Source organism: Gobio gobio, assembly GCF_949357685.1.
Source record: "Gobio gobio genome assembly, chromosome: 7".
NCBI lineage: Eukaryota > Metazoa > Chordata > Actinopteri > Cypriniformes > Gobionidae > Gobio > Gobio gobio.
The window spans coordinates 11,798,321-11,942,499 of record NC_137103.1 but is presented as its reverse complement, the minus strand read 5'-3'; the positions used below and the strand labels follow the sequence as shown (position 1 = coordinate 11,942,499).

The window sequence follows — 144,179 nt, the reverse complement described above, 5'->3', positions numbered from 1 at the left end:
ATCATGAGGTTTGTTGCTAACAGGTCTGTTACTTTTAAATCTGTTACTATCAGCATTATGTCAGCTCTGTTAGTGTAATTTGATGCCTTAAAGACAAACACAGTGATTTTGGATTAGCCATTATGGTTCACTAAAGTCAAATTGTTTTGTTGGAGTTTAATGATAGAGCTGAGCTGAATGACTGATGCGATTAGAGCTGAGGTGATAATGCAGAAGCACTGTTTGTGGAGTCAGTTCAGTTTATACAGACACAAAGATTCAGAGATTCTGAGTCAGTTCTGAGGTTTATATGGTACTTGCTGATTTGCAAACAATAAGAGGGACCACAGGGAATTTGTGTTATTTTACAAATTATAAGTTATTTCCCAAATCGGAAGATTATGCACCAGCCACAGAGTGTGATGCTCTCACAGTATTGTACACACACCGCTGAAAGACAGACCTGTGTTTTTAGAAAGCGGTCTGCCTCCCAGGGGATTATGGGCCAGTGGTTAGTGTTACTCTTTTCTCTTAAGATGTCAACAGCACAGAGATAAACCAGAGAGAGAGTGCCTCCATACACTCCGCTAATCCACACACACTCACAGAGAGAGACAGAGCCTTTTTTAGAAACATGATGGAGATCAATACTGCCATCTACTGCTGCCTCTGGCGTTTCGTCCTTCTCTTTCTGTCTTAGTGTTGATCTCTCTCAATTCAGTTCTCTCTCTTTCTCTCTCTCTTTCATACTGTGCTCTGGTTAAACAGCTGTCTTTCTCGCCCTCTGTTTATAGGGGTCAGCAATTCCAACAGCTCAGTTTGGCAAATATTACAACCTTCTTTTAAAATATTCTTCCATGGTACTCACACAATTAAATTTGTGTCAAAAAACAAATACACCATGAAAATATTACACAACGCCCCTTTTAACAATTGGTTAATTGTAAGTTTGAATTCCCTGATATGTTATGTGAAAAAAGTTGCTGCCTTAAATTGCATTAAACTGACTTGTAAATAAATGTTAAACTTATTTTGATGAGTTAAAGCAATGAAAAAAAAATTTTGTCATGACTTATTGATGTTTATAGTGTGGATATTACACCAAATGACTTGTATTAACTTTCTCATTAGTCAGTTGTATGTTTAAATGTTGTCAGTGTTCAAAATAAAATGTCTAGCGAAATAAAAAAAAGAGTTCCACTTTCTGAATTTCTCCACTCTACAAGTGTTGCATGGTATTGCCTTAAAATACTTGTTTGATTTAGTGAAGTTGCACCAGAATAACCATACAAAAGCATTTGATTATGCTACATTGAAATTTACAGATTGAAATTTATGTCACGATTCAATGAAAATCAGACAAATATGGTTCTCAGGTCCAACTCACTGAATCAATGATCCGGTCGCAGCGATTGACAGGCCAGAGGGGAAGATTATAAAGTGGATACTTTGTGTTTTTACATGTTGTATGGCTTCCAAAGACTTGGAATATAGTGAGTATACATGGACCACCTTTTATAATTATTTTGCATCCTTAGAAGATTTATCCAATTTCACTTCACTTTTGCAACACACTGACTTCTATACATGTAGACCTCTGATTTTATCACTCTTAATTTAGGCTTAATTTAGAAAAGTCGAAATCACGTCACGCCCAGTTGGGTGTTATTGCAGCAGGAGAGTAATTGTGTTGGGTGTGAGGTGACTTGTGTTTATTCTTGCAGGTGAATGCTTTTTGAGAGATAAATTAACCATTGGAGACAATGCCATCCCAGAAAAGTCATACTCATATTTGTGTGTGTGTTTGTAATATTTTTGTTATTAGGGTGTGCATTGATGTATTAGTCTTTGTTTTTTTAACCTTTGTCTCAAACCATATAGCTTGTTGAGGAGAGATGTCCTTGCACTTTTGTGATTAGTGATTCAACATGTGAGTCTTACCTATAATGGTCAATAAAACAGACAGATATATTTACATTGAAGAAGAGGCATTCATTACAAATAAATGCTGTTCTTTTGAACTTTCTATTCATCAAAGAATCCTGAAAAGTATCAGTTTCCACCAAAATACTAAGCAGCACAACTGTTTTCAACATTGATAATAATCAGAAATGTTTCTTGCTTCTTGCGCAGCAAATCATCATATTATTAAATATGAATTAGAATGATTTCTGAAGGATCATGTGACACTGAAGACTGGAGTAATGATGCTGAAAATTCAGCTTTGATCGCTGGAATAGATTACATTTTAAAATATATTAGAAATTATTAAAAAGTTAATTTCCACACTTTTTTTTTGTAATGTCCCTTTTCTTATCATTATAATATTTATCAGCCATCCTGCTCTCTAAATGGGCTGAGTATTGACACAAATTTCACAATTCGATTAGATTTCGATTCGATTCAATCTTGATTATTTTGGATATATATCAGGTACAATACATGGCAAATTTTCTCAAGGAAAACAGATCTCTGAACTAATGCTGTAAACTATGGGAGTCAGTTTTAGCCTGCTATCTACTATTGAAGGTAAAAATTAACTTATATATACAAACACTTAAATTACATTTTTATTATAATAAAGTTATAATATTAACTTTACAATTACATAATCATATTTCTACTCTAATTCGTTTTTTTTAAATATAAACATTTAAATGGTGGCATAAAAACTTTAAAACCAAATGTATCATGCATTCAAATTTGAAGAACATTAAAAATTATAATGAATATGTAATATGGTGCATTTATTTAGCAAAATGTTAATGTTTCTAGACTATCGACTTTATGGACACTGGATAAGGTTTTTCTGAGGTAAATGTGACGTTACATTGTTTACGAGCTGTTTCACTGACTTTCCGCGGTTGAAACACTGATTGAGTGATTCCATGAGACATGATACTTGATACATGAGACATTTCGGTAAGTTATACTGTATCTTTTAACACACTTTCAGATGCTCATTCATGTTTATTTCGCGCTGTAACTGGTATAATGCAAGAGAAGATCATGCGCTGCCACTTCTCTTGAGCTGAGCCAGAGCGATCTCACACCACAGCGCCAAAACAGTATTTATGGATTTCGTGATAAAATGGACGTAATTTGAAATGCTTCATATCAATAGTAACAAAAGCACAAAGATTATTGTGATTTATTAGATTGGAGGCGAGCTACAATGTTCCTTTCCTTCATCTGAAAACAGAATGACTGACTAATCGATTCTTGGGATTGAAGAATCGATGAGAATCGATTCAAATGGAGAAATTGATATTTTTTACTCTCAGCTCTACTAAATATTGTTAGGGCCATCAGCTATTGAAAAACACCTAGCAGTCAAACACCACACCTTCTAATTCAGTTTTCAAGAATGTTGCATAACTAAAGACTGTCAAATGCTAATTGTGCACATGTAGGCTGGTAGGTGTGTCAGATAATGCAGAGAGAGAGAGAGAGAGAGAGAGAGAGAGAGAGAGAGAGAGAGAGGAGGGCTGAATTCAGAGGGTCAGGTCTGCGGGGCTGTGACCTCTGTCAGGGCATAATTAGGGCAAGATGCCCTGCAGGACTGTGGCTAACTGGCTGCTGTGTGATTGTATTGAGTTTGACAGCAGTGTGTATACCTGCGGCCTTCACTGTTATGGCATGTAGAAACCGCCAACACACTTACAAGCGCAGCATGCACAAGACTTCTGTTGAATATAATGGCCAGTCATTTTTTCATCACTATTGAAGTTGACCATGCTTAAGGGTTAGGGCAAAATCAAATTATTTAACACTCGTCACACACAGTTTGTTCTATAGACTCGAAAAATTATGTTACTTTTTACAATTTTCAACTGACGCAAGCGCACGTACACTTTTTCAGCGGCCTTGGTTCTAGAAATGCTTTTCCATTAATTTCTCCCCATGTAGGCATCTTTTAAAAGTCTTTGTGAAAGAGTAATAAGCCAGGAGCCAAACCAACCAGCAGTGAGGTCAATCACAAACATTACAAAAGTTGAGGCAAAAAGGTATTTGAAAATTGGACAAAAACATAAAAGTACAAGTATTTAATAAGAAAAAGACAGATAAATATAAAACTATTGATTTAAATATTTAGATTTGACACAATCACACATAACATTATTTTGTGTTAATATTGTGTTTGCCCCCTTTTTTCTGCCAAAACAGCCCTGACCCGTCGAGGCATGGACTCCACTAGACCCCTGAAGGTGTGCTGTGGTATCTGGCACCAATATGTTAGCAGCAGATCCTTTAAGTCCTGTAAGTTGCGAGGTGGGGCCTCCATGGATCGGACTTGTTTTTTCAGCACATCCCACAGATGCTCGATTGGATTGGAATTTGGAGGCCAATTCAACACCTCAAACTCGTTGTGCTCAAACCATTTGCTGAACCATTTTTGCTTTGTGTCAGGAGCATTATCTGCTGAAAGAGCCACAGCCACCAGGGAATACCGTTTCCATGAAAGGCTGTACATGGTCTGCAACAATGCTTAGGTAGGTGGTATGTGTCAAAGTAACATCCACATGGATGGCAGGACCCAAGGTTTCCCAGCAGAGCATTGCCCAAAGCATCACTGCCTCCGCCGGCTTGCCTTCTTCCCATAGTGCACCTGTGCCATGTGTTCCCCAGGTAAGCAACACACACGGCCATCCATGTGTTGTAAAAGAAAACGTGATTCATCAGACCAGGCCACCTTCTTTCGTTACTCCGTGGTCCAGTTCTGATGTTCACATGCCACTGTTGATGCTTTTGGCGGTGGACGGGTCAGCATGGGCTCCTGACTGGTCTGCGGCTATGCAGCCTCGTACACAACAAACTGAGATGGTGTATTCTGACACCTTTCTATCAGAACCAGCATTAACTTCTTGAGCAGTTTGAGCTCCAGTAGCTCGTCTGTTTGATCAGACCACACGGGCCAGCCTTCACTCCCCATGTGCATCAATGAGCCTTGGCCGCCCATGACACTCATTGTGTCACAGTTAGTCCTCATATACATACACCTCATAAACATACACTCCACATTTCAGTATTACATCTCCGCCAAAAACACTTTAAATTAATTTTTGTAGTTCTAAACCAGATCTTTGCAGGCAGTATTAGCCAGTAGAGTTTGGACCTGCACTTCGAAATTCCACAGGGAATAGTGGACCATCCAGGTAACTTTACATACTACGATTTGGGACGCACTAATTCTAATTTGGAATGCTAGTATATTTACAATGGCTAGCATGTGATTTATGGAATTCCAAACCTGCCATTATTAAAAAAATATATATATATATACAAATAAATGTAAAAATAAAAAATAAATATATAAATAAATATACATAGAAAAGCAACAAAAAAAACAGAAAATAAATAATTATTTATACATTTATTTCCTTATTTATGTATATATATATATATATATTTTTTTTTCATATTTATTTATTTATTCTTTTACTTATTTCCACATTTCTTCATTTCTACATTTATGTATTTCTACATTTATTTATTTCTACATTTCTTTTTTCCTACATTTATTTGTGCTAGGGTAATGAGGAGGGCGTGGTTTACCTCAGACATAGCAATCGAGCTCAGAGTAGGCGAGGGCGAAGGGTTGAGGCCACAGCGACACCCTGTGGTCAACATACAACAAGTATAGCTTACTGACATCCATACCGTCTGTGACTTCGATAGGTAGATATGGTCAAAATCTTAAATCTTACTGTATGACATGGATAGGCTGATCTTTATTCCGGACATGGCCGTAGAACATTGTCTGGTCTGGATTTGTAAAATGTCCTGGGCTAACAAACATGATCGGCAACATCTTCAACAGACAAGGACTCTAAAATGGAAGCGCTTATATTTTCCATAGCGGTCAGAACACACGTTCTGCTCATTGTAAAAGTAAAATACAATATGTTTGTACCTGTAATCCCAGATTCATAATTGTCTGCCTACAAGAGCGGTCGGGATCATTTGTGGTGTTTCATGGGAATGGGTGCTAAAGAGTGCGATTTGCTTGTTTCGATACTCTTTAGTTGTTGAGATTGTTTCGCAGGATCATATAGTTTTTACCAGGAATTCCACTGTTAAACATGATTATTTAAAAAATAAGTTGAAATAATGCAGGCTGACGGCTTCAACAAAGCATACCATCAATTACAACCTTGTGACTGTAATTTATTGTTAAAAGTAAATTCCCTATTATTTATTGAATGTATTTATTTATGTGTGTGAATATACAAATACACTATATACTGTATATATACAGCTCTGGGAAAAAATTAAGAGACCACTTAACATTGACCTAATGTAAATACATTTGTTTATACGAGTGATTCTATAATTGGAGATACATTTTGCATTTCAAAAAGTGAAGGAAAAAAACTGTTCACTAACAGAAATTCTTTCCAGTATTCTTTAACATATAACATTTTAATAATTCACTGCTTACCAGACACAGCTTCTTTTAAAAAAAACGAAAAAGTGATTTCTAACATTGTTTGTCAGCTCTGTTACAGACAAATTAGGCAATGTGTAGAAATAACATTGGTAACAGAGTTTGACAGTAACAGGATTGACAATTTTAACCTTTTAAGCCCAAGACTTTGGGACTTTGGACACTAAATGTACTTGCAATAGTTAAAACCACTAGGATTAGTTCCTCTTTTATGTTTTCTGGAGCAGTATTCTTACAGTTATGTATTTTTATGAAGGTGTGTCTCTTTTTCTGGTAGCCTCTATCATTTTTGCATATTGCCATATTCATTGTTCTTATTATTATATGTTTCCAGCTGCTGTCCAGCCTTTCACGTTAAATGACAACTTATGGACTCAACAGACATGTGACACTTGACTCCTTCACAAAATGAAGGGGATTTTTATTCTCAGAACTCGATTGTTGCATTCTATAGGCTTACACTGATGTTTTTTGACACTAAATCTCTTTATAGTTTCAAAATTTTAATTTTATTACAAAAACAAAATGTTTTGCCTTGGCAGATAGCAAAAATAAGACATAAAATACTTAAAAAAGCAAAAATGATTAAAAATGACATAAACACAACAAAATGACTAAAACTTAAAACTAAAATTGAAATGAAAACATAATAAGGTTTATTTTAAATTTACACATTCTACTAACTTTATCCTCCTAAAACCCAGGAATTTTTTTTTTTCATGTCATTACATCGTTTAGAGCATAGGCAACAAAAGGGGGAAGAAAGGTATTCATATGTTGTGCTATGTCCTCGTATGTGGACACTGGGATGGGTGGGACTAGTTGTTTAAAAAATAAAATGACATGAAATGACATGTATAAGCAAAAACAATGGGTTGCCTTTTACAGAGTGTCTCCCCTTACGAAAATGAACCATGGTTTTACTACAAATAAAACCATGGTTATTATAGTTAAACCATGGTAACCACAAATTAACCATGGTTTTGCAACTCTAACCATGGTTTAACCATGGTATTTGTGGTAAAACTGTGGTTAAATAAATGGTAATCAATTAGCCATGGTTACTACATTTTTACTACAGTAAAACTATTTTCATAAGGGTATTTACACCAAGTGCAAATAGTAACAAAGACGCATGTATTTCAATGTCTTTAGTGGCATAGTCAGTAAAACATAAGGCTTAAAGATCAAGGTTTTGACACGATCAACCTGGGCTCTTCTCCCTTTTCCCATCACATATCACATCGGAAAGGCATTTACTTTCAATAAAAAATTACGAAAATGTTCTAAAAGTGGAAATAAAGTGCCTAACGAAATGTTTAATAATAATAAAAGCATTTATTGGGTAGAAGTCGGTGTCGGGAGGACTTTTATTGTCCCATTAAGGCGGTATCCATTTAATAATTTTAATAAATGTAATTATTTACGCTCTATATTATTATTGCACCCTGTTTATGTACAACAATACTGAGGTGCAACTAGTATGTATCTGTCAAAATAAAGTATAAATAGCATCTAATTACTATTTACACATATTGCAAATAACTACTACTTTTATATGGTGTAAATAGTATATCACTATTTTCACTTATAGTAAATAGCATCTACAGCTATTTGCACTGTGTAAATATCATATATCGCTAAGAAAATAGGCTATGTTCACTAAGTGTTAATAGCATCTATCGCTATTTGCACTTTTTTTTATTCGCCTATACATTTTTAGGTTTCAAGATTTTTTTGAACCAAACTTTGTTTAAAGGTGATTCGCAACTATGTTATGATAGATATAATGGAATGAATTGACATACCAATTTACTTTTTGCAATATGTGAGTGAAATGGCCAGTTTTTCCATTCAATGCAATGTATCTCTACACTGTCTCTGATTTGCTTATTAATGTGTGCTTGGAGCAACATGTAATGAAAAAAGAAGTGTAATAATGGGAGTAATAGTTGGCAACATTTTCATAATAATATCTAATATTTTATAGGAACATTGATGTCATTTATTTCCCTATTCTCTTGTTGTGTCTCCCAGAATGCCTGATAAACAGGATTTAAGTCTCTCTCTATTGAGGGCATGTATGAAATCAATGCCCTGTTTTGTAACAGAAAGTCATATTTTGATTATAGAAACCCCATAACTTTTCCCTGAGATGTTGATTTATAACAAACAATTTGAGTAATGATAGTTACAAAATATTACCAAATTTGATCATTCAGTCATTTTTAAAGACGAAACAGAAGTTGTTGTCCTGGTGAAACCTCAAAACAAGAGGTATCTCTAAAAAAGCCCCGAATGTGCTCTTTACAGGACATCCAGACATAAAACTGTGACGTATGGTGTCAGAGAAATTCACTCAAAGTTAATGTCCTCGTATGAGGACAGTGGCACCCAGGAGGATAAGAAACTTTGCACCTACATGTCAGCTGACTCTCATTAGACTGTCTGATTAATATCTGCTAACTCTTTATTTTGATACTCCTCAACTGACTATAAGTAACTTTGCAACACGTCAACTCTAACTAACCTAACAGTCTACTAACAGTCTAATGAGAGTTAGTTGACATGTCGTTGCAAAAGTGGCTTATATTTATAATGTCTAAAGTTGAATAAAGTGACCAAAAATAAAATCTAATCCAAAATATTAACAAAAACTAGGCTATTATATGATGTAACTGACACTAAAATAACAGTTCAAATAGTGTTGCGCCGCCTTGCGCTGTAGCCATCCACCACAGTTGAGCTAACAGGCTAATTAGAGCTATTGATAGATCACTGGGGTAGTTAAGAGGAGTAATTAATGAATCAAATGACGGATAGGATCTTTTTTTAGAGCAGCGGATGTCTCGCTTTACCTCTCGGATCTTGACGGACAGTCTTACAGCCTTTTTAAGGAAACCGTTCGGATGTTTACAGAGTCGAACTCGACCCCCGTGTGTCACGTCCGCCCCTCTTTGGCCCTGATTAGGGTCCCGGAGCAGTGATAGATGCACCCGAGTCAGAGGCCGAGACGCCCCAGGCGGGACTCGGAGGGGATGCTCTCTCTGGGGAGAGGAGGGGGCGAGGTGAGCTCACGGGCCCAGTGAGGCGAAGCCCTGAAGGGGAAGACCCAAAGAGAAAAGGGGGTGTTGCTGGAGGTCAGGACCTGCCAGACTCCGTCTCACACCAGCCCTGATCCTGGATGACCTTTGTGTTTCTGCTCTGAATGGACGCTTGTTCCGCCCGCTCTGTCACTCTGACACAGGGACATCACGCCTTAAAGAGACCTTTGTTTTAGGGTTTATATAGCTGATTTAGAAACACTTACTGGGGTGCACAATCCTGATGTGACAAAAATTAGGGGCCAAATTGTCTACCTCAAATGCCCCCTCCTATCTGATTACCCCAAACAACCCCATACATCACTGCAAATTCAGTCTGTAAAGGACCCTAAATGTTTTTGTTGTTTTCATAAAGAAGGCAATCGGATGAGTTATGGTATCTATAAATAGCCAAAGAAAGTTCAGGTGCTTTTGATTAAATGTTGCGGGATGTTTATTTGTTACTGCCATGATTTTCAACAGGAAACAATTGACACATGTCCTTTTTATAATTCTGGCCTTGAGTATAGAGCCAATAATCATCCATTTCAAGATTGTATGTTCAGGGTGGTTGCTAGGGCATTTTTGTTTTTGTTTTTTTGGAATTAGTTTTGGGGATATGGGTCTTCTATATAGAGGATGTATGGTATACATACCCTAATCGTGAAGAAGAAGGACACTTCAGTATACTTTTAATAAGAGAGCTGATAAGGAAAAGTAATGTATTTTAAAAGAATATACTTGATTGTTATGTTTTCGTGCACTTAATTAAGCAATTAAAGGGATGACATATTTTTGATGGCCAAAACTCGTAAATGATTTGGCATTTTTGTATTTCTGGTTCCATCGTCCTGAAGCCAGTGTTTTTACCCCCTTATTATTAAGTCATATATATATATATATATATATATATATATATATATATATATATATATATATATATATATATATATATATATATATATATATATATATATATATATATATATATATATATATAATATTCTTGAATGTTATGTTTTTGTGCACTTCATTTCATGAAAATTGCAATGAAATGAAAATCTATTATTGTTAAAATTTATATTAAATGCAATTAGCTTAAGTATGTTTTTGACCCCCTTAAAGTAGGAATTATATGATCAATAAGTTATGACAACATATTTTTACATTGCTTTAGCTCATCAAACTAAGTTAAGCAATTTTCAACTTGTTTTAATAAGTTATACAAGATTTAGCTAATTTTTTACAGACTTAAACATCCAAGATGATTGTACTTAAACATTTAAGGCAGCAACTTGCTTTTTGTTGTTGTTGTTTTTTACAGTAACTTAAGTATCTCTTTATCCCTCTATGGTACGCTATATGATTTCAATGAGAAAAAAAATATTCCTGCTTAAAATAGGACACTATAACAATAGCGATACAAATTTTCATTATTTTTTTAAAAAAAAATTAAAGTTTGTTGCCTCAAGGCAACATTGTACCACAACGGACAAATTGAAACATTTGACATTTTTCATGTAGAAAAATGAAATATAATTTTTTTGGAAACATCAATTTCTTTAACCAGACACCTGAACAAACACATTTATCCAGTTTATAATGTATTACAAATTTCATATTTAATAAAAAGTAACATTTCAAATTCAGCTGTTGCTCTCAGGCAACATTGTACCATTGTGGAACACAAGTATTACCAAACCATCACATCAAGTTATCATATTCATCTTCATCCTCATCTCCATCTTCAATCTCACCCTCACTCTCTCCCTCACTATGACCCTCATCTTCCTCATCACATGACACCTCATCCTCACCCTCACTCTCTCCCTCACTATGACCCTCATCTTCCTCATCACATGACACCTCATCCTCACCCTCACTCTCTCCCTCACTATGACCCTCATCTTCCTCATCACATGACACCTCATCCTCACCCTCATCAACTGGCAGTTGTGTTTTATGCCTTTTTTAAGTGCTATAGAAAATGTGCAGATCATAATATGTGCAGTTATAGTATGTGAATTACTATTGTTGTATGTGCATTACAAAATCATACAAAAATGCACATATATTTAGAGAATTCTAACTCTTTTCCTTACAAATATACTATATTTATATACAACCTAGTGCATCTGTCATGGCCTTATGCAATTCCTTTATGGTACAATGTTGCCTTGAGGCAACACACAGTTTTTTGTTATTTACTATAAAACATTTGATGATATATAATGTAAAGTTCTTGAAAATACTTCTTTACTTACCAGTGAAGGTGACTCATATTTTTGTGGGTGATTAACTGGACCTAAATTAGTGGAAAAAATGTACTTAAAAAAAATGGAGATATGGAAAATGGAAAATATGGAGCCATGTGACCTATGCACATGTGCTGAAACAGGACACAAAATGGACCCCTGTAGGTCATGTGACCAATTTTTTGCACTTTCATTGATTAGTATTTGAGTTCTTCTTCCTTGAGATAGGTTTGAACAATAAATTGGTGTTTCATTTTATAAAAAATAAACTAAAATAGACTATGTTGCCTGGAGGCAACACCGTACCATAGAGGGTTAAATGTAATTTCACGTCTATTTTCACGTCTATTGTCTGAAATATGTACTGCTGACAAGCATTAATGTTTAACTACAATACATTTTAATGTAATTTCTATTGACTTGTATGTCATGAATATATTTTAACCATTTGTAATGATGACGTTGCAATCTAGCACATTTAAATATATAAACACTAAATGTAAAAATTACAGTAAAAATTGTGCTTTAGTATGTTAGTCAACACATCAAAATAAGTGTATTATTAAAACAATCACTCAAAGTGTAGTAAAACTTCCTAAAAGTCTAAGGCCTGGTTTCACAGATATATCTTTTATAAACATGCCTTAGAAAAAAAGAAAGAAAAAAAAACATTACTGGTGTGAATTTTGTGACAAAACAATGACACTTATTTTAAGATATCAGTTGCTTTCAGTTAAAACAGCTCAAACATGCATTTTAGTCTGGGACTAGCTTTAGCCTTGTCTGTGAAACCGGGGGTAAGTGTACTACACTTAAGTAGCATTTTTTCCATTAATATTATATTATCTGCAAGTAAATTATTCTTAAAATATACTTTCAAGATATGAAGTGCACATTCAGTTCAATTCAGCACACTTCTTTTTTACTATGTTGGAAAAAATGTATTTGTTAAATCCCCAGTAGAACAAGATATGCACCCCTGGACACACATCATGATGTCTGTGTTTGAGTCTATAGCTTAGCGTTGGGGAAGTAGAGTTATGTGTGTGTTTGTGGTACCAGTATTATTTTTCAGTGTGTGCATGTATGTGTTTGTGGCCAGAGGTCGTTCTCTCTCTGCTTGAATTATACTGCCGTGGTTTGGCTTCATTTTGAGTCTAACCACAGACTTATTCCACAGCCTTCCTACAATCTCGCCCATAAACCCTCTCAGTGCTGTTCCTGGATCAGTTGCGCTGCCTGAAACACAATGGTTTAAAAACAGTTGAGATGGAGCAGTCTGACTGTAGTTCAGCGCTGTGGCTCTGGTGTCTGTTTGGGGTGTTGTCTTTCTCTGAAAGTGGGCTGGTTTGCATTAGGATTCGCAGATGAGCAGACTTGAGGTTTCCGATATTAACGTGTTCATACAGGAGAATTCAGCAGAACTGAAACCATATGGGAACTTCTCGACAAAGATCATTAAAGGGACTTCCACAGCAAGTCTGGAGTTTCCCTGTGAGACTAAAGACAGTTCATTTCAACAGGTGTGTATTAGTAGTAAATTAGTCAGTACAAAAAATTTAAAGTTTAGTACTTACAATATCCCAAATGTTTCCAACTATTTGTAAATCGTGAGAAATTTGCTATTTTACCCGAGGAACCGGGACGTGTGAGCGAGTCGCCTGTCAATTCCGTCATATCTGCATTTTCCTCGGTTTCCAGTTTTATTTTGCAGAAACGCTTTACTCTCACTGCAGTGTGAACAAGTGTCACAGCAGCTGCCGAGCGAACGCACAGAGTAACGTCATAACATCATTTTCAACACACTCAGATGTGTCTAATATGATAAACAGAGCTGCGTTACCTAGAGCTGTAACGATTTGACCAAAAATAAAAACCTTGATTAATTGAACACTTTACCTTTTTTTGTTTTTGAGTAAGTTCCTGATAAGGTTTTTACTGTAAATATTTTCCACTATTAAAGGTGGAATTTTTTTTTCTAATGAAAAAGTGAATTTCTTAAAAATACTTGAAGGAAACGGCTCACTTTCAGCAGTTGTCTATGGGGCAGATTTCTGCGTGTTGTACATCAGATACATCACATAAACACTAATGAGAGAGCGATTGTGTGTGTGAATTACTCGTACCGTCTCTATTCATTATGAAGCTGTGGTTTGTACTTACTTCAAAGGTATTCAAATATATGCCTATAACGGTTGAGTTTCTAAGCTACTTTAGTCACAGGATAGCGTTGACACAGGCCTTAAAACACATACAAATGACAAGCTTTGTGAGGACGCAGGTGAAAGATCTGCCTTCAGGGCGCGACACGCGTTATCAGAGACGCGACACGGCTCTGTGTCACAGAAAAAAGCTGAGCACTCAACGGATAAGTTTTCCGTATTGTTGTTTTTGAATAGTGCACAATGGCTTTAAATGTTGAAACTGGCAAGCCTTTAAACGCATTTACTTGACAAACTTTATGAGGACGAAAGTGAAAGCGATCTGGCTTCGGGGCTTGCGTGCGCCGTCTGTGTGTGTGTGTGTGTGTGTGTGTCAGCGCGTGGGCTATAAGAACGGCAAAACTGACCTATATAAACTGTGTAAAACATGCAGTTACTATAGTGATTCTGGGCATCAATAAACACAGAAAACTGCTCCTGCATCTCTCTGTGTGCCTGCAAACTGCACTTGATGTGACTGACGGGGCGGAGTCACGTGACTAAAACCGAAATAACCGACATGGGAAAAATACGTTGGTTAGAGGTTCTGAATTTCAGTTTTGATTATTTTTCGATTAATCGTACAGCCCTAGCGTTACCTCATACTCATGACCGGAAAAGCGGAAGTGGCGCAGGTGACTGTGGCATAATAAAAGTCCCGCCGGAGACTGTGTCATAATAAAAGTCCCGTCGCTCGTTCATCTTAATAACAATCGCTCCTGCAGCCTTGCTCAGCTCCACAGCACTCGGTCCTGCTTCTGCTTCACACTACAGTAACGTTAATAATCGCATCCATGAACATGATTTCTGCCCGAGTCCTATCCCGATTCTTTTCCACCAGCTGTGAGGTGAAGACCACATGTCCCAATTTTCTGCGCTCAAACTTGGCGTCATCAAACTACGCTTGTTTTGAATAGGCGACCTCTAGCGGATGGAAAAGTTACATAGTGCAACTTTAAATTATAATAGACAGCTGCAGGGATGACATTTTTGTAGGCCAAGATTTAGCATTTTCCAATAATAACCAACAGTAGAACCGCAGAATCATACGCCACAGCTGTCTGAGGACAACAGCGCCATGCCAGGAGTCTCACACCGGTGTTGGGGTGGATATTGAAAAAATCCTGGCTCTTCCAAGGTTTATAATTAGAGTGAATGGTACCTGAAATTTTGAAGCCCAAAAAAGCGCATCCATCCATCATAAAGGTAATCCATATGGCTCCAGGGGCTTGATAAAGGCCTTTAAAAAAAAAATTACAGTAAATAAAAAAAAAATTAAAGTGCTTTTTACAATGCAGATTGTTTCAAAACAGCTTTACAGTGATAACAGGAAAATAATGCAACAGAATTTGATTCGGCTGTACAGCTGCTCTCCAGAAAACCGTGATGTCATCAGCTCATTTCAATTATCATATAGTATCAATGCGAGCGGATCAGTAATATAGTTGAAAATTTAGTCTCCCCAACTGAGCAAGCCAAAGGCAACGGTGGCAAGGAACCAACCCCATCAGGTGACAGAATGGAGAAAAAAACTTTGTGAGAAACCAGGCCCAGGCCCAGTTCTCCTCTGGCCAACGAACAAACAGTGTATGATTATGATTCAGGCAACATTACAGGCCAGAAGTCATATTAGATCAGAGAATTCAGAATATATTTATCCAGTTCCATCTGATTGAAAATCGTGAAGTCATCACGCCGGGGACGGGTTTGTTGAGGATATTGTGATGATGGGCCATCACAGAGGAGAGTCTTGAGAAGCAAAGCCATGCATTTGTGTGAGAAAAATATCCTTATAAACTATAATCACTGGCTTCTGGTAACGGCCATCTAGGCGAGTCTAGTTCAGGGAGAAGAGTGACCTCTGACCCGAAGCATGACGTAGGATGTAGGCGTAGCGTAAGCTCTGGTGAGAGACGACGCCTCTCACGGTTCAAACACGGGCTGGGCAACAAATTCAAGCTCCTCCAACATTTCTCTTTAAAAATTCTAGTTTTAGACTTCTAATTCGTGACCAGTGTTTTGTTCTGCTCTATCCTCTGTACTTCTACGTCAATCAATACGTCATGCGTCGGGTCAGAGGTCACTCTTCCGCCGGAACTAGACTTGCATACGGCCATTACCAGAAGTCAGTGATTATAGGTTATAAAGTTATAAATATGGATACTTTTCTTACACAACTCATGGCGTCGCTTCATCAGGCCTTTATTAACCCCCAGGAGCCGTATGGATTACTTTTATGGTGGATGAATGTGCTTTTTTGGGCTTCAAAATCCTTCAAAAGGTACCATTCACTCCCATTATAAAAGAGCAATGATATTTTTTAATATAACTCCTATTGTGTTCGGCTGAAAGAAGAAAGTCATATATACCTAGGATGGCTTGAGGGTGAGTAAATCATGGGGTAATTTTCATTTTTGGGTGAACTTTGGGTGAGCATGAAATTGTCCAAAATGTCTTGGTATGCTAAAGTATTAAGAGTTCCTTTCACTGGAACTAAGGGCCCAAGCCCAACCCCTGAAAAACAACCCCCACACCATAATCCCCCCTCCACCAAACTTTACACTCGGCACAATGCAGTCAGGCAAGTACCATTCTCTTGGCAACCGCCAAACCCAGACTCGTCCATCGGATTGCCAGAAGAGAAGCGTGATTGGTCACTCCAGAGAACACGTCTCCACTGCTCTAAAGTCCAGTGGTGGCGCGCTTTACCCCACTGCATCCCACACTTTGCATTGCACTTGATGTAAGGCTTGGATGAGCTGCTCGGCCATGGAAACCCATTCCATGAAGCTCTACACACTGTTCTTGAGCTAATCTGAAGGCCACACAAAGTTTGGAGGTCTGGAGCTGTTGAATCTGCAGAAAGTTGGCGACTTCTGTGCTCTGTGACCCTCAGCATGCGCTGACCCCGCTCTGTGATTTTACATGGCCTACCACTTCGTGGCTGTTGTTCCCAATTGCTTCCACTTTGTTATAATACCACTAACAGTTGGCCGTGGAATATTTAGTAGTGAGGAATGAATGGACTTATTGCACAGGTGGCAACCTATCACAATACCACGCTTGAGTTCACTGAGCTCCTGAGAGCGACACATTCTTTCACAAATGTGTGTTGAAGCGTCTGCAGGCCTAGTGCTTGATTTTAAACACCTGTGGCCATGGAAGTGATTGAACACCTGAATTCAGTAATTTTGAGGGGTGTCCAAATACTTTTGGCAATATAGTGTGTATAGTAGCTTACATTTAACTAAAATCAGAATGTACACTACAATTCAAATGTTTGGGGTTGGAAAGATCTTAATCTTAAGTCTTTTTTTATTAAATCAAAAATAAAGTAATATTGTGAAATATGGTTACAATTTAAAATAACATTTTGTTTTCAGCAGCCACCCATAATCAAGTCTATCAAATGTGATTCAGTTCAGTATTCTGTTATTAATATCAGCAGTCATCAAGTCATAAATGAGGCACCAGAGAATGACCCACGCCTATACATATGGGCTGCATTAAATGTCTCATAGATATTCCATTGCAGATGATGTCAATATCTGAGCATGAATGCATCAGGCATGAATGCCCTAGTACTTTTGGATTGCAGCTCACCTTTTTTAAATTGCTGTCAGGGTTATGTAGATGCTTTACACCCATTTGAATCTTGAATAGCAGGATGTGACGGATGTGAGATTCTTCTGCAGGTATTATGATAGAGCTTCTTTGCATTGTAATACATTTGTTGTATAGTTTGTTCCTGCTGCCTCGCCGTGACCCCTGCTGATGTCATCAAAACGTGCATGCGGGTGGCAGCTCGATCGGGCCGAACAACGTACAGCGGTGTGATTGACTGCTTCAGGAAAAACGGTGACAGAGGAGCCAGTAGCTACAAACACGCACCTGCTATGCCTCACTATGGTAAAATTAGAGGTTTCACAGTTGTAGAAAAAGCCTTCCAGGACTCCTCTAATTGCGGTCTGGGAGATGTGTGCGAGATTGCATTTGGACGCAACCCCAACTCTTGTTACTTCACTCTGTACGTGTTTTCAGACCATCTCCACAGTCTGCTGTAACTCCTGTGACCTTCTGCAGAGATTGTTTTACATTGACTTTGGAGGACAGTGTCTCTCTAAGATTTCATTCTGCGTCCAGCAGGATGGGAGTTAACCAACAGGTCGAGGTTTGACTGGTTTGCGTGGTCCAGTTAGTTCCTGCTGGTACATGTCGAGCTTCCGAAATTAGCCGTGTATTCTGGCTAAATTCGTTTTTTTTGCAGACGACATTCAAATTACAAGAAGGCCTGTGTCTTTATATTATAGGAGATGTTTTTGCCTTAAAGGGTTAATTCACCCAAAAATGAAAATTATGTCTTTAATTACTCACCCTCATGTCTTCGGAACACAAATGAAGATATTTTTGTTGAAAGCTGATGGCTAAGAAAGGCTTCAGATAGGCCTCCATTGGCATTCAGTACATTTACACTCACAAGACCCATAAAAGGCACTTAAAACATTGTTACAAAGTCCATCTCACCACAGTGGCTCTACAATAATTTTACGAAGCGACGTCAATAGTTTTTGTGCGCAAAAAAAAAATCAAAATAACGCCTTTATTCAACCTCTTCTTGTCTTCCGTATGTACCTCCACGACGCATGCGCGAGAATACATGGTGGGTACATGGTGGTCATAAAGGGATGGACATGGTTGGAAACAATGCTCAGGTAGGCCGTGGCACTTTAACGATGCCCAATTAGCACTAAGGGGCCTAAAGTGTGCCAAGAAAACATCCCCCACACCATTACACCACCACCACCAGCCTGCACAGTGGTAACAAGGCATGATGGATCCATGTTCTAATTCTGTTTACGCCAAATTCTGACTCTACCATGAGAATGTCTCAACAGAAATCGAGACTCATCAGACCAGGCAACATTTTTCCAGTCTTCAACTGTCCAATTTTGGTGAGCTCCTGCAAATTGTAGCCTCTTTTTCCTATTTGTAGTGGAGATGCGTGGTACCCGGTGGGGTCTTCTGCTGCGACATTCGCCTCAAGGTTGTGCGTGTTGTGGCTTCACAAATGCTTTGCTGCATATCTCGGTTGTAACGAGTGGTTATTTCAGTCAAAGTTGCTCTTCTATCAGCTTGAATCAGTCGGCCCATTCTCCTCTGACCTCTAGCATCAACAAGGCATTTTCTCCCACAGGACTGCCGCATACTGGATGTTTTTCCCTTTTCACACCATTCTTTGTAAACCCAAGAAATGGTTGTGCGTGAAAATCCCAGTAACTGAGCAGATTGTGAAATACTCAGACCGGCCCGTCTGGCACCAACAACCATGCCACGCTCAAAATTGCTTAAATCACCTTTCTTTCCCATTCTGACATTCAGTTTGGAGTTCAGGAGATTGTCTTGACCAGGACCACACCCCTAAATGCATTGAAGCAACTGCCATGTGATTGGTTGATTAGATAATTGCATTAATGAGAAATTGAACAGGTGTTCCTAATAATCCTTTAGGTGAGTGTATGTGCTACTTATTGTACTCTGCACATGTAACAGAGGCCAGCTAGTAGATGCTGTGCGAGTAAACCTCACTCCTCTTATCTCAAGAGACGCTCTAGTGACAGATGCTAGAGGTTGCAGCCTTTAGTCTCCTTGTTAGAGCATCTGACTCTCATGCCGGCGGACCCGGGTTCGAGTCCCGCTTAGAGCGGGTGGTTTGAACAGGTTAAGTCTACACAAGATCTTCATCTTACCAAAAATGTATGCACCTCTTGATGGAAATAACTAGCCAAAAATCTAGACGCATTCCTGGCGGCAGCAAATCTAATTTGGCCAGCTTGCGAGCTGGAAAAAACAAACTCTGGTCAGGCCAATCACATCGTGTATAGAGTCGGTGGGCGGGGCTTAACATAATGACAATAGAGTTGCGGCGGTTCCACGTGCTACTTGTAAACAAAGAAGCTGGCGAACAGCGGCCTTTTGAATCAGCTTTGGCCGCGACTCTGGAGTTAAGCTTTTCTTTGAGAAAAGAACAAAGAACGGCACTGAAGTCATTCTTAAGAAAGGAAGATGTGTTCGGAGTTTTGCAGACCGGATATGGCGAAAGTTTAATCTATCAACTAGCTCCGCTTCAACTTCTTCGTTGCTCTGGTTGGTTGTAGCGCTATCCTATTGCGTGCAGAGGAAAATTGAAAGACAACCATTTATCCCGCCCCTCGGATTGAGCCCTGCCAATGGTGAGTTCCCAGTTGTTTAAGAAATAAAAAACTACACAGTCCATCAACTAGGGTTAGAAGAACTGTTGCCAAACATAAAACATGCTAGAAACATCATAATCACTTTAATAATGATAAAATCATAGACTCTGAAGCATTTGCCTATTTAAACCCAAACAGTGACTTTTTTTGGCCGGGCAGTGTAGATAAAACTTGGAATAACTAACTGCATAAGTGTTCACACCCCTGAACTAATACTTTGTTGAAGCGCCCTTTAATTTTATTAAAACACTCCAGTCTGTTTGGATAGGAGTCTGTCAGCCTGGCACATCTTGTCTTTGGAATATTTTCCAACTTTTCTTTGTAAAAACTTTCCAGATCTGTTAAATTATGAGGTCATCTCTTGTGTTCAGCCCTCATCAGGCCCCACTTTTTTTCTTCTTTCTTTTGATTATTATCAATGTTGAAAATGGTTGTGCTTCTCAATATTTTTGTGGAAACAATGATACTTATTTTTTAAGGATTCTTTGATGAATATAAGGTTCAAAAGAACAGCATTTATGTGAAATGGAAATCTATTTTTCACATTATTAATGACTTTACTGACACTTTTGATTGATTTAATGCATAATTGCTGAATAAAATAAATTATTTAAAAAAACTTACTGACCCCAAACGTTTGTATGGTAGTGTATCAAGTGTAGGCTACTTCTGTTTTTTCTCTGCTGTGGAGGATTATTACACAGTGGCTTCCACAATCATTACCATCCACATTTTATGTTTTTTAGCAGGAAGTAAAATCCTGCCTCTGGTTAAACTAAATGTAAAAAAACATTTGGACATAATAATATCATATACTTCTTGGTTGATATAGTAAATAAACGTGGAGTTTTTTTCATGTGACTGGTCAATCAGAGCCAAAAGTTCAAACCATGGCCAATTAAAATACAATTATGCCTGACTGTGGAATCATGGTATACAGTTGTGTTCAGAATGATTGGCACCCCTGGTAAATATGATCAAATATGGCTGTAAAAATAAATCTGCGTTGTTTATCCTTTTTATCTTTTATTCAAACAAATCACAAAAATCTAACCTTTCATTGAAGTAAAACAATTGAAAGTGAGGGGTAAATCACAAATGAAATAAATGTTTTCTCCAAAACACGTTGGCCATAATTATTGGCACACTTTTATTCAATACATTTTGCAACCTCCTTTTGCCCAGATAACAGCTCTGAGTCCTCTCCTATAATGCCTGATGAGTTTGGAGAACACCTGACCAGAGATCAGAGATCATTCCTCCATAGAGAATCTCTCCAGATCCTTCAGATTCCCAGCTCCATGTTGGTGCTTCTTCTCTTCAGTTCAGCCACTCATCTTCTATAGGGTTCAGGTCAGGGAACTGGGACGGTCATGGCAGAAGCTTCATTTTGTGGTCAGTGACACACGTGTGTTGATTTTGATGTTTGTTGTGGATTATTATCCTGATGGAAGATCCAACCACGGCCCATTATAAGATTTCTAGCAGAGGCCGTCAGGTTTAGATTTTTTATCTGTTGCTAGAATCCATGATACCATGTGTCTGAACAAGATGCCCCGGACCTCCAGCAAAAAAAACATTAAAGATCTAGCTGTATTTTTACCGTGGACATGGGGTACTTTTTATCCCTGTGTGCACCAAACCCATCTGGTGACTTTGCTGCCAAAAAGCTCTTTTTATAGTTTAATCTGACCACCGAACCAGGTCCTTTTTTAATTTCCAGTCGTGTCTGACAACTGAATATGCTGGAGTTTGTTTCTGGATGAGCAAGAAGGATTTTTCTTGAATCCCTCCCAAACAACATGTGGTGATGTAGGGGCTGTCTGATCATTTTTTTTTTTGTTGTCTTTCTGAGCCCCAAGACTCGACTAATCTCTGCGATTCTCCATCTGTGATCTTGGAGAGTCTTTGTCCACTCAACTCTCCTCCTCGCCGTGCATTAGGACGATATAGACACACGTCCTCTTCCAGGCAGATTCAGAACATCTTTAGTTGACTGGAAATTATTAATAATTGTCCTGATGGTGGAGATTTTCAATGTTTTAGCAGTTTTCCTACAGCCACTTTCTCTTTTGTGAAGCTCAGCAATCTTTTGCTGCACATCAGAACTATATTCTGTGGTTTTACTCATTGTGATGAATGATAAAGGGAACAATTTCATATTCCTAGTCACCCTGGTGTGCTAAAAATTTTAATATTAATAGGAATAAAAATTCTATGGGTGCCAATAATTGTCAAATGTGTTTTGGAGAAAAATATTTATTTCATAATGTGATTTACCCCCCACTTTCAATTGTTTTACTTCAGTGAAAGGTTAGGTCGATGTTTTTGAATGAAAGATCAAAAGGATACACAATGCAGATTTATTTTTACAGCCATCTCAGATCATATTTACCAGGGGTGCCAATAATTCTCTAATTCATAAATAATTCAGACCACAACTGTATGGTACAGGATCTAACAGGGAATAAAAATGGACAATAAAGACAAACAGACTAGAGGAATTTGGTTAAATGCATTTTATAGTATTGTCATTTATTGAAATAAATCACAATTGTTGTTTTCAAATGCAGAAATTATTGGACATTCACTTAAACACGAGGAACACTGTTGGAAGCAACTTTTGGAAATCCTCATAAACCTACTTTCTGAATACTACAGGAAAGACGGATGACTTCAAACTGATTGAGGTAAATCAGAAAGGATTTACCAACATTTTGGCTTAGAAAAAAGTATTCAGATGTACAAAGAGGTTCAGCAAAAGTTACTGTTAGCGTTTCAAACAGGAGTGGAACACTGGAAGAGGAAGACCTTGATCTCTAAAAGCACGTCTGAAAATCAACCCAGTATATTGATATGTATAATACATACATGATTGTGCCTCTGCTGAGGTGGAGAGCAACAAGATCAATCATTAACAGGAGAGAAAAATAAAAAGAGCAGAGTAGAAAGTCAGAAATGACTCCAGCATTTGGTCCACAGCTAGACAGCAGAAATCTCCGTACGTGATGCTGAATGTGTCCCACTGAAACCATCTACAGGAGGTAGAGCTCTAGATTTCTCTAGGTCTGCGATCTAGTTCGCAATAATACAACGGGTTACTAGTATTGAGAACAGTAGGTGAATCAAAACCTCTCAGAGATACTCCATTGCATTTTTCATATTTCAACACCAAAATTAAAAGAAAACATCTTCATTTGAAAGATATTTTTATGACATATTCTACTAAATGACAAATCTACTATTTAAGCACACTCCCTCACCCCATTTTAACTGTATTGCAATAAAACATCTGTAAATTTAAGGCAGTAAATCGAATCATTTTGAGGATGAACTATGAGCCAGACATGGGTTTAATGAGCTTCATCTGTGTGAATGGATTATATTTGGCTGTGCGTAATGAGCTGAGAGTTTAGCACACTCAGAGATACCTGGATAGAAACAGAAACATTCATTATGGTTTGGTTTTGTTCATGCATGCAAATGTTAAGGCTTCTGGTTGTGGGGTGACTGGGAGGCCTTCTGCTCTCGCACTATGAATTTCATGAGTTTCATATTTTCATCCCAAACAAAAGGCAGAATCAAAGGTTTTCAGACAGAAATCATTACAGCTTTCGGAGATCTCTGGAATGGTGCTGGTTTCCATGACGATCAAGCGGAAAGGCGTTGGGCCGCCAGCTCCTCCGCATCGTCGCGGTTCTCGTTGATCTCCACCAGCGTCCGCACAAATCGGGTCCATTCGTCACTTCGCGGGACCGCGATTTGCTATAGAGAGAAGAGAAAATCATTGGGCCTCATTCATGAAATTTCCGTAAATAGATTCATTTTTTAAAGCGTGATCAATCGCACACTTATCATGAAATTAATCATATGTCATTTATCTCATTAAACACATTAATTTTGTCATAATTTGCTATATCCAAAGTAAACAGTCAGATTGAAGGGTGATTCTCACAAAATTTCTGCAAGCTTCAAGGATCACTGGAGACTCCAAAAGGACACCAAATAACCAAGTCCATATAATTCTATTATATAATAAATGTATACACACCTAAGCACCCATGAAAAAAAAAAAACATAAAAAAACATTACAGAATTCACAGTGTATAGTGTGTGTGCAGAGCAACAACAACGAGACTGACTTTCATTTTAGACGAGTCAAGCTGCGATACCGAACACGGAGACGGCAAAAAAACCTAATTCATTCGCTTTGAGTGCATGAACACATGACAAATCAAACATTATCCTTCCTGAGTGTGTGTGGACACAACACAAATGTACTGTGTGTCTGTACATGAATGCAGCGTGCGATCAGTGATTGAGAGCGCGCAGATATATGGTTTGTTGTTTGTTGCGCTTACTGTACGACTCCAAAAATTGCGCTCTTCAGAAACAATTGCAGAATACGACAGAGCTCGTGTTTTAAAGCAAAGCACACTGGAACGAACAATTCACTTAAGTCTCTATTCGCTCTGATATGTGTGATGTGTTCAGCCTGGCCTTCTTTACATTCGCGCTGTGTTGGACTGTTTGAATGAATTGACCCATCGGTAAGCCCCGCCCCCCTTAGTTACTGTTGCTAACTCGGACAAACAAACGTTTTGCTATATCTTACAATGACAGCTGTCAGTGTGAAAACCTTATCCCAAGATGTTTTTGGACACAGAATGTAGCGCATACCCCGTCCGAATGATGGCCAAACTTTACTGATGGATTATGAAGTTTATTACATTGTTTTTCACTCAAAAAATCATCGTAAGAGCTGAACAAACAAACAAAGCAGAAGTGCGCATTAACGTCTCATTCACAACTCTCTCTCTCCGTGGCATTACCATTAACATACACAGTAAATTACACAGAAACACTCACAGTAAACAAACATATATGTTATATTGCACACAATCAAAGCTTAAAAAAAACAGTAAAAACGGGACCTTTAACTTTTGCAGGGATTTTATTGAAAAGAGCTTAGGCTCATGTAACCAGTCTGTTTTTGCAATATTTCACGGTGCGTCTGTGAAACGCTGAGGTACCGTATAGTTTTGTGCGCGCGTGAACATCATGGCAACGTACAACACAAAGTACCTCACGCGGGAAACACTTAACGTAACGCGCAAATGCAAGTAACAAACGTAAATCCAGCATAGTCCACGAAGTGTTGGCGAAATAACACATTATCGGACCGGAGAGAATAATAGGGAATTTCTTCCAGAAAACTTCTTGCACAAAATAAATTCAAGCACTTTCAAGGACCTGTATGTATGTTTTTTTTTCAGTCATGTCGTTTGCACTTCGTATCAGCTGCTCGTTATTGCTTTAGCACTGCCAGCAGAGATCTGTGCGTGGCCAGCCACCAGGGTTGCCAGAATTTCACAACAAAACCCACACAATTGCTACTCAAAACTAGCCCCAAACAAGCCCAATCACGTTTCAGGGGGGCTTCTCCGGTAAAAATTGCATTTGGGGGGTAAAATGTGTTTTATTGGCATAGTTGCCTACTAAAAATCGCATTCCCGGGGCTAAATATCACATAATTTTTTTGTCATTCATCCCGCGGACATGAAAAACAGCCCGCGGCAACAGTGTTGAAGTAGCCCAACCGCGGACTTGGCAACACTGAGCCACGCTTCCCTTGGAGGGCGGGGGCAATAGCAAAAGAGAAACACGCCTCTGCTGCATGCTAGAATCTCCGAAAAACAAGCCGATTTCAACCTCAAAGTGTATGCTTTTAAATACACCAATACTGCCATCTCAAACACGGAGAGGCTTCTTCGTGATCTTAACTAACAGACTCAGCAAAAAAGCGGAAAAAAAAACGCTTCTTTCTCATTTTGCTCGAAAGTTGTGCTGCCGACTTGTGTCCCTACTTTCCGTGACTGGTCACAAATTGATTACTGGATCACTGAACACTTTCCCAGAGTTGAACGGCTTTAAATGGCTTGATCACAAACAGAAGCAGAATCGGGTTAAAGAGTTCATTTCCTCAGGGTTACAGGTGCTGTAGAGGCTCAGTGTGATTGTGATAAACTCCCGACTTCTAACATCATCTAACGGCGTGACGAAAATTACGCTAAGCCGGGTGCACACACTGTGCGATTTATAATAGTCCTTCACGATTGTTCCTTGTCAGACTGAAAGAACATGATCCCCGCTGTAAGCCACGTCACATTGTAAGATCTCAGTTGTCATTAAAAGTCAGACTGGAAGATAGTCAAGGCGCGCTAAAAATGGACGCACGCAACAAAACTCGTCTGGAGTTTTATATCATCAATCAACGATCAAAGCGTTCGGTGACAGTGAGCGGCATTACACACGGGATTGAAATGGTGGCTACAAAGAAATCTCTAGCGCTCATTTTGGTCATAGTTTGTCTTGAAAAACGTCGTAGGAGAAGTCACACTGCAGGACTGAGCGCCAAATCTTCTGACACTGCCAGAATTTCGTCTTAGGTCAAATTTGATCGCAGTGGTCATTAACCGGCTGCCGGTGAACATGTCAAACTAACGATCAAAGACTTCAGATTTTAGCCTAGGATCAGAGGAATCTTTTAGGATTTGCAAAATTTGTCTCAGACGGCCAAATCGTGGCTTCTGTAATTTATTTGCGTTAATTGCGTTCAATTCTTTTAACGCGTTAAGGACTTTAAATTAATCGCATGCGTTAATGTGTTAATGTTGACAGCACTAGTAAATATATGACCTGAGTAATTTGCGCGTAAAATGGACATTTATGAAAACTCACAAACGCTTCGTATACCACGGATTTGGTAGTTAAACGTGTGTATATTAATGAATACAAACATTCGTAAATAGGGTGCGTGTGCGCGCTCATTCATAATTAGCATAATCCCCGCCCATGAGTTACAACTGCAAATGACGCAGTGGAATCTTCTGGAATTCTTTCTGGTTTGGCTCCAGTATTTTGCATAAATGCTATCGAGATTAATTGGCCATATGCCTCGCAATAAATATTAAATTATCGTGTCCACCAAAGCATTTTTAGCCAGCTAAAAATGTCTGGAGCTCTTCTGGCCAGCTGGTGGCACTTGAAATCGCTTTGCAAGGGCAGCGTTTTTCCAGCTGAGAAACTTTGGTTGCTGATACAGAATATCAATAGCAGTAATGTGTTGATAGCATCTCACTTTGAAGAATATTACTAAATCTAAAAATGCAGTAACCAGCTAAATTAACTTTTCCATTGTTGTTCAGTCAGTGTACAAGTCGAATGATTGGTCGGTGTAGTATTTGTCCCGCCCCTCCTCCACTGTGATTGGACGGCTGGGTAAATAGTGACCATGAGGAGCGCTGCCTATTACCCCAAGGTGAACCGTTAAAAAAAAAGAAAGAAAAGAAAAGAGACGGGGCAAATCCACTTGCGAAATATTATTATGGTACAGTGCATCCAAATGCAATGTCATCAGTTTGCCTAAATTAGAACACAAAACGTTCAAATGTTTTACGCACCATTTACACGTGGTAGGGAGCAGGTGTACATTTCTTTCATACCAACTAACATTTTGAAAATACGAAAATTTTCGTGAATCCGAAAATGTATGTCAGAATGGCTTTACGAACGATTTCAAAACACACAAATTCGTTCTGCTCGTGTTTCATGAATAGGCCCATGGTGTGTAATATGCCAGCGTTTTGTAAAGAGGTGTAAAGCCTGCCGTGGCCACACAGTGGACGATCAGGCTATTCTGAGAGAGTGAACTGACCCCTGGCTAACAATCCCCCATCTCATTCTTCTACTCTATCTGCTTTCATCCCATCTCGTGAGTGACAGAGGCCCTCTGTGGCCCCTGAAGGGCCGTGCTGTTAGGGCCCCTCTCTGACAGACGCATAATTGTAGTGTGTGTCATCTTTAGAGGCTCCGCATGGGCTTTTTACACCAACGTCTCAGTGACAGAACGGGAGCGAGAGTGAGAAAGCCGCTCAACGCCCCGCCCAGGAGCTGAAAGTGTTGCTGTGAAGTCAGTCTGTGATGGGTCTTAAGTAAACTCTACTCTCTCACCTCGCCCACGTCGTAAATGTGGATCTGTCCTTCTGAGTCCCCGACAGCGATCTCTCTGCCCGACTGAGACCAGCGCAGTCTGTTCAGAGCAGGACTTCCTTCCACGGCCACGCTGACAGTGGGCACCTGCACACACACACAAACATTCGTTGAGCTTATTGTGTTCAACTTTTAATAATAGCAATAATACAGTTTGTTTAGTCAGTATCTGATCCATCCACATTATTAATCACAGAGGTCATGCAACAGAAGGGGATTTATTACTTTCATGCTGATATTTTGAAAAGTACTGTTGAACTAAACAGGACAAGGCTGATCACATCAAACTGTACAGTGTTCATGTACTGGTCCTGTTTGGTAAACCCGCACCCGCAGTACTTATCCGACAGCAACACTCATTTAATTCCGTACCCGAACCGAACTGCACCGGTAAAATACGGTTGATTCTCCTAAAACTCTGCAGTGTATACATGGCCGTTGGTCCTCTTAGCAGCATGAAAAATAAAACTTTTTTCAAATTGTGATAAACAGAAAGCAAGCAAAGCGAGATCCCTATATATCATATTGTTCTGAATATAAGACGACCCTGAACCCCCACCCCCCACCCCCCACCGCACCCCGCTTCACGATGTACCTTTTGGAAAAAGGCTTGTATTGAAATTTTGGTAAATACTGGTAAAATGTACCAATGATCACATTTAACACTTTTTGGCATATCATAAAAATAATGTGCCTAGCAAAAGTTTTGAAATCTGGGTACCGTCTTACGTTTTAAAATCAAAATCGGGGAAAGTTTGGTCCCGTCAGTGAGGCACACAAACATGACAGTCACGCTGCTCTTAGACGGTAAGCTTTTTTTTTTAGCCCTATTCGGACGGTAATTGTTTCTCGTGGGGTCATAAGGTATTTTCATCATTGACAGGGGCTAGTCTGTGATTTTATTGCCTTCCGAATCCAGAATGTCAATGTTTTTTTCCCACTAGGGATGAAACGGTATGGAAATTTAACATCACGATTATAGTGACCCAAATTATCACGGTTATCAAAATTATCACGGTTTTGTTCAAGTTTTATATTTGAAAATCAACAAACAAACTAAAGCAGCTCTATGCACCTTTTTAAGGGTGCACAATTTTTGGGTGAACGAAGCATTTAAGTAGCAAAAATGAAATTAGAGTTTGAATCATTTCATGAATTAGATCAAAATGTCCATTTAAGTGAATCAAATCAAAACTCTGATTCAACAAGTCATTTGTGTCATCATGCAAGAATGTTCATGCAATATTTCAATTTGGCATCTGCCATATATTATGTTTTAGCAAAACTATATGTTGGTAAATATTGCTCTTCAAAACTATGTATTATTATAATGGTTCATATTATGAAAAAACTAAAAACTTTATTTTACTGTGGTACATTAAACATTTCAAATCTAAATAGCAACTAGGTTTGGGTACCGAACTCTGTACTTTTAAGGGCACCGACCGAATTACGTCGGTACTACCGAGTACCAATTCACATTAAATCAATCAGTACCAAATTTTGGTACCTGAGAACGCATCTGGTGATATAGACTAATATCTGTGAATATTAAACCGCAAAAAGACCATTAAAATATGAATCCTGCATGTCCTGCGTGTCTCTGTGCGAATGAATCGCGCAGACGTGCGGTTTAATTTACCTACCTAATAATAATACTAACACTAATGTAATAATAATAAATTGTCAAAACTTTAAAAATTTTCTTCATGTTTTAATTTTAACAGTATAAAGCTCAGTTGTGCAGCACTTTGTTTGACAAAAAAAGTTGAATTTAATGAAAAGATAAATTGAATTAATGTCTTATGTCTTCATTTGATTACCAGAAAATACACAACACATAATTTGAGGGAAATCTAAAAAAAAATCATAGAAAAAAAATGCATATGGTTGTTTTTAAATTGAATTAAGTACCTAGTAGCCTACTATTTACTAGTAAATATTACAGTATACAAACATCACAGACAATGGCAGACAGAGATCAGGGCAGCTCTGGCATAATGTCAATAACACCTCTATAAATGACTATAAATGTATTTCTATAAATGTAAACATCCCTAAAGTACCGAAAAACGGTACCGGTACCCAACCCTATTAGCAACACTGTTTGATTGAAATCCTTTGACTGGGAAAAAAAACAAAACAAAAAACACTTAAATATCCAAATATACTAAACATTGTTAAAGGGTTAGTTCACCCAAAAATGAAAATTCTGTCATTAATTACTTACCCTCATGTTGTTGGACACCCGTCAGACCTCCGTTCATCTTCAGAACACAAATGAAGATATTTTAGTTGAAATCTGATGGCTCTGAAAGGCCTCCATTGGCTCAATGCACGGTTCACTCTCAAGACCCTTAAAAGGTACTAAAGACGTCATTACAAAGTCCATCTCACTACAGTGGTTCTACAATAATTTTATGAATCGGCGACAATAGTTTTTGTGCGCAAAAAAACCCTAAATAACGACTTAGTGATATAGTGATGACGATTTCAAAACACGGAATCACGAAGCTTCGAAGCGTTATGAATCAGTGAGTCGAATCAGCGGTTTGACACGCGATCCGAATCATGATTCGACTCACTGATTCATAACGCTTCGAAGCTTCATGATGCCGTGTTTTGAAATCGTCATCACTATACAAGTCATTATTTAGGGTTTTTTTGCGCACAAAAACTATTCTCGCCGATTCATAAAGTTATTGTAGAACCACTGTAGTGAGATGGACTTTGTAACGACGTCTTTAGTACCTTTTAAGGGTCTTGAGAGTGAACCGTGCATTGAGCCAATGGAGGCCTTTCAGAGCCATCAGATTTCAACTAAAATATCTTCATTTGTGTTCTGAAGATGAACGGAGGTCTGACGGGTGTCGAACGACATGAGGGTAAGTCATTAATGACAGAATTTTCATTTTTGGGTGAACTAACCCTTTAACAGGCTGAAAATGTATTGTATATAATTGTTTATATTTCTAACACTACTAAAAGAAATCAGATTTTATCTCTCATGTTGAAGACTTTGTGGTGGATGAATATTGTTGACTCTGCATATGTAAGTGTGTGTTTATGTATCGATGTTTCATGGCATGTAAGCTGTTTTAACCTCTGTGTCATTGTTGAGGTTCCACAGGTCGATGCGTCCGAGTCCGTCCACACACGCAAAGAGGGCGGGATGTACCGGAGACCACATGACATCATAAACATAATCCGAGTTATCCTCAAACGAGTACAGCGGCTTGTTATTCTACAGCAGAGAGAAAAACACACAGTCAGCTGAGAGATTCATGAATGACAGTGTAATGTAATGAGTGTGCACGAATGATCCGTTACCTTGTTGCTCCAGAGTTTAACGGTCCAATCAAAAGAGGCGGTCAGGAAGAGATGAGAGAAATCTACCGGCCCAGTCGCTGTGTGACAGTGAATGCCTGTGATTGGACCATGATGTCCCTCGAACATCTCACTGATACCTGCCCGACTGCTCACACACACACACACACACAGAATGACAGAGGGTTAATGATCAGCATCTCAGCATGTTTCCATCAGTCAGGTAACACTTCACATTACTAACACACACCGCTGAGTGTGTGAGCTCATTACTGTGAGAGGTAAACAGCCGTGTGAGATGCTGAGAGTGTGTGTAGAGGGTGAGATAATCACAGCATCACAAATGAAGAGGAAACATTCGCTCTCTCAGCTCATTACAGTACACATAAACACATCTACTATATCCCATTCATAAACAAGATGATTTTCATATTTTTGATATAAAACAAAAACTTGCGCAGGAACTTCCATTCAGGGCAATAAAGTTTTTGGAAGATAACAGATAACGATCGTAACATGATGTCTGCTTCAGTAAAGCATGTGTCAATGTATTAATAGAAATACATATTAATTACTTATAAAATTAAACTACTAAAAGGCTGCATTTATTTGAAAAAAAGTAAAATTGTGAAACAATTTGAAATAACAGTATTCGATTATAATATATAGTAAAATGTAATTTATTCCTGTGATCAAAGCTGAATTTATCATCATTACTCCAGTGTCACATGATCCTTCAGAAATCATTCTAATATGATGATTTACTGCTCAAGAAACATGTTGAAAACAGTTGTGCTGGTTACTATTTTTGTGAAACCGCAATGTTTTTTCCCCCAGGATTTTTTGAAAAATAGCAAGCTCAAAAGATCAGGATTTATTTGGGTTATAAATGTACATACATACATTTGATTTGTTGATCAGTCCACCCAAGAAACCACAACATGGCTTTCCACAAATTTCCACTTTCAAAATATGTTGGAAAATTTGAAAAAATATATTTTCAATATTATACATCAAACTATGTCTAGTCCTCATTTACACAAATAATGTTAATATAATTAACCAGAAAGTTCAATGATTCATACAGGGATTCATCGGGAATGAAGAATACTAAGCAATGGACTGTTATTGAATATTATATATCTATTGCTTAGTATTCTTAATTTCTGATGAATCCCTGTGTGTGTATATATACATATATACATACCGATCAGGCAATCAGGCATAACATTATGACAGGTGAAGTGAATAACACTGATTATCTCTTCATCATGGCACCTGTTAGTGGGTGGGATATATTAGGCAGCAAGTGAACATTTTGTCCTCAAAGTTGATGTGTTAGAAGCAGGAAAAATGGGCAAGCGTAAGGATTTGAGCGAGTTTGACAAGGGCCAAATTGTGATGGCTAGACGACTGGGTCAGAGCATCTCCAAAACTGCAGCTCTTGATGGGTGTTCCCGGTCTGCAGTGGTCAGTCTCTATCAAAGTGCTCCAAGGAAGGACCAGTGGTGAACCGGCCACAGGGTCATGGGCGGCTGAGGCTCATTGATGCACATGGGGAGTGAAGGCTGGCCCGTGTGGTCCAATCAAACAGACGAGCTACTGGAGCTCAGATTGCTCGAGAAGTTAATGCTGGTTCTGATAGAAAGGTGTCAAAATACACAATCTCAGTTTGTTGTGTATGGGGCGGCACAGCCACAGACCAGTCAGGCTGCCCATGCTGACCCCTGACCCCGCCCAAAGCACCAACAGTGGGCATGTGAATATCAGAACTGGACCACGGAGCAATGGAAGAAGGCGGCCTGGTCTGATGAATCACGTTTTCTTTTACATCACGTGGATGGCCGGGTGTGTGTGTGTTGCTTAGCTGGGGAACACATGGCACCAGGTGCACTATGGGAAGAAGGCAAGCAGGCGGAGGCAGTGTTGATGCTTTGGGCAATGTTCTGCTGGGAAACCTTGGGTCCTCCATTCATGTGGATGTTACTTTGACACGTACCACCTACCTAAGCATTGTTGCAGACCATGTACAGCCTTTCATGGAAACGGTATTCCCTGGTGGCTGTGGCTCTTTCAGCAGATAATGTGCCGACACAAAGCAAAAAATTGTTCAGGAATGGTTTGAGGTGCACAACGAGTTCGAGGTGTTGACTTGGCCTCCAAATTCCCCAGATCTCAGTTCAATCGAGCATCTGTGGGATGTGCTGAACAAACAAGTCCGATCCATGGAGGCCCCACCTCGCAACTTACAGTACTTAAAGGATCTGCTGCTAACATCTTGGTGTCAGATACCGCAGCACACCATCAGGGAGTCCATGCCTCGACGGGTCAGGGCTGTTTTGGCAGCAAAATGTTATGCCTGATCGGTGTGTGTATATATATATACATAATACAGGGACTAAGAAAAAGCCATTTTGTGAGAAAGAAAATGTTTGTTTGCATAAGCAGATTACATGCACAGATCCAGAGATCTCCTGCAGTGTGTGTAAGTGTGTGTATTACCTGCCATGGCGACAGGCTGTGTAGACTGATCCATCCTCACTTCCCACCACAAAGTTATTAACGTCACCCAGAGGGAAGGACATGGAGGTGACCGCAACGGATTTAGACTGCTTAAACACCAGCTCCATACTGTCCTGTTGGCACACACACACTCACACATCAATAACACCACAGCCAATAGCCTCCCTCACAGATTAGCAATGCGCAATTTAAATTCAGCCAGCGCTTTACCAATCATTAACATCTGACACTGTGGTTTGGCAAATGTTTTTGGAAACTCAAGGATGAGTTAATGGCATACTAAATCCAAAAGCAGCTCTGTGTGTGTGTGTGTGTGTGTGTGTGTGTGTGTGTGTGTGTGTGTAAGGCAGCAGGGAAGAGGTTGAGGCTCTCACTGGGCCTCTTATAGTGCTTCTGAAGCCAACAAATCACTTCCCTTGGCACTTGTCGGTAAGATTTGTACACAACATTCACTATTTTTACTGGTTGAGTAAGCAAGTTGCTTTCTTTGAGCATGATATTCCAACTATGAAACCATGAACTGAGAATTTTTGATGGAGGGTCATGTGAGGGCAGAGAGAATTGTGGGTACCTGTGGTTGAGACAGCATGTCCAGACTCCAGGAGCACATCTTTCCATCAGTAGAGATGCTAATGAGGTTATGAGCGTTCTGTGTGCCAACCACATTAACACAGTACACTGGGTGCTGGAAGAGAAGCAGAAAAGTAAGGCTAGGGTGAAAAAAATATATAAAACAACATAAGCAATATTTTGTTTTAGGACACCGTAGTATTAATATCTCAGGGTTCTTGGACTGCAGCTACTGCTTGGCCTAATTTTCTGTGTGGTGTGTGATGCCATGTACCGTGTGGGCCGCAGCAGAGAGAGGTGTCCTCTGGACAGGAGTGCGTCTGTTACTTCTGTTGTCCCACAGGACAATCTGTCCTGAATAAGTGCCACCGACAACCAGGTTTGGATGAAACTTTGCAAACGCTGCAGACATGACCGCAGACTACAGGAGAGAGAGAGAGAGAGAGAGAGAGAGAGAGAGTTCCAAAAAGTTCATAAGTAATGAATCAAGCAGATTAATTCAGGTCTTCTGAAGAGACACTTTTGCTTTATATAAAGAACAGATTTAATTTGCGGTTTTATTCATATAACCATTGATCAAATATAATCAAAGGCAGCTCAACTGTGTTTGTTTGCCACCCGAGAACAAACCTCATTGGTTCTTGTGGAAGCTCAAAGTTACTGAAGTGACATGTGAAAACAAAACTCGTTGGTTCTTTGCATCAAGCAGATTTGAGCCTTCGTTTACCATGGTTATTGTGCTGCATGTATGTTTATCACACTCTCCTCTGGGAGTTTACCAGACCCAGCATACTCAGCTAAGAAGATGTAAAATCTTCTGTGAGTGTTTGTGAATACTTGTGGAGTGTTTTTGCATCTCAGGAAGAGCGAGCTGTGTATCTGTTCCTGAGGGCAGCACATGTGGTTCTACTCCGGCTCTCCACAACGGATCACCTCAGGCCAAACACACACTGAACATACAGTAACACTCAACAAATACAAAAAGAAATGCCACAATCTGCTTCCGTATTGCTTGCAACGCAGCATAATGGCTAGAATGATTCAAATCTGTGAGTCCCGTGACTTTACTGACTGTTTGAGTATTTGCGTATATCCATAAATCAACTGAAGTCAATAGAGTTCACCCTGATCAAAGTCAATAGAGTTCACACTGGTAATTCTTACAAATTTCAGTTTTCTTTTGTTGTTTCACTAACATTAACACCAATGGACAGAAAGCTGTCTATCAGACAAAGCATAAGTACCAAATCGATTTCTCTTTTGGGTTTTCTTGCGCCTAAATGTTTTAAAATCATTTAAATATTTAAATTGGCTTAAACTGACTTTTACAGATATGCTTTTGTTGAATGGAAAAGAGCAGCATGAACTGACGATTCAAAACCTCTCCATTTGTGTTCTATGGAAGAAAAGGTCATGGGTTTGTGATGACATGAGAAAGACAGATTTTTCATTTGTGTGTGTGTGGTTTGTTTTTGTGATTTATGAAGACACAAATTTGTATAATGACACGGGTATTACGTTGGTTTTACGATGTAAACATGAAATATGGACATTTCATATGTCCTCATATTTAAAATAGCTTTAAAAACATTCTAAACAATGTTTTATTAAAAATGCAGAATGTTTCCTGTGATGGGTAGGTTTAAGGGTAGGGGTTGAGAGTGTGCGTGCGTGTGTGTATGTGTGTGTGTTGGTTTAGGGGTTTAATGTACAGTTTGTACTGTATAAAAATCATTACACCGATGGTATGTCCTCACTTAGATAGCAAAACAAACCTGTGTGTGTGTGTGTGTGTGAGATGGGCAGGTTTAGGAGTAGGGTTAGTGTAAGGGGAGAGAATGTACAGTTTGTACAGTATAAAAACCCTTACGTCTATGGAGTCTCCACAAAGATAGCGAACCAGACATGTGTGTGTTTGTTTTTGTGATTGAGGACACACATTTTTATAATGAAACCGTTATTACGACGTAAACATGAAATATGAGGACATTTCATATGTCCTCATATTTAAAATAGCTTTAAAAACATACAAAACAATGTTTTATTAAAAACGTAAAAATGCTGAATGTTTCCTGTGATGGGTAGGTTTAGGGGTAGAGAGTGTGTGTGTGAGATGGGTAGGTTTAGGGGTAGGGGTAGTGTAACGGGATTGAATGTACAGTTTGTACAGTATAAAAACTATTACGCCTATGGTATGTCTTCACTTAGATATCAAAACAAACCTGTGTGTGTGTGTGTGTGTGTGTGTGTGTGTGTGTGTGTGTGTGTGTGTGTGTGTGTGTGTGTGTGTGTATGTATTTGAATGTATCACAGAAGCTGCGCAGGGGTAATAAGAGGGAGAGAGAAGAAGAGGATGGAAGAAAATCCAACTGCAATCGGTGTGTAGGTATATGTGTTCACATGGGATGGTTTTCAGGAGGTGTGTGAGGGTGTGTGTACCTGACAGTGGAAGACATATTCTGGTGTGGCCTTCTTGTATTTCATGTTCCAGACCAAAGCCACTCCATCAGGCTCATGTGGGGCTTCCTCATTGTTGTTGTAAGAGGCGACCAGCAACTCTGGATACTGTGAACACACATGTACAGGTCAGGAGAACAAAACTTTTGGCTATTTAAGAAAAAAAAACTTCTGACTGCTAGCATTAAGTCTGGTCCACATTACAGCTTTTCAGGCGGCCAAGAACCACCCACGTACACATAAAAAATAAAAAAAAACTTTAAGCTGACTGTTACAAATATGCAACAAAAGGGAAAAATATACTTTTTAATAATAATTCAAAATAAAAACTAAATGCATCCAAAGTAGTTATTCACCTCAAAGCTTTCTAAACCATGTATGACTACTCATATCAAGGTTGTATAGCAGCTTACACAATATTGTTGCAAAGCAGAGTCACAATTATAAAGAGTAAAATGCTATTGTTGCGAAATTCATCAATTATGAAATGATCTTAATTTTGGTTGTAAAGCAGCTCTACAGAAGGTAATAGTATCATTCTTCAAGTCAGTTCAATGTTGATTCAATTCAGTTCAATAACAGTGTCGATGCTGCAAAATGACATGCTATATTCAGACTGAAATTTAAGTTGTTATTCATTGAAAGTCATATTTGAAATGACATGCAGATGCGTAAATGACTGAAATTTCATTTTTGGTGACCTATTCCACGATGTACATTTTTCAGTAATGTGATAATGGCTCTTCTTTTTTCTTTTTTTATAAATAGCTTTACCAGAAAGATGCTACTTTTTTCAACAAGTTAAGGTGTAACATGATGATTAAATCTTATAAGTTAAGATATTTTTAGTTTCATTTGGGACTATTTACTGTGAATGTATTCAGTCAGGATTAACGCTGTCACTTTTTTTTTCAAGAGTCATTTGACTATTTTAAATACTTTGAAGGTGAGTGTGTCATTTTTTTATATTTTATATACTTTCTCACATGCAGGGACAATTAATACTGCTAAAAAGGCATTTACTCCAAATTAAAAGCCCAAAGAAATTAACTTGGAAAAGCACCTCTAAACATTTCTTCACATCCATATTTGTTGGTTTAAATGGGTCCTGAACTGAAAAATCAAGTTTTTCTTGAGCTTTTAGATAAGATCGGTGAAAGACCGCCTCTGCAGAAAAAAAAATCAAACACTTCCATCAGTGCAACTTTGGCCCCGCCCTCTGGCTTGTTAGTGAGATGACGAGGAGAGAAGATGCAGAATCACTCCATTAAAATAACATTATCTTCCAAAGCTAATGCTAGGAATGTGGTTATTTATTTTCAACAATGTAAATGTCTCAGTTGAGCATTATTTATTTGTATTCGGTACATTTCACTGTGGATTCTTTGGTTAATCAGTCGCAATTTCGGCGCAGGCTTTGCAAACAGATTTTTACGATATGGACTCGACGGTAATGCCACAACATGTAAGTAACCGTGTTTATTCTAATGCCTGATCTGAGACCAGTGATTTCTGATATAATGATTCATGTACAGCCAGATGTTCTTTGTCTATGTGTCAGTAAATCAAACCAGTGAGTAAACGCTCGACTTCACATTGTTTATTTCAGTAGGATAAAAAATAATCTGTCATTCAAACTGTGATTAAATAAAATATAGAAAGCAATCAAAAAACACTCTCTTTACTATCGCTGGAGCTGTCAATCAAACAGCGCGACTTTATCAGTGACTGAGTTCTGGACTCTCAAAATCCCCGTTATAATCAACTAATCTCTTATTTACATTGTGTTTGCACTGTTAGTTATGCTGAAAGCTTTCGTTGGTGTGCAGAAATCGAGAAATCACTGCATTCATGCGCTCAACATGTCTGTGATCTTTCATGCCACCATCTGAATATAATGCCAAAGATCTAAATATAATGCTATAATCAACACTTTTCACGATTAGTTAACCTTGAGAGCTGCAATTGTGAAAACGTGCTAAAAGTTATCAAGAGAGTCCCACATGTAATACTTATTTCATATGCAAAAATGTTAGCCAATCACAGCAGTGGGCGTTTACACTGAAGTCTCACAGCAGCCAATCACAGTAGTGGGCGTTTACACAGCCAATCACAGCAGTGGGCATTTACACAGCAGCCAATCACAGCAGTGGGCGTTTACACTGAACTCTCAGACACGCCCCTTCAAACAGAGCGTTCAAACCAAAGGGCTAAAATCAGGGTAGGAAAAATGCCCTTTATTTCTATATTATGACAATTTCTAATGTAAAAATCATACTAACATTGTAAGTGCACCCCAGGAAACATAAAACTGTAAAACAATGCAGTTCACGACCCCTTTAAAATCTAAAACTGTTATATTCTGGAACATTGAAAACATGCTTACCAGATGAGCTAGAGCATTTGCCGGCGTTTTAGAGGATAATTTAAGTAATATTTTCAACATTTCTGTTTCATTCCTCTCTTATTTCACATTTTCTACTACTGCCATCAGGAATACAAGCAGATTTAAGAACGTCATGGTTCCTTTTGAAATGTAGGTAATTCAGAGAAAATCCACTGTGGATATATAATAAATAAATGTGTGTGATTCTGAAAATATAAGGAAGTGTTCTGTGATTTTACAGCTCCTAAAGTCCATCCGAACAGGGTAAATTTAGCTTTAAAAGCAAAATGACCTAGGGCTGAACGATATATCGTTATCGTATCTATATCTAGATATGAACTTTCAAGATATTACTATCGAAAAAAGCAACGATATAGACGATATAGATTCGCCCTCTCCGCGCTCGCCCTGCATACAACTCTGGCACTCATGGTGACGCATCATTGCTTGTCACGTGACACACCGCAGCAGCAACAGCGCTGAATGAATGATGATCTGCTTTTATGTCATTTTTTCCTTTTTTATTCAGAATATTCACAAATGTGTTAACTATGGCATGAAATATCTGATATTCCGATTGTCAAATACATGCAAGTGGAAGTATATTGTTGTTTAAACACCTTTATAACGATGGCGTTAGTTGAGCTGTATGCGCGATGGGCGCCGCCGTGTTAGTGTGTGCCGCAGACGCAGTTCAGAGAATCGGATCTGTTGGATTTACAACCTCTATGTTTACAACACGTGAATTCATCCACTTCTCCCGAAATATTTAAAAGTAAGTGGCTGGTGAACTGGGAATAGAATAGAGTAAACTTTGAAGTTACTTACACAATGTGTATCTGATATGAATAAAACGTGTCGAATTACAATGGAAAGGATTATTATTACCTCTTCCATAGACATCAGTGTGTATTTTACAAACTCTAAATGTATTGTTTTTTTAGTACTTATGTGAATTTATATGTTTGAAGCCTAAAATAAACAGTATGTGGTTGAAAACACTGAAAAGTTGTGATATATGACAGCTCTGAGCGCGCCTGTCTCTGGCTAAATTCAACATTTGATCATGTGATGCACTTGATCATCCGCTCCAGGGACCAGCCTAGACTGATTACACCCGTGTGATCGTACGTGCAAAAGGCTTAAAAACAATACATTTTCTGACACAAATTTTTGAAATGTAGGCTTAAATCAAACACATTTTAATTCAGATTCTGGTTTTCACCGAACACGTAGTCATATCGTATTGTATCGATATTGAGATATCTGGTATGAAAATCGAGATATGAAATTTTGTCCATATCGTTCAGCCCTAAAATGACCTGTACATCTGTAGATGAAAAGGTTTTGAAGATCAATGAAGTATGTTAAAACTTTTAAATGGTACTGTATTATAATAAATATCAATTCATGGTTACAGTAAATTACCTATAATATTGGATATAATATTTATATCAGACGTATCATTTATTAAAACTTGATCAACACCTAATTTCATGTGTTATTATCATTGTATGTAATGTATGCATGCATGCTTGATTTATAAATCAAGATTTATACAGGAGGTCACATACCTGTGGGGACCAATCCAGACAGGTTACCACTCGCTGTTTGGACCAGCGGTCATCAACAAACTGCCTGTTTAGAGACAGCTTCGCCCCAGCCTGCATCTCACTAGATACACACACATCTCACATTAAACAGTGCATATGAGCTGGTTTGTGATCTTTTTTATTTTAGGGCTGATTGTTACCACTCCTTCTCCTCCATGTCACGGCCGCTGTAGTCGAAGAAAACATCCACGTGTTCGGACAGAGCGCGCTCTATGATGCGTGTGCTGTGATCGAAAAACTCCATGAACTCCTCTGAGTGCAGAATCTGTAACTTCTCCTCCTCTGTTAGCTCATGGGAGGACGCTACACTCGCCAACAGACAGGAAACAATGGCAGGTGTGTAAGCGAATGAAATGAATTCCATTTATAAATCAGCCGAATTCTTGATTCTAAAGGTCAACAAATGTTCCAGGTTTGTTCTTGTTATTCCAGTTTTGAGCCATGCAAGATACTTAATTGTTGTCTAAATGTCTAAGCACAAGTATATCGCACAGGGTAATTGCACATAAATGGAAATATTGATTTCGAACCACTTAACTATTGAACATTTAACACACACTCTAGGTGGAAATAAGTCCATAACTTGAAGCAGGAGAACTAAATTGTGTGCATTAAACTGTCAATAATTCAGTGGTCTGTTTTTTCCCCCCTTGCATCTAGTTGTGAAACCTGATTTCAGCAACAACTCCTGCAAATTTCCATAGACAAAAATAGAAAATATATGCATTTTCTTCTTCAATTATGAATAACAATGTCAACAAATATCAGTGTTTGGATATTATAGAGAAACATATACAACATGCAAACACCAAATGCTCTGTAATGCATTGCAGTGGAGTTAGTAGGACAATGAACTTGAGGTGTGTTCAATACTTTACCTTCCTCTTCTTGTTCCTCTACTGGTTTCTCTTTCTCTGCCTCGACCTCTGGCTGTGGTGGTGGGACCTCTTCCTCCTCATCTTCATCTGCAATAGTACAATCACAAACAGCATCATTTACACCAGAGCTGCAGTACTGTGTTATTAAATTATGATTTACACTGTTCATACTTGACCCTGGCTTAAGTAGTTTGCCAGGTCTACTTACGGTCTAAAGAGGTTGTTCCACATTATTAAGCAAGTCACAGTTCTCATGCAATATGGCGAGAAAGAAAGATCTTTCTGAAGATGAAAAGCATGAAAATGACTAATGTTGTGTGAAAACTGAATGGAGTTTATCGACCTATCATAAGATTTGGGAGTAATTTACAGCACAAGAGAACACACTCAGATAAAGGCTTATTAAAGCTGCACTATGTAACTTTTTTTTTAGCTCAAAATTTACACAATTTATATAAATGGTAAATGGACTGCATTTATATAGTGCTTTCAACAGACCCATGGCCATCCAAAGCGCTTTACATCTTGCCTCACATTCACCCATTCATACACCAACGGTGGTGTCAGCCATGCAAGGCGCCATCCAGCTCGTCGGGAGCAGCTGGGGTTAGGTGTCTTGCTCATGGACACCTCGGCACTTGATCAGGTGGAACCGGGGATTGAACCACCAACCTTCCGGTTTGTAGACAACCTACATGAACCACTGAGTCACTGCCACCCATATAATGAGCGAGTATTGAATTCATTTTACAAACTGTTTTTGTCTAATCCTGAATCACTGTGGTACACTTATAATTGCTTATATTCTGACTGTTTTAAACCCGTCGGGTCGCCACCACTGCGAAGTAGTGCTACAACAGCTACAGACCTCCAAACTTCGTGTGGCCTTCAGATTAGCTCAAGAACAGTGTGTAGAGCTTCATGGAATGGGTTTCCATGGCCGAGCAGCTCATCCAAGCCTTACATCACCAAGTGCAATGCAAAGCGTGGGATGCAGTGGGGTAAAGCGCGCCACCACTGGACTCTAGAGCAGAGGAGACGTGTTCTCTGGAGTGACAAATTACGCTTCTCTGTCTGGCAATCCGATGGACGAATCTGGGTTTGGCGGTTGCCAGGGGAATGGTACTTGCCTGACTGCATTGTGCCAAGTGTAAAGTTAGGTGGAAGGGGGATTATGGTGTGAGGTTGTTTTTCAGGGGTTGGGCTTGGTCCCTTAGTTTCAGTGAAAGGAACTCTTAATGCTTCAGCATACCAAGACATTTTGGACAATTTCATGCTCCCAACTTTGTGGGAAAAGTTTGGGAACGGCCCCTTCCTGTTCCAACATGACTGACCAGTGCACAAAGCAAGATCCATAAAGACATGATGAGTGAGTTTGGTGTGGAGGAACTTGACTGGCCTGCACAGAGTCCTGGCCTCAACCCGATTGAACACCTTTCGGATGAATTAGGGCGGAGACTGAGAGCCAGGCCTTCTCGTCCAACATCAGAGCCTGAACTCACAAATGCACTTCTAGAAGAATGGTCAAAAATTCCCATAAACACACTCCTAAACCTTGTGGAAAGCCTTCACAGAAGAGTTGAAGCTGTTAGAGCTGCAAAGGGTGGGCCAACTCCATATTAAACCCTACGGTTTAAGAATGGGATGTCATTAAAGTTCATGTGCATGTAAAGGCAGGCGACCCAATGTAGCACTGCATTCTTTCAAAGTGTATACTTTTGACACCACAATTCACACTCCTATTTACATATCAACACCTATTCAGTGTTCAGCAAATCTAACCCTAACCCTGAGGACAATATGAACTGTTGCATGAAGTCAGCCAATCATAATAGAGGTGATTAACATATGTGAACGACCTATTAAAGGAACAGTAGCCTTTTTATATCTTTGGGTCAGAGAGTGTGATAAATGGGTAACACTTTACAATACGGTTACATTAGTTAACTACTTTAGTTTACATGGACTAACAATACTTCTTATTTATTAATCTTAGTTAATTTCAACATTTACTAATACAATTCAACAAGTACATGTTAATGCACTGTGAACAAACGTACAAGTTCACAATGAATGCCAAGTAATATAGGGACTGTGAAAGGATTTTAAGTATGTCACTGGTTCTGATTAATATCAATTGAATAAGTGAAAAAGCCACAGTTAATCAGTCTGCTCAAATGCTCAAGAACAAGATCAGGAACCTGGAGTGTGTGTGTGTTTGAACATTGTATCTACATCCTAGACTCTGTCCTCTCTCTAATCTACAGGGGTCTTTGCCATCACAGAGGTCTTAACCTACAGCCCGTCCAACAGACTCCCGGCGTAACTGAGACAGGGACTATTCAGCAGCGCATCCCATAGACACACGCAGGGCAGCAGGTGCCAGTGGCTGAGACAGCTGACGGCTGTGTGTGTGTATTAGGCAGATGGTTTTGCTGCAATTGTGTGTGTGGTGGCACGGGGATGGCACAGGGGTTTCTGCCTGACTGCTCTTAGTCAAGACTCTCTCCGGATACACAAGTTTGTGCAATTAGAGAGTCGGCAGGGGGTCCAGGGACCGCTATTCACCCCCAAACATGAGCAGCTAAATGAAGCTGCTGCCCTGACCAGCTGTAAGCCACACACACAGCTCATCTCCTACAATACTCACCACTGACGACTGAACAAATGCCAAGCTCAGGATTAAAAAAAGAAAAAAGAAAACGTTAAAAAGACGTTAAAGAAAATGTCTTCATTTATTTGCCTTCATGCCGTTCGAAACTCATATAACTTTCTTTCCTCCATGGAACAGAAAAGGTGAATATCCGAAGAATATTATAGCCTCATTACATTTTCAATAAAATACAAAAGGAAATGGGGCCAGTTCTGTCAAGCTCTGAAATAAAAAAAAATATAACCACCATAAAAATAGTCCATGGTAAGGCTGCATGACTTGGAGATAACAAAAATAAATGTTTCCCTTTTTCTAATAAATATTGTGACTGCAATTTAAAATAGGTTTTCTTTTTTAAACACCACGTTTGCAGTTTAAAAAAATAATAATAATAATATTGTTGTTATTACTAAATTAGATTAAGAAATATTACTAGGGATGTGCCAATCAAGTATTTAGTGCCGCCAATCCGAGTCATTGAATATTGAGTATCAGCCGATACTGAGTCCCGATCTTTGTATTTTCCTAGTGTTTGGTGCACACTTCAAGTACATTCAATTATTAATTATTAAAATCAATCCAATGCATACAGGGATGTGCAGAGAGTTTCAATGTAAAAAGCTAAAATGTAAAAGGGGGACATCTATTAAAGGTCCCATGGCATGGCATTTTTCTATTATTTTATGTTTCCTGAGGTGTACTTATATTGTTAGTTTGACTTTTACATCATAAAATGTCATAATTTAGAAATAAAAGGCATTTTTTCTATACTGCTGTTTGCCCTGTGGCTGAATGCCCTGTTTCAAGAGGCGTGTCTGCTGTGAGACTTCAGTAAAAACGCCCACTGTTGTGATTGGCTGACATCTTTGCATTTTAAATAAGCGGAGGGGGCGTGGTTTAACGAGGTCTACGAGGCACGAGCTGCTGCCAGAGAGACAGATGGACCGGAGTTCACTTCACATCAGTTCTCAGCATGTCTGAACTGTTGTAGTTACAGCATATACTTCAGGTTATTAGTCTATTTCTAGTCGGAGGGGCTGTCACTCATGTCAGAAAGTTAGTATTTGGTGAACTGATTCGGTTCACTAAAAAGAACTGGTTCAAAAGAAAGATCGTTCGCGAACCGGACATCACTAATGTACCAGAGACTGAGCTCAGCGATTGCTAACAAAATTATTTATAGTACCTACTGAGTTATGAGAGCGCTGTCAGTCAGCGCGAGTTTATTGTGTTTGTATCTGAGAGTTCTGAATAAACACGAGTCCCAGTCACGCCGAGTCCGTCTTCATCATTATTACCAACTTTGTAACACATGCAAAGTACCATTACAGCTGTCGAGATGAACGAGTTACGAGTAAGTGTTGATAATAGCATTATTTTTAAAATAAAATAAAAGCGTCAGTGACGCGCGTTGAGTACACAGCGCAAACAAAGACACAACAGCAGTAATCGAATGTAATCCAGTTTATTGTGGGGAAAGCTGGCTAGCCCAGATATGCTCACGCTTACCCCCCTTCTGCTTAATCTCACACCGCGTTTGGTGCCTCCGCTGTGGGCCAGATGCAGTACTGGGGGTCGGGGATGTTGAAGGCCACCGGCCAGTGCAGCCCGAGCTTCGGCGTGTGTGAAGTTTATCTCTAAAGATCTGACTCTGCCATGTTGAGCAGAAACTCATGACTGTATGCACATTTTAGAACCGATAGACGCGACGAGGACGTACAAAAACACTGACTTACAAGATAGAAAACACCGTTCTGTCTGGAGAGAGAGAGCTTGTGTGCACGAATAATAAATAATTAGCTACACATCAGAAATCACGGATCACAGATCAGAAGGAACTGAAAAAACACTTCTGTTTTCATTTGTACATCCAAACACTGAGAAACTGCCAGCATTCACTCGTTCACAAGCAATGATCTCTCGAGCGTTTGCATGGGCGTGGCAGATTCTCTGGGCGGAGGAAAGGGAGGAAACCGTTCCTGCTTGGACGTCAAACCAGGAGACTTCAGGATTGGCTCGTCTGGGCTGTCATTTTCTCAAAGGCAGAGAAAGACAGCCAGAACTCGGTTTTACACCGATCAACATTTCTATCCACTTGGGGACAATATTCAGGCTAGGGGAACTCATATTAATGTTGAAAAACCTCATAAAATGAAAATTTCATGCCATGGGACCTTTAATACAGAGTAATTACAATATAACAATTACTACATAATATATACTGTTTATAACACTTTAATTGTTTTCATTTTAACGCGCTAACAATACTTAACGCAGTTAACACAGCATGTGTTTTTTCTGTCATCCTATGGCGTTACATTATATGATCACGCTCTTCATGCAAATGCTTTTAAACCATTCAAGCACGACAAGACAAAAGAGAATGCGCGTCAGAATCGATTTCTCTTTCGCACTTGAACAAACAATAACACACAATTATGGTAAAATGCTCATTTTGTCGAGGACCCTCATAAGAGTAGTCTTAAATGAGTAAAATAACACCTTAAATGAACGTAAATAGCTGTAAGAGAATGAGACGCAAGTGAGATCCGTGTCATGTTAAAGAGGCAGCAGCCACTAAAGCTGTTTGTTAATGTTAATCAAAGAACAAAGGGAACAGAGAAAATTACTCACTGCTCTTGACTAAAGAACCTTTGTAGCTTTAATATGGATTAATCCATAGTTAATCTATAATTTATGCAGTGCAGACTGTTTGATTACTTTATTCTATTTCTGTTAGACAGGTAGGAAGGGTACAGGTAAATATGACATTTATTATGGGTTTATGTGAGGACTGTTCACTTAAATTAAAAGTTGTTGAATTTTTGGAAGCCTAATAAAATGTTAAAAAAGCAGCATTTCCACCTTAGGAACTTTTCCCAGGAACTAGGGACTTTGGGTTGGTACGTGTGCGTTTCGACCGCAGGGACGAGGGTCTAAATGAAGTTCCGGGGAAAAAAATTCCCCCTCAGAAAAGTCCCTGCTCGCAAGGTAGTACTTTTTGAAAGTTCAGGAACTTTCGGGGGTGGGACTTGGGCTCTGAACATGCTGATTGGTTGAGTTCACACAGTATTTTCTTTCAACCACCTTTTTTGAAAAGTCTGTTGCGGTGCCTGCAGTAAGAGTTGTTTACTATTTGAATCAACAATGGAGTTTAAAAAATATGACTGATGGCGAGGTTCAGGCTTTATTAAGCTTATATGCAGAGGACGAAATCCAGCATTTACTTCAAACACCAGCTATGTTTCCATCCAAAGTTGCAAAGAGAACAAAATCGTCACTTCCTGATAAAGTGGCACCACATATCACTAAGAAAAATGTAAGTTGCTGCACTAGGAGAAGCCACTGTGGGCCATTATTCGTAGATATAATAAATTACTTCCGCCTTGAAACCCAATAAACGCTGTCATGTTATCTTGCTGTTTTGGAATGCAGCTATTTTTCTGTAGACACGACAACGTTGTCAAAACGATCTCTATTCACATGGATCCGCCAAAACGCTGCCTATAGACTGAACAAGTAATACGCATGAGCATGACATCCCCTTTTTCACATCATTTTCAAAAGCTTGTATTTTCAAGCCCCCAAAACACCATTGTCTTGTAAATGAACGACCAAAACGCATCAGAAGTTTTCCGTTTTTTGTTGAAAACGTTATCGTGTAAACGCCGCCTAAGACAGTTCTGGGAGGTAATTATACCAAACTACTTTGACGAAAGACTTTGGCTTAGGCATTTCAGAATGACCAAAACAAAATTTCAGATACCAGTGGTTACTCCAGTTATGCCGTTCTATTGCAAAGTCACGTCTTTTTTAGCCTCAGCCTCCACTAGAGCCTGACCGATATGGGTTTTCGGGGGCCAATGCCGATATTAGGGAGTAAAAAAATGTCAATATCGATATATCGGCTGATATTATTTATGTGTATATTATAGTACAGTACCAGTCAAAAGATTGGACACACTTTTCCATTGGTGTGTCCAAACTTTTGACTGATACTGTATATATATATATATATATATATATATATATATATATGATTTTTAAATAATTAATTTGCATTTTATTGCATGACATAAGAATCTGATCACCTACCAACCAGTAAGAATTCTGGCTCTCACAGACCTGTTAGTTTTTCTTGAAGAAGCCCTCCTGTTCTCCACTCATTACCTGTATTAACTGCACCTGTTTGAACTCGTTACCTGTATAAAAGACACCTGTCCACACACTCAATCAAACAGACTACAACCTCTCCACAATGGTCCAGACCAGAGAGCTGTGTAAGGACATCAGGGATACAATTGTAGACTTGCACAAGGCTGGGATGGGCAACAGGACAATAGGCAAGCAGCTTGGTGGGAAGGCAACAACTGTTGGCGCAATTTTTAGAAAATGGAAGAAGTTCAAGATGATGGTCAATCTCCCTCAGTCTGGGGGACCATGCAAGATCTCACCTCGTGGGGCATCAATGATCATGAAGAAGGTGAGGGATCAGCCCAGAACTACACGGACGGCAGGACCTGGTCAATGACCTGAAGAGAACTGGGACCACAGTCTCAAAGAAAACCATTAGTAACACACTATGGCGTCATGGATTAAAATCCTGCAGCGCACACAAGGTCCTCCTGCTCAAGCCAGCGCATGTCCAGGCTGTCTGAAGTTTGCCAATGACCATCTGGATGATCCAGAGGAGGAATGGGAGAAGGTCATGTGGTCTGATGAGACAAAAATAGAGCTTTTTTGGTCTAAACTCTTGCCGTGTTTGGAGGAAGAAGAAGGATGAGTACAACCCCAAGAACACCATCCCAACCGTGAAGCATGGAGGTGGAAACATCATTCTTTGGGGGTGCTTTTCTGCAAAGGGGACAGGACGACTGCACCGTATTGAGGGGAGGATGGATGGGGCAATGTATCGCGAGATCTTGGCAAACAACCTCCTTCCCTCAGTAAGAGCATTGAAGATGGGTCGTGGCTGGGTCTTCCAGCATGACAACGACCCGAAACACACAGCCAAGGCAACTAAAGAGTGGCTCCGTAAGAAGCATCTCAAGGTCCTGGAGTGGCATAGCCAGTCTCCAGACCTGAACCCAATAGAAATCCCTCTTTGGAGGGAGCTGAAAGTCTGTATTGCCCAGCGACAGCCCTGAAACCTGAAGGATCTGGAGAAGGTCTGTATGGAGGAGTGGGCCAAAATCCCTGCTGCAGTGTGTGCAAACCTGCTCAAGAACTACAGGAAACATATGATCTCTGAAATTGCAAAAAAGGGTTTCTGTACCAAATATTAAGTTCTGCTTTTCTGATGTATCAAATACTTATGTCATGCAATAAAATGCAAATTAATTACTTAAAAATCATACAATGTGATTTTCTGGATTTTTGTTTTAGATTCCATCACTCACAGTTGAAGAGTACCTATGATAAAAATTACAGACTTCTACATGCTTTGTAAGTGGGCAAACCTGCAAAATCGGCAATGTATCAAATACTTGTTCTTCCCACTGTACATAAAAATACAGTATATACATAATATACTGACATTGTACATAAATATACAACATACAAATGAAAAACAGTTATTTTCAGGTTTTTCATGTAGGTCTAAACTAGATTTTCAGGTAGGCTACAGAAATAGTGATTAAATGTAAAATATCCCGTCATAGTCTTCACTGTATAAATATAGATTACCCTTAAAATTATTCAGTCAAGAACAGGGAGCGGTTTGTCTTTTGCGGTCTCGTCTTTTATGAGAAAACGCTTCCCTACAATTGATTTTTCAGCTTGCCATGTTTTCACTGTTATACGGTGTTATGCTATTACGCACCTCCTGAACGAGTACAGAATCTCCTGATCAAAACACAGGCGAAAACGAAGCAGATACAAGCGATCTCATATAAACAGATGCATATGTAAAATAACACGATCATCAACATTAAACAGCATATAAATCAAAACGGCTTCTTTGGGGGTGTTGATGGACTCGATCTACTCCATCGGTTTTTCTTTTGATATATAGCATGTTCAGATATTCACACAAGATATTCTGTGGGCCATGAAACTTGTGAAAATTACCAAAAATGCTCGCGGTGACTGGCAAATTTCATGTTTATGTTCACTTAAGACATAACCAACTATGTTTACGATGATACTCGACAAGATTTTGTGTGAATTTTGTGTGAATATTCTCGGCATATACGCCGATACCATATATCTATGACAGGCTCATAAAATCGGCAGACCGATAAATCGGTTGGGCTCTACTGGAAACCCTTCAGGATTCTTGAAGTCGTCATCTGAATGCGTTGTGTCCGACTGGAAACAAAGCCATCGTAACACCAAACCCCCTTGTGGAAGAAAAACTCCATCGTGTTTACAACTGTGACAATGAGCTCTTACCAGGATCAACTAAACGCTGGATTTTAAAAAGTATGTGAAGTTTGCGCCTCCATTGTTGCAGTAAACTCGCACAACGTTCTTGAATGAATAATTTATTAGATACGCACTGGTCTGTTATCACAGGGACATCAACTTTATATTTTCACACCGCTAAACATGACTCGGAACAAAAACTGTGGTGGTTACATGTCAAACGTCCTCTTGGGCACGAGACTACGACTTTTTGTTGCACATCGAGGAATTTATTCAGTAAATGTGTTTCCATCGTAGTTTATATCAATTGAACGCATATGTTTTTCATGTACATTTTTTAAATTTACGCACACCAAAATATGAATAAAAATAGGTCATGTGCTCCTCACATGTAAAATCATTCCTTTGCGATTTGATAATTTTTTATTTCTATTAATCGTGCAGACCTAGTCTTTAGTAAGTCTTAAGACAAGCTTGTCTGTGAGAAACATAATGAAATATCATTATTCAAGTCATTATTCACTGAAAATAGCTGCCCTTTTTCTAGTCAAAATGACTTGTGTAGTCCATTTTAAATGGGAATATTATCAGTTAATAATGACTTTCAATGTTTTCCTCACACAAAGTTCTGACCTCAGAGCACTATGAATATAGCGCTACAACTAAAGACTTTGCACATCAGTCATATGGACTGCTTTTGTTTTCCATTTAATAGAAAAAAAGCGGCTAGGTTATTCTTCAAATATTCTCACCTAATGACACGAGGACAAAATTATGAAATAATTAAAATTTTGGGGCAATTATTCCTTTAATTTCCCCACAAACAGTCATATGGGTTAATGGCATGCTGTTTTGCAAGACCAGAAAAACTTGTTTCAATAGAGAGTGAAATCGCCCTTTCCTGCAATAATCAAAATGATAATGTCATCTGTCAGATTTTACATCAGAAACCTGTCCACGGCTCTCTCTGGAAAGGCCGGGTTTGAAGAGAGAGAGAGGGGGGTGGTGGTGGGGGGTTCGCTCTGATGAGTTTATGGAGTCGTTCTGATGACACGGGCCATCTTGCCGTGCCGGGCCCGTACTCAGGAAGGAGAGAGGAGAGAAGGTTAAAATCTTTCCTTTCAAGGGCCTCAATCAGGCTTGGAGGAAAACAGTAATCAGTGTCTTTCAGTCCGGGGCCCGAACGCAGCGCGGCCCTTTCTCTGCCAGCCAGACCCGAGCAATCAACCTGCCAGGCATTAGCAGCGGAAAGACAATCTGAAAATAAGGGGTGTAATGCACCTGCCAGCAAAAATGCCCATTTGGAGAAAAGCAAGTGATCCTGGTGACCCCACAGAGGGGAGGAGAGAGAGAGAAAGAGAGAGAAAAACATTTAACAGAATTCACCCTGATGGCAGATCGCCTTCCCATCGACACCTCATCTCAAAGCTGCAGCAATTATAGCTTTTGTATCCCTCAAGAAATAAAAGCTTTTTTGCGGGGGGAGGGCACAAGCAGAGAGAGAAAGAGAGCGGCCAGTAATCGGCAGGCTTTGTCAAAGGACAATGTATTAATGCAAGCGCCCCATGGGGTCAGAGGTTGTTCGAGAACAAGACTAATGCTCTTTGATGTCCTCTGCAGGTGCACGGACTCTGTCGGGCGCCCACAGAAAAGGAGACATAGAGAGACCTCCGAACGCTGACTTCCTTGTTTGTGCTTGTGAAAGAGGACCGAGCAAACCTTAGCTCGGTGAATAAGACTCGGGACTTCTGCGCAACTCAATGAACGGGTCGTTTGCGATGGGCTTTTACCCTTGAAAAAAAAACACAAAAAAACAAGATGTGCACAGGGAGCAGACACAGGAAGTACATTTGAACCGCTCAACAAAGATCAATGTCCACTGCCGTTTCTGGGAATCACAGGTCTGTTTGGACGCTGGATTTAAATGTCTAAAGGCCCGTTCACAACAAGAACGACGACTATAAAATAACTGTAAAGATAACTACATTAGCGTCCATACAAGCAGACAATATCGTTCAGTTTATTCTAAGCGCGTGTTGTCTGTCACTTTTAAAGCTTGAGCTCGTTACAGCAGTATGGATTCTGATTGGCTGTCAATGTTTTTATTATTCTGAAAGTTATTCCAACGATATTGTTTCTCTGCGCCTTTATGATTACAGTTGTGGTGTGAACTTTGCTTTAAGGTGCATCACATTTACCCTTGTTCAGCAAATGTTTGTGGGCGAAATCCAGTTATTTCAATAGGAATCCAGGGCCCTCATTTATCAACAATGCGTAGAAAAGGTTCTATATTTTGTCCTACGAATGATATTTTGAATGTGCCAAAGTACAAGATAATCCGTATTCATCAAACATGTTCTTTTGCATGCACAGTTCTTAGGCACATGAGTAAGCAATCATTGTTGATAAATCCCAAATGTGCGCAAGTACCATGCTCGTTCACGTTCATTAGCATTCGGAAAAGCCTCCAATAAACCATATGTGTTGACAACACTTCCCTTTAAAAACATGATTGTGTTTTTTCCTCACTGCAGTGATGGCAAAGAAGAGGAACTTCACAAACATAGAATGAGTCACGCAACGACGTTTAACAAGAACAAAATTGCATCACAAATGATTTGCACGTTAACAGAATGAAATTTTATAATAATAATTTGTTACATTTATATAGCGTTTTTCTAGGCACTCAAAGCACTTTACATAGAAGGGGGGGATCTCCTCAACCACCACCAATGTGCAGCACCACCTGGATGATGCGGCGGCAGCCATATTGCCCCAGAACGCCCCCCACACACACCAGCTTATTGGTGGAGAGGGGACAGAGTAATGAAGCCAATCACTATATATATATATGCCAATGGGCCAATGGGCAAATATGGCCAGGATGCCGGGGTTACACCCCTACTCTTTAACGAAGGACATCCTGGGATTTTTAATGACCACAGAGAGTCAGGACGTCGGTTTAACGGCTCATCTGAAGGACGGTGCTTGTTACAGTATAGTGTCCCCATCACTATACTGGGGTGTTAGGAACCACACAGACCACAGGGTGAGCGCCCCCTGCTGGCCTCACCAACACCTCTACCAGCATCAACCTAGTTTTCCCAGTTGGTCTCCCATCCAGGTACTGACCAGGCTCAGCCCTGCTTAGCTTCAGTGGGAAACCAGTCTTGGGCTACAGGGTGATATGGCTGCTGGATACATCATTAAATACGTCGGTTGATGGTGCTTATGGCAATGTGGGTGCAGTCTATGTCTCCAATTATGTTTGGTAATCTGGCGATAGCATTTTATTTTGGCTTGTTGAGGATTTGGGTAAGGGAATTGGATGTAGGTTGGGACCAAGGAAATAATTGCATCCCACGTCACAGCTGTCTTTTATAGGGTTAGACACCAATTACGCATCGTGTTTAAAACTACAAAAATTATAAATTCAGTGTTTTATAATTAAAGGAAACACAGGACATATGTGATTTGCTTAATGCATACTGTCTTAAATGCTTTTTGTGTGTAGTATCGCTATTCTACCACTCTTATCTGCGTAAGCATGCTCAGAGATGTGCTTATATTTACACACATTTCTATGTAAAAGTACAAGTTGGTAGATCCCACACTTTGCGTGAAACTGTTCTTACGCACTCAGTACGCACAAATCTGTGCATACGCACCGTTGATAAGTGAGGGCCCAGGAAATTTGGAATTTCACATATTCACATATGAAATATTTCCACAACGGGTTCAAGTTTGCCATGTACATTTTCCATGGTGAAAAACATTGACTTCTATTTGAGCTGTGTTTCATAAATCACTATTGACACTATTGACAATGTAGAATAAACCTTTTTTGCCCACAAAAATTTGCCAAATTTGTACACCTTTAGCAAGCCACTCTATAGATTTTGAGACAATTTGTATTTCATTCATTTTGTTGTGAAGGCATTATAAATGAATAAACATCTAATACCCAAAAAGTCTCAAGGTGTGGTTATTTTATGAGATCAGGAATTTTGTGCGAATGATTTCCCTATGCAGATTTTGCAACGGATTTAAGTTGGCAAATTAGTTCCCTCTCAAAAAGTTTGTGCAAAAAACAAACTAAAAAGAAAACGAGCAGTGCGGGGGCTTTATTATCCCTATAATCAATGTCGTAATTCCTGTGTCATTGACTGATAGCTGATAAATGATGAACGAAGTGTGTTTAAGAGATGATGGACAATAGTATTAATTTAGAGATGCTGGAATCTGTGAAGAGAGCTAGTCTGAGGGTTCCTCACTTTAAGAGAGATGCTCTCCATATGAGAGGCTCCTTGTGATTAGCACAGGATATTAACCCTCCCATAAGCACAAGGGCAATTAAAACAATCGCTTTTGATTCAATTTCATGCTCTCTCAACCCCTGGTGCAGCAGCAAGCAGAGCTGTGAATCTGGCAGGAATGAAGTGATTCCGTCCACGCGGTCTTCTGCCTTTTACAGCTTTTTTAATGCACAACAAGAACATAAAACGGACAGAAGAAGCATCACGGGAAAACAGCATCTGGAATTGTGGTCATATCAGGTCAGAACATGAAAAAAATGCAACAATAAAAAATACAACAACTTTTGTTTCTGCTCTGAGCCGCAAGAACAGCCGAACGCTGAGAGTGTGTGTTGGAAATCAGGAATGGTGAGAGAACATTGAATTTGGTACGTTTTTATCTTCAAACCAAACTTGGGTCTTCAGCTGACAACGCTTAAAACGCGTCTGGCTAGTGCGCTTCCCATAATGTTCACTCATTAGGTCAGTAGGAGGAGAGTAGACGGTCTTTTGTGGCTGTTTGAACGCATTCGGCCATATGAGCGTTTACACTACGAAAGCAATCCGGTTGAATGCGTTTTCAACTACCTCTGGAAGTGGTTGAAAGTGGACAAGCTCAAAGCGTTTTACACCTGTATTTAGTGTCATCCACTTGTGATCCGACCAACCAAACGCATCTTAATACCAGGTGTACACAGGGACTAAAATGTGACAGACTACTAGTTTTGCCCAGTGTGGTTCTAGTCACGCACTGCTCATTTAGCAACTCACTCTCACAATCCACGTGTGAGTCTTGAATATTTAAGATTTTACAGAATGCACTGAACGTGTGTGAATGTAACCGTATCTATCACTCTAACACAGCTCTGACAACCTTATGTCCCGCTGGGCACAGTAACGACCACACACCTCCTGACCTACACAGAGCTGAGCCTTCAACAGCCCCACATGCCTCTTTACCACAAACCACTCCATCAGAGAGAGAGAGAGAGAGAGAGAGAGAGATGGGAAAACCTCACAATGTCACCCAGGGTGATTTGTTATGTGCTGGAGGAGAGACAGAAGAGAGCGAGAGAGTTGATGAAATGATTATACAGTGGCAGGAATGGAAGGAGAGATGGTGTTTGTGTGTGTGTGTGTGTGTGTGTGTGTGTTGAGGGGAGAGCTTTTGGACAGTCTGCAGATAAGTCTTATTTAACACTTTTAATACACAGTGAGATGGCTCAGCAATACAAAAGAAAGAAAAAATATATATATAAAGTATTTTTTCAGACTTTTGACAATATTTGGTATGCATCATGATATGATCTTTATGTATTTGCTCTGATGCTCTGAAATAGCTTTAAAATATATGATTTTTCCCAGTTTGAGGTAGCATCCTTATAGACACTGAAGCCAAACTCAAGTACTTTCAAAATGTTTAAAGGGTTAGTTCACCGAAAAATTAAAATTCTGTCATTAATTACTTACCCTCATGTCGTTGGACACCCGTCAGACCTCCGTTCATCTTCGGAACACAAATGAAGATATTTTAGCTGAAATCTGATGGCTCTGAAAGGTGATATAGTGATGACGATTTCAAAACACGGCCTCATGAAGCTTCGAAGCGTTAGGAATCAGTGAGTCGAATGAGCAGTTTGGATCGCCAAATTTCAGCAGTTTGGCGGTTTGACACAGATCCGAATCATGATTCGACTCACTGATTCATAACGCTTCGAAGCTTCATGAGGCCGTGTTTTGAAATCGTCATCACTATATAAGTCGTTATTTAGGGTTTTTTTGCGCACAAAAACTATTCTCGTCACTCTATAAAGTTATTGTAGAACCACTGTAGTGAGATGGACTTTGTAACGACGTCTTTAGTACCTTTTAAGGGTCTTGAGAGTGAACCGTGCATTGTGCCAATGGAGGCCTTTCAGAGCCATCAGATTTCAACTAAAATATCTTCATTTCTGTTCCGAAGATGAACGGAGGTCTGACGGGTGTCGAACGACATGAGGGTAAGTAATTAATGACAGAATTTTCATTTTTGGGTGAACTAACCCTTTAATGTAAAGTACCAGCCTGGCTCCACCCTCCTACGTACTTCTGCTAAATTTTCATTTTCCTTCAGTGCTCCGTCTGGGACTGCGGTATATTCTCTGGTTTTCACATTTTAACCGGTCCAATCAGCGAACAGAGGGAGTGGCTGAGAATGATGACGTTGATGTCGTGCGCTAGTTTGAGATGACATGCGTCGCGACCAAACGTTAGCGATTGGTTATGGCAGATCCAGAGTGGCTCTGGGCAGATCCAATAGTTTTAAACTTCAACAGAGTTCCCGCCTTCAAGGAAGTGAACGCTTGTCAATGGAGAGTGGCCAGACTCTCTGTACAAATGAAATGTATGAGAGTCTGGTAGGACCAGGCTAGTAAAATACAGTAAAATATAGTTAAAATAGTTAAAAAATATTTTTTAAAGAATTCCCTTATGCTCAAAAAAGATTATTTTTGATCAAATAAATGCACAATAAAAGAGTAAAATTATGAAATATATTAATAACGGTTTTCTATTTGAATGTTTTTTTAAAATATAATTCCTGTGATGTCAAAGCTAAATATATATATATATATATATGTGTGTGTACTATATGTGTGTGTACTATGTATAATTAGTAGGTATATATATACATACACACACACACTCATTCATCTATATATTTATTAAAAATATTTATATTTATATATAGAAGATCAATTATATAAATATATATAAAGTATATATATGCAAATATTTCTTAAACATATACATGAATAAGTGTGTTTATATATACAGACAACAATTATACACAGTAGGGGTGTAACGGTACACAAAACTGACGGTTCGGTACGGGTTCGGTACAGCAGTTTTACAAAATAAATTTTTATTAAACAGTGGTTTACTGGGAAAAAAGTGTCTGTCCTTAAATAAATTAAATTATAACTAAAAGTTTATTGAAGATATTGCTGTAAATTATATAGGGAGCCCTTACTTGCACATTACTATTAAAGGTTAACAACAGAGCCCAAACTATTAGCCTAAATTCAGTTGCTATTTATTTATTCTGTGGACACTGAATGACTGCCTGAGGTAAATGTGATGCTATGTGACATTGTTTAGTTTACAAGCAGTTATAATGAGGTATTTCCGCCGTTGAAACACAGATTGAGCAATTACACCACATATTACGTGACAGTAAGTTGTAATGTACCCTCAACATACCTTCAAATGTACATTCGTGTTTATGCTTTAGGAAGAGATGATCGATCGGCCAGTTGAACTGTGATCAGATCAGTCACACCACATTAAAGAGCGTCAAAACGGCATTTATCGTTTGAATTTCGTGATAAAATGGACTGAATAATTAATATGTTCGTGCAGGAATTAGCAGGAAAGTGTTCTGCGCGTAAAACAAGTCGACTGTTAAAGACTGTATTTGGAAAGCCCCGTACCGAAACGGTTCGGTACGAATACGTGTACCGTTACACCCCTTATTCACAGTATAATTTTTGATTAATATATTAATATATATATATATATATATATAGCTCTGGAAAAAATTAAGAGACCACTTAAGATGCACATCAGTAATGATTCTCAATGTTGAGACAAAACAATGGCTCTGACATATTTTAAGACTTGTCAGTGCAAGCTGCTTTCAGTTACAACAGTTCAAACATGCATTTTAGTCTGAGACTAGGCTTAAGCCTTGTCTGTGAAACCGGGGCTGTACATTTACTGTAAGAATAGTTAAAAAAAAAAAAGGCCCTGATAATATCTGCATCAATTATCATCCTAATCAGACCAATGGCAATTTAATTGTCCAATAATGACAGTCACGATACCCCTAAAAATACATCCCTAAAAGGCTTTCATTAAAATGCTTTTTCATTATCTCCCGCACAAACATCAACAGAATAAAGATCTCAAAGATACACACACACGGCAAAGTAGTGATCTTGTGTATTTGACACGAGTGGGGCGGTCACAGACATGTAAAACACGAACGGCCACATAAAAGGGCACGACTGCAATTACACAAATCCTGACCTGCCTTTGGACACACACTCTCATATCCTACTGCTGATTTCCTGTGCCCCCCTCACTCGGTCTCTATAAACAGATGTGTGTGTTTAATCTTGCCTTGACGTCTTATGTTTCTCGAGTCTCTGCAATTTTCCCCAAGCTTTCATCTCACTACGGTCAGATCATTTCCAAACAGGGTCATACACTTCTGATCGTTCTCTCTCTCTCTCTCCCTATCACACACACACACACACACACTCCTTGATAGCTCTCAGATCAGAGGCTTGTGCTCTAACTATGGGTACAAATGCAGTGCCACTCACCAGCCTCCTCTTATGATTGACATGTGTCAGTCATGCTGTGTGATGTTGTGTTACTTGTTTCTACCCTGATCTGCATTCTCAGCATTGCAGAATCAGTTTCTACTTGTTTCTGAGACATTTTCATTAGTAACCAAAAATACAGGGAAAAAAGAGAGGATCCAAAATAGAGATGAAAAATATTCTGGTGACCACAATCATAACCAATACTGCTATATTCTTTTAAATACTGGATTTTGAATTTGGTTTATTTATGCATTAGTATATTCAGTTTCTATATCAGATTTTAAAGGAAATATACTATACTGTTCATGATCTATACTCTACAGTGATTTAGCCATCTTGTAATTATCAGCATTGGCCAATAGCAATGTTCACTTGGCCCATCAAAGTGCCCCGATTATGCTTTTTCACACAATACCTTATATGTAGCGTGTAATAAAGCAGTTTGTGAATATAAAAGGTCTGCAAAAAACATTTTCATTATTAAAAATAAAAAAATTGTATTTAAGAATAAATATAACAATAATAATAATAATAATAATAATAATAATAATAATAATAATAATAATAATATTTTTATTTTACAAAAAACTTTTTACAAAAAAACTGCAGTAATCTGTGATATCAATTTCTTAATTTTTTGTCTTTAATGTGAAATATGAGCCTCTTATGCATCGACTGTGGGGAAAAAACTCTGTACACTGGAGCAAAACATATGGATTGTCACATACATTTATTTAGAGAAGTATTATTTTTCCTATTTTTTTACCCAAAAGTGAGCACTGCTGGGCACTAAACACACTCATGTTTCATTCATACTGGAGGCCAGAGGGCGCCCTCGAGCAGAAACGCCACATACGCCTCAGAGAGAAGTCATATAATGATGTTTCAGGAAATCCCTAATGTGAAGCTAGCGCTGTGTAGCTGAATAAAAAGATAGAAAGAAACGCTTTGATTAAACATGAAGACAATAAACACACAACTGCCACAATATATGGTGTATTTGAGTTCTTCAAACCGTTTTGGGTATTTTCATAATAATAAAGTATATTATAATGCAGCGCTAATCGACATAGACTTCATCACTGTATAGAATACTATAAAATAATTCATCGTCTGCCTCATTCTGTGATAAGAAGCCACATCACAAAAAGGAAATATCTAACACTCGACTGACGATATGAAGTGAGTAAAAACACGTTATTAAAAGTTGTCTCTTTTTAGTTTTTTCAAACGCACGTTATAAGTGACTCAAACTCAGTCTTTCAGACGGAGCAGCGTTTACTCCTGATCAGAGAGCCGCTCTTCACTAACACACTAGGCGTATATTTATTTCATTAAAATTGCAGCCTTTAGGTTTTCATAATCTCACATAAGCCAAATGGCAATTGCGGTTTGATTTCGATTAATTGTGCAGCCCTAGTAGGTTTGTAACACATGTGCATAATGCCAGACTATGGTCTTCATTGGCTGCCTCAAACACTGTAGTTGTAACTGAGACCTAGAAGAGTTTGGTTTGTGTTGTCCACATGTCAAGAAGACGCTTCGCTGCAAAGGCAAATGCACTTTCAAAGGATGAAGACTTGAGATAAAATGAATACGGTAAAACCGAAGCCATCGTTACAGTTTGTATCACTGTGTATCAAGGAAGATCCGGAGCTGAAATTCAGACATGGTAATGGCCGTTTAGTTTTCGACACACTGCAAGCGGTTGACCAATCAGAGCGGAGTAGCCCAATCACAATAGACTGGGACATCTGACCAATCAGAGCAAAGCAGGCTCTTGGAAATGCGGGGTTTGTAAAAACCGAATTCTTTATCGAAACATTTCTGTTCTGTTCATACTGGAGTTTTGTTGTCAACCATTTTAAATGCACAAGCTCTTTAAATTCGGGTGGATTCAGATTGGCTGTCAATATTTTTTTTCAGCTGGACAATATCATTTTGAAAGTGAATCATATGTAACAAGGACATTGTAAAATAAAGTGCCAATAAACATTGGCCATTACTGATTCGATCACAGATATATCATGATGCCTGAATTCACCTGCAGCATGTAAAACTGCAGGATGTTAGTGTGTGTTTTTAAATATATAAAGAAAAAATTTGCTTTGTTTACTGGCCATAACATACTGGCCATTTTTGTTATGTTGTGATCACAACTTACCCTCTTTCCGCTCTGTCATGGTGGGCGTCTGTGTCTCCTTGGTGTAGGACACCACCTCTTTGGGTGGGAAATCCACGAGGGTCGTCTTCGCCATTGCCAACTTCAGAGGACCACGTCTGGGAGAGCGCACAAACACACAGACACACAATCATAGGGAGGAACTGTGTCCAAACATTTAAAAATTCACACGCATGCTGCATCTTTCTTAAGTGGATGACAAATGAAAAGGGTTAATTCACCGCTGTTAAGACGACGTTTAATAAAATGTGGCTGTCTATGCAGTAGAAAGGATTTTTTAAAAACTTGGTGCTACTTTGCTAGAGAAAACAAATAAAAAGGCCTGTGGCATTGCTTTTGGCCAAAAACACTCATAATGTACTTTTGATTTTGGCGCCACCCATCTGTCAATCCGACTGTCCATGGGCAGGAATACAAAAATGCGCAAGCTTAATCTGTTGTTTTAATAAAAGCGGCAGTTGCATACTACCAACATTTTGTTGAAATTCAGCAAATTTATCCTCATACATACAAAATACATATACGAAAATGTATTTGAAATATATTTATTTCATGCTAAGTATACTACAAAAACATTTACATATTTATGTACCTAATATAAATAAACTGCAATTGTTCTTTTGGTAACTTAATTGATATACTTAAAGTCTTCGAAAATGGAACAACTAATGTTATACTTAATGCACTTTAGTTATCCAGAAATAGTGCACAAGTTAAACTAAAGATACACTTAATTTGATTGAGCACTTTACACTTTAAAAAGTATACTTTAAATATATTGCATTTAAAGACATATTATGTTATTATACAGTGATCATACTATCCTTACTAATATTGATATTAAAACACATTTTAGGATTAATATTAAGAAATGTGCATAGTGCAATAAAGAAATCCTTCAAATATATTTATATCAGTAAGTCTCAAGTGATATGTCAGTAAATATGTGAATGGTTTTGTAGTATACTAAGTATAAAATTAATGTATTTAAAATTCATTTTGGTATAGGTTTTTTTTTACTAGGGTTGTAACAGCCCTCTCAGCTGATCTGATCACAAGTGGACAGCGCTAAACACAGTCCCGGTGTAAATGGAGTCTTTTTAAATGAAAAAATTATTAAATGCCCATGAGAAGGATGCAATACTAGACATTGCAGTTAAGGCATGACCATTGGACAGTGAAATGCTCATTGGGTCAGCAGGATCAGACAAAAACAGGTGGTGAAGAAAAGACACGTGTTAACCGCAAAATAATTAAGAATTAAGGTGAAGACTGAAGTGTGAAACCCTCAGGAACCCTTTAGTCTCCAGCGCCACCATTTTCCAGAGCTGCAACTTTAACCTGGAGTCTCCAGAAGTGAAGGTGTCAGGATCTCAGAGACTTAAATTAGGTAAAGAATCCTAAAAAATGACCCCAACTAAAAAAGAATCACAAACTGAAGTGTTGTATTTAATGTGGTTTGGAATTGGTAAAATGTGCCTGGAAAAAAAATATGATCAGAAAATCAACATGCCTAATAATTCTGCACGTGGTGTATATATATAAAAACTCGGACACACTTGCCTAAATTTGTTACTCATGATCTTAAACATATTTGATCTTAAAAGGCTTTAAGTTAAAGGGTTACTTCAGCGATTAGCATTAAGTTTTGTATCAGTAGAAACCCGGTAGTATGAATGATCGTGCTTCCCCCCCCTCATGTCCCCCTAAGACGAGAGAATTATGCATTTTATGTCTGGAAAAAAGCCTCCAATGATGCAAATATCGTCATTTTGCCTCATCTGCGGCTTTTTTGGCCAGAGGCTAGAGACTACAGCTAGTAGTAGGAGCTGGTTCTGCATGTTTTCAACCCGCCCATAGGGGTGGGATCTCACACACAGAATGTAAAATGAGCACGGCCGGGCATTCATAACGGAACGGTCGGAGCAACGCGAGTGTTTTCAATGAATTCCTATGAAAGTTAAGCTTCCATTGGCATGATCTGAAAACGCGCCAGACAGGACACACACCGTGAATGACTGTGAGACCGCGAATGAATGCCTGGGCGGCCGTGCTCATTTTAGTTTCGGTTTAGAATTAGCGCCAATTCAGGGGCGGGTTGCTTGAAATGTGGGTTCATTAGCCTAATATTCTTAATGAAAAACACAACAACAAAACCGGTGGGAGTGGCCTCGTAGGGCAGCGAAGCAAGTGCATTCTGGGAGTTGTTGTCTTTCATCCATATGAGTCAAAAATACATTTTCTAGCTTTTCTCAGTCTAAAAGGCACCAACTCTTCTAAAATAATTTCACATTACTACTACATAAATGACCCAATTAAAATACACATTCATCTTTCCAGCGGTGAAGTACCCCTTTAAATGCCTAAAATTACTTTTATACATAATATCTATAAATTAATTTCAAACAAAAGCAAAAACCATATTTTAATAATTTATTTATTTTAATGGATGAGGACCCAGTTGTGAAGGAAAAGTTGCCAACAGTGCATATGGGAACTCCTTCAATACTGTTCAAAAGCTTGCTATAGACTACAGATAGTTTTGAATCGTTTTGGTCATTATATATGACCACATATTTATAATACAATTCCCATACCAGTGTCATTTTATCATCTTGATGACTTTACTATCATTCTAAATAACATAATTCTAAATATATTAACACTAATGAAAAAAATACTCAATAAGTGCTCTCCACTGTTGATCTACAGTACTGTAGTGGAGCGAGTCTGTGATGCTGCAGAATGAATCCCTGCTCATGAGCATATGCCACCAACAACCACTCTCAGAACCAGTGTACGCAAACAAATCAAAAACCTTGGAGTGATCTTTGACGCTTCACTATTTTTTTAATAAACGGTTGCGGTTATTAGAGGAAGCTTTTTCCATTTGAGATCAGTGGAATATTTTGTATGTGTTGATTCATGCACTAGATTATTGTAAGGCTATGTTCACACTGCAAGCCTTAGAGTTCAATTCCCTTTAATTGCTCAGATGATCCAATTTTTTTGTAAAGCTGTTCACGTTGTTTTAATTGTGGCTAATATCAGATTCCAGTGTGAACAGATCATGGTCCTGAGCTGACCTGAATGCTCAAAAGAACATTAAAAAGACATCCCGCAGCACGCTGTCATATGGAAATAAACACAGAGAACATTAAAATAAGCGATTACGCGTTTATTTATAGTGTGATCTTCGGCGGAAGCCAGTGAATTTCTGCGCAATGCGAAATGCGAAAAAAGAGCCGTTTTTAAACATTTATGATACGAGACCTTTTGCTTTGCTTGTATATAGCGCTGTCACTGATTGTAGTACAGCACTTTGGATCAATTTTGTATTTAAATGTGCTCTATAAATAAATGTTATTGTTGTTGTTGATGACTCCTCTAGAGGTTTGAAAGAGCGAAGAAGAATGAGCAGAAAGTGTGCAGTACCCCAGCTCAGAGTGAAGCAGAAGAGTAGAGGGGTCACAGTCCCAGTGCAGAGTCCTGTTAGTGTCACGGCCACGAGACAGGGTTACAGACACAGAGAGAGAGAGAGGTTGTTGTTAAAAGTTGGTTAAAAACACAATGTTACAATACTTCAGAGCAGTTAAGAGACACAAGCAGAAAAGCTTCTACACACACACGCAAGACAAACACAACACAAACACAGAAACAGAAACAGATGTCCTGGAAATCATCTGTTCTGATGTTCAGGAGACAAACCACACTTCTCCAGTACAGTGCCAGACACTTCTCAGTTATTACCTGATCATTTGAGAAAATCACATATACATTAAATGACACCATCATAGATTCACTTTAAATAATTTAATTTTAAAGGAGTAGTTTACTCCAGAATTAAAATTTCCCGATCATTTACTCACAACATGCAATCCAAGATGTCTTTCTTTTCTTTGAAGAGAAATTAAGGTTTTTGAGGAAAACATTCCAGGATTTTCTGACTTCAACGGGGACCAACTAGTCCAGTTTCAATGCAGCTTCAAAGAGCTCTACACAATCCCAGCCGAGGTATAAGCCGAGGTCTTATCTAGCGAAACCATCAGTCATTTTATTAAAAAAATAAAATGTATAGAATTTTTAACCACAAATGCCCGTCTTGCACTGCTTTGCGATGCGCGTCCAGAACTTCATGCATTAAGTAAACACATTGGAAAGATCACGTGTGACGTAGGCGGTTAGGCCGAAAAGCTCCATCTCATTTTTTCCTCAAATTCAAAATAGTAAAATTTACTCTTTATTTGTAAGGGGCGTGACTTAGTCTTTACACATTCGCTTTGTAAACACAGGGTCGGTACTTCCGCCTACATCACAAGTCACACTTCCAACGTGATTGCGTAATGTGTGGTGCTTCGTAGAGCAGTGCAAGACGAGCATTTGTAGTTTAAAAGTATACTTTTTTTTAAGAAAATGACAGATGGTTTCGCTAGATAAGACCCTTATTCCTCGTCTGGGATCGTATAGACCCCTTTGAAGCAGCATTGAAACTGCAATTTGGACCTTCAACCCATTGGTCCCCGTTGATTTTCCACAAAAACCTTAAAGGAATAGTTCACCCGAAATTCTGTCATCATTTACTCACCCTCAAGTTGTTTCAAACATGTATGAATTTCTTTTTTCTGCTGAACATAAAAGAAGACTTCCATAGTATGTTTTTTCCTACTATGGAAGCCAATGGGGACCATCAACTTTATGGTTACCCATATTCTTAAAAATATCTTCTGTCGTGTTTAGCAGAAGAAAGAAATTCCTACAGGTTTGGAACAACTTGAGGGTGAGTAAATGACAGAATTAAAATTTTTGGGGAAACTATCCCTTTAATTTCTTTTCGACTGAGGAAAGAAAGACATGAACATCTTGGATGAGATGGGGTGAGGACAATTATCAGGAAATGTTAATTCTGGAGTGAACTACTCCATTAAGTAAATAATAGAAATGCCATTAAAAGCATGTTTCATGTCATTAGATACCGTTGTCACAAAATTAGTCAAATGTTCAGCCAAAAAGATGTCTGCCACCTAAATAATTGTCTAAGCAGGTAAATCAAATATGCCACAGAGCTAAAGTTACAATGTGTGCAGATTTAAGGTTTTGCCACAATTGGTTTGTTTTTGGGGTCTGAGGCCTCTCTAAAGACTTGTAACATTTCAGGAGCTCTGATTTTGGTTCATTTTAAAGTCAACATGAAATGAAATCTGCTACCTTTTCCCCTGTGAATCCTGCACAGGATATTTTCTCTATGGCAGTTAAAAATAAGAGGGAGTGACAAGCCAAAAATGAACACGGCACAAGACGTTTTTTATATTACGATGAAAGATAAAAAAAACTTTTTTTTAAACTATAACTATTCATGAACATTCTCTTCACTGTTGCAAATGATGTGTTCTGGACCAGTGCAGGGTCTGTTTCTGAAACTAGACACTTTGCTTTCTTCTATTAAGACAAGCAAGAAATAGCCTTCATCTATCAAAAGAACAACAGACTGATGCGTATCTAGAGTTTCTTTTTGGCCATTTTTGATAGAAAAAGGCAATGTATTGTGATTTATACACTTCATTAAGGCCCCCGATATACTTCAAGTGGAATCGGAAAACGAACTGGTGTCACGTAATTTCGAACAAAATCAGGCCAAAACTGATTTCTTTGAAACAGCTTACCAAAGCAAACTCCACAGAGAAGTTAATTCCAGCTGATAAACACCTTCGAACTACCATTGGTCCGTGGTGATGACGCAATAGGTAGGTGTGGCTCTGGGGCTCCGCCTTCTTTACTTCTTTGAACACATTGGAGAGGTGCTTTATATCAGGAATTGAAGTTATTCTAATTGAGATGCCAACACTGTTTATAATGTCTAATACTGTAAAGATGCTTGCTTTAAAGCAATCTATTGTATAATAACCGTGATGTGACTGGAGTACCGAATTGCAGAGCTTTCACAAACAAATCCACATAGCTATTAGATGATATGATATTTTGTTATTGAGAGCAAAGAACGCAGCACATATTTACATATTCATCATTCCAAATGCTCGCTAACAGTATACCGCAGCTGCAAAGGCCTTTCGAACTTCTTTTTACCCTTTAGAGAAGAGTATATTAAGCAGCACAATCTGACTTGTGATGCAGTCTGGTTTTAAAACACACCATGTTGGTTCATTGGCAAGAGGAAAACTGGTCCCCAGACGGAGCCTGGTTTCTCCCAAGGTTTTTTATCCATTCTGTCACCTGATGGAGTTTGGGTTCCTTGCCACTGTCGCCTCTGGCTTGCTTAGTTAAGAACACTTAATATTCATGATTGACGGCTTCTCTGAGGGAAGTTGTCACTGAGGCACTAACAGACTTTTTTCATGATTTTTGGGAGGAGATTGGAGCTTTAGCTTTAATTTCCACATTACCATAACTGTTTATTTCATACCAACATAATGAATTGTTCTGCATCTGCGAGAGTGTGGGCGGGCTTTTGATAATGCGGCTCTACTTCCTGCCCTCTACTGCGCAGACTCCAGTCCCAAATCTGTGTAAGATGTCAACGCCATATTCAGACGTTGGCGGCTTCACATGGAAGGTAGTGAAGAGGCGTTGTCTGTATTTTTTACGGTCTATGGTACTGACACTATTTGACGAGAACAGAATTGAGTTGACATCACTTTTTTATCCAGAGCTGCTATATAGATTAATTGAACTCATTTCATAATTGATTATCTTTACACAGTTATTGATCTGAGCTGAATAAACACTGACTTCTGAACCGAAACATGACATCAGTTGGAGTGTCTGTAAAGAAGCTCAAAGAAAATGAAGTCTGTTAGAATCAGGGTATCATTATTTTCCTGTTTATCACTGTAAAACTGCAATCTGTACTGTATAAAGCGCTATATAAATAAAGGTGACTTGATTTTACCATTTTAAACAGTGCTAAAAATATGAAAGGTTCTTCAAGCACCAAGGTTTTCTGAACAATGTTCTGTATTGTGATGTGCATCCAAGTGTAATGGATTGTCTACAAAGAAAAAATGAAGGGCAGGGACTTGATTCTACACATTGGTTGTTGATTGGATGTTGAGATGGGCGTTGCACTCAAAAGTGGAGGCAGATGAACTTGCAGGGGCGAGTTTAACTAGGGATGCAACGAAATGAAAATTCTGGGCCAAAACCAAAACTTCTGGATGAACTTCTGGAAAACTTCTAGATGAAACGAAACCAAAAATGACCTTTTAATAATGACTAATTTCTTATTTTAAATTAGTTTTTTTGTAGAAAATTCAATAATTTTATATAATAATAACCACAATTGTATTTAAAAGTAACACCAAAAATTTGACAGAAAATATTTTAAAAATAATATTAAATACAAATATATTATTCTTCATTCAGTACTATGTAACAGAATCAGGGTCCATAGTCACAAATCATTTTATCTTACCCTTACAACTTAGAGTTCTCTTAAATAGCATTTTTTAAATAGCATTAAATAGAGTTTCCTCTTAAAACCTATTCACAAAGCTGCTGAGAGCAACTTTTACTAAGGAACAGAGAGAAGTCTTAAGTTAAGGGTAAGGGCAGGGTTGACTTCATTGCTACAGTTATGTGAAAATGTTAGTACACCCTATTGAATTCCGTGGTTTTCTGTATCAGGACATAGTAAAAAAAATAAAAAATAATCTAGAGCTTGGCAGGTCTTAACAGTTGGAAAATAAAACCTAAGATGAACAACAAAACATGACATATTACACTGTGTCATTATTAATGAGTCAAAATAAAGCCAAGATGGAAAAACCATGGGTGACAAAGTTAGGACACCCTATCATTCAATTGCCGGTAGATCCACTTTTAGCAGCAATAACTTGAAGTAATCATTTTCTGCATGATTGATCAGTCTCTCGCATCATTCTGGAGGAATTTTGTTCCACTCTTTATAACATTGCTTCAGTTTGCAAAGGCGTTTGATTAGCAGTGCCTGACCGTTACTTACTCTCTTAATTCCTATGTAAACAGTATGGAATTACTACCATTGTCACCCATGTTTTTTTCCATTTTGGCTTTATTTTTGCTTAGATAAATAATGGCAAAGTGATATATGTCATGTGTTGTTGTACATCTGAGGTTTTATTTTCCAAGTTAAGACCTGCCAAGGACCAATTCTTTTTTTTATTATGCGCTGATACCGAAAAACCATGGAATTCAATAGGGTATCCTAACTCAAAACGCTTACTAACTATGACCACAGTGAGCACATTTACATGCACATCAATACGCTGATAACTCAAAAATCAGCTTATTGAAATAACCTGTTGTCCGGGTTTACATGCAAACTAACAACCCGGCAACGCAAGTAAACAAGACTTTATTAATAAATCAGGTTATTTCCCGGTAGTGACGTCAAAACATAATAATTTGCGTATCTGACTACATTTCATCCAAGTATTTAATTTATGTCAGTTGTGATGTTAACTAAAGCATTAAAGGGGTGGTAAAACACATTGTTTTGAAGGCTTGATTGTGTTTGTGGGGTGCACTGTAACATGTGTTCATGCTTCGTTTAAAAAAAAAAAAGCCTTATTTTTCATATATTTGACCTTTATTCTACACTGCTCTGTCCCTCCTTGTAAAACGGTCTGATGCTTTCCGGGTTGTATAAAGCCAGTCCCTCAAAAATACGCGATGGGCTCAGATTGGTTAGCTGGCCCAGTGTGTTGTGATTCGCTAACCGCCTAGTGCACGTTTGTCGGAAACGCCACGCCCCTTACCTTTACCAGAGGCTGTGCTTTGGTCAGTATTAGAAACAACGGCGTCAATAAAACCATATGAGCCCGAATCAGACCCAGAACATTTGAGTGAAGATGATCGAGCAGAACCTGTTCAGTCCTCAAGAGTAAAGACTGCGGATCTATAATCGCTACTGAATGGCACTTTAACTTTTGTATTTTTAGAACGATTATAGCCAAATATCTGTCGCAAGAACTAACCCAAAACGAACACTAAGCACTGGCTTTAACTAGTAAGTTAGCCAAATCACACACAGAACCATGTTTAGCATGCCTGTAGATAAACAATACATAAAAGCTCTAATCAAAGAATCATTTACACTAATGCCAAGTTCGCTGTTGAGATTTTAACGTTAGTGTTTGTAACGATAGGTGTTTGTCGGATAACGTTAAGTATGAATGAGCATTTAACAGACTGGTTTGCAGAACAGCGCTGTCATCTGTTTACTTCCTTGCTACAATGTACAACCTATTACAGGAAAACACATCGATGAAAAATAAATCAGACTTACAGGTTGTGGCCCGTAAACAGCTTCTGTTTGTAAATCCAGCTTTCAGGACAAGCCGTGGTGCATATACTGTATTGAACTCGCGAAGTTTGTGGAAGTTGTCCTCCGTGAAATGTGCAGCGCGCGCGTCGTGCATCCACGCACCGGCAGTGTTTTTTTCACGCAGCTGACGTTGTGCAAATTCGGCATTGAAATCGCGAAGAGGTGGATGTTTTCCTCCGTAAGATGTGCTGCAGGAAGCCCCGCGCGCGCCTGTTCCCTTCTGTCTCATACACACGTGCATATAACATGCTGTATGTTAAACGCTCTGCAACGCACCCCCGTCCCAAGGAAGGCTGAACAGAGCAAGTACCCCAGACCTGCAATCCGGATGAAAATAACAGCGTTTCCTCGGCATCGCGGCAACAACACTCCAGCCTAACAATACCACAACACCGCCGCGATACAAAATGGCCTCACCCCCCCCCCCCTTATTTAATATTCTCGGAGGAGGGGTTTATGTAAATATTGAGGCTGGTGATGTCACCAACCCTGGAGGAATGTCTGTAGTCGCCTGCTGGCCGTTTGCTGTAGTCCTTAGAAACTGATTTCTTTAAAAGCAAATATCTCCCTTTGCTTTAAACTTTGAACGTTGTAACTTTGCAGATGTTGTTTATGCTCAAGCAGCAACATTACACGCTAGCTAAAGTTAGAATAGTGAAATCGTGGTTTACCACCCCTTTAAAACATCACGGCCCATATATTATCCTCTCATGCAGTTACAGATGCAGCATTTTGACTGTATCACTTCTTCTGCAACACGAGATGAGAACACTTTTATAATTTGTTGGGGTCAAGAAAGAGTCTGCGTTTACAATATATTTTCTCCTCCCTTACTGCAAAATGTTCGCTCTGTCTGGATGTGCTTAAATCCACGGTAAGGATGTGTTCCTGTTACACATGCACACTTTAATAAGCCGACAGAAAGCAGGTTAGTGTGTTTACATGCTGGCCAAAATGGGGCAAAAATCTAGCTGTGGCTAAGGGTGTGCAATATATATCGTCTGCGATAATATCGTAATTGTTGTTTTAACGATGTGCGATCTGACATTATTGAGTATATCCCTCACACACACCCAGAGAGTGCACGCACAAAGTACGTGATGTAGTTTTGTTGATTAGACTAGTGCGGGTGCGCATTAGCTTTCACTGCATGCTATATTTATATCATATAATATAGTTAATAAGATATCACACAAAGATTGCAGTTTTTCAAATGTGATATTGAGATTTTACGCAAGTTTAATAAACAAGAAGTTCATATCAAGTGACTTACAGTTTAGACTTCCATATTGCCTGTTTTTGCTCTATTTCGCCACCGAAAAATAGTTCAAAACAAAGCCACAGCACTTTATCTGTGTCTCTGAGCAAAATACAGCAGTGTTTTCATACTGAATGAATCAGCTTTTTGAACGAATCAATTGAATCAATGATTCAATGACTAATATAGATAGATATTCAAATGCTTCATTCCTTGAATGAATCAGCTGTTTGAATGAATTGTTTGAATCTCAATGACTCGCTCGTTACAGTGACTTGCTGCCACCTACTGGCGGTTAATTTCACAGTTAAAGTATCTTTTCATGTTTTAAATCATTTCAAATATCAATATTATTCAACATTTTATGTTTTAAACATCAAAACATTATTTATGCATAACTGCAGGTTATTAATTTGTCACTTCTGAGCTGTGTAAATGATCAAACAGTAAACAGTCTGTGTAAATGATCTAAATGCCACTTCAGATGCAGCTTCAGTGTTTCCTCTGCACTTCAAAGATTCATTTTGTTGAGACTTATTTAATTGGATTGGTAACAGCCCTATTGTGTCTTATTATAATTCATTTTTATTAAATTTATGAAATTGACACAAAAGATGTAAAAAATAAATGTATCAAGGTAAAGATGATTTCTGTCACTTCTGTGAACTGACCACCACAAAGAATATGAAGAATATCATAAACTTTAGGAGTCAGCTGACCATGGCAGTCCTAAACCTGCCAAAGTACCAGCACAATAACACACTCAGCAAAATATCGTCTAATTATCATTATCGAGTAAATCCCAGAAAATATTTAGATTTCTTTTTTTGTCAATATTGCACACCCCTAGCTGTGACGATCGGTTTATGCTTACTCTGTAAGTTGACTAAGTGTCATGTGTTATACACTGATCAGGCATAACATTATGACAGGTGACCCTTGATTACACTGATTATCTCTTCATCACTGCACCTGTCAGTGGGTGGGATATATTAGGCAGCAAGTGAACATTTTGCCCTCAAAGTTGATGTGTTAGAAGCTGGAAAAATGGGCAAGCGTAAGGATTTGAGCGAGTTTGACAAGGGCCAAATTGTGATGGCTAGACGACTGGGTCAGAGCATCTCCAAAACTGCAGCTCTTGTGGGGTGTTCCCGGTCTGCAGTGGTCAGTGTCTATCAAAAGTGCTCCAAGGAAGGAACAGTGGAGAACCGGCCACAGGGTCATGGGCGGCTGAGGCTCATTGATGCACATGGGGAGTGAAGGCTGGCCCGTGTGGTCGAATCAAACAGACGAGCTACTGGAGCTCAGATTGCTCGAGAAGTTAATGCTGGTTCTGATAGAAAGGTGTCAGAATACACAATCTCAGTTTGTTGTGTATGGGGCGGCACAGCCACAGATCAGTCAGGCTGCCCATGCTGACCCGTCCACCGCCCAAAGCATCAATAGTGGGCATGTGAATATCAGAACTGGACCACGGAGCAATGGAAGAAGGCGGCCTGGTCTGATGAATCACGTTTTCTTTTACATCACGTGGATGGCCGGGTGTGTGTGTGTTGCTTACCTGGGGAACACATGGCACAGGTGCACTATGGGAAGAAGGCAAGCAGGCGGAGGCAGTGATGCTTTGGGCAATGTTCTGCTGGGAAACCTTGGGTCCTCCATTCATGTGGATGTTACTTTGACACGTACCACCTACCTAAGCATTGTTGCAGACCATGTACAGCCTTTCATTGAAAAATAATTCCCTGGTGGCTGTGGCTCTTTCAGCAGATAATGCTCCTGACACAAAGCAAAAATGGGACAACTGTGTTGACATGGCCTCCAAATCCAATCCAATCCAGCATCTGTGGGATGTGCTGAGGGAAGTCAGATCCATGGAGGCCCCACCTCGCAATTTACAGGACTTAAAGGATCTGTTTCTAACATCTTGGTGCCTGATACCACAGCACACCTTCAGGGGTCTAGTGGAGTCAATGCCTCAACGGGTCAGGGCTGTTTTGGCAGCAAAAGGGGGACCAACACAATATTAGGATCCTAAAGACTCATAATTGATTATGTCATAATGTTATGCCTGATCGGTGTATGTTCATCTAATTCTCAGCATCTTATATGTCTGCATCTCGAGAGATTGTTTTATAAACAAAGTTCGTAAGGAGCACGTTCAGATGGTTATCTAATCAGCTCGAGAGGAGGCATATACATATACCGCTGACTCACATAGTTACCTCGACAGTTTTCTGCATCCCTCCACCACCAAGACTCCTCTCTTTTGGCTGGTTTCTAATCCCAGCCAGGATATGGGAAAGTACTCTGTTTGGGCTAAATTCTGAGCTCCTCGATGCCCTCGGACAGCATGGCAAAAACGCTTATTTTACACTTTTATCTGAACATTTGTAAGTGAGAGCTTGTGAGACAACTACTTTGTCATTATTTTCAGATTATCGGTGCATCCCTAAGTTCAACCAAACTAAATGATTGGAAAAATACTGCATACGTCACTAGAAAGCACTAATGAATTTTTCACAATAAAATCTATAATATGCATTTAGAATAAATAGGGTTCATTTTTATTTCATGCCAACTTAAAAATGGCAATAAAAACCTTACAGATGATACTAAACCGACCCACATCAGCGGAAGCTGTGTGTGGTCATGAGTGCATTAAGAGGGAGTATGACTGTGATGAGGGAGAATGTGTGTGTGCAGTTGGTAACATGACCTGCATGTGTAGGAAGTGGTGAAGTGGTGCGGGATATGAGTGGACACGAAGCCCCGGGGGCATCTGTATGTGTGTGTGAGTTTCTGCTGTAATCAGGGGTTAAACACTCTCCACGGCAGCTCTACACTGCTCCCGCAGGTCTTATTCTAGCCTAAAAATCTATAGCATTTCTATATCGTTTTACTAGCTGGAGCCACGGCCTAGTGTTTAGCTCATGTGCTCAGAAAAGTTGAGCCTTTGGGCTCATGTGGGAAATGCGGGATCAATTTCTAGCCAGCTTATTTCCAGTTTACCCTCTATTTTGACTAACAATAATAAAGTGGCAAATATTGTTTTACTACCAGATATTTTTAACCCTAAACTAGAATCTTGAACTGATAATTCACAGCTGTCATATAATGTAAGGCATAATCATAGACAAAGGGTTCAAAAAAATGCAACAAGACTGAACTGTTTTTACTATTCTGATGGAACAATAGAGAGCACCAGGGATGATGTATTTTGTAGGTCAAAACTCGGAAACAAGTTTTATTAGCATTTTATTAATGTTTTAGCATTTCCGGTTCCATCATCCTTAAGTCAATGTTTGTTTGTTTTTTTTAAATGGGTTTTTGGTCTGGGGTGAACACAAGCTCAGGATATTTTCATGTTTTATTCTACGACATAAAATCCATCAGTAATACTCCAATTGAACTTTTTTTTACAACTTTTTCTTGTATTGAAAAGGATAGTTTTAGACAAGTGTCTAAATGGGACTACAGAGAGCTTGTCAGGGGCATTTTACGTAATCTACTCACTAGTCCCTTTCACAGCCTCATTTTGTGTATAATCGCTTGTTTATAACTCAAACTTTCAGGGAAAATGTTTAAAATAAAGACTGAAAGAGTTGCCGTAAGCTAAATGGTAGTGACGTTGAAGTCCTGTGATCGTGGTGTTCTATGTTTAGCCTTTTACTTTTGCTGTTTGTATTCAGTCTTCAAAATTCATAAAAGTTCAATTGTGAAGATGATCACGATAAACAAAACATGCAAAAATCATAAACATTTGTTGGTCGCAGATCTTTTTTTCTACAATAATCCAAAAGCCAATGGAAAAATCGTTTGGCCAAACTTTCAAATTGGCCTACAAACACACATCGCCATTGCAGCCTTCTATACAATTATCATTGATTGGAGCCTTTTGCAGTGCATTCTGGGATAGCCTTCTCTGTAGATGTGATTCTCCTTTAGAATATGGCTTAGACGGCCGCATTATCATCATTTTGGAACAGCCTTTGCATTAGGAGCACATCTAGATGGGCAGCTCACTAGGTGTTAGAGCTAAAGTTTTCATGTTTTTCTTCTCAGGGGTTTTCCAGCTGTAAATTCTCTTTTAAGTTACAGCTGAAAAACAGCTAATGACAGATGTATGCAGCAGAACCTTTCCCTACCTGCTCAGACCTGCACACAGACACAAAAATACAACAACCCTTTCTCTGACGGTTTCTCTGACCTCTCTGGTGCCACATGCATGATAGAGAGAGAGAGAGAGAGAGAGAGAGAGAGAGAGAGAGAGAGAGAGAGAGAGAGAGAGAGAGAGAGAGAGAGAGAGAGAGAGAGAGAGAATACCTTGGTCCGGTGGCTCCATCTGCTGAGTCTTGGCTCCCTGCCTCACTTGGAGAGCCCGCAGATTTGGCCGTGGGAGACATGGGTGCAGGAGCTAAAGAAAGAGAAAAAGAGATAAACATACTTTCATCTGCATACATCCAAAACAGTTGGACATTTCAGTCACAAATGTTTGAATGTCACTTCATTATTCAAGTGTTATTCTGTACCCAAATGCTGCTAGAGCTCTTCTCTAACGTCACTTTTTTGAGAAATTTTTGCTCAATGTCTTTTAATGAACTGGTGTTTTGGTGATTTTAGTGGACGTAATACTACACAATATTTAAAAAAAAAGAGATTAATATCAACTAATTACAAACTATTATTCAAAAATGGATATTGATATCTGTTAAATGATTTTTAGTTTGTGTTGGTCACATGCTGAGACTGAGCATCAAAAATTAACCAACTATATAATTAACCAAAATAGCCAACGTTTTTATTATTCACTATATTCATTATATTAGTGGCCTTAACTTCTATGTACTTACATCAAAATATAAGTACAATGTGATTATTGTGTTCATATTGTAATGCAAAACACGTTTGCTGATATTGAGGTGGGATACGGGTAAAGTTAGGGACAGGTGTGGTGGGATGGGTAAGTTTAAGGGTAAAGTTAGTGACAGGTGTGGTGGGATGGGTAAGTTTAAGGGTAAAGTTATGGACAGGTGTGGTGGGATGGGTAAGTTTAAGGGTAAAGTTAGGGACAGGTGTGGTGGTGTGGGTAAGTTTAAGGGTAAGGTTAGGGACAGGTGTGGTGGTGTGGGTAAGTTTAAGGGTAAAGTTAGGGACAGGTGTGGTGGTGTGGGTAAGTTTAAGGGTAAAGTTAGTGACAGGTGTGGTGGGATGGGTAAGTTTAAGGGTAAAGTTAGTGACAGGTGTGGTGGGATGGGTAAGTTTAAGGGTAAAGTTAGGGACAGGTGTGGTGGTATGGGTAAGTTTAAGGGTAAGGTTAGGTACAGGTGTGGTGGTGTGGGTAAGTTTAAGGGTAAAGTTAGGGACAGGTGTGGTGGTGTGGGTAAGTTTAAGGGTAAGGTTAGGTACAGGTGTGGTGGTGTGGGTAAGTTTAAGGGTAAAGTTAGGGACAGGTGTGGTGGTGTGGGTAAGTTTAAGGGTAAAGTTAGGGACAGGTGTGGTGGTGTGGGTAAGTTTAAGGGTAAAGTTAGTGACAGGTGTGGTGGGATGGGTAAGTTTAAGGGTAAAGTTAGTGACAGGTGTGGTGGGATGGGTAAGTTTAAGGGTAAAGTTAGGGACAGGTGTGGTGGTATGGGTAAGTTTAAGGGTAAAGTTCGGGACAGGTGTGGTGGTGTGGGTAAGTTTAAGGGTAAAGTTAGTGACAGGTGTGGTGGGATGGGTAAGTTTAAGGGTAAAGTTAGGGACAGGTGTGGTGGTATGGGTAAGTTTAAGGGTAAAGTTCGGGACAGGTGTGGTGGTGTGGGTAAGTTTAAGGGTAAGGTTAGGGACAGGTGTGGTGGTATGGGTAAGTTTAAGGGTAAAGTTAGGGACAGGTGTGGTGGTATGGGTAAGTTTAAGGGTAAAGTTAGGGACAGGTGTGGTGGTATGGGTGAGTTTAAGGGTAAAGTTAGGGACAGGTGTGGTGGTATGGGTAAGTTTAAGGGTAAAGTTATGGACAGGTGTGGTGGTGTGGGTAAGTTTAAGGGTAAAGTTAGGGACAGGTGTGGTGGTGTGGGTAAGTTTAAGGGTAAAGTTAGGGACAGGTGTGGTGGTGTGGGTAAGTTTAAGGGTAAAGTTATGGACAGGTGTGGTGGTGTGGGTAAGTTTAAGGGTAAAGTTAGGGACAGGTGTGGTGGTATGGGTAAGTTTAAGGGTAAAGTTATGGACAGGTGTGGTGGTGTGGGTAAGTTTAAGGGTAAAGTTAGGGACAGGTGTGGTGGTATGGGTAAGTTTAAGGGTAAAGTTAGGGACAGGTGTGGTGGTATGGGTAAGTTTAAGGGTAAAGTTAGTGACAGGTGTGGTGGTATGGTTAAGTTTAAGGGTAAAGTTAGGGACAGGTGTGGTGGTATGGGTAAGTTTAAGGGTAAAGTTAGGTGTAAGGGAAGTGTCAACAGTGTAATCATAAATGTAACTACCGAAATTACTTACAGATGTAATTACATGCAGGTATTTTTTTCAAATGTAAGTACTTGTAAGGCAATGAATTGTAATGTAAAAACATGCATATACACAATAAGTGCATTGTCTCAAATTATTAATTAAAATGATAATACATAGTAGTTAAGGCCCCCTAATAAAAAGTGGGTCCAAATTTGGATTTAGAAAATGTAAGCGCTTGATGAAATTGCAGAGACCCACCATCAAAACTACTGTGGTGCACTTCTGCCCCCTTGTGTTCAATCAATGAACAACACTTCACTGGGTTTCTTCATTTGTTTGAACTTATGCAGTGCACATAGTCTCGCAGAGCCAGACTTTTGAATATTAGGGTGCAGTCACATTTACCTTTGTACAGCATAATTCCAGGGCAGAGATGCAGCCATCTTTATAGAAATCTGTATGATATTAAATTTCACGTGACGGATGCACAAGATGAAATATTTCCCTGCATGGATTTCGCATTGGATTCAAGTTTGTACTGTGAGCATGCTGAACAATATAAAGCAGCCTAGTTTTGGAAGTTACCTATGAGTAGGTGGTGCTTCATGCATTGCTACAATTGTGACCCACATAACATTGTTGAATATATTATTGGCAGGAAGGGGTCGTCTTACCGATACGATTCATAAAGCGATCAGAGTTTGATACCTTAGGGCAGGTAAATCTGAATAATCCAAGGACATGCTGTCTGAAACTGACACTAACGAGCACTAGCGGTGGGCGATCTGACAATTTGATATTGTGATTGATCTTGAAGACATCCACGAGCTACTTTTTAAGCAAATCGTAGAGATTGGGATCTTTTGTGCCCTCGTAATAACGTTAAAATACAGCATGATTGCCTACTAGATGGCTGTGCTGACCGGCCAAATTATATCATGCGTGGGGACGCATTTGAAAAACAATTCAACAGTAGTAGGGCTGTGCGATTTTCAGTAGTTTCACTTTCAATTTTGGCTTCCAACGATTACAAATACGTGATAATCAAGATAAAATGATCATTGCATGTCGTTCTTTTCCTTTAAAGAGGATAAGAACGACCCTCCTTAAAAGCTTAAACTTAACGTCCAAATCAGTCAAATCAATGCAATACTGTGTTTTTAATTGTGCAAATAGATACAGCAAGTCCATAGGCTGTTCCAAAATGGGAAAGACCATGATTCAGATTGTTTGTTATACGTTTTTGATATGAATTGATATTGATATGGGATATCGCCCACCCCTACCGTGCACGTGACTCAGGTGCGTCGGTGACCTACCCGCAGGTGTGTCTGATGTGATGCCCATACTCTGCAGCAGAGCATCGGCCTCTCTGCGCTTCTTCTCCAGGTCTGAGTCATTCTGCTGTGGGACGGCCTCCTTCTTCAGCTCAGCCTGATACAAACAGAACAGAGTGAATCAAACACGTCATAAAAAAAAATTACTTTCTATTGTTCCCAAAGAACAAAAACCAGCAATCTGACTACAGCATTTACTCAATTTTGACACAAATTGTAGTGTTGCCTCCATTCATCAAGTTAAACCACACAACCCTGTTAAAGTTATTGTGAGATAAACTATCAAACTAATAATTTTCTTTAATTCATGAAACATTTAAGTTTATCAATAACTGTAAACTAGCACTGTCCAAACTCTCAGCAGTCTCAATCTACTCGCGTAATGTGCCTGAAAATATGCAGATAGTGCTGAAGATCCATTGCTTAAATGTGCCACACAAAACCATTTTTACTTGTATTTTTTTAATATATTAGGTCCATATGTATTTGTGTTATGTCGTGAATGTGAAAATGAACTGCTCTAGCCACTGAAAAGAAAGCGGAGAAGGCCATTTACAAAATTGCCCAGTTGAGACCGCGCCCACAGAATTCATCTAGCTCAGTGACAGTTTTTGTATACAGCAAGGATGGCTGAACATCATATATATATATATATATATATATATATATATATATATATATATATATATATATATATATATATATATATATATATATGCAATATACCTAAAGAAGCCATTTCTATAGCGATTCCAGAGGATAGCAAACAAAGTTCCTCTACTTGTTGCACTGGGTAAATGATGCTGATAGCCAGGCTCTCAGGCTGTTAGTCAAGCAGCTTAGCTCATTCAATATTAATGAGAACTCGCTGAGTCTTCCTGCAGGCTTCCTATAACATGCTAGAATGGCTTGAAACAAGGTAACCAAGGCATGAACCGAGTCCATGGTAGAACTTCAGACATTGCCACAAAAGTAATGAAATACGTGTGGAAGGACACCTTTAAACAACATTGCCTCATAATACTATGACATATGTTAACCAGTGTAAATGTTTGAGTCCATCGCAGCTATGCACAATATAGTACAACATAGTATTGTGTATAAAACCGTACAGTATTTATTTATTTTAAAAAAGCTGCTTTACTCCATTATTTATATCTATTTTGATCAATCAAAATAGAACCAATTTCAGGGCTTGACATTAACGCTTGTCCGGGATAAGTGGATTTTTTTGAAGGGGCAAGTGAAAGAGAATTTTACTTGCCTGACCGGACAAGCATCCTCATTAAAACGTCAATAACCAAAAATAACTAGGGAGTCACCAAAACGTGAGAATGATTCTGCATTAATTTAGTGTAAGTGGCGCTTGATAGTGAATAATAATATATAATGTACTGACGGTAACAAGGTTGTTGCGGCTTGCGCAGCCTCTCGAGGAGAAATCATAACAAATGAGCGCAGCTCACACAGAGAAACTCAGTTAACTTACCGCAGTAAACATTCAAAATGTGGAGTTTTTATATTTTTAACATGATATGATACAGTTAAAGTCCCTGTAAAGTAAAAATTAAATGTGTTTTGAGTTTGTCACACCACAGACAAATGTGTTATTAACCACCCAGCCAAATTTGAATCATAAAAAAATCTGCCAAGTTGTAATTTTTCTGTGTAAATTATTTCATTTGATTGGTAACAGCCCTATAGTGTCTTATTATTTTAATTAAATGTATTGATCAAATTTAAGAATTTAAAATGAAAGATGAAGTATATATTTGAAAAACAATTATATTTTTATATTAAATATTACACTTATTATACCTTTATAAAGGTAAATAAATATCATAAATATGCAGATTTAAATATGTCAAAGCTGACTGAACACTTCAGAATAAATTATATTTACAACACAAAAAAATCTAAGAAATTTCCGGACAAGCTCATTTTTTACTCAGACAAGTGAATGAACACATGAAAAGGCTTAATGTCGAGCCCTGAATTTTGATAGGTCTATAATTACCTGTTATCATTATTTTTTCAGTACTTTTTAACTATGTTCCATAAGAATATGTATATCTTGATATATAACGTTATCGACCAAAGTTTTTTAAAATATTGTGACGTAAAAGTATTCACTTTTTATTCATTTAATTGTGTTAATTGTGATTAATGTGATATCAATTTAAATTTGTCCACCCAAAGCATTTGCAAGTTAGCATTTTTCCAACTGTGATATTAGAATGACTTTATTAATGTACACTAAAGACACAACTCAAAGCAACAGACCTCAGTTGGGCCGTTTTGAGCGGCATTCTTATGTGTGAATGAATGAATCACATGAAGTGGATCTCATCCTGGTATATTAATGCAAGTAAAAAGTCTGCACCTCTTTTTTCTTGCGTTCCTCCTCCTTTCTCTTCTTCTCCTCTCTAATCTGAGCCAAGCGCTGTTTCTTTCGCTCAAGCTCAGCTTTCAGCTCACTTTTATCCGACATGATGCTTAAAAAAAAAAACACAAACACAGAAAACAGTTAGTGTCAGGAAGCCAAAATATCATGCAGGGGTTTTCTGTATAAAATACATTCAATATTATTACATCTAAAATTATTTAGAGAGACGATGTCAAAAAGGTCAGGAAAAACAACCAGTCTCTTCAATAAACAGCTCTCACCATGTAAAGCATGATATATGAGAAAGAATAATGTGTGTATATGTGTGTGTGTATGTATATATATATATATACATTTTTTTTTTTTTAATGGAAGTGTTTATTGAACCTTTAGACAATTTAAAAAAAGTTCGCATACTCACCCTTTTGTGTAACTGACCAGTCTACCTTATTTATTATTTTATTTATTCATGTATTTTTTTGCTGTTGATTTGATGTCCACTTACTATTGCATGGATGTCTGTTTGTCTATGTCATGTTGTTAAACAGTATGTTAAAAACATGAGAAAATACTACAAATTAGATTTTTTTTTAAACACTCATTTATGTATAGAAAATGGTCATCTTGAAATATGACTAACAATATACAAGTTTTGTTTACTTCATAAAAAATAATAAAGGTTTCACAGCAAAAAGACATCTGAAGGGGTTATACTAAAAATATGAATTATTAACTATATATATATGATAATGTAGAGACCTTAGAGTTGTGGGTATTCAAATATGACATAGTAGACTTTCAAATATTTACTCCTGAATTACTGTAACACACAACCTTGAGTGTCTTATTTCTGTTTACATCCTCAGCAAATAGTAAGAGAGAAGCATAAACCGCTGAGAAAGAAAAGAGAGACCCCGTTCCTTCAGCTGGTCTCCGCCGCCGGTCTGTCAGCCGTCTCCGGCTCTACAGACAGATTAACAGGATCAGCTCAAGAGTCATGTTTGTGTCTCAGCACACGGCTCTAATCTGTCTTTGTGTGCGCTCAGCACCTGACTCTACACAGAGCACAGAAGAAAGACCGCTCTCTACAGCTCTTAATGACCAAATTAAAACATGCACTTGAAAAGACAAAGTGGAAAAGACTAGTTTAGTCCTGTAACCTGGCCAATTTCCACTGAAGATTACAGAACAGTATTATCATTAAAGGGATAGTTTACCCAAAAATGAAAATTGGCCCATGACTTGAGGGTGATTTGCTTACCCTCAAGTCATCCTAGGTGTATACAACGACATTCTTCTTTCAGAAGAATACAATTAGTTATATTAAAAAATGTCCTGGCTCTTCCAAGCTTTATAATGGCAGTTTCTAAAAGTCCATAAAAGTGCATCTATCCATCATAAACGTACTCCAGTCCACACGGCTCCGGGGGCTTTCTGAAAGCCTTCTGAAGCGAAGCGATGCTTTTGTGTAAGAAAAATATCCATATTTAATACTTCCGCTAACTGTCATACATATGTTCACGAGAGAATGGCGTTAATGTCGTGTAATCGCTCAATCAGTGTTTCAACAGCAGAAAGACGTCAATATAACAGCTTGTAAACAATGTCACGTAGCATCACATTTACCTCAGAAGTCATTCAGAGTCCACAGCTGTTAGTTCACTAGAGAAATCAACTCTTTCACTAAATATATGACCTATATTAGCTTATATATCCATTATATTCTAATTAACCTGTTAGTCTTGATTATTTAAAGTATGTTTAAATAAAGCTGTCATGAAAATGACACCGCGTTTAAATGATTATATTTCAACAACGAAATTTTATAATTCGATTTAGAAGTTAATGAAAAAAACTGCCTATTGTGAAGTTTAAATCCCTGGTGGAAAAAAAAGTCTACTTTATTGTAATGCAAATATACTAACAAAAAATTGTACCATCTTTAAATATAGAAAAACTATATTAGCATCATATTTTCACAGTACAACTTAACAACATACTTTAAAATAATTGTATTTTATTATATTTTCTAAAAATATATTTAAAATTAAAGCAGTGTGTACTTTTTTAAAGTGTACTTATTTGAACATTACTTTAAAATATATTTTTAGTATATTTTAAACTACTGTATGCTCAAAATTGTCATTGTAACAATGTACTGAAAGTATATATTAAAAATACATAATTAAATATCCTGAAGTTGTAGCATATTTAAAGTTAAATTTGAGTATAATTTTTAAGTTTACTTATTCATGCCTTGAATTAACTTTATTACTTTATTGCATGCATATTACTTTCAGAAAGTGTTCAAATGTATGACTAATGCATTAAAAGCTCATTTTTAATTATAAGCAGTGTACAATTGGCTACTGTAGTGGTGAATTAAGTGTAAATGAATTAATAATTTTACACTGACACTGTATTACAATCGTACACAGTAAATTTTAGGGCTGTCAAAAGATTAATCGTGATTAATCGCATCCAAAATAAAAGTTTGTGTTTAGATAATATGTGTGTGTATACTCTGTTAATTATTATTTATATATAAATACACACACAAGCATGTATATATTTAAGAAAAAAATATTATTTTTATATATAAAACATTTATATTTATATATATTATAGATTATATAAATGTATATACAGTATATACATGCAAATATTTCTTAAATATATACATGAATGTGTGTGTATTTATATATAAATAATAATTAACAGAGTACACACACATATATTATGTAAACACAAACTTTTATTTTGGATGCGATTAATCGCGATTAATCTTTTGACAGCCCTAGTAAATTTATATTAAACCAACAGCACACTTAAAATACAACACATACTTTTTTTTTTACTAGGGATGTTTGCATACAATGTGTTATTTGAGTGTTGATTATTATATCTAAAAATGAATAGCAACTGACTGTAGGCTCATTTGCGCTCTGTTGTATTATAGTAGTGTGCAAGTAAGTGCTCCCTATATAGTTTACACTTTACAGCATTAGCAGAGATAATTATTTTATCTTTAAGAAACTTTTAGTTATAATTTAATTAATTTAAGGACAGACACAATTTGTTCAGTAAACCACTGTTAATAAAATAAAATATTTTATATTTTATAAAAAGCTATTTTATATTTAGTTTTCTCTCCCCTGCTGTACCGAACCATGACTTCAAAACCGAGGTACGTACCGAACCGTCTGTTTTGTGTACCGTTACACCCCTAATGGACAGATGCACTTTTATGGAAATCGAAACAGCCATTCACTGCCATTATAAAGCTTGGAAGAGCCAGGACTTTTTTTATATAACTCTGATTGTGTTCGTCTGAAAGAATAACGTCATATACACCTAGGATGACTTGAGGGAGAGTAAATCATGGGCTAATTTTCATGTTTGGGTGAACTAACCCTTTGACTCCAACACTGTCTGCCATCTGCATATCCAGATACAGCAACATCACACCACAACTCGTGACATCAGGAGGAATTCATAACACAAAGTAACCACTGTTAAACTGAACACTTTAAAAATAGATCATTTTTTGTACTTTCAGCATAAGAGAAGCACTTCTTTCAACCAACTTCCTATGTGAGCAAACGTGGCAACAAACACTGATCTTTTCTCAGAATTATATTGTTCCTCTTCATCTAACAGATGTTTTTTTGTTAATTTCAGTGAATACATTTAGTAATTTCTCCTCAAATTCACACAGGTGTCATTCATCACATTAACCATGAACATGTTCCACTTACATCTGACAAAACCTCATCACACTTTATGGATTTTTAACATCATATCTAATGTTTTATAATGGCAAGTTTGTTTGCAAAGTGTGGTTTTAAATGACACTGCATTTGAATGTATTTGTAGCCTATATAATACAATGACATTTATACGTTAAGCGTGATTTAATTCCAACATTTTCAGTGTCCCTAAAGTAAAGGAAAGAGAGTAGAGACACAGAACAACCATTCAGCAACTCATGGGATCATATTATGCATCATAATATGCATTATTTTCTGTTTAGACACTACAAATTACACACACTGGTAACACAGAGCACAAACTGAAAGTCCAATAATCTATTTTAAGTCTTTCAACACTCCTCTGACTCTGAGAGCACATAAACATGAACTGTAATCCATTTTAAAACGGATTTATCTACTGTCAGTAATCCGCATGAGATTAATTTCTGCCCTCTCACAGCAGAGACAACAATCATAACCATACAGTCCAACGGCATGCATGATATATATAATATTTACATATGTAATATAATACATAATAATTAAACACATGTATATATAATAATGTGTGTTATTGCCATCTGACTCACAGTAGCAGCCCCAGTTAAACCTACTGCTGTGCTGGACAACACCCAACACATTAAAAGTGACGGACTGAAGGATAAACAGTTGACTTGTGTTATAAACATACTACTGAAATGTTTTCTCTTATCTGATAGCATGTTGTGAACAGACCTGAGGGTGTTTATTGCCTACAGAAAGCGCTGCTTTTGTTGCACTGCTCAGTTTCCGGGTGCTCGGATGCGGAGGCGCGTCTGACGGGTGCCGAGGAGGATCAAAATAACCGAATGTCAAAAACGCGATTGTTTTCTCAAATATGTAAATAAAGGAGAGAGTAATGCTAAAATTCTCCATAAAAGTACACAGGAAACAAACATGACACAATTATTGTTTTTATTGATGTATTGTACAGTCATTATCCTCTGGATATTAAAGGGATAATCCACCCCCCAAACTTTTTTTTTTTTTTTCATATTATGCGAGTCAATGGGGTTCATCAACTGTTTGATTACATATCTTTCAAAACATCTTCTTTTGTGTTCAGCAGAAGGAAGAAACTCATACAGTATTGGAACAACAAAATTGTCATAATGTGTTGTATATTTGCTCTCTGTCAATGGGGATATCTACAAAAAAGGCCCGTTTCACAGACAGATTAAGCCAGGATTAGGCCTAAATTCAGCTAGGACCGCTTTTATAAACACTTTTATTAAAAGCAACTGGTGTGCATCTTGAGACAAAACAATGGCACTGACATTTTAAGATATGCCAGTGCAAGCTGCTTTCAGTTTAAGACAAGACAGATCAAACATGCATTTTTATCTTTATCTGTGAAACCAGGGGTAAATCAAATTAATGATGTTACACATTTAACATAAAATTATAATTTTTTTTAGATTCTAAATTACAATGATCGGTTTATATAATGTATAATTTAATGAGTCATATTTTCCAACAATGATGGCTTTTGAATGAATGAGCATGTTAATTGACAAAATATGAATTTACACTATAGGCTATACAACTGCCATTCATACACCCTGAGACTCTGATTTATCATGCAACTTAAAGGAGAAGTTCACTTCAAAAGGAAAATTTCCTGATAATTTACTAACCCCCATCTCATCCAAGATGTTCATGTCTTTCTTTCTTCAGTCGAAAGGAAATTAAGTTTTTTGAGGAAAACATTCCAGGATTTTTATTCACATAATGGACTTCTATGGCAACCAGCGAGTTGAAGGTCCAAATCAATGCAGTTTAAAAGGGCTTCAGAGGCTCTGCTCCAGTGATGCCAGTAACGCGTTACTCTAATCTGACCACTTTTTCCAGTAACGAGTAATCTAACGCGTTACTATTTCCAAACCAGTAATCAGATTAAAGTAACTTATCCAAGTCACTGTGCGTTACTATTTTTGTCATTTTCCTTACTAAAAATATATATTTTTGCTTTCTTGTTGAGTCTCAGCAGGGGTTTTCCTCCATAGAGGAGAATTACGAGGCGGCCGCTCCGTCTCTCGAAAAAACTCACGACAGGCAGTCACTTGCTCAGATTAGGCATGTCGTGATAATTAAATAATTATCAGAAATATATATTGTCACATTATCCTTCAGCAATCATTATTCGCAAATTATTATTTGCTAGCAGCCTACAAAGTCATCTAAAGCCATTCCATAGCTGAATGTCTTTCCTCCGCTGTAGCTGTCAATCATTCTCCGTTCAGCAAAACTGCGCGTCGCGTTCGGTTCCAGTCAGCAGTCAGCGGTAAAGCTCACTCCATATGATTCCCGTTATAATACTTGATATGTTGATAAAATAATTTATCTTGCTGGAGTTTATCTCGCGGTTTCTGAAAGATGTTGTGCTCGAGCTACCCAGGTGACAACACAAGGACTATTACGCACACATCATACGCACAATAACCGGAATTTAAAACTGTGAAGAAACAAATAATCAGTGAATGTTTGGACCGATATAGGCTACATAGTAGACTTTGTGGGCTCAACGCTCATCTTCTCTTTATGCCGTGAACTTTTCAATGTGCACTCGCGCTGCACTGCACACTCTGATTCCATGTTGCTTTAAGCGCATCATTCTGCACCCGGGATGCGCATAAGCGCTTTGTTGCCGCTCATATACCGCTCATATATATATGCGTTTCATATATTTTCATAGTTTTGTGCACTTAAAGATTATTAAAAAAATATATTGTTCTCACGTATCGATCATATAATTGTTGTCCCTTTACAGAGCTGCACATCAGGTTTACAATAAACTATAAATCTTGTAATTTTATATTATTTGTGTAGGTCCATATAATTATTTACATTCATATATAAATATAAATAAAAAAATTAAATATAAATTGTTTTTCATAAATGTATTTAATAAGAACACAAAGTAATTTGTACCTTTTCATTAACATTTTAGATTTTATAAAATTTGTCAAAATATTTTTTTTGGAGATACAATTTCAGGAGATACATTGTTGACGTTACTATTAAAAATGCACTTCCAATAAAGTGTTGGCAAAAACGGTTGTCATTTTTATGTTGAGGCTGCAGAGGTGTTGTCGGCAACTGATGAATGTAACTAATAAAGTAACTTGTAATCTAACTTAGTTACTTTTAAAATCAAGTAATCTGTAAAGTAACTTAATTACTTTTAAAATCAAGTAATCTGTAAAGTAACTAAGTTACTTTTTCAAAGTAACTGTGGCAACACTGCTCTGCTCGATCCCAGCTGAGGAATAGGGTCTTATCTAGACAAACCATTGGTCATTTTCTAAAAAAAAAGAAACATATACTTTTTAACCACAATGCTCGACTTCGGTGTTCTGCTTTTGCAGTGTATGACTTCATCACGACGGAAAGTACCGACCCAGTGTAAAAGACTAAGGGTGCTTTTACATCTCTAGTTCGGTTCATTTGGTCCGAACCAAGGGCAAAAAATTATACATTGTAGCATTTTTCAGCTTTTTTGGTTCCTTTTCACACCACACTGATTGCTTTGGTCCGAACCAGTTGAAACTAACCAAAATGCAGTCACATGACAACATCCACATCACGCATTGGCCATGGCGTAGGGGAGAGCGGGGCACAACCTAACGCTTTTTGACTTTCTCAGTTTGTGTAAATCCACTTGGGGTTCAGAGTATTTATTTTTTCCCACATGAATTGCACACATGTCTAGTACAATTATGTGGTTTTGTTTCTATAATACAGTGTATACTTTTTTCTTGATTTACCCCGAAAGAATGGAAGTGAAATGTGACAACATGCCCCATAGGTGGGGTACATTGTAACATGTGGTGGGATACATTGTAGCATGTGGTGGGGCACATTGTAACATGACCAAATGACAGCTTAAAATGTTATCTGATATAATCAAAAAAAATATCCAAGACAAACTAAAATATTTTGTCAACAAAATGCAATTATTAACTTTTTAAAATAAAATAATGGCATTTTTTAATCATTAAAAATATACTCATTTTTGAGTTATAATAATTATATAATAATTATAATAATTAATCATTTCTGAACATTGACTCTCAGTCATTATTCACCCTTTTATCATGGTTTCTCAAAATAATTAATAAAAGTATAGAATATAATGGCATATTTCTAACAGGGGCTCATTGTAACGCCGTGTGACAACATGCCCCGCCTGCACAACTGGGATTTAAATCGCGGCTCGTGTCTTCTGATGGTTAGATCAGCATTAAAGAAATATATCAACTGTTAAATAACAGATACAAGATTAAAATAATATTGGATTTTATTTTAAATAAACACAAAAAACAGAGATGAAAACTAAACTTAAAGCTACACTGTGTGATATTTTCCCCATCTAGCAGTGAAAATGTATATGACCATCCAGTGAATATTAGTTTCTGTTCCTCTCAATTCTGATTTCGTTTTAACTCCTACGGTGGCCGATTTAGTCCAAGATTAATATGGCTTCCAGTTCGACCTCGTCCACATTCGACACGGTGCCATCGAGTGTTAAAACGCAAAAGGCGAAGCTTGAATTTACGGGTATGTCCCTCTTTGGCTAATGTACTTTCAAGATGGAGGGGCAACATGGCGACCGGCATTCGAACCCCTCACCCGTATGTATTTTCAATGGCATATTATAAACTTACGAGAATACTTTATTACTTGAAAGAAGTAAATATACATTAATGAGCACATATATTTTTGAAATAACTAAGTGTTTTTAGCTAAGAAAAACAAAAAAAGTTACACAGTGTAGCTTTAAGTAAGAAATTTACTTTTGCTATGGTTAAATACATGTTCAGTAATATCTTCCAGAGATTTTTTAATTTTGGCGCTATTTTTTCTCAAAATAATGTTGACATTGCAACTAGTAAATACACTAAGTTTCGTCATTCTGGCATGTGTGGAAAGGGTTAAAACGTGTGTTACAACTAACCCCGCGTTAGGTTGTGCCCCGCGCTCCCCTATTTCCTAAACTGCTTTTATGCGTTCACGAACTTATGTGCGGGAAAAATTCCAACAGAAGAGGAAAAGCCAGCAAACAACACGGAGACAACACAATTATGGAGAGACGACTGCGTGGGCTTGTTTTGTCCCTGCCCATAATCTATTACATTGTTTGTATACACCACAATATGCAAACAATACATTTATATAAGGAAGCGCGGATGAACAACGTTCTAAAGCACTGCAAACGGCGAGCGCGCATCGCTCGTCACTTCAAGCGGAGGCGTGCATTAATTCTTCTTAACTCTGACATGCTCATCTTCCGAAAATATTGCCAACGATCTATCAGGTAATGTCATGCCCTCTCTTTTCTCACAATGCACAGCGCAGCTGGTTTAGTCCAAAAATGATCAGTGCTTTTTGCCGTTGGGTCTGTTCGAGGTCGGATCACGTTCTCACCACAAACAAACTGCTCCAGAGTTCGTTTGAAAGCGTACCGAGACCACCTCTTCAAGAACGTCTCGGTATGCTTGTTTGGTCCGCTTTTGGTGCGCACCCGAGTGCGATTGCTGCTTTCACACCTGACCAAACGAACTCTAGTACGTTTCAACCGAACTAAATGAGGCGGGTGTGAAAGCACCCTAAATCACGTTGCGAACGTGCAAAAACTAAATCAAACGCCCTTTACAAAAATAAAGGTAAAACAACGATGTCGGACGATTTTAAAGTCCCTGTAAAGTCAAAACTAAACATGTGTTCTGAGTTTCTCACACCACAGATAAATGTGTTATTAACCACCCAGCCAAATTTGAATCATTAAAAAATCCGCCAAGTACATAAAATAGCTTATCAAAAACTAGAAAAAATTAGTAGCATTCTCTGCTCTCAAACGCTGGGGGTGTGTCCGCTGTCGGCGCCGAAGCCACGCCCACTCGCGGGAAAGCGGCAGTAGCACACAAGACAACACTCACTGATCACGAGCGTCTATGATCACGACGCACCAGATGTCGGCGGGACGGGAGGATGAAGGCCTGGGCGGGGGATAGTCGGTTCTGCAGCGGATTATTAGTGAATCCCAGTTGTCTCCGGTGAAAGTTTGTAAAACGATCTGGTGTATTGTCACGGCAGACTCGGAGGCAGGCGTCGGTGGTGATCCTCAGCTCTCCATCAAGATGGCTGTTCACAAAATTAATCCACCTCTTCTTGATCATCGTGTTTGTTTTGTAAGCTGTTTTGTAAGTTGTAGGCTATAGTAACTAACAGTACTGACAGTAACTCGCGATCGAGCGGGCAAACTGATGCGAATGTGCTCTAGTTATGATCGTGTTAGGGGAGGAGCCAGGCTCGGTGGCTCCAGTGCGTCATCGAGCCACCGTTTTAGCCCCGCCCAGAAAATCCTGAACACAGCAACGGTGAAAAACTGTTTAACGGTCTAACTTCTGAATTCAGTACTACATAGTTCACAGTCTTAGTAATTTGTTTCAGCAATACATTTCTAACATTTATAATGTGTTTAGAAAAAAATCTCAGAATTGCCTTTACAGGGACTTTAAGGTTGGAGGAAAACATGAGATGGAGTTTTTCTGGGTCGGTACTTCCACCCATGCCACGGACATGACCTTTCCAACGCGATGGCATCATACGGCGTGAAGAAGAAGAACACCGAAGTCGAGCATTGGTGGTTAAAAAGTATATACAATTTTTTTTTTTTTTTTTTTTAATGACCAATGGTTTCGCTAGAGAAGACCCTATTCCTCAGCTGGAATCGTGCAGACCCTCTGAAGCCTCGAAGCCCTTTGAAACTGCATTGATTTGGACCTTAAACATTTTGGTTGCCATAGAAGTCCATTATGTGAATAAAAATCCTGGAATGTTTTCCTCAAAAAACGTAATTTCCTTTCGACTGAAGAAAGAAAGACATGAACATCTTGGATGAGATGGGGGTGAGTAAATTATCAGGACGTTTTCATTTTGAAGTGAACTACTCCTTTAAAGCCACAATTGTATTATTACACATTACAGTCAGTTCTCTGTGATCTATTGTGTTAGATCACATAGTTTCACTGTTGATCCACTGTGAACCCCAAACCCAGGATAGAGCGGCTGAGTGAATGTGGTCTGGACTCTGTGGATGAGGCTCATCGTGTCAGAGACGCTGTAGAAGGACAGAGTTCCTGCTCTGTGATCCACATACACTCCTATCCTACAGCGGCTGGGAGGTACAATAAGATCAGTATAACTGTCATTGTACCAGAATGAGTAAATAAAGGGAGAGCAGTCTAAACTCCAGGACTGATCATTACATCCAAACACACTCTCATTTCTCTTTCCCTTCCTGTTGATGCTCTTATATGACACTGATATTTCCACACCATCATCACCATTCCACTCAAGCTCCCAGTAACAGCGTCCGCACACACTCTCTCTGCACAGCACCTGAGGATAATTATCAAATCTCTCTGGATGTTCAGGATACTGCTGGACTGTGTTAGGAACATTAAACACTCTATTCCAGACGGACAGACGGAGCTGTTCATTCGCTGTGTTTGAATCCAGAGTGAACTGACTGGAATCTGATAGAGATAAAACACAAAATAATTCAATTGAATTTAAAAGAGTTTAAATGTGTGTGCCTCTGGGAGGCCTACAACACTACAACAATCGCAATCAAATATTGTGCAAACAAATATCTTCAAATTTTCATTTCTCTTAGCTCAGTATAAAACCATTTGGTCATTGGAAAGTCCTCATACTGATAGAAGTACCAGTGTGTGTCTTTAAATGTGTCTTTGTGTTTCCATTGTGTCTTACATTGCAGGAACTCCTCCCTGATCTTGGGTTCATTGGTGGGAATAATTTCAATGTATGTTACTAAGAAAAAAATAGACATTGTATAGTTCACATTAAAATGTATTTTACACATAACAAATATATTACTTCCATTATATTTATGCAAGACTGGTCTTTGCCCATCTCCTACTTTACCTCTACCAGATATTTTTTCTATCTCCTCTCTACAGAAATCCTCTAGTTTTTCTTTCAGCTGAACGATAGACTTTCCCACATCATCAAAAGAGAGGAGAGAGCTGACAGTGATGCTGGCTTCATCTGTAGATTTAGGAGGTTCAGAGAGAGACTGGAAACTCTACAGGAATAAATAAACAAAAAAAATAATAAAAGGTGCAAAACAAACATTACCTACATGACCTTCAAACCTGCACCACTCATCTGCACTACAATCACATACAGTATGTACTTGCATGTTTATTCAAATCATCTTCAGCGACTAACTACCAGTTTAGTAGTATCGGTGCTTTATTTGCAATGGTTTTGTCATTCTTGAAATAATCAGTTTTTTGGTCTTCTTGGTAATCTAACTGTGAGCTCTTGAAGTTCACGGTATAAACATGTCGGCCTGACGACTTTACATTTCCACGCCCCTAATCAAAACAAACTATGATTGGTTCTTTACATGTCAGTCAAACGGCATCTTGGGATGGTCCTTGGCCAATGAAAGACATGGAGACTAGAACTTCTGCCATCAGTCTGAGGCCACATCCACACGAAGCCAGAGCTTTCCCTATCCAATCTTTTTTTTCCTTCGTCTCAATATCTGCATACACACAAAACCACTGAAACCGACTCAAAACGATGTAGTTTACATGCCAAACCAGTATGTGACGCTGTAATTCTGCCACAGAGATGCACTAAAAACGGAGAAGAAGACGTGGGGTGATGACATCATCGTTTCACAAAATATACAGATTGGCTGTACACATGAAAATGCAAGGGTGTCATTTTCAGATTTATCCACTCTGGGACCCGGTTTAAAAAAAATACAGTTTCAGGCTCCCAAAATGCCAGATCTGTCTGGAACGATACATTTTTTTTTACGTATACAGCTAAACGTGTCTCCATGTGTACGGGGCCTGAAGGTCTGGCTATACAAGACTGCAACACAAGCTAAGACTGCAACACAAGTGAACTATAAGGGTGTGAACCTACACTGGTCTCACGGTTCGGTTCGGTTCGATTACGATTTTCATGCTTTCGGTTCGAGATCTCGATGCATCACAATGCATTGATGATGCACTGCATCCTCATGTATATAATTTTGTCAGTCAGTTATATGAACTGAACCTTTCATTTTACCTGCTCAAAGAAAACACGCTTCTTGAATGTATCAAACATCAAACAAAACTCAAGTCTGGACACAGAAAGACAACAGGAGCGTTTAGAACAAATGCACAATACTAAAAGCCACTTCAGGAGTTGGTCTGGGCCGCATTACAGTGAAAGCTAAAGTCTAAATGCATTGATGAAACAGTTTACTCCTCCCAACAATGCTAAAAATTAAACGTGTGAGAGCGTGTTATGGGCTATTTGACATGTTATAGCCAGATATGACAGCGATAGTGAAGCACACATCGCCGCAGTCGAGCAGCTGTGTATCTCTTCATCCAGCCAACGCACAAACTACCGCAAATAAAACCGAAAGCAAGTCACAGGTGCTCAACATACAATCATATTCATTAAAAGTAAAGAAATCGAATGATCTTACCAGTGCTGTTGTCGCTCTCTCCTATTGCGGTCTTTGATTTTGAAATTAGCTGGTGATCAATAAAATTCAGCTCATATCTGTTGTTTTCGGTGATGTGAACTCCATTAAATCTGCATATAGTGCGGGAATTGAAGATCGGATTTATATCCATTTTGCGGAGATACATTTATGTGACCAAATGTAAATTAAATCGTTTTGATAAATCAGATAGATATCTGACAGGCGTTAACAGCTCACGATGAAAACGGCTGACTTGGTTTCTCAAGTTAGTGGTATTTTTACCCCATGCACATTTTATTTGTGCATGACATGATTTACACACAGCACGTGTGTTCTCCAGGTCGTGCCTACCAGGTTGTTCATAAAAGCCGAAATGTGCCCAGATGTCTGCTTAGTAGTTGGATCATTTTTAATTACTCGCGTCTCACCTCCCTCTGCCGTTGTATGCTACCTCGACAACGCACGTACATGACAAATGATGGCAGAAAAGCGTCAGTACATTATAATCGGTTATGGTCTATTACTGAACCGATACCGAATCGTCCTTGTCTGCATCGCGATGCATAGAAGAAACGATTCATTCCGACAACCCTGCTGAACTAGCTAAATAAGATCTTCAGGAGCACTTGATAATTACAGACAGGTGTGTTGGATCAGGGTTGGGTCTGAACTCTGCAGGAAGGCCTTCAGGAACAGGATTGGGCACCCCTGATTTAGTACATCTCCACTCCACCACAATTGTATGCACCATTCATATCTCTAGCACAGGGATATTCAAACCTACTCCTGGAGGGCCACTGTCCTACAGAGTTTAGCTTCAACCGTAATTTGAACCACATGAACCAGCTAATGAAGTTTTTCAGGATTACCAGAAACTTCCAGACAGTTTTATAAAGTGTGTTGGAGCCAAACTCTACAGGAAGTCTTTAAAAAAAGGACTGGACATTTCTGCTGTTGCACAAATAGAGCAAGGTGAGGTTGAATACTTAAAGTTGAATACTTAAAGTTAAAGGGTTAGTTCACCCAAAAATGAAAATTCTGTCATTAATTACTCACCCTCATGTCGTTCGACGCCCGTAAGACCTCCGTTCATATTCGGAACACAAATGAAGATATTTTTGTTGAAAGCTGATGGCTGAGAAAGGCTTCAGATAGGCCTCCATTGGCATTCAGTACATTTACACTCCCAAGACCCAGAAAAGGCACTTAAAACGTCGTTACAAAGTCCATCTCACCACAGTGGCTCTACAATAATTTTACGATGCGACAACAATAGTTTTTGTGCACAAAAAAAAATCAAAATAACACCTTTATCCAACTTGTTATTGTCTTCCGTGTGTGCCTCCACGACGCATGCGCGAGAATATGACGCAGATCCGGCGTTCGGACACATGACCCAAAAGCGATTTGTTTACAAGCAGAAGACGCGCGTGTCTAAGCTGTTGGATTCTACATTGATCGTGCTTTAGGTCTCGGCGTAGTTCTCAAAATGGGGCTTAAGTGTGTATTTCATGGATTCCCGAACGCTGGCGCTACGTCATATTCTGGCGCATGCATCGTGGAGGCACACACGGAAGACAAGAACAAGTTGGATAAAGGTGTTATTTTGATTTTTTTTGCGCACAAAAACTATTGTCGTCGCATCGTAAAATTATTGTAGAGCCACTGTGGTGAGATGGACTTTGTAACAACGTTTTAAGTGCCTTTTATGGGTCTTGTGAGTGTAAATGTACTGAATGCCAATGGAGGCCTGTCTGAAGCCTTTCTCAGCCATCAGCTTTACACTAAAATATCTTCATTTGTGTTCCAAATATGAACGGTCTTACGGGTGTCGAACGACATGAGGGTGAGTAATTAATGACAGAACTTTCATTTTTGGGTGAACTAACCCTTTAAGTGTTTGTTCAAGTCAATAACCATGTTGAAGAAAACAGCATATGGTTAGGTATGTTTAAGCTGGTCAAGTGCTGCCTGGCTCCAACTAAGGACCAGCATAAATCAGTTCAAACCAGCTGCCAGGCTTCAAAACTTACCTAATCAGCATATGCTGTGTATGGGATAAGTATGAACAGGGATAAGTATGATCAGAAGCAATGCTTGCCTCTGTAACTGCTTCTGTCCAAACCAGCGATCATGGGAGTTAGTAATTGTCAGTTGGTAAATTGTCAGTTGCTAGTACGGCTCTTGAGGCCATTAAAACTAAAAAAGCATCTAATAGCAAGGCCTTGTTATAACCAATGTCCTGTATTTCAGGGGCCGTATTCACGAAACATTTTATCTTACCACTAAGAGTTCTCCTAAATGGCAGTAATTTAATTTAATTATAGAACATTTTTTGTTGAACGATATTTCATGTTGCTACAGGTGCTGGTCATATAATTAGAATATCATCAAAAAGTTGATTTATTTCACTAATTCCATTCAAAAAGTGAAACTTGCATATTAACATTGCATATTAACATCGGGCGGCAGTGGCTCAGTGGTTCATGTAGGTTGTCTACAAACCGGAAGGTCGGTGGTTCGATCCCCGGTTCCACCTGACCAAGTGCCGAGGTGTCCATGAGCAAGACACCTAACCCCAGCTGCTCCCGACGAGCTGGATGGCGCCTTGCATGGCTGACACCGCCGTCGGTGTGTGAATGGGTGAATGTGAGGCAAAATGTAAAGCGCTTTGGATGCCCGTAGGTCTGTTAAAAGCGCTATATAAATGCAGTCCATTTACCATTTACCATTATATTCATTCATTACACACAGACTGATATATTTCAAATGTTTATTTCTTTTCATTTTGATGATTATAACTGACAACTAAGGAAAATCCCAAATTCAGTATCTCAGAAAATTAGAATATTGTGAAAAGGTTCAATATTGAAGACACCTGGTGCCACACTTTAATCAGCTGATTAACTCAAAACACCTGCAAAGGCCTTTAAAGGTCTCTCAGTCTAGTTCTATAGGCTACAAAATAAAAAATATCTTTCTAGATATCAGAGTGGTTTTAGAAGAGGAAGAAATACTATGGATCCAGCAGTGTGTTTAGAACATGAAATAAGAAAAGCACAAATAAACAGAGAGAGTGTAGTGGCGGTCTTTTTTGACATAGAGAAAGCATACGATATGATGTGGCGAGATGGGCTGTTAATTAAATTATGCAAGTTAGGTATCAAAGGTCATATGTATAGATGGATAAAGGATTTTTTATTAGGGAGAGCAACAAAAGTTAGAATAGGAAATTGTTATTCAGAAAGGTTTGTGATTGAAAATGGAACTCCACAAGGATGTATAGTAAGCCCTTTATTATTTTCTATAATGATAAATGATGTATTTGAGGATTTGGATAATGGGTTGGGCTTTTCACTTTTTGCTGATGATGGGGCTATTTGGAAAAGGGGAAGGAACATTGATTTTATAGTAAAAAAATTACAGGAGGCTATTATAATAGTTGAAGAAGGGTCTTATAAATGGGGTTTTAAATTTTCTGTTGATAAGTCAAAGGTAATGTTTTTTACAAGGAAAAAAATTGAAGGCAAGGTAAAATTAAAATTATATTATCAAGAACCAGAAAGAGTTAAACATTTTAAATTTTTAGGGTTGTGGTTTGATGAAAGAGTTACATGGGCGATGCATATTCAGAAAATAGTGGATAATCGTAAGAAAGTAATAAATATAATGAGGTGTTTAGTTGGCAGTGAATGGGGGGCAGATAGGATGGCATTAAAGGCAATATATAATGGGTTGATTAGATCTCGATTAGATTATGGTTGTGTGGAGTATGGATCAGCAGCAGAAACGTCACTTAGAAAGTTAGATTGTATACAACATCAGGTATTGAGATTATGTAAAGGAGCTATAAAAACTACACCGATTGCAGCGTTACAGGTAGAAATGGGAGAAATGTTATTAGCGATTGGGACAGTTATCAGTGACTTATTGGGCTAATTTACAAGGTCATAGTGAAGAGCATCCTACATTAGAAGTGTTAAAGCCATGTTGGGAAAAAGAGAGGAGGAAAACGAAAAGCTTTGGATGGACAGTGATACAGAAAGCAACAGAACTTAAAGTTGATCAGTTAAATGTCAGTCCAACTGTACCGCTTCCAGTAATAAAACCTTGGTTGCTTGCAGATGCTACTGTAGATTTTACTTTGTTAGAAAATAAAAATAAGGATATGGAATGTAATTCATATAACGTGCAGACATTTATTAATGAGTATTATAATTATGTTCAGATATACATGGATGCATCAAGGAGTTCAGATAATAAAATAGGAGTAGCGTTCAATGTTCCAGAATTTCATTTATCCGTAGAGAAAAGGACCAGTGATCAATTATCTGTTTATATAGGGGAAATTATTGCAATATTATTAGCAATGCAGTGGATAGAGGAGGTAAGACCTATGAAATCAATAATTTGTTCAGACTCAAGTTCATCATTGGGTAGCTTACATTATAGTCACTCAGAGAGTAGACCGGACATTTTAATAGAAATACAGCAAACATTATACAGAATTAATATGATGGGTCTAACAGTGTTTTTTTTATGGGTTCCGGCTCATATTGGTGTCCAAGGAAATGAAATGGCAGACAAGAAAGCAAAGGAAGCCATTCAAAACAAAGACATTTGTTTATCAGTTAATTTGAGTAAGATCGAAATCAAGAGTATTATTAAGAAAAGGTTGAAGGAAAGGTGGCAAAAACAGTGGGATCAGGAGAAGAAAGGTCGATGGTTTTACAGGATTCAAAGGAGAGTAGAAGAGATGAGAAGTAAAGGGAAAAACAGGAGAGAGGAGATAATAATATCAAGGATGAGATTTGGACACACAAGTCTAAATAGTACACTTTATAAAATGAATAAACATGATACAGGAAAGTGTGAATTTTGTGGGCAAGAAGAAACAGTGGAACATGTTATGTTATACTGTCAGAAATATGAGACTGATAGAAGGGTTTTAATACAAAATCTAGAAAAAATTAAAATGCGGTTTATATTAGGAGATATTTTACAAAATAAGCTAGGAAATGAATGTTATAATTTTATTTTTCAATATTTAAAAGTGGCTAATTTATGGAATAGAATATAAAAAGGGAGGAAATGTGTTATTTTGATCCACACTCCATACCAGTCGGTGGCGGTAATACACCATTTCGTTGTTTGTCAACCGCCAATAAATATCAAAGAAGAAGAAGAAATTCTGTAGGCTACACAATCATGAGGAAGTCTGCTGACCTGACAGTTGTCCAAAAGACGACAATTGACACCTTGCACAAGGAGGGCAAGACACAAAAGGTCATTGCAAAAGAGGCTGGCTGTTCACAGAGCTCTGTGTCCAAGCACATTAATAGAGAAGCGAAGGGAAGGTAAAGATGAGGTAGAAAAAAGTGTACGAGCAATAGGGATAACCGCACTCTGGAGAAGATTGTGAAACAAAACCCATTAAAAAATGTGGGGGAGATTCACAAGAGTGGACTGGAGCTGGAGTCAGTGCTTCAAGAACCACTACGCACAGACTTATGCAAGACATGGGTTTCAGCTGTCGCACTCCTTGTGTCAAGCCACTCTTGAACAACAGACAGCGTCAGAAGCGTCTCGCCTGTGCTACACAAAAAGGAAAAAAAGTGGTCCAAAGTTATGTTCTCTGATGAAAGTAAATTTTGCATTTCCTTTGGAAATCAGGGTCCCAGAGTCTGGAGGAAGAGAGGAGAGGCACACAATCCACGTTGCTTGAGGTCCAGTGTAAAGTTTCCACAGTCAGTGATGGTTTGGGGTGCAATGTCATCTGCTGGTGTTGGTTCACTGTGTTTTCTGAGGTCCAAGGTCAACGCAGCCGTATGCCAGGAAGTTTTAGAGCACTTCATGCTTCCTGCTGCTGACCAACTATATGGAGATGCAGATTTCATTTTACAACAGGACTTGGCACCTGCACACAGTGCCAAAGCAACCAGTACCTGGTTTAAGGACCATGGTATCCCTGTTCTTAATTGGCCAGCAAACTTGCCTGACCTTAACTCCATAGAAAATCTATGGGGTATTGTGAAGAGGAAGATGCGATATGCCAGACCCAACAATGCAGAAGAGCTGAAGGCCACTATCAGAGCAACCTGGGCTCTCATAACACCTGAGCAGTGCCACAGACCAGAGTCCTGCACGGGTCCGATTTTGAAAACCCGCACCCGTCCGTACCCGCAGTGCTTAAACCCGCATCCGACCCGTTTTCCGACAACAGCACTAATTAAAATCCGCACCCGACCCGACCCGCTTAAAATAGAACTGACACCCGACCCGCACCCGCAATAAAATCAGTTTAGCATATCACATTATTGACACACTTACAAAAATGTTTATTGCCAGCATACAGAAGTTATTACACGACCATTAAACACAAGGACAACTTCTGCCGGGAGCTTAACGTTGCTTAATGTACTGTTATTAAGAGACCAAACTCAGTAAACATAATACTAATAACGTATACTATGTACAAAAAATCAGATGAGCCCAGAATATGAACGCAACGTGTATAATTACACGTTAAACGTTTTCCTACCATAGAAAACCATTATAAAAAACACTTAACGTGGCCTATATGTAGGCCTACCAAGACAGTGTTATTAAGAGACCAAACTCAGGAAATATAACACAAATACTGTTCGATAGAACTGCTTGTGCTTGGTTTGTTACCACAGTTATCTGCGTGCTTCCTCAGCGATGAAGTTCCACATTTGCGGCTATCTTTTCTTCAACTCCTCATGATCCATCTCGACGACTGCAGTGCAGGCAGAGCGCGCGCGCGGTTGTGATTCTTCTGTGAGGGCACGCGCGCGCCGCGCGGCCACAGATGAACTGATATGGATTTGAAATTATTTTATCAACTTGGAATACAGGCAAGGCATATTTTTTTTAGGAACACATCTACAATATACATGCATATATTGTTTATATATAGGCCTATATTCGTTTGCACGTGACTGTTTAAAAACCGTGTTTAGACCCGTGTTTCTCCCTTGTCCGACCTGACCCGCACCCGCATCCGACACAGTAGGATGTTTTTCACCCGTTTCAGCAATATTCGCGGGTCACCCGTCGGGTACCCGCACCGTGCAGGACTCTGCCACAGACTGATTGACTTCATGCCACGCCGCATTGCTGCAGTAAAAGAAAATCCTTTCTTTGTATTGGTCTTAAGTAATATTCTAATTTTATGAGATACTGAATTTGGGATTTTCTTTAGTTATCTGTTACAATTATCAAAATTAAAATAAATAAACATTTAAAATATATCAGTCTGTGTGTAATGAATGAATATAATATACAAGTTTCACTTTTTGAATGGAATTGTGAAATAAATCAACTTTTTGATGATATTCTAATTATATGACCAGCACCTGTATATTCAAATAAAAAGTTTAAAATAAGAATGTTGCTATATTCAAATAAAGATTTTAAAAAGTAGGCCAAGTGTATCTAATTAAACTAATATATGTTCAGCTAATTGTCAGCCTCTTATATGTCTCTAACATGAATTCAAGCTAAAATTATGTTTTATAAACAAAGTTCGTGAGGAGCACGGTCAAATGGTCTATATGATCAGTGCGAGAGGAGATATACACAGCCGAGAGCCGACTCACCTATTTACCTCGACAGTTTTCTGCATCCCTCCGCCACCCCGTTCTTCACTCACGGTCTGCAATGCAGGGGATAACTCTGGGTTTGGGCTAAATTCCAAGCTCAGATCCCTCAATCCCCTTGGACAGTGCGCCTAATAATATACTTATAATTTTTACTCTATTCGATCATTTGCAAGTGTGAACTCGTAAAAAACAACTGCCACAGGTAATCTTACATTATATATTTTTTTTTTATTAAAGATACATTTATTATCACTATTGCCTCAATGTTGTACAGTATAGTGTCTTTGGGCGGATTGCGGCAACAGCCAGTAGGATTGTTTAGTGATTTGGTCTTAGTGACTTAGGAGTCCTCTTGACTACTCCTAGTGTTTCATGGATTTAGGAGCTAGTTTTAGTGCTAAAATGCTTTGTGAAATACTCTTAGAGCAAAAATGTAGGAGTCCTAAACTGACTGACAGCCATTCTTTTTAAGAATTTCTCCTAAATCGGCAAGTTAGGAGCTACTTTTAGCCTTAAGATGTTTTGTGAATACAGCCCTAGATCTGTTACCTTGAGGAAATGGATGTGATCATGTGTGCAAGAAAGCAGCTCCAGCTCAGTGTCTCTCCTCTTCAGATCATTAATCTCCTGCTCTAGTCGATCCATGAATCCTTCAGCTCGACTTACTTCAGACGTTTCCTGCTCTCTGATCAGTTGTGTCACCTTAGAACGGATTTTCTCAATGGAGCGGAACAGCTCAGTAAAGATCCTCTCACTGTCCTCGACTGCTGTCTCTGCAGAACGCTGTAAGGACACACATCACAATCAGCTCTTACTGTTGCCTCACACAGCCTGTGGATCACAATAGGCTTCAGAGGGGCTGAAAGAGCTCTGACACTGGAAGAGAGTCTAAACTTCTGTGCCCGTATTCAAAAAGAATCTTAATGCAAAGAGTAGCTCCTAGTGACAAAATTCGAAGAAAATTCTTAGAAATGTGGCCGTTTACTCTTAAAATTAACTAAAAAAGTTTTTAAGCTAAATTAGGAGTTTTCTGAGAGGACTCTTAGAATCTTTATGAATACGGGCCCTGTTCTTTTCTAAACTCACCTTATGAGACTCCACAGCCTCTCTCAACGCCACAAGATCTTTCTCTCTCTGTTGGATTCTCTGCTGGAACTTACTCTGTTGCTCTTTTAAAATCATCTGTATGGAAATTAAATAAAACATTACATTAAATAAATAAATACAATAAGTAAATAAAATATTACATAAAACTGTTAGAAATTACTATAATTTGCATGCTATATATTGTAAGACTTCCATAAAGCTAAACAAATATAGAGAATATAAGAATAAGAATAAAGAAACAAAATTAATCATGACTCTAGAGATTATACATAATTATTTTTAATGAGGCACCAGTGTACAAAGAGCCATTATTAGACTTTTGTAAATGTATTTATAAAATTAAGAAATTATTAGTCCCAATCCAATTTCTACTCCTTAGCCCTTCCCTTTTCCCTACCCCTTCGTTTTTTGCGTTCACGTGAAGGGGTAGGGGTGTCTTGATACTCTATTGGCTGGAGTGATAGGGAGAAGGGGAAGGGCCGGATAGACGAAGATCTATCTTCAAACGCCGTGGAGAGGGGTGGGGAGGGTACTGTCACGGATATGCCAGGCTTTCACCCCAGCCAATCACAGCACACACCCTCACTGGAGTTCTGATCACACACACCTGCATCTTATCCCCCTCATCATCAGGACTGCCATAAAAGCACACACCTCGTCTCAGCTCATATCCGGCCTTGTTTTCACAAATTGGGCTACTTACCTGTTCTCTAGTGTTATACTCCAGTGATCTTCTACATCATTCCCTCTATGTACCCTGTTAAATACCGTATTCTCATATCACGGTGTATGTGCATTATTCCATCTGTCCTCTCTTTGATTGTTCTTTACTGTCAAGGTGAAATTCCTTGCTGGTCCCCCACAATAAGAGAAGGAAAGAATTCTCACACCGAAATTAGGTGGTGTGTAACCAAAACGTAAAACATATTTGGTGGCATGTTGAGAGTGATGGTGTGGGCTGTCCTTTTGAGGCACATGTGACACAATGCCTTGGAGGGCACCGCTTGCGCTATCAGCCAATAGATTAGCGTAATACATTCACTTCAGACAATCATTACACCTGAATGTGCTCCTATATCACCTATATATACTGACTCAATATCGAGTGAACCGGAACTAATAACGAAATGTTTCACATTTAATTTAGAATGACTTTAGATAGATAGATAGATAGATAGATAGATAGATAGATAGATAGATAGATAGATAGATAGATAGATAGATAGATAGATAGATAGATAGATAGATAGATAGATAGATAGATAGATAGATAGATAGATAGATAGATAGATAGATAGATAGATAGATAGATAGATAGATAGCTTTTCAGTTCATACCTGTTTCTTTATCCTCTCTGTTACAGCTGTTACAGTATCATGGTTTTTGTGATTATATATTGTACACAGATAACAAATGCACTGCTGGTCAGTATGACAGTAGATTTCTAGCAGTTCATTATGTTCTGGGCAGATCATCTTGTGAAGTCGTCCAGTGGCTTCCATCAGATTGTGTCTCTTACCTTTAAAGAGACGGTCATGTTTTTGGAGGTGATTTTCACAGTAAGAGTTCAGACACACCCGACAGGACTTGACAGCTTTGTGTTTTCTTCCAGTACAGACGTCACACTCGACATCTCCATATTCAGCAGGAACGGAAGCTCGGAGTTTAGTCCTCTTCAGTTGCTCCACGACTTCAGTCAGCAGGGTGTTTTTATTTAAAGCAGGTCTTGAAGTGAAGGTCTGTCTGCATTGAGGGCAGCTGTAGACTCCCTTCTGATCCCAGTAGCCGGTAATACATCTCATACAGAAACTGTGTCCACAGGGAATGGCCACCGGATCCCTCAGTAAATCCAGACACACTGGACAGCTGAACTGGTCCTGAGAAAATCCAGTTTCTGCCATTTCACTTTATGCACAGATCGAGAGACAAATCCAACAGGTGAACAACTGTTTTTTTCTCTGAACAGCTGAAACAGTTTCCTGGTTCCGTGTTTGAGAGGCGTGCACTAGATAGGTGCTTTTGTAAGCAGTGACTCATAGACAATAAAAAGGTAAAAGTCTAATAAGTTTTACAAACAATCTTACAAAGACAGACAGATACAAACATCACTGCAAACATGTTAGTCAATGAGTGGTGCCAAACCACAATGGTACGGTATTTATTAATATGATTATCTCTATAAAAGATATGTGTCCAGGTTATATTTAACTAAAAGTATCCACAGCATCCATTCAGCTACATTTTTGTCAGGTGTGGGCCTAGGGAGAGGACAAGGACTCAGGGTGCAAAGTGTAATAGGCTTTTATTACTACAAAACTAAACAGAGGCCAATAAAAAAAAACTGTAAGGTGAAGAGCATACAGTTTTTAGACTGTTGCACAAAGCTACAGAGTTTCAAAGTAGATTAATAGTTAACAAAATAAAACAAAGCGAACACAATTTACATTAGGTACAGCAGTCTCACAAAGCTCACAGAAAAAACATTTTATAGTCAAATCTGTATTTGATGTTTGATCCATAGTTTATTATTTAACTCATAAACTAGTGTGCACCTGCAAAATTTTAATGCATGACATGGGGGCATATACCATATAGGTTATTTTACTTTATTTGCCATGCCTATTAATATATCTTGTACTGCAACAGATTAAGGGGTCTCTTTATCTTTTCCATTCTTTATCATTTTATATTATTATATACTATATTTTGTAATGTATAGTCTGATTATGTAATTTGAGCCGTATTCTCAAACAATAATGGCTTTTGAATGAATGAACATCTAAATTAGAATGACAGCTTAATAATGTACACCAAATTTAACTAAATACCTACAATTTATCCTGTAGGCTATACCTTGATTCAAATATGGACAGCAGCATTAAAAAATTTCACAATAAAAAATAATGCCTGCACTAACAATGATAAAGGCATATCCACTGTCTTAAAGTTACTGTATATACAGTATACAAAATAATACGAAAGTAATATTAATTAAGTTAAATGCTGCCAAGTTTAAAAATTCAGTTCCATTTATCATATAGTTTTTGTCAAGGAAATCTTTGTTTGCAGAAACTCTGGGATTTTTGAGAAATTTGAGTAACCAAAGAGAATATGATTCAGGTCATGTGATCAAAACTGCTGTGTAGGCTCACCCTTCCATTGTACACTGCTCCCATCACAACCATCTTTTTGTGGAGTGGAGCATGAAAAGCTTAAAGATGCACTATGTAAACATTTTAGAGTAAACTATCCAAAAACCACTAGACCAGTGTTATATATTTTGTTCAGTTGAGTACTTACAATATCCCAAATGTTTCCAACTATTTGTAAATCGTGATAAAATTGCTATTTTAACCAAGGAGTGAGGGACTCGCCTGTCGATGGCGTCATATCTGCGTTACCCTTGGTTTCCGGTTTAATTTTGCAGAAGCGCTTTACTCTCACTGCAGTGTGAACAAGTGTCATAGCAGCCGCAGAGAGAACACACAGAGTAACGTCATAACATCATTTTCAACACACTCAGATGTGTCTAATATGATGAACAGAGCTGCGTTACCTCGTGCTCATGACCAGAAAGCCGGAAGTGGCGCGGTGACTGTGGCATAATAAAAGTCCCGCCGCTCTTCTCATTAACAATCACTCCAGCGGCCTTGCTCAGCTCCACAGCACTCGGTCCTGCTTCTGCTTCTCACTACAGTAACGTTAATAATCACATCCATGAACATGATTTGTCCTATCCCGGTTCTTTTCCACCGGCTGTGAGGTGAAGACCACATGTCCCAAGATTCTTTTTTTAGCAAGCCTGCAACCACCTAGATCAGTGTTACTCATTGCGTGGCTCGCCAGCTTAATCTGCGGCTCGCCTGGCAGTACATAATACAGTGAAATGATCATGCAGTCAATACATATATTTCATAAAAACAAGCAGGGCTATAACATAACCCATTAAAAACTCAAAGGGCCCTATTTTAACGATCTGAAACGCAAGTGTCAAAGCGTGAAGCGCAAGTAACTTTGTGGGCGGGTCTCGGCGCTGTTGCTATTTTCCCGGCGGGATAAATGGCTCTTGCGCCCGGCGCAAATCTAAAATGGGTTGGTCTGAAGTAGCTTCATTATTCATAGGTGTGGTTTGGGCGTAACGTGAATAAACCAATCCGAGCGTCATCCAACATTCCCTTTAAAAGCAGGTGCGCAAGTTCCATTATGGATTGCTATTATTATGGCGTATTTACCAGGCGCACGCCAGGAGCGGTTCACAGCCGAGGAGACTGATGTGCTAGTAAGAGCAGTGAAAGACAGAGAAGTGAAGTTGTAATGTTGTACATTATGAAAAAGGTGATTTCACAGTCTTTTTTTTTTTCAGTCTTTCAGTTTTTTCAGTTTTTCAGTCGATTTTTTTTCCTGGTTCTTGACGGACAAACCAATTTGTCAGATGTCCTTATATACATATATGTCTTGCCACTATTGGGCAAACAGGTCTTATCCTTAATTATTACAATTAGCCTGAATCATTTGTAAGCTAGATTTATGCCTATTTTTTCACATCTTCGTGGCACACCACAATGATTTCCGTCATGTCATGTGTTAATATTTTTTTAGTGTAACAATTTATGATTTGCAAAAATAACTGTTGCATCTGTGTAGGTTACATGAGCAAAGTGTATGCGCGTTGTGCACGCTATACATTATGGTCAAGCATGCGCCCTTAAAATAGCATAATGAACAACGCGCAGCGCGCCACTGACTTTAGACTAGGTTTTTTCTGGTCAGTGGCGCAATTGTTTAATGGAACAGCAAAATAGCACCAGGGATTGTTTGCGTCGGAACACGCCTCCTTTTTTGCGCTGAACCGCCCAGGTAGCGCAAGTGCATTCACTAGTTTAGCGACGTGCTTCTGTGGAGGGAAAAGCGCGCTTTGCGCGGGTGCAAAATAGGAATGACACATGCGTCGGTGTACAAAGTCAATTGCGCTGAGTGCAAGATAGGGCCCAAAGTGTCTGCTCTATTACAAATCATTAAATAAAAAAATACCCCAAAACAATGGTATTACAAGATGGAAAAAAAGACTAGAAAGGATATTTAAATTTGCTCTGCCCTTACGCCCATGACTCACTGCGGAGTGGTCAGTTTTGGCTGCTTTTCCAACTTTTAACGGTGAATGTGCTCATATAGATCAACATGTTCTCATGAAATGCATATCTATAACACAATTTGTATTTATCATGCAATTTATATGCCAAAATGACTTTTTATGTGCATTTGATACGCATTGTCAACTAGGTTGAGTGGTGTGGGTTGCGTGCCAGCATCATGAGCACAGACAGCGTGCCAGAATCCAGTTCTCTTTCGCTCTTGAACAAACTATAACGCCTAAATGTCTGTTTCGTCGAGTATCCTCAGAAGAACAGTTTTAAATTAGTTAAATAACGTCTTAAATGAACGTAAAGAGTTGTGAGGAGATGGGACGCGTGTGACAGTGCGCCAGATCCGGCGTCATGTTGGCAGCGGCAGATCTTAAAGTCACAGCAGCACTAACTACTAATGAAGTTTGAAGCCTAATAAATGTTAAAAAGCCTTCAATTATACTGTAAAGTTGAATGGCTATAATTAATGTTTAAAATCGGGGAGGGTCTATTTCATAGAGACATCAGTATCAGTATTAGTATCAGTGATACTGGCCTTCATTCATAAAAAGCCATTGAACAAATATTTTAAATATACTGTCTTTGTTTTTTCTACATTCATTTGGTAATTTACTGTGAAATTATTACATCATAAAATATACTAAAAACGTCTTTTAAACAGAAAAATGTGTGAATAATCTAGTTTAAAACAGCACTAAAAGAAAGTTTACATTAAAAATATATTATGCCTATCCACTATCTATCTACCTTTTGTACTTATTGCATAGCATATTGTATGTTCAGGGATGACAGACTGATAAGCAGACATGCTATTTATGACTGGATGTAACTTTTGAAACTTTGCGGTAAAAGTTGCTCTCCAATTGATTTTGTCCTATCAGTGTGGCTCTCCTGAAAAAAATAGCGAAGACCACTGACCTAGATCATAGATAGAATAGAAAATACAGCCACTACAGGCAATTTACTAAGGAAATATTTTTTTAAAGCTTTTTAACAGTTATAGCGCCACCTATGGTCCGATCTCCATAAAAGTATCCATGTTTTCTCAGAATTATTATGCTCACCTAATTTCATGAAGTTTTCGTTTGGGATTGATAGGCTTTTAAATATATAAATTTTCTAAAATGACCCTGTTATAGCCATCCAAAGAAGAAAGTTACATTTTATTTTGATAATAATTTACCTAGAGACTCCGGAGAATTGTTTAGGCCCTCAAAAATGCGATTCATTTCGGAGAAGAAGAAGAATAGACTGAGCAATTACAATAGGGTCCTCACACCATCGGTTCTCGGGCCCTAAAAAAGTTTTTTTTTTTTAAAACCAAGAAAAAAAAGAACAGAAAAAAAGGGCCCTCGCAACTGGGGCCACTGCCACCCGGTGGCCTTGGGAAAATAGTGAATAGTGGTAAATATAGGAGAAATATGGCAAAGTCACATTGATGTGGTACACTTCCTGCTGCCAGCAGGAGACAGACATTAATAAGCCAATTTATTGAAAATAAAGATCTATGTTTAATAAAAGAAAATTCACGAAACTCAATTAAAATGTTTAGTGAAATTAGGAAATATTTAAGAGATCGTTAATTTAGTTGTATATACATGTGTGCATACATTTTGTTCTCATGTCACAAGTAATAATATCAAGGTTTACTGAGTTTTACACAATTCTTTTGTAATATGGTTTTTGGTGAAGTGTATTAAAATAAATATTGTGACCTGTGTAGCTACTCTGAGTCGCCCTCTGTCGTTTCACAGAATAGTACAACGGCGAGCACGTCAAGTATAAACGCCTCGTCCGTTTGGGGAGGAGCGCGCGCAGTCATCAGAGGCTTGCGCTGCGGAGCCAGGCGAAAGTATAAACAAGGCTTTAGGCTATAAGCAGTAGAGAGTGTCATTCTGGTTTTGTAAAGAAATTTTGCTAAAGAAAATCATTGATATAATCCTTGAAATCATTGTATGATGCAACCTGACATTAGTGTTTTTTGGGTCTGCGTTTTATGATTGACAAAGTGTGTTTGTTGCTCGGGGAAATAATTATTTTTTGGTAGTTTTAGTGCAGTTTGAATGTGTAATGATCTGCTGTGCCGAGTTGAAAGTTTGTTAGGAGAACTGTGTGAAGAGTTTTGAAAAAGTGACCTAAGTATTGAGAAATGGGTCCTAGCAATTGTATATATATATTTTTTTTTAAAAACACTGTAAATGGCAAGAGGCATCCTGCACATCAAAAACAGGCAAAGCAACAAATTAATATTATTCAACATTCTTAAATATTCAGATGTAACCCCCTTTGTAACAATTATCATTTTCATAAGAAACTGTAATTTAATTATAAAAAAAATTCTCAGTAACTGTAACTGATTACAGTTACATTTATTTTGTAATTAAATTACATAATCTAGTTACATGTAACTAGTTACTCCCCAACACTGCTAAGTATATGCGAGTAGACTCGTCCCCTCTGTCATAATCAAGGAGTTGAGGGTCTGTCCACATAAACCTCTCTTGTCCACTTGTGGAACACTTCAAACTGGCGACAGGGATTGCCCCGAGGGGAAGTGCTTAGGGAGGTTTGTGAGTGTGTTGCTAAATTTGGAACTATAGACTACTCTTACTATTTCTGCCATATAAAGATATGGTAAAAGTAGCAATGCTAGTTAATATTTCTGCATGTCTACAAGCAAAGCAGAATGCACCAAACATCTACCCAAAGGACTTTGGGCAAGCTCCAGTAGAAAACCTGGGCCCGTATTCATAAAGAATCTTAAAGCAAAGAATAGCTCCTAGTGACAAAATTCTAAGAAAATTCTTAGAAATGTGGGTGTTTACTCTTAAAATTAACTAAAAAATCCTAGTAAAGAAAAAAATTATTCAGAAAGAATCTTAACCCTTAAAAGAGGTCTTAAGGTCAAATTTGTTAGGAGCATGGACGAGAACTTTTAAGAGGCTTAAGAGTTTCTTTAGCAGCGGAGAAAATGGCAGAAAGACGAAGAGGGAGAAGAAATGTGTTGAAGACAATGGATGACAGTGACTTAATAAGACGCTATATATTAGATCGTGTTTGTTGCATTAAACCCAACTTTCAAACCACCAATTAAATAGACATGCCAGCAATCAGTGGAATTGGAAAGAGTGGAACAACGTTTATAATTCTAAGCCAATCAAATACCTTATAGGAAATTAACAGCATGGTAAATAATAAAAGGATTTATATACATATATATAATGTGTGTGTGAATGAGAGAGAACGGTAAAATAGGACAATTTGCGCTTGTAATTTCAAAGTGAAGGCTTAGAATAGACCCTATACTTAAAAGCGCTCCTTTTTTCCCCTTTTTGGACAACCAACCAATCACAGTCTTCAAAAGACTGTGTCATACGTAGCAACGGGGTCAGCCCCGCCTCTTCACTAAGATAAAAGTTTTTGTATTTTCCTTGCTCAGAGTTGCTCTCAGATCAGTCCCGAATAGCTCTTAAGCTAAGACTCCTACGTAAAAGTTTTTAAGCTAAGTTAGGAGTTTTCTGAGAGGACTCTTAGAATCTTTATGAATACGGGCCCTGAGCATTAACCATTTTATTTGTCTTCAATATGACAAATCTGACTAATTGCAGTCAAGGAACATCACATGCGTATAATTTTGAGAACCAATGAGAATTTTCTGGTAGCGTAAGCCCCCATTTGGGGAAGTCTGGAGAAACATGACTGTTAATGAAGAGGGAGGGATTATCGTTAATTAGCCAAAATCTGTAGAATACAAAAAGACCAAAGGGCATCATCTCAACAGTGTGACAAGCTGTTGAACAATGGCAGGAAGTTGGTGTGCTGTTCAATCACTGGCACTTTATGTGTGGGTTTGTGCATTTTGTCATGCTGTTCCACAGTGGAGTAATCTGCCCCAGAATCCTCAAACTCTGATGTTACAGCAAACTGACCAGCTGGTTCAACAACAAGCTAGTCAACAGTTTCCTCAGAAGGTTCAACAACAAGCTAGTCAACAGTTTCCTCAGAAGGTTCAAAAACAAGCTAGTCAACAGTTTCCTCAGCAGGTTCAACAACATGCTAGTCAACAGTTTCCTCAGCAGGTTCAACAACATGCTAGTCAACAGTTTCCTCAGCAGGTTCAACAACATGCTAGTCAACAGTTTCCTCAGCAGGTTCAACAACATGCTAGTCAACAGTTTCCTCAGCAGGTTCAACAACATGCTAGTCAACAGTTTCCTCAGCAGGTTCAACAACATGCTAGTCAACAGTTTCCTCAGCAGGTTCAACAACATGCTAGTCAACAGTTTCCTCAGCAGGTTCAACAACATGCTAGTCAACAGTTTCCTCAGCAGGTTCAACAACATGCTAGTCAACAGTTTCCTCAGCAGGTTCAACAACATGCTAGTCAACAGTTTCCTCAGCAGGTTCAACAACATGCTAGTCAACAGTTTCCTCAGCAGGTTCAACAACATGCTAGTCAACAGTTTCCTCAGCAGGTTCAACAACATGCTAGTCAACAGTTTCCTCAGCAGGTTCAACAACATGCTAGTCAACAGTTTCCTCAGCAGGTTCAACAACATGCTAGTCAACAGTTTCCTCAGCAGGTTCAACAACATGCTAGTCAACAGTTTCCTCAGCAGGTTCAGCCTAAGCAGCCAGTGGCGCAGGCAGAGCCCCTTGACAAATGTGCTGTAGCTGATTATGAGCAGATCCAATGTGGCCCACCTGGTATCAGTGGTGCTGAGTGTGAAGCTATCAACTGCTGCTTTAATGGACAGCAGTGTTTCTATGGGAAGGCAGGTAAGAGTGAGTCAATGTAAAGGTGTTCATGTTAAACCACTCCTCAGTAATAACCTGCTCTTGTAACTTGATCCAGTGACTGTCCAGTGTATAAGAGATGGTCAGTTTGTGGTAGTGGTGGCTAGAGATGTTACCCTACCTCGCTTGAGCCTGGATTCAGTCCATCTCCTGGCTGGAAACGACCCACCTTGCAGTCCTGTGGGATCCACACCTTCCTTTGCTATATACCAGTTCCTTGTCACTGCATGTGGCACAAGCATGATGGTGAGTAGCTGCTTGTGGTTCTGTTCTGCATGGCTTAGAATGGACTGGATGCCAACAGTTACTATTTGCAGGAGGACAGTGGATATGTGGTGTATGAAAACCGAATGACCTCCTCGTATGAAGTGGGTGTCGGACCACTGGGTTCCATCACAAGAGACAGCCATTTTGAGTAGGTATTTTATTTTTTTTAGAAAAAATATGAATCCTTGACAAAGGGTACATGCTCACTATTTGTTGTCTAGGCTTCTCTTCCAGTGTAGGTACTCTGCTACTTCTGTGGAAGCTCTGGTTGTGGAGGTCAACACTGTTCCTGCACCTCCACCAGTAGCAGCTTCTGGACCCCTCAGGTTGGAGCTTAGACTGGCAAATGGTCAATGTGTCACCAAAGGCTGTGCAGAAGGTAAGTGTCTGTCCAAGTATGCATAAGTATTTTCTAAAACTCCAGGTTGCAGCAGTTTCTGGTTAAACGCTGGTTTTCTTCCTCAGGGGATGAGGCATACACATCCTACTACGGTGATGCTGATTATCCAGTCACAAAAGTCCTGCGGGAGCCTGTGCATGTTGAGGTGCGCATTTTGGAGAGGACCGACCCCAACATTTTCCTAATGCTGGGACGTTGCTGGGCGACATCAACCCCCAGTCCACTCAGTCTACCCCAGTGGGACCTTTTGGTTGATGGGTGAGTAAGGCCAGTCTTTATCCATCTAGTGTGCTCGGCCTGAAACTAACACCCGACCATGCGCCAAATGCGGGTGAATTTTGCAATTGGTGGTTAACACTGTCAATCTACCTGCCACATTGGCAGGTAGCCAATGAGAATTGAGTGATTCATTGGGCAGTTTGAGAGGATGCTACTACGTTCATGCGATCAGAAAGATGAGGCCCTTCTCTGACTATGTCTGGATGTGCGAGTATTAAACTGTTGGTGTGATGGGATGAGAATGCAACGCTGACGTAGGCTACAGTACAATGACAGTTGCACAGGTGTGGGTGTACATGTTGGCTGTTGGGAAGCGATGAGTGTCCGGTACGTTGTGTGACGTGTTCACATACGAGCTGCGGTAGGGCTATATCTTGACTCAGATTAGCAGCAGTCAGTATGATTGTCTATGACATGGGACATCAATGAATAAAAAGATTTTTAATGTATATTCTAAGCGTTGTTACTTATATTGATTTTGTTAGTAACTTAAATGTGTATTCTTACAAGTTAAAGAACAATATTTGTGGGACAAGTGGATTTTTCAAGGGGCAAGTGAGAATTTTACTTGACAGATTAAAACATCAATAACAACTAGGGAATCAACAAAATGCAAGAGTGATTCTGCATTAACTTAGCGTAAGTGGCGATCGATAGTGAATAATAGCCTAATGTAGGCTTATAATAAACTGACAGTAACATTACTGAATGATTCAGCGCTTTGACTGAATCGCTTGTACCAAAGATTCAATGACCTATTCATAAACGACTGCCTCATTCTTGAATGAATCAGCCGTTTAAACGAATCGACTCAATCATTAAAATGGTCACCTGCTGCCACCTATTGGTGGTTTACTTTCATGCTTAAACATTCTTTCCAACGTATTCAAATTATTTAAAACAATCTCATAATTTATGCAGTTTTTTTTTTTTTTTTTTTTTGTAAAATATTTAATTTGATTGGTAACAGCCCTACAGTGTCTTATTATTCTAATGTAATTTATAGATAAAATGTAAGAATATAAAAGCTGAAGCATGGCTTATTTAATAAGATTATGGAAAAACCCCCATTTGAAAATATCAAAGATATGCAGATTTAAATGTCAAAGCTGATTGAAAACTGTTGAATTTCTTCAGAATAATTTACAACACACAAAATCCGGAGAAGCACATGAACTTAAAGTCAAGGGGGGAAAAAAAGTGGCTGGTAAAAGACTGTGGCAGGTGGATTTTTAAATCCACCTGCCACAGTGTCTGGTGGTTAAGTTAATTTCAGGCCCTAAGTGTGCTGTAAGGCATTTCTTACTGCCTCTCTGCCTTTCAGATGCCCTTACCAGGATGACCGTTACCTGACCACATTGGTTCCGGTGGCTGGATCTTCTGGTCTTCAGTTCCCAACCCACTACAAGCGCTTTGTTGTGAAGATGTTCACCTTTGTGGATCCAGCATCACTGGCTCCTCTACAGGAAACCGTATGCTCTGCAGCCTTACCTGAATCCTTAATATTAGTTTTTTATTTACATAGTGATTTCTGTGGCTTAACCCTTTTCCCCTCTGTTAGATCTTCATCCACTGTAGTACAGCAGTGTGCCATCCCTCTTCTGGCTCCTGTGAGCAAAGCTGCACTAGGAAAAGTGAGTGCTTGATGTAAACAGACTTCAGGAACCATGAGAATTTGGTTTTTAAATGCCTCTACGATTCTACCATTTCTTTTCCAGGAAGAGATGCTAACGTCAAGACCATCTCTAGTGGGCAAACTGTGGTGTCTAGTGGAGAAGTTAACCTGGTCATGTGATTTCAGTAGTTTTAATAAACTTAACTCAACCGTGTCTCTTTGGTATTGATCTTTCATGACTGTTAGTTTGATTTATTGGGCCACTCTACTAAACCAGAGTTCCCTTTTCTGCTTCAAGGTTGGACTTGACTTGAACTAAACAAGCCAAGCTTCTGCCCAAATTAGGGGTTGTTTTGGTCTCCTTGCGGCTTTATGGCTGGACTAACATAACTGCTTGTACTTATATTCAAGCATGCCAAGTCCCTTTTTTTTTTTGTGCCATTTGAAAGCCCCCCTGAAGTCATGCAAGTTCAGCATTGCATCTGCAATAAAATCCGTATCAACCTGCATTGTCCTTTTTAAGTCCAAATTGTGACCAGCCTTGTTCTTTAGGCTAGCCTCATGTTTTTGAAAATTAGACTGGTGCTTTCATAAAAGCTTGCTTAGTCCCTTAACTGGTGAATCCCACCATCATTGCTTACATTGCATGATTGCCCACTACTGGTGGAATCCTTGCAATGGGTTGAATTGGAAAGTACCAGTGTTGGGAAGGTTACTTTGGCAGTTTAATCAGTTACAGTGTTACCCTAAGTGTAATAGTGTAACTATTTCAATTACTTAAAGTAATGTACCTGCTTACATTTGATCACTTTTTGATTACTTTTCTAATTTACTATATTGGAATGCTTTTCACTTACCATGGTGGCATCTCTCAGACAGAATGTAGCCTTATGCTTTCAACGGTGATGTGGCTTGATGCAATTGGCAGACGTGATGTGTGAAATGAGGAGAGCAATAGAAGCAATCAGACCAACAAGGGACAACAGTATGCAAGTGCTGTAACAAGTCTCAGTCAATTAAGACTAGCACTTGCCTATTCTATATCTATTCAATACTTAAGTCACTTTTTTGAAACTTCAGTGATCACAACATCAGTCTGTGAGCTAAACTGTGGATCATTTATTATTGCTTTGGCACAAAATACATTAAATTACGTATACTTTCAAATCACATTAATTTTCTCACTTGGACACAAACACCACCAAAATGTAATATTTATGTAATATAAGGGTCAATTTGCACGTCTACATACTCTTTTCAAAACAGTTAAACTTAAGTTTAAAACCTAACAAAACACAAAAATAAATTAAAGCTGCGAGCAGCGATGACGGGCCCAAGCCGGTGGCACCGCCACCCCGGTGGCATCAGTTTAACTGTGCACGGCAGGCAATAGGCATTTAAAATGGGAAAACATAAAAGGACTATGTCAAAGTCATCTGAATTCACCACATTAACTGCAGCAGTTGGTGCTGCTATGACCACAAACCACAACAGCCACATCTATGAGATCAATTAAATTTATATGAATTTCATGTCAGATTATGTCAAAGGTCAAATTGGAATGAGTTCAGAATACCATTCGAATGCTGATGTTGTTTTATTCTAACACTTCTCTTCATGTGTTTTTGAGCTACCTTAGCTACCATTTGTGCACCAATCTTATGCACCATAAAACATGCTTTAATTTCAATATGGGTGGTCCAATAAATTTTTTTTAATAAAAAATGTATAAATGGAGCCAAATCACAGAAACTGCAAAGATGATTTTAATATCAGTGTCAGGTAAGAGTAAGATGCGTGTCTACATTTTATGGAAGTTTATTATAAATAGCCACTTTTATAAAATCATGTGAAATTTATGTTTTAATACATTTATATTATATCAGTAAATAATTAATTTAAAGACATGTGCATCATACGTGATCTTGGCAAACACATCACATGACGTTTTTATTTCAAGTGATAGTTATTTGTGATAGCCTATATGAAAGGGTTAAATTATGATCAAGAGAGAAAGTCACACACACACACACACACACAATGATAGAGTGAGAGTGAGGGGGAGGGGAAGGACTGAGAGAAAGGCGCACACACAAACTCACAGGGTGAGAGAGACCCCCCCCCCCCCCACACACACACACACACACACACAGATAGAGAGGGGGAAGGGGAAAGACAGGCAGATGGCATTCCCTAGACTTAATGGTTTGTATACTGTACAAACTGTACATTCTATCCCCCTACACTACCCCTAAGCCTACATATCGCACACACACACACACACACACCATAGCTGTCAACCCTCCCGTTTTTTCCGGGTTTCTCACGTATTTTAGCTCTTTTCCCGCTGTCTTCCCGTTTTAGTATTTTCCCGTAAAATATCCCGTATTTTTACGTTCTGATTGTGTTAACTCAGAACACGCAACTATCTGGTTTAGTGCCAGAAGACGCAAATGAGAAGTCGCGCGCACTGTGAGAAAATTTTCCGTGCACTCATCCGAGAGCGCGCACACGTCTCTCAGCGCGCAAATATTGAGTTCTCTTTCAAGTCTTGCTCTTGAATGGACAAACTCACGCAAAAAGTATGTCAACATATTGATGAGTATTCTAGCAGACATAGTCTGTATATGGCTTAAGTAAGCTTTATACAGTCCAGAAAAGACGACGCATATCCGAGGTCTTAAAGGGGCAGTAGCCTTTACTGCTGTCTGTTTAATGTCAAACAAAAGACAAGGGCATCACTCACTGCTCTTGATTGAATAACGTTTGTAAGTTTAATAGGATTAATCTTTAATTTATACAGTCATATATGCAATGTTATTTTACATTTGATCAATTTCTGTACCTGAAAACTAATGTTAGACGTACCTGAAAAACCTGAAAAGCATAGTTTATTTTATTAGTATCTTTGCTCAATAGTATTTATTTGTGCTGCTGCTTGTATTTAAATGATTTGTTCTTATTATTTTCTTTTGTTTTATTTGACAGTAGTCCTTTTTTCCCTGAACATAGCAAATACTGAACCGTACCGAAACGGTGAACCTTAAACCGTGATACAAAGCGAACCGTGAGCAATCTGTACCGTTACACCCCTAGCGTAACGTATGATAAAATGACTGAAAAAAGGTTGGGAAACACTGGCTTAGGCTACTATCGAAGAAGAAGAAGACAGTTGCAGCCGCGGTTGGGAGGAAGAGGGAAAAAGTAGCGGGAAGTAAACTTCAAGGAGAGTATTGTAATAATAAATGATAATAAATGGAATAAATAAATAATAAATGAAAATAATAAATGTTATATTTACCCATGGCCTTCCCTGTTATACAGAAATGTAATAGTTATCAAACCTTCCTTAACTGTATAAATAATAAATGAAATATAGATGAATCATCATTAAAGCTACAATTTCCTCTGTTCCCGTTGTTCTTTGATGAACATTAATGACAGGCTGACTCCACAAAATGACTCTAATTTGCCTCTTTGAAAAATAATTCTCTAATTTAACCTTATTACTATACTAATTGTAATATAAATAATACAAATATTAGAAGAAAAATATTTTAAGTGGTCATTATTGACAATAAATATTGCACAACTAGTATTTAGTACCAAAAGATCTCCTCAAAATATTCAATAAATATTATTGAACTAAAATATAGAACATTTATTTAATTGAAAAATAGTTAAGGTGTATGGTCACATTTGACCATCAATTAGTATGAGTATGACCAATTAGTGAATACCTGAAGGCTAAGTACAATAAAAAACATTAACATTAATGTTAACATTGTTGCATTACTCTCCATTATAAAACGATCCTGTATGGTTGATGTAATAATCAATGCACACTATGCTGTACTGTTTACCAAAACTTGCTGCAAACCCCTGTAAAGTGGAGCTGTTGTGTATCAAGCCATTCAAATGTATTGACACAGCGCTAGAAGTATTGAGATTTCTGTGAAGCACGACTGCGCGCGCCGCCGGGAGATGATAGAGCATGTCGCAACTCCGTATGGTTTTTCAACACTCTGGCTTTAACTGTTATGCCATATTAGCGCCAAAACGCTATTTATTGTTTGAATTTTGCATTAAAACTTTAAAAAATGTAAAAGCTTAGACATTGTTTAATATCAAAAGCAGGTTTGGCAATTTGGCGTGAGATTAAGTTGGGCAGCGTGAGAGCGTGAGACAGAGCCTGAAAGCGTGAGTGTCACGCCAAATGCGTGAGAGTTGGCAACCCTAGGCAAAAGAGAACTCGATGTGAGCAGGAAACTGACGCGAGTCTATCTATGCATCGAGTGTGTGTGTGTGTGTGTGTGTGTGTGTCAGTGTCCCTTGAATAGCTGACATGAGACGCATCCACACAGACAGGACACTGACACACACACATACACATACACACACACACACACACACTACCCCTAAACCTACCATCACAGAAAACATTCTGCATTTTTACATTTTTATTAAAAAATTGTTTAGTATGCTGTTAAAGCTATTTTGATTTACGGGGACACATGAAATGTCTTCATAAACCATGATTATGTTGTAATAAACACCCCTCCAACACACCCATTTCTGAGGCTTTGCCCATTTCCACTGACAGACATCTCTGATGTGTGTGTTGAGTTTCAAGTAATTTCAAGCATTCTAAGAGGAATTATACAAATATTCACGTTCAAACAAAAATATCTGACTTCCTGTTGGTCAGAGCTAATGACTGTAAAGTAGAAAGTATTTAAAATATCAGGAATCCATTCGTATGTCTATATCTGCCATGTTTTGTCATTATACTGATGAAGTTTGAAGTAAATCGGGGGAAAACATGACAGTGATTTAACATTTTTGAAAGTTACACACTTCCTGCTGCCAGTTGGTGGCCACACACACACACACACACACACACACACACACACACACACACACACACACACACACACACACACACACACACACACACACACACACACACACAGTGAGAAAGTGAGAGTGAGGGGGGGAGGGGAAGGAAAGGCAGAGGACATTGCATAGACTTAATGGTTTTTATACTGTACAAACTGTACATGCTATCCCCCTACACTACACTAAATATACATGATAATGACATGACAGAATATACACAGTTAAGAACTGTATAACTATACTTATAAGTTACATTTGTATAATGTAACCGTAAACCAGAGCTTATTGTACAATATATAGGCGCTAAATGCAGCTGCATTAAAAGGAGCGGAGCTGCCGCTGCTAACAAGCGGTGTCCGGTTACAAAAGTGTGTGCGCAGGTTTAGCTCTGTATAACAAGTGTTAATATGCCGATCAGACATGATACATTTTTCCATCAACATACATTACAAGCAAATATTTTCTATAAACGAATAAACATTGTTAATAACTGAATGATTATTCAAATAGGTGAGCATTACGCTATTGTATGTTGACACAAAAATACTTCTGAGGTGACATCAACTGAATTACGCGATGACACACTCTGAAACACATCTACAATGACAATAACTATTATTACTTACGGAGTTATTAACGCACAGAAATACCACACAAGGAAAAACAGACTTTTGAGGAATAAACAAGCCAGGAAAACTCCGTATAACTCTGTTACTGGAGCTGCTGAGATGAAAACTCTCTGCGCATGCACCAGACAAGTCTGAACAAGTTGACGCGCACAGTGTTAAAACCGGTTAAAACGCGAAAGGCGAAGCTTGAATTTACGGGTATGTCCCTCTTTGGCTAATGTACTTTCAAGATGGAGGGGCAACATAGCGACCACCGTTAGATCCCATTACCTTATGTATTTTCAATGGCATATTATAAACTTACGAGAATACTTTATTACTTGAAAGAAGTAAATATACATTAATGAGCACATATATTTTTGAAAGAACTAAGTGTTTTTAGCTAAGAATAGACTAAAAAAGTTACACAGTGTAGCTTTAAAAAAATCTTTACATAAACCCAAAATAATAAATGTTATATTTACCCATGGCCTTCCCTGTTATACAGAAATGTAATAGTTATCAAACCTTCCTTAACTGCATAAATAATAAATGAAATATAGATGAATCATCATTAAAGCTACAATTTTCTCTGTTCCCGTTGTTCTTTGATGAACATTAATGACAGGCATCATCAGTGCTCCTATCACTTTAAGAACAACCGCGGATCTCACGCGCGGTCCCGCGCATCTCATTTCCTCACAACTCTTTAAAGTTCATTTAAGACGTTATTTAACTAATTTAAGACTCTAATATGAGAATACTCAAAATCCTCTGTGTTATTGTTTGTTCAAGAGCAAAAGAGAACTCGATGTGAGCAGGAAACTGACGCGAGTCTATCTATGCGTCGAGTGTGTGTGTGTGTGTGTGTGTGTGTGTGTGTGTGTGTGTGTGTCAGTGTCCCTTGATTAGCTGACATGAGACGCATCCACACAGACAGGACACTGACCCACACAGACAGGACACTGACACACACACACATACACACATACACACACACACACACACACACAGGACACTGACACACACACACACACACACACACAGACAGGACACTGGCATACAGCGCGCTCTCTTGTGTCTTGTCGCGCTTGGAAGCATTTACATGAATAGGAGCGTGGTGATCATGTAACGCTAAGCAAAGATGGATATAAAAACGGACGCTGTGTTATTTGCGTTAAATATTTTTAATGCGTTAAGCTTCCGTTTCACGTTGACCGAGTTTAGTGGAAATTGAATAAATCGCCTACAAGGAGAACGTGAAAACTCAGACCCTGAATTATACAAATATTCACATTCAAACAAAAACTTTCTGTGAAAAAAAGACACTTATAAACAGACACTTGTAGAAAATAATGTGAATTTTTTTTAAAAATAAATTTGAACTATGTCAGTAAATAATGAATTTAAAGACAAATGTGTCAAAAGTGATCTTTGCAAACACAGCACATGACCTTCTGTAAAGCACATGTATAGAAAACACACTCACACTCCTCTGTTTTAAAAAAAGAGTTCTGTCTGAATGAGTACATGAAATCACGGCTGTCAGATGATAAGAATTGTAACTCAAATGTGATTTAGAAAATGAGTCCTGTAGTGATATAGTGTCATAGTTCATGTCCACATTAACCACTACGTTGTAATACCAATACCCATGTCATCATACACATTTGTGTCCTCATAAATCACATAAGCAAGCACAGAGAGAGAGAGAGAGAGAAAGGGAGTTTCAAAAATAATACAACACTGCCCCCTTTTGGTGATAGAGGGGAGGGCACACAAACAGCCAAAAACATTATTAAACTTTGACATGTTGCCATGGCAGCATTATTTGAAATATCAGGAATTCATTCATATGTCTCTATCTGTCATGTTTTCACATTATACTGATGAAGTTTGAAGTCAATCGTGTGAAAATAAGATGGTGATTCAAAGCATTTTTGAAAGTGACACACTTCCTGCTGCCAGTTGGTGGCGCTATAACTTTGACTCACAAAAGTCATATCCATGTGATCGGCCTCTTACAACGAACACACAGCTGAAGTTTCATCCAAATCAGTCAATGTTTGCACAAGTTATTACACACTTCCTGTTTACCTTTTCTCGCCATAAATTCGTTGCTTCGCCACGGCCAAACCGTTTAAGATATCAAAAATCCGTTCGCAATTTAGCATCCTCTGTGTCTTGACTTCATGCTGACCGAGTTTGGCACTGATTGAAACAATGGCCTCGGAGGAGTATATTAAATTCCAGAGCATGTGTTTTCAGAACAACCCATATTAGCTCACTTCCTGTTGGGCTGACACGTAACTTAGAGCACGAAAGTTGTTTGGCCCGATGAGGTCTATATGTGTACCGAGTTTCATACATGTACGTGCAAGTGTGTTTGATATATAGACCAAGTTTTCAGACCCCACTTTAGGGGGCGCTGTCGAGCCCCCCTGCCACGCCCGGGTACCAGCTTCAGCCCGGCTCTGATGGCCGCGCATTCCGATGTGTGTGCAAAGTTTCAAGAGTTTTTGAGCATGGTAAGGGCCCCAAAAGTGCCCGAGAAGTCGATAAAATAATAATAATTAAAGCTGCGAGCAGCGATGACGGGCCCAAGCCGGTGGCACCGCCACGCCGGTGGCATCAGCATAACTGTGCACGGCAGGCAATATGCATTTAAACAGGATAATTTTTTTAAATCGCTCGAATATGTCACATTTACCGCAGCAGCTGGTGCCACTATCACCACAAGCCACACCCATGATGTCATTTAAATGTAGATGATTTTTAATGTCATGGGATGAAATAGATCTCTTTCAAATATGTGAAAAGTTATCTTTTCCTGCTCAAAATGTTATAAGTCCAGAAGGCCAGTATTTAATTCAAGGTATTTGTATAGTTCTTTTTTTACTTATTCACAAGTGATAGTTATTTGTGATAGTCTATGATATGAAAGGGGTAAATTATCATCATCAAGAGAGAAAGGCACACACACAAACTCACAGGGTGAGAGAGAGACCCCACACACACACACACCCAGGGTGAGCCTGAGAGTGAGGGGGGAGGGGAAGGACTGAGAGAGAGGCAATCTGCTCATTGAACAAGATTTACAAGATTTTAACAACAAAAAGAAATAAAATCTAAATGGTGGGAGAAAGTTTTTTTTACTTCAATCTCTGAAAACATTATTTTGAATATATTTGAAATCACAGATGTTGGGTGATGAGAATTGTAACTCAAATATAATTTAGAAAACTAGTCCTGTCTGAATAGTGATATGTCAGTGAGATCACCTCGGGGCGCGCACACCGTCTATGGGTGATGTCACGTATTTTGCGAAATGCGCAGTTAGGTGATGTGTCGCCCTCCACACGTTGCGAAACAGACTCCGAAATGGGGAAATGTAAATTTGCGGACTCCTGGTTGGAGTAGGATGAGTTTAAACAATGACCGCAGGGTTTTTCTATGGTTTTTCCTGCATAGCGGCCGCCTCCGTCACATTTCGTGCCACCTCCGTCTGTCGACAAAACTCAAGACAGGCAGTCACTTGCTCAGATTAGGCATGTCGTGGACGTGGTAATTAAATAATCATCAGAAATATATATTGTCACATGATCTTTCAGCAATCATTATTAGTATTTTATGATTTGCTAGTACAAAGTCATCTAAAGCCATTCCATAGCTGAATGTCTTTCCTCCGCTGTAGCTGTCCATCATTCTCCGTTCAGAATTCAAACTGCGCGTCGTGTTTGGTTACAGTCAGTCAGCTGCTCGGTAAAGCTCACTCCAAGATGATATATTCCCGTTATAATACTTGATATGCAGATAAAATAATTTATCTTCCTGGAGTTTATCTAGCGGTTTCTGAACGATGTTGTGCTCCCTACCCGGGTGACAACACAAGGCATCACACGCACAATAACCGGAATTTAAAACTGTGAAGAAACCGACCGATATACATAGTAGACTAGGATTTGTGCGCTCAACGCTCATCGTCTCTTTATGCCGTGAACTTTTTAATGTGCACTCGCGGTGCACTGCGCCCTCTGACTCCATGTTGCTTTAAGCGCATCATTCTGCACCCGGGATGCGCATAAGCGCATTGTGCCACGCTTTCATATATTTTCATAGTTTTGTGCACTTAAAGATGATTAAAAAAAATCTTGTTCTCACGTATCTATCGTATATTTGTTGCCCCTTTACAGAGCTGCACATTACGTTTACAATAAACTATAAATCTTGAAATGTTATATTATTTGTGTAGGCCCATATAATTATTTACATTCATATATAAATTAAATATAAATAGTTTTTTTTATAAATGTATTTAATAAGAACACAAAGTAATTTGTACCTTTTCATTAACATTTTTAGATTTTATAAAATTAGTCCAGAGATGTTTTTTCAAGAATTACTTTTTGTAATTGCAAATTTTTTTAACTATCCACTCACCTAATTTAATATATATTTTTGTTATAGCTTATGATTATATATTTTTATTTTATTGCTCAACAGTAGTTCTCATCGCCGATGAGGTCTTTAAATATTTTGAGAAGGTCTTAAAAAAGTCTTAAAAAGGTATTAAAATTTACTTCAGGATTCCTGCATATACCCTGCATATGCATCATACGTGATCTTGGCAAACACAGCACATGACATTTTTATTTAAAATTAGAAATTTTTAAATTAGTTAAATTAGATTAGTTAAATTAGAAAGTTGTCCGGCTCGAAGAGAACAATATATGTACGGGGACACATGAAATGTCTACAAATGTATGTCCTCAGAAATCACAGAAGCACAGACACACACAGAGAGAGAGAGAGAGAGAGAGAGAGAGAGAGAGAGAGAGAGAGAGAGAGAGAGAGACAAGGTTTTTTTTATCCTGCTTCAAAACTAAGACAATGCTGCCATCGTGTGTTCATTGAGGGAAGGGCAGCACACATTCCCCTTTTTTGTCCTTATTTAATCCCTCGGCATGGCAACACCGTTTGAGATATCCAAAATTCGTTCGCATTTTAGCATCTTCCGTATCTTTGTTTCATGTTGACCGAGTTTGGTGGAGATTGAATAAATCGCCTACGAGGAGAACGTAAAAACTCAGAGCCTGAATTATACCAATATTCACGTTCAAACCAAAATATCTGACTTCCTGTTGGTCGGAGCTAATGACTGTAAATTAGAAAGTTGTCCGGCTCGATGAGGTCAATATATATACTGAGTTTGGTGATTGTAGATGAAACGAAGCCCTTCACTTTTGTCAAAAGGTGGCGCTATAGAGCCCCTCATCCCCACCCGTTTCTAAGGCGTTGCCCATGTGTACTGACTGACATCTCTGATGTGTGTGTTAAGTTTCATGCAATTTCAAGCATGCTAAGAGTCTCAAAAACAGCCAAAGACATTATTAAACTTTGACACGTTGCCATGGCAACAGTATTGGAAATTTCAGAAATCCATTCATATGTCTATATCTGCCATGTTTTCACATTATACTGATGAAGTTTGAAGTAAATCGGGTGAAAACAAGACAGTGATTTAGCATTTTTGAAAGTGACACACTTCCTGCTGCCAGTTGGTGGACACACACACACACACACACACACACACACGTTTGTTTTTGTGAAATGTGAGGACATTCCATAGGCGTAATGGTTTTTATACCGTACAAACCGTATTTTCTATCCCCTTACACTGACCCTAAACCTACCCATCACACACACACACACACACACACACACACACACACACACACACACACACACACACACACACACTGCCCCTAAACCTAGCCCTCACAGGAGACTGTGCAGTTCACTTTCTGTGAAAAAAAAACTTGTTCTGTGTGATTTATAAGCATTTTGAAAAGTGAGGACATGGGGAACGTCCTCATATTTCACCCTCTTTTTGTAATACCTATGTCATACCAATGTCATTATACACATTTGTGTCCTGATATTTAACAAAAACATGCCCACACACACACACACACACAGACACACACACAGACACACAGACACACAGACACACAGACACACACACACACAAACCCCTTAAAGCTATTTCATTTATGGGACACAGGAAATATTCTCATAAACCATGTTTTCATTGTAATTTGTAGTATATTTTTAAAGCTACTTGGTTACATTTAAATAATACATTATTTAGTATGTTTTTAAAGATATTTTTATTATGTGGACACATGAAATGTCCTCATTAACCACTACGTTGTAATAACAGTGTAATACCCATGTCATTATACAAATTTGTGTCCCTAATAAATCACATAAACAAGCACACACACACACACACACACACACACACACATGCACAAACACACACACACACACACACAGAGAGAGAGAGAGAGTTTCAAAAATAACAACACTGCTACCTTTTAGTGAAGGGAGGGCAGACAGAGAATAAATATTCAAAAGAAATATATTAAATAAAATAAATATATTGATCTGAAAAATAGTATGATTATTTTAAAGCTATTTGGTTACATTTGAATAAAACATTGTTTTAGTATGTTTTTAAACACACACACATACACGTTGTAATACCAGTGTAATACCCATGTCATTATACAAATTTGTGTCCTCATAAATCACAAACAAGAGAGAGAGAGAGAGAGAGAAACAAGTTTTTTTTTTATCCTGCTTCAAAACTAATACAATGCTGCCATCTTGTGTTCATTGAGGGGAGAGCAGCAGACACAGAGAATTTCTGTTCCCCTTTTTTGTCCTTATTTAATCCCTTGCCATGGAAACACCGTTTGAGATATCCAATATCCGTTCACATTTTAGCATCTTCAGTATCTTTGTTTCATGTTGACCGAGTTTGGTAGAGATTGAATAAATCGCCTACGAGGAGAACGTAAAAACTCAGACCCCGATTTAACCAAACATTCACCTTCAAACCAAAATATCTGACTTTCTGTTGGTCGGAGCTAATGACTGTAAATTAGAAAGTTGTCCGGCTCGATGAGGTCAATATATATACTGAGTTTGGTGATTGTAGATGAAACGAAGCCCTTCACTTTTGTCAAAAGGTGGCGCTAGAGAGCCCCTCATCCCCACCCGTTTCTGAGGCTTTGCCCATGTGTACTGACTGACATCTCTGATGTGTGTGTTTAGTTTCAAGCAGTTTCAAGCAATTTCAAGCATGCTAAGAGCCTCAGAACAGCCAAAAGATTATTAAACTTTGACACGTTGCCATGGCAACAGTATTTGAAATTTCAGGAATCCATTTCATACGTCTCTATCTGTCATGTTTTCACATTATACTGATGAAGTTTGAAATAAATCGGTTGAAAATAAGATGGTGATTCAAAGCATTTTTGAAAGTGACACACTTCCTGCTGCCAGTTGGTGGCGCTATAACTTTGACTCACAAAAGTCATATCCATGTGATCGGCCTCTTACAACGAACACACAGCTGAAGTTTCATCCAAACCAGTCAATGTTTGCACAAGTTAAAACACACTTCCTGTTTCCCTTTTCTCGCCATAAATTCGTTGCATCGCCACGGCCAGACTTTTCGAGATATCAAAAATCCGCTCGCAATTTAGCATCCTGGATATGTTCACTTAATGCTGACCGAGTTTGGCAATGATCGAAACAATGGCCTCGGAGGAGTATATTAAATTCCAGAGCATGCGTTTTCGGAACAACCCATATTAGCTCACTTCCTGTTGGGCTGACGCATAACTATGAGCACGAAAGTTGTTCGGCCCGATGAGATCTATATGTGTACCAAGTTTCATACATGTTCGTGCAAGTGTGTTTGATATATGGACCAAGTTTTCAGACCCCACTTAAGGGGGCGCTGTCGAGCCCCCCTGCCACGCCCGGGTACCAGCTTCAGCCCGGCTCTGATGGCCGCGCATTCCGACGCCTGTGCGAAGTTTCAAGAGTTTTCGAGCATGTTAAGTGCCCCAAAAGTACCCGAGAAGTCGAAAAAAAAAAAAAAAAAAAAAAAAAAAAAAAAAAAGAATTAAAGCTGCGAGCAGCGATGACGGGCCCAAGCCGGTGGCACTGCCACCCCGGTGGCATCAGTTTAACTGTGCACGGCAGGCAATAGGCATTTAAAATGGGAAAACATAAAAGGACTATGTCAAAGTCATCTGAATTCACCACATTAACTGCAGCAGTTGGTGCTGCTATGACCACAAACCACAACAGCCACATCTATGAGATCAATTAAATTTATATGAATTTCATGTCAGATTATGTCAAAGGTCAAATTGGAATGAGTTCAGAATACCATTCGAATGCTGATGTTGTTTTATTCTAACACTTCTCTTCATGTGTTTTTGAGCTACCTTAGCTACCATTTGTGCACCAATCTTATGCACCATAAAACATGCTTTAATTTCAATATGGGTGGTCCAATAAAATTTTTTTAATAAAAAATGTATAAATGGAGCCAAATCACAGAAACTGCAAAGATGATTTTAATATCAGTGTCAGGTAAGAGTAAGATGCGTGTCTACATTTTATGGAAGTTTATTATAAATAGCCACTTTTATAAAATCATGTGAAATTTATGTTTTAATACATTTATATTATATCAGTAAATAATTAATTTAAAGACATGTGCATCATACGTGATCTTGGCAAACACATCACATGACGTTTTTATTTCAAGTGATAGTTATTTGTGATAGCCTATATGAAAGGGTTAAATTATGATCAAGAGAGAAAGTCACACACACACACACACACACACACACACACACACACACAATGATAGAGTGAGAGTGAGGGGGAGGGGAAGGACTGAGAGAAAGGCACACACACAAACTCACAGGGTGAGAGAGAGACCCCCCCCTCCACACACACACACACACACACAGATAGAGAGGGGGAAGGGGAAAGACAGGCAGATGGCATTCCATAGACTTAATGGTTTGTATACTGTACAAACTGTACATTCTATCCCCCTACACTACCCCTAAGCCTACATATCGCACACACACACACACACACACCATAGCTGTCAACCCTCCCGTTTTTTCCAGGTTTCTCACGTATTTTAGCTCTTTTCCCGCTGTCTTCCCGTTTTAGTATTTTCCCGTAAAATATCCCGTATTTTTACGTTCTGATTGTGTTAACTCAGAACACGCAACTATCTGGTTTAGTGCCAGAAGACGCGAATGAGAAGTCGCGCGCACTGTGAGAAAATTTTCCGTGCACTCATCCGAGAGCGCGCACACGTCTCTCAGCGCGCAAATATTGAGTTCTCTTTCAAGTCTTGCTCTTGAATGGACAAACTCACGCAAAAAGTATGTCAACATATTGATGAGTATTCTAGCAGACATAGTCTGTATATGGCTTAAGTAAGCTTTATACAGTCGATAAAGACGACGCATATCCGAGGTCTTAAAGGGGCAGTAGCCTTTACTGCTGTCTGTTTAATGTCAAACAAAAGACAAGGGCATCACTCACTGCTCTTGATTGAATAACTTTTGTAAGTTTAATAGGATTAATCTTTAATTTATACAGTCATATATGCAATGTTATTTTACATTTGATCAATTTCTGTAGGCCTACCTGAAAACTAATGTTAGACGTACCTGAAAAACCTGAAAAGCATAGTTTATTTTATTAGTATCTTTGCTCAATAGTATTTATTTGTGCTGCTGCTTGTATTTAAATGATTTGTTCTTATTATTTTCTTTTGTTTTATTTGACAGTAGTCCTTTTTTCCCTGAACATAGCAAATACTGAACCGTACCGAAACGGTGAACCTTAAACCGTGATACAAACCGAACCGTGAGCAATCTGTACCGTTACACCCCTAGCGTAACGTATGATAAAATGACTGATAAAAGGTTGGGAAACACTGGCTTAGGCTACTATCGAAGAAGAAGAAGACAGTTGCAGCCGCGGTTGGGAGGAAGAGGGAAAAAGTAGCGGGAAGTAAACTTCAAGGAGAGTATAGTAATAATAAATGATAATAAATGGAATAAATAAATAATAAATGAAAATAATAAATGTTATATTTACCCATGGCCTTCCCTGTTATACAGAAATGTAATAGTTATCAAACCTTCCTTAACTGTATAAATAATAAATGAAATATAGATGAATCATCATTAAAGCTACAATTTTCTCTGTTCCCGTTGTTCTTTGATGAACATTAATGACAGGCTGACTCCACAAAATGACTCTAATTTGCCTCTTTGAAAAATAATTCTCTAATTTAACCTTATTACTATACTAATTGTAATATAAATAATACAAATATTAGAAGAAAAATATTTTAAGTGGTCATTATTGACAATAAATATTGCACAACTAGTATTTAGTACCAAAAGATCTCCTCAAAATATTCAATAAATATTATTGAACTAAAATATAGAACATTTATTTAATTGAAAAATAGTTAAGGTGTATGGTCACATTTGACCATCAATTAGTATGAGTATGACCAATTAGTATGGAATACCTGAAGGCTAAGTACAATAAAAAACATTAACATTAATGTTAACATTGTTGCATTACTCTCCATTATAAAACGATCCTGTATGGTTGATGTAATAATCAATGCACACTATGCTGTACTGTTTACCAAAACTTGCTGCAAACCCCTGTAAAGTGGAGCTGTTGTGTATCAAGCCATTCAAATGTATTGACACAGCGCTAGAAGTATTGAGATTTCTGTGAAGCACGACTGCGCGCGCCGCCGGGAGATGATAGAGCATGTCGCAACTCCGTATGGTTTTTCAACACTCTGGCTTTAACTGTTATGCCATATTAGCGCCAAAACGCTATTTATTGTTTGAATTTCGCATTAAAACTTTAAAAAATGTAAAAGCTTAGACATTGTTTAATATCAAAAGCAGGTTTGGCAATTTGGCGTGAGATTAAGTTGGGCAGCGTGAGAGCGTGAGACAGAGCCTGAAAGCGTGAGTGTCACGCCAAATGCGTGAGAGTTGGCAACCCTAGGCAAAAGAGAACTCGATGTGAGCAGGAAACTGACGCGAGTCTATCTATGCATCGAGTGTGTGTGTGTGTGTGTGTGTGTGTGTGTCAGTGTCCCTTGAATAGCTGACATGAGACGCATCCACACAGATAGGACACTGACACACACACATACACATACACACACACACACACACACACAGACAGGACACACACACACACACACACACACAGACAGGACACTAACACACACACAGACAGGACACTGGCATACAGCGCGCTCTCTTGTGTCTTGTCGCGCTTGGAAGCATGTACATGAATAGGAGCGTGATCATGTAACGCTAAGCAAAAATGGATATAAAAACGGACGCTGTGTTATTTGCGTTAAATATTTTTAATGCGTTAAGCTTCCGTTTCACGTTGACCGAGTTTGGTGGAGATTGAATAAATCACCTACGAGGAGAACGTAAAAACTCAGACCCTGAATTATACAAATATTCACGTTTAAACAAAAACTTTCTGTGAAAAAAAGACACTTATAAACAGACACTTGTAGAAAATAATGTGAATTTTTTTAAAAAATAAATTTGAACTATGTCAGTAAATAATGAATTTAAAGACAAATGTGTCAAAAGTGATCTTTGCAAACACAGCACATGACCTTCTGTAAAGCACATGTATAGAAAACACACTCACACTCCTCTGTTTTAAAAAAAGAGTTCTGTCTGAATGAGTACATGAAATCACGGCTGTCAGATGATAAGAATTGTAACTCAAATGTGATTTAGAAAATGAGTTCTGTAGTGATATAGTGTCATAGTTCATGTCCACATTAACCACTACGTTGTAATACCAATAGCCATGTCATCATACACATTTGTGTCCTCATAAATCACATAAGCAAGCACAGAGAGAGAGAGAGAGAGAAAGGGAGTTTCAAAAATAATACAACACTGCCCCCTTTTGGTGATAGAGGGGAGGGCACACAAACAGTCAAAAACATTATTAAACTTTGACATGTTGCCATGGCAGCATTATTTGAAATATCAGGAATTCATTCATATGTCTCTATCTGTCATGTTTTCACATTATACTGATGAAGTTTGAAGTCAATCGTGTGAAAATAAGATGGTGATTCAAAGCATTTTTGAAAGTGACACACTTCCTGCTGCCAGTTGGTGGCGCTATAACTTTGACTCACAAAAGTCATATCCATGTGATCGGCCTCTTACAACGAACACACAGCTGAAGTTTCATCCAAATCAGTCAATGTTTGCACAAGTTATTACACACTTCCTGTTTCCCTTTTCTCGCCATAAATTCGTTGCTTCGCCACGGCCAAACCGTTTGAGATATCAAAAATCCGCTCGCAATTTAGCATCCTGGATATGTTCTCCTCATGCTGACCGAGTTTGGCGATGATCGAAACAATGGCCTCGGAGGAGTATATTAAATTCCAGAGCATGGGTTTTCCGAACAACCGATTATAGCTCACTTCCTGTTGGGCTGACGCATAACTATGAGCACGAAAGTTGTTTGGCCCGATGAGGTCTATATGTGTACCGAGTTTCATACATGTACGTGCAAGTGTGTTTGATATATGGACCAAGTTTTCAGACCCCACTTTAGGGGGCGCTGTCGAGCCCCCCTGCCACGCCCGGGTACCAGCTTCAGCCCGGCTCTGATGGCCGCGCATTCCGATGCCTGTGCGAAGTTTCAAGAGTTTTCGAGCATGTTAAGTGCCCCAAAAGTACCCGAGAAGTCGAAAAAAAAAAAAAAAAAAAAAAAAAAAAAAAAAACAAAGAATAATCTGAGGAAGAACAATAGGGCTCTGCGCCCTTTCAGGGCTTGGGCCCTAATAATCCTTAGGGGAACAATAGGGCTCTGCGCCCTTTCAGGGCTTGGGCCCTAATAAGAAACAGAGGAAGAACAATAGGGCTCTGCGCCCTTTCAGGGCTTGGGCCCTAATTAAAGCTGCAAGCAGCGTTGAAAGGGCCCTTGCACCCGGGGCCACCGCCACCCGGTGGCCTTGGGAAAATAGGGAATAGTGGTAAATATAGGAGAAATGTGGCGAAGTCACTTCGATGTGCTACTCTTCCTGCTGCCAGCAGGTGACGCTTTGACTATAACTGAATATTGGTGTGTAGATGTCTTCAGGCCAGCTCTTTTATCAAACATGTAAAGATTAAGACAGATCAGACATTGTATGCCTGAGTTACAACAATTTCTTATTTTGTGGCATTAATCGCATATGTTAGCACTGAACTAAGTGTTGCATGATTTAATGTGTTTTTACCATCTTTGGTACTTCGTGGCATATTTAAATGTTTTTCCGGGAGTGAATACAGTGTAAAACATGCCATTTCCTGTTGCCAGCAGATGGCGCTATGACTAACTGAATATTAGCATGTAGATGTCTTCAGGCCAGGACTCTTAACAAACGTGAAGTTTGGGGCAAATCGGACATTGCATGCCTGACTTACAACAGGAGTTTGTTAAAGTACCACGCCTGGAAATGTCAAAAACTGCTAAAATGTTGCAGAGAATATTCAAAGTATCTAATTTCCTGTTGGTTTTTTATATTTTGCTTCCAGGGGACTTTTTTTTAGGTATTGGACGTGTGTACCGAATTTCATACTTGTATGTGAAACGTAGTGCGAATGACGCTTAATTGAAATTTTGCCACACCAAATTCTGAAACCCATATCAGATGTAGATTTCCACCACTTCTGATGTGTGTGCAAAGTTTAATTTCGAGCATGTTTAGGCCCTCAAAAATGTGATTAATTTTGAAGAAGAAGAATAGACAGAGCAATTCCAATAGGGTCCTCACACATCGGTGCTCAGGCCCTAATAAGACAGAAATTTGCAACATTTTTAGTTTTTTTACAGTAATACCATATTGATATATATTCTGAATTAAAAATATCTAAGAAACTAAATGTAACCAAACACCTACACAACGGAACACCAACACATTTCCATCCATTCAAAAGAAAATCGTAGGAATAATTTTGTACTGAAATGTAAACATTGACTAGGTAACATAAACTGCAGTGAATGAAGCCTTGTTTATACTCGACGCACCCGCACGAGCGTGAGGGAGCGCGCGCGGAAAAAATGACGTCATCGCGGAGTGGGCAGCACGAGTTCTAGGTCTATCTAGCCGAGCATGTTGTCTCATCACACCGGCATCTAGTTTGCACATACCAATTAGTTGCTTATATTTACAAAATGAGCCTACAAAAGCATAAATAAGCCCTTTTATTGAAAATAAAGATCCATGTTTAATAAAAAAAAATTCACGAAACTAAATTAAAATGTTTAGTGAAATTAGGAAATATTTAAGAGATTATCAGGAAGCTTCGGTCAGAAGCTTTTTTTTCCATTACAGATTTGCGCAAAACTTTTGCGATATTTCCTAATAGCCTAGTCAATAAAAAATATAGCGAAATTATGGGGTTTCCATTAACTGATGTTATGCGACTAAAACAATTTTTTTCCTCTCATGATAAGTCATTCCAAAAATTATGCCACGTATGTTGTTAGGTTTATGAATATCCCAGCCACCGCACGCCATTATTTTTAATGGAAGGAGACGTGTGTGTTATCCAAGTACTGATGGCAAGGAAAGCCCTGTATACTTGAACGGCACATATGGGGTGTTTCTGGGTGTTTCTCTCTCTTATCTGCTTCAAGGTCTTGATAAATTGTGGCATTTTATATTCTATTGTTTTTTATGAGTTTAATAAAGAACGTCTCGGTAACGTTAGTGACTAACGAATGAGGGTTTCACTTAGAAGCCAATCATCTTCGAGAATTCAAAAACACCCAATGGCAGTGCCAATGCCATGGGCATGCGGGATTTGCATACGTAGCTCCGCCCCACCGTGTGGGTTTATAAGGAAGTACGTAGGCAACATCGCATTATGTTACCTGCTGAGAAGCCAAGACTGAACTCCCGTTCCAGCAAGCACAGTGGATGTGGCAAAGGGACGTTACGTCTCCGTTCCCTCCTCAGGGAATGAGGGTTACAACCGTAACCAAGACGTTCCCTTTCGTTCAGTCACTACGACGTAACGTTAGTGACTAACGAATGGGGGTCCCAATATAATCACGCCACTCGGCTGTCTTCCAGTGCCCTGCGTAAGTGCGAGTGCCCTGTCGTAAGACTAGTACGGACGAAGGACTCCCACTTAACACAGAAATACCAAGGTACACTGGGAGCATATTCCAGTGGAAATATGCCAGAATGCCTACCTGTAGGGAGGACTTAGAGAGTAAACATATGACCCGCTATGGGCTGCATATGGAGAACTCTGGGGTACCAGTCGAAGGTGGATTTTTAACCCTAGGGGTGGCAGGGACTTGCCAAGGGAAAGACACCTACTCACTGAGGAGGCTTACGGTGGAAATACACGTGTGGGGGTCGCCGGAGGGTAACCACGCACACGGGGCACCTGGCCGGACACGAGGGTCTGGGCTCGTAAGGGCAGACTTACTGGTGTCGGCGTAGACAGTGCTGGAGGAACTCAGGGCTTTCGGGAAGCTCACCTGAGGAGAATAATCGCACGTATCCAGTCCGTGGAGTGGAATGGCAAGCAAGCGAAGACACCTGAGCCTAGTCCATTACCGGCCACTAGCAGAGGCGAGTACATAGTCGGACACTGGCTCCACTCGGAGATTGTAGAATCTGGCGAATGTGTTCGGTGTTGCCCAGCCTGCAGCTCTGCAGATGTCTGTTAGCGAGGCGCTGTGTGCTAGAGCCCAAGAGGAGGCCACACTCTGAGTGGAGTGGGCCTTAACCCCAAGGGGACACGGTCGACCTTGCAGCTGGTAACCCAAAACAATGGTGTCCACTATCCAGTGAGACAGCCTCTGCTTTGAGAGAGCTCTGCCCTTCCGCTCTCCACCATAACAGACAAAGAGCTGGTCTGAGGTCCTGAACACTGCGTCCTGTCTACGTAAGCACGGAGAGCGCGTACTGGACAGAGCAGTGCCAAGGCTGGGTCTGCCTCCTCCAAATGCAGCGCTTGCAGGTTCACCACCTGATCTCGGAACAGAGTGGTGGGAACCTTGGGCACATATCAGGGCCAGGGTCTCAGGATCACGTGAGAGTTGGCTGGCCCGAACTCCAGGCACGCTTCGTCAACCGAAAATGCTTGCAGGTCCCCTACCCTCTTGATAGAGGCCAAAGGGGGACCTCTGCAGAGCATCTAAGACTACTGAGAGGTCCCAAGAGGGTACAAGGGGAGAGCGAGGAGGATTTAGTCTCCTCGCTCCCCTCAGGAACCTGATGACCAGGTCGTGCTGACTTACCTTTTTGTTCTCCAAGAGATCGTGGTGGGCAGATATTGCGGCCACATAAACTTTAAGGGTGGTTAAGGGTGTCGCCCAGCTTTCGCTCCAACCCTTCTTGGAGGAATGAGAGCACAGACCCGATCGGGCATTTCCAGATCAACAGATCTACCTGTGCGTCACCAAACTGTTCCCAATCAGCTGGACCGACTGGGGATGGAGTCTCCAATCTCCAGGAAGTGGCTGAGACCGTGAGCTCGTGGGCTGCACGGTTCAGTTCTCCCGGGACATGGAAGCACGAAGGGACCTCAGATGCTTCGACTCCATAGGACGAGATGGCGGGCGAGTTGAGACATACAGCGGGAGCATAATTCAGCCTGGTGGTTGATGTACACTACTAACCGTGTAGTCTGACCGGACTAGAACATGTTGACCCTTCAGCAACGCTAGGAAGCGGTGCAGGGCGAACCGCACTGCCAGCAACTCGAGGCAATTGGCATGCAGGAGGCGCAGGGGTCCTGTCCAGGAGCCAGCGGCAGCATGTCCATTGCACATGGCGCCCCAGCCCGTGGAGAAGGCATCTGTTGAGACAACAATATGCCTGGAAACTTGTCCTAAGGGGCACCGGCCCGTAGAAACTCTTTTCTGGGACCCGGAGCGTGCCCGAATGCCATGCCCATCTCGGGACTCAATCGCGAAGCCAAAGCTGAAGCGGTCTCATATGAACAATCCGAGCGACGTTGCTGCAGATGCCATATGCCCCAGGAGACACGGAAGTAAGCGTCCTTCAGGTTGATCGCTGCAACCAATCTACCGGACGAACGCGTCCGAGGAGCCGTTCGCTACCAACATCCTGAACGGAAGCCTGTGAAGGGATCGGTTCAGGACGGGCAGGTCCAGGATTGGCCGTAACCCACCGGTTTCCTAGGGTACAATGAAGTAAGGGCTGAGGAAGCCGGACTTCACTTCGGCTGGAGGGACAGGCTCGATCGCACCCTTCGCCAGTTGGATGGCAACCTCTGCACGCATGACTGGGGCCTTTATTGGGCCCCACCATGGAGCGCGGACTCCCCAGAAGCGGGAAGGAGCCTGCGCAAACTGAATCGCGTAGCCGAGCCTGATGGCCTTCGCGATCTAGCGGACAGTCCCTGAAGCTGTAGCCAGGCTCCCAGGAACTGACCAGCGGGGACACTCGAACCACAGACGTACCCCGTGTGGGGCAGCGAGGCAGCGTGACTGGCCCGGATGTGGGAGACGTAGCATCCCGGTGTGGGGGCACAGTCAACAGCTGCGTCCTGACAGAGGAAACCAGGGAAGAACGCACGTTCCACTGGGGTCTGCTCTGAGAGGAGGCTGGTGAGAGAGAGGGACGAGAGCGGCGCGGCCCGGGGGGCGGCATACACTGCCATCACCGGTCTCTGGGACTTCAGAGATGGGGACACCAGTTCTTTCCAAGTGCCGCCAGCCCGGAGGCCAGCAGCAGAAGGATTTTCCCCCGGCCCTCCACCTCCAAACTAATCGTCATTCCCAAAGGACTCTAGCCCACCTTGGGATGCTGTGATCAACATCTCGTTGCTATCTGGAGTGTGAACGAAACGAACAAGGTGTCAGAGGCGGTATCAAAACAGAAGTGATTCTTTTAATCAGAACTCTCTGTGCTGCAGGTCGTCCGAAAACAGTCTGATTTAACAGTATACCTGATTATATACATTCCAAAGGGGGAGGGATTTACATTGAGATTGAACAAAGCATGTAAATTAAATATACAGGTTTTGGGAAAACCCGCCCAGACAGAGTATCACCTACTCCTAATCAGCATAACTATTCAAACGCATAGAGGCAACGACAGTGAGAGTCTGAAAACAGGTCCGGCAGAAATCTCCTGCTGGAAACTCAACAATCTTCCTCAAATGCTCACTGTAAAACAGGCCCAGCAGGAAATCTCCTGCTGGAAAAACCCCAGAATTATTATCTATCTTAAATTTGTAAATACAATGTACTTTCTTAAAGGAACTGTATGTAAGAAATGTATTTCAATTAATCATAAAATGGCCCTGATATGTCACTAGACATTAAGAAATCATGTTAATTTCAAATACTTATATCACTGACAACAGTTGTCCGGCCAAGATATTGTCATTTTAAAAGTGAAGTTGCAGCCCTCAACTGATGTTGACATGTTGTGTTTTGGCCTGAAGCGCCACCCTCCACCTGTCTACCAATCACAAAGTCAGTAGTGTTTCTGCATTCGGGTTGCCAGCTCTGCTCTAGTTACCACAGCTGCAGCTATAAACTTTTTGGATAAACAATGTCTAACTCTACGAAACCTAAACTACCTCGTTATGAATAAGAAAAACGTTGTGACAGTGTCCGAAATAAAACAAGGATTTGTATAAGAGATGCCTTTGAAAGATGGAGACGGCTGAAAACGGAGAATAATTTGAAGACTGATGCCAACGTTGCTAATTTTCTCCTGGGCAGGTAAGGTTCATCTATGTTTGGCTAACTTGTACTTAATGTAAATTTCAAATATTTCAAATATTCATGACAGTCGAACAAAGTTATGCATGTTCGTGCAAAGTAACGTTAGGTTAGCGCAGATGGAGGAGGTGGGTCATTGAATTGAAAAGGTAACGTTAAGGAATTTTTTGGTAAATAAAAACGGCGAGTCGTCATTGCTAACATTAGTAATGCATTATCAGAGCCCGTTTCTCTGTCATTATGCTGGGACGCTGAGGAAAACAACATTAGCACACCTATTATGGCAATGTGAAAACGTATTTGAGACAGTAGCCTAACGTTACCTCGGTAAAAATTATTCCTCATTCGTTCTTCGCATATATAGTGGACAAAACATGCTGCAAGTTGACCTGTATGACCATTGCTAATGTTATTTAGCTTTGCTGTAATTTTACTATAGTATACTATAGTATTTTTCATGTGGGAATGTACTGTCACATACGAGCGTTCATATTTACGATTATACTTGGCTAATCGCCATTATTAATTTTTGCGATTCATAATTACTTCATAAAACATCGCTCTTGAAGCATAAACATAATTAACAGAAAGAAAAAAAACTTACTGTGTACGACTCGTCACTTGCCATTGAAAGCTCCGTGTAGCAGCCTACGTTCCTGCTGGATCCTGCAGCCTATCTGGCAGCCTCGAGTCAGGGGGAGGGGGAGAGGGGATACACCGCTCTACAGTAATTTGAAAGTGATTGCAGTACCAGTTTTGGCCACAGTCCTACATACAGCTCCTTTAAATTTGTAATCCAACAATTCCCCCTTTGGGAGTTCTAATAACTCACATAATACAAATTTAAACCTTCATCAGTTTATTCTATAGCTTATGTTTTTTAGCATAAGCCCCATCTTCTAGTCATGTAACTTGGAAAATATTACAGGCACATATCACTTTCTCTGTGTTGATTGTCTGTAGTGACGAATGACATGCTGCCACAGAAACAAACATGCCACTAGGGTCCGTGTAGTTCATTACGGGTAATGTTCTTTTGTGGTTGGAACAGTCCTTGTGAGTCCTTTGTTGACCTTACAGGTTTCCGAACCGTGAAAAATTATCTTTAGTCATCTGATGTAATTTTGCTGAAAGATCAAGAATGTCTTGTTGGATTTTGTTCAAGAGTCCTTGACCACCATGTTTGTGCATAAGTGAGTCCTTGAATGCAGCCATCTTCTTTGTTGGTGGTAGGAGAGCAACCAGGGTGCACCTGCCATTGAATTGGCTGAGCAGGATGTTATATACAGACGTTCCTCCCATCATGTGCCACCCATGGGATTCCTGCTCCTACTGAAGGCAGGTGTGGCATGCAAACGTTCTTTCCAGCAAACAAGGTGTTTCTTGACATATTCATCAGCTCTAAGAATATGTTGTTTCTGGAGTCTACACTTTGTGCGATGTCCATGATGAGTAGTAGCAAGGCAATCTTGATCATGTTGATGGAAGACTGAAGTTCCCGTAGATTATTCTCTGCGTTGTGTATTTTTTTCTTTCGTGACAGTTGACTCCATAGTGGGTCTAGTTGTCCTTTAGAGGTTGTGGCTTCATACGCAGGTGAGGATCGGTGCGTATGGATCTAGTTGTCCTTCAGAGGTTGTGGCTTCATACGCAGGTGAGGATCGGTGCGTATGGGTCTGGGGACAGCCTTCAAGTGGTCTCTGCACAGATTAAGAACGAAAACAAAAGACAACAGAGCAGTATTTGTTCTAAAAGACAGCAAACATCAGGGTTGTCTCATCTGTTCAATCGGAGTCTGCTATTGTTGTTCCTTCTTTCCCTATTTCTTAATTCCTGTGACACCTAAAGAAACAGTGAGGTAAGGATGGACTAGTGGATGGGGATGCCTACAAGAGAATCTTCGCCGCAGGTTTGGCCCCCGAATGCTTATTGCATTCAGTTCTTTCCTGGGCTCCTCACTGGTCCGTGTCCTACCCTATCCCTGTTGGTGGGGGAACAACTTTACAGTGTGACACATGACTCCAGGTTTTCCTTCCCTGACACCACACTGCATCTGCTGTAATGTTACCTTCAATCACTTGAGCTGAACCATCAACAAACAACTCCAATTCTGCATTCTCAATGGGAGTTTCTGCTATTTCATTCGTAGTTGCGTATATAAGCGTAACACAATCATGAGTCATTTCATCCTCTAACAAAACTTCAGTCAATGCAGACGTACATGAGGATGGGTTCGTGACCGGTGCACGCTGTAAAACAATGTTTGGGGCTGTGACGCTAAATTTCACTGAATCAACAAGCACATCAGATACTGATTGAATGGCTACATCTGTTTCAAAGAAAGCTTGCAAGTCAGGATAAGCGTTATCAGTCTGACTAACTTCATTCACATCAGTTTTCTCTCACTGCATGAAAAGTGGGATTTTCGTCAGTATGTGGCACTGTAGATTGCCGTGGAACTTCAGGTTTACGACTGTGCACGGCAATTTGCAGGCAACACCAAAAACTGCCGTAAATTGTCGGAAATTGACGTGGGCCTTGCTTGGCAGTTGTCCCCCCATGACCCCCCCTCCCCTTAATTCTAGGGGAGGCTTTATTCAATTCAATTCAATTCAAATTTATTTGTATAGCGCTTTTCACAATACACATTGTTTCAAAGCAGCTTCACAGAAAGTGCATTTCATAAATGTACATTGAAAAATGTTAGAAAAGAGAATGTTAAAGAAAAAATGTTAGGATAAGTTAATCAATCATGTATTATTTTAGGCCATAACAACGCTGGCGTTGAGTCGTCTCTTCACAGGCGTCGAGTCGTC

General features: G+C 39.1%; 3 protein-coding genes across 6 annotated transcripts; 1 reads left to right on the top strand and 2 right to left on the bottom strand.

Moving 5' to 3' along the window:
* Positions 1 to 22,723: 22,723 nt before the first annotated feature.
* On the bottom strand, positions 22,724 to 87,207 carry dync1i2a (dynein, cytoplasmic 1, intermediate chain 2a). 4 transcript variants are annotated; one of them, XM_079821873.1, is made up of 17 exons: positions 87,097 to 87,207; positions 82,607 to 82,718; positions 80,206 to 80,320; positions 76,793 to 76,883; positions 65,325 to 65,378; positions 61,872 to 61,987; positions 42,024 to 42,110; positions 41,286 to 41,448; positions 41,107 to 41,206; positions 37,129 to 37,254; positions 34,964 to 35,110; positions 34,691 to 34,804; positions 34,099 to 34,232; positions 31,600 to 31,744; positions 31,373 to 31,513; positions 28,231 to 28,356; positions 22,725 to 23,982 (listed from the first exon to the last, which is right to left on the bottom strand). In XM_079821873.1, exons 2-17 carry the CDS (start codon positions 82,712 to 82,714, stop codon positions 23,869 to 23,871), a joined length of 1,881 nt encoding a protein of 626 aa, XP_079677999.1. In that variant the 5' UTR covers positions 82,715 to 82,718; positions 87,097 to 87,207; the 3' UTR covers positions 22,725 to 23,868. The 4 variants fall into 4 exon arrangements, with proteins under 4 accessions (XP_079678001.1, XP_079678002.1, XP_079677999.1 ...); XM_079821874.1 differs by having other exon boundaries at positions 86,952 to 87,104; XM_079821875.1 differs by lacking the exon at positions 65,325 to 65,378 and having other exon boundaries at positions 22,724 to 23,982; positions 87,097 to 87,174.
* Positions 87,208 to 93,405: 6,198 nt separating this feature from the next.
* On the bottom strand, positions 93,406 to 106,562 carry LOC307128697 (tripartite motif-containing protein 16-like; the record flags this gene model as incomplete). Its single annotated transcript, XM_079820639.1, has 5 exons — positions 93,406 to 93,941; positions 94,180 to 94,513; positions 104,104 to 104,337; positions 104,641 to 104,736; positions 105,999 to 106,562. 5 exons carry the CDS (start codon positions 106,560 to 106,562, stop codon positions 93,406 to 93,408), a joined length of 1,764 nt encoding a protein of 587 aa, XP_079676765.1.
* Positions 106,563 to 113,605: 7,043 nt separating this feature from the next.
* On the top strand, positions 113,606 to 118,104 carry LOC307128696 (zona pellucida sperm-binding protein 4-like; the record flags this gene model as incomplete). The annotated part of the gene is made up of 7 exons (XM_079820638.1): positions 113,606 to 113,615; positions 114,661 to 114,848; positions 114,920 to 115,017; positions 115,091 to 115,248; positions 115,335 to 115,519; positions 116,892 to 117,020; positions 118,039 to 118,104. 7 exons carry the CDS (start codon positions 113,606 to 113,608, stop codon positions 118,102 to 118,104), a joined length of 834 nt encoding a protein of 277 aa, XP_079676764.1.
* Positions 118,105 to 144,179: the final 26,075 nt, after the last annotated feature.

Excerpts from the sequence above, each read along its gene's own strand:
- dync1i2a (XM_079821873.1), bottom strand. The coding sequence starts at position 82,714 with ATGTCGGATAAAAGTGAGCTGAAAGCTGAGCTTGAGCGAAAGAAACAG. Across the intron at positions 80,321-82,606 it reads AGGAACGCAAGAAAAAAGAG|GCTGAGCTGAAGAAGGAGGC; the intron begins GTGCAGACTTTT and ends TGTTTGTATCAG. Across the intron at positions 61,988-65,324 it reads CTGCTTCACTCTGAGCTGGG|ACGTGGTCCTCTGAAGTTGG; the intron begins GTACTGCACACT and ends GCGCTCTCCCAG.